Consider the following 144179-nt stretch of genomic DNA (forward strand, 5'->3'; position numbering starts at 1 on the left):
TAGCTGTTGCAAAACTACGACTCCCAGCACGGCTGGACAGCCTACATCTATTAGGGCTTGCTGGGAGTTGTAGTTTTGCAACAGCTGGAGGGCCGCAGGTTGAACATCCCTGGTCTAGGGTAAACGAAGCATTCCAGATTGCGATCTCTCCGGCGAGATTATATTCTACCCTTATATCAGTCCGGGAAATCGACTCTTCTGGAGCTTCTTTGCCTCTAGAGGGGATTGCAGCAACCCGCAGCCGTGTCGGGCCGCAGTTCTCCCTGGCAGCCGAAAGGTTAACGTCACAAGGCACCTAACATGACGAGAACTTTTCCTAGGCTGCCACGTCTTCATTTACGGGGCTGACAGAGACATATCTGCATGTCAGGAGGGTAAATCCCAAACGCTCCTCTCTGGTTTCTGCGCAGGGGGGGGGGATGTGTCCATCCGTTTCTGGTTAGATGCATATTCTTTGATTTCGCTGCACATTTCCACCTCAGTATGTACGATCCTTATGAACCAAGCCTCATCTCTCAAGTCCATTTCTTTGTCAAGCAGAACTGGAGATTAATATTGAGATTGTTTCGCTCTTTTTTTTTTTTAAGTGTACACTGTCATGTTGCAATCATTTATTGCAGGCAAAACTAGATTACAATGGAATTAAAGCAGTGTCTGAAATGAAATAGGTTTACTGGAGTTTTATTCATCAGGCTGGGGATGCCTCGCTGCGGCTTCTGGTGATCAACGTTATTTCTGTGCCGCTGGCATTTCCTTACATGTAAGGCTCCTTTCACACTGCCGTTTCTGGGTCCGCTTGTCAGATCCGTTTCAGGGCTCTCACAAGCGGCCCAAAACGCATCAGCTCAGCCCCAATGCATTCTGAATGGATAATGGTCCGTTCAGAATGCATCAGTTTGGCTGCGTTTCGTCTCTGTTGAGGTTTTTAGACTGTCACTAAAACGCAGCTTGCAGCATTTTGGTGTCCGCCTGACGATGCGGAGCCCGACGGATCTGTCCTGACTTACAATGTAAGTCAATGGGGATGGATCAGTTTTTCACTGACCCAATATGGTGCAATTGAAAACGGATCCGTCCCCCATTGACTTTCAATGTAAGTCAGGACGGATCCATTTTGACTTGGGCTACTTTCACACCTGCGTTTGGTGCGGATCCGTCACTTGTATCCATTCAGAACGGATCCGTTTGCATTATTCATAAAAATAAAAAAGTCTAAGTCAAAACGGATCCGTCTTGACTTACATTGAAAGTCAATGGGGGACGGATCCGTTTTCAATTGCACCACATTGTGTCAGTGAAAAACGGATCCGTCTCCTTTGACTTACATTGTAAGTCAGGACGGATCCATTTGGCGCCGCATCGTCAGGAGGACACCAAAACGCTGCTTGCCTCAAAGCGGAACGGAGACGAAACGCAGCCAAACTGATGCATTCTGAACCGATCCTTATCCATTCAGAAGGCATTGGGGCTAAACTGATCCGTTCCTGAAACGGTTCTCACAAGCGGACCCAGAAACGCCAGTGTGAACGGATCCGTTGTTAACGCTTTGCAGATACAAGACGGATCCGCACCAAACGCGAGTGTGAAAGTAGCCTTAGAGAGCAAAGGGAATAATTACAGGGGTTGTGTCACTTCAGTAAGTGGCATTTATCATGTACAGAATGTAAATACAAGGCACTTACTAATGTACTGTGATTGTCCATATTGCCTCCTTTAGGCCTCGTTCACACTTCAGTGTTTGGTCAGTGATTTCCATCAGTGATTTGTGAGCCAAAACCAGAAGTGGAGCCTCCACAGACATGAGGTAGAAGGGAAAGATCTGCTCCTGTTCTGTGTTTAGAGTTGCACCTGGTTTTGGCTCACAAATCACTGATGGAAATCACTGACCAAACACTGAAGTGTGAACGAGGCCTTACTGTCTGGATAAATTTTTCCATCTCGTAATACACGCCGTGTTTCCATGGTGATGACCACCCTGCAGTCCAGGAGCCGTGGTCATGCTTGCACACTCTAGGAAAAAGCGCCGGCCTATCCACGGTCCCAGCCACCTGAGAGACCGGCGCTTTTTACCTATAGTGTGCAATCGGGACCACCGCTGCTGGATTGCACGGTGGTCGTAACCATGGAAACGAGAAGCATACAATGCAATGGAAAAAATGAATGAACAGCGACAAAATTTCACCAGCGGCCGCACGGTCTCTGCCTCCCATTGTCGCTGCAGCTTGCGGGCCGGTGGTTTAAAGCTGCGACCCAGCCAAGGTTGGCGCTGCGTGCAGACAGCCGCTCGCGGCTTGCAAAGTGAACGACCATGACGGGTTTCGTCAAAATCCGTAGTATGAACGGACCCCTAGGGTATAATTACTTGGCGCGCCCGTGTTGCGGTAGCAACATGACCACGCCGTGCGGTGATTCCTCAAAACTGCTGGTGTATATGTGATATTACCTGCGTTGTAGTTTGGAAAAAGGAGCGGTCACAGGTTCCCCTATGATTTCGGAGCGCTTGCTCCCCTCGTCTGGAAGAAGGAACTGCTCTTTTGCAGACTGTATAATAATTAGGGTACCATTTCTAAAGCACTGTGCCCTCTGGGAAAGACTGGCACCTGTATTATGGCATTAGCACAGGGCTCCCTCAGGATACAATGGTCTTCTCTGACCCATCGTAAGTTGAAACTAGACTTAACCTACAATGTCTCAGCCTGAGATCCAACCAATCACGGACACTTCTCTGGTATAATAGCTGGATCGTAACTAGTTAGCAGCTTTTCCTGACTGTTATCTGTAAGGACTTGTGTTATCTGTCTTAGTTATCTGCTTATTTTTCTTAAATCTTCTCTTATCTTGGATGACATTTTGGGGCTTTGGAACCAATTACTCAATGGTTTCAACAGCAAGAAAAAACCAAAAAAAATTTTTTTTTTTGCACAGCTCACTCTAAGGCCTCTTTCACACGACCATTTTTTTCCATTTACGGGCCGTTTTTTGCGTTCCATGTATGGTCTGTATACGGAACCATTCATTTCAATGGTTCCACAAAAAAAAAAAAAAAATGGACTGTACTCCGTTTGCATTCCATTTTTCCATTCCGTTGAAAGATAGAACATGTCCTATTATTGCCCGCAAATCACGTTCCGTGGCTCCATTCAAGTCAATTTGTCCGCAAAAAAAAACTGAACACCTACGAAAATGCATCTGTATGTCTTCCGTATCCGTTCCGTTTTTGAGGAACCATCTATTGAAAATTTTCTGCCCAGACCAATTTTTTCTATGTAATTACTGTATATGCCATATGGAAAAACGGAACAGAAACAAAAAAAAAGGAACAACGGATTGCAAAACACTGAAAAAGCCATACGGTCGTGTGAAAGAGGCCTAAATATGTGTCATCCAGACACTCCCGTAATATAAAGAAAAAGGCAGCACGGATGAATCCCCCGGATCTGGGGTCATAAGAAGCAAACTTTCAATAGGTCCAGCTCCTTGGAATTTTAAAGCATTGGACCTATTGAGAAAATGGTTTCACCGTACAATGGTCGTCCTGGAACCAATTAATATTCTAATTTGAGGGACCACTGTAATTGCAAGTAGCCTGTGACCATTCCAACAGGAGGGGTGATGAATGTTTATCTGCTGTGGACCCCACTGCCAACATCCCATTCATCAGAAGGGTCCTGTGTCCCTTGTTACTTCTCACTTGCATGGAAGAAAGGGTGACCCCCCTCGAGTGATCGGTGGAGGGTCCCCAATGTTTAACATTTTTTGATCTAGCCTTTGGATAGAAGATAAAGGTATATTTGTAGTAAAAAAAAAACAACTTAAAGGGAACCTGTCACCGGGATTTTGGGTATAGAGCTGAGGACATGGGTTGCTAGATGGCCGCTAGCACATCCGCAATACCCAGTCCCCATAGCTCTGTGTGCTTTTATTGTGTAAAAAAGAAGATTTGATACATATGCAAATTAACCTGAGATGAGTCCTGTCCCTGATTCATCTCACATACAGGACTCATCTCAGGTTAATTAGCATATGTATCAAATCGTTTTTTTTACACAATAAAAGCACACAGAGCTATGGGGACTGGGTATTGCGAATGTGCTAGCGGCCATCTAGCAACCCATGTCCTCAGCTCTATACCCAAAATCCCGGTGACAGGTTCCCTTTAAAGGTCTTTTTGTTTTCTAATTTCATATAATGTCACTTAGAAACTATAAGAGCTGGTGTATGCAGCTGAGCCAGTGCCCCCCAGTCATCGAGTCGGGCACCCAGTACATACCGCAGGTAGGAGTGTCCTCGGCATATGTCACTTTAGTGAGAAAAATGCACAATTAAGGGCGGGAATCTGCCCGAGGTCTAAAACCAGTCTCCCGGGATCTGCCTTCATATTTCACATGTTTTCATAAGTTAAAAGCAATTCTTTTGTTTCTTCATTCACATGAAAACCGGTTCCTCAGGCCGCCACCTGATTTTTCATTTATTTAAAAGGATTTACACTCAGAACATAAAAACGCTAAATATTGGTAGATTAAGTTAAAGGGCATCTGTCAGCAGTTTTGTACCTATGACACTGGCTGACCTGTTACATGTGCACTTGGCAGCTGAAGGCGCCTGTGTTGGTCCCATGTTTATATGTGCCCGCATTGCTGAGAAATATGATGTTTTATGAATATGCAAATGAGCCTCTAGGAGCAACGGGGGCGTTGCCATTACACCTAAAGGCTCTGCTCTCTCTGCAACTGCTGCGCCCTCTGCACTTTGATTGACAGAGCTAGGCAGTGTAAACGTGATCATACCTGGTCCTGTCAATCAAAGTGCAGAGGGTGCAGCAATTGCAGAGAGAGCAGAGCCTCTAGGTGTAACGGTAACGCCCCCGTTGCTCCTAGAGGCTCATTTGCATATATTAAAACATAATCTTTCTCAGCAATGCGGACACATATGAACATGGGACCAACACAGACGCCTTCAGCTGCCAAGTGCACATGTAACAGGTCAGCCGGTGTCATAGGTACAAAACTGCTGACAGGTGCCCTTTAAATAGAGTTTTGCAGGACCTAAAAGAGGTTTCCCCAAAAATATATTATTCACAGTAGAAGTGATAAATGGATGTAGATGGTGCCCGACCACTGTGACCCCAACGATCCCTAGAACGGGAGTCCTAAGTTCCCCGCACCACCTCCTTGCTGCTTCATTCGAAATCTGTGGAGCGATGAGGAGGAACAGGAGACTTGGGATCCCTGTTGTGATTGTCTGAACAGCGGAATCCCCACTGACCGTATTCTTGTCACCTTTCTGTATATTAGTTATAAATGTCCGCAATTTCTAACGGGTTTTTGGGCAGATTTGATGTGATTTTGCCACAGATCTCACCCTTTACTGGACAAGGGTGAAATCCGCAGCTAAAACCGCAAACGTCATTGACATGCTGCTGATTCGGAAATCCGCAATGCAGAGTGTACATGAAGTTTGTGTAATCTCATACAATTTGCTGGTTCTGTAATACGCTTCGATTTGTCCGCACGGGAGTCTGAACAGAAAAAAAAAACGATGTTCTCCGCAAGGTGAGCAGATAGCCTAAAGGAGACAGCGGATTTTACTGCAGAATTTTGACGTTGACAGCTGCGCTGAAACTTCCCTGAAAGCCCGCTGGCGGCCACGTCCTTTCTGGCAGTGCCGAGGATCGCGGAACGGAGGCTTAAAACTGTGGCCGCACCGAGAAGGGACATGACCTGTCTTGGTGCGGCCGCAAATATAAGCCACCACTCTACGATCCTCACCGCTGCCTCCCATTGACATATATGGGAGGCAGAAAATATGCAGCTGCCAGCGAGTTTTCGGTGAAATTCGTGTGATTGTCACCTAAGGGTGAAAATCTGCATGAAATCCGCACCAAAAGCTCACTATTTATTGCTTTTTTTATGCGGATTTGATGCAGATTTTCCGCCCGTCTCACCCTTTCACTGAACAGGTGAAATCCACACAAGAAAAACGCTACAATTCACATGCTGCAAATTTCAAAATCCGCACGGCAGGGCAATTTCCGCTCCTAAGAATAAGGCCTCTTTCACACTACAGTATGTTGAATTCAGTGTTTTGCTTCCGTTGTGGTTCCGTTCCGTTCCGTTTTTCCGTATGGCATATACAGTATACAGTAATTACATAGAAAAAATTGGGCTGGGCATAACATTTTCAATAGATGGTTCCGCAAAAAACGGAACGGATACGGAAGACATACGGATGCATTTCCGTATGTGTTCCGTTTTTTTTGCGGACCCATTGACTTGAATGGAGCCACGGACCGTGATTTGCGGCCAAATATAGGACATGTTCTATCTTTTCAACGGAACGGAAATACGGAAACGGAATGCATACGGAACACATTCCGTTTTTTTGCGGAACCATTGAAATTAATGGTTCCGTATACGGAACGCAAAAAACGGACCGCAAAACGGAAAAAAAAAACGGTAGTGTGAAAGAGGCCTAAAGCCAAATATACTGGAGATTTGTCTAATCTCATACACTTTGCTGGTACTCTATTACGCTGAGATTTTTCTACACGAAATCGGTGCCGAAAAAAAACGACCAAAATGCGTATCGTGTGCATCCACTGTTATTCAATGCAATTCTACTGCGCACCCGTACAGGACACTGAGCTCTGTTTATCCAGTCTGCATTGTTAATGGACGCCCGGCACCTTTAATACCGTGCGGCCATTAACAAGGCAGACCGACCTAAGCAGTGCGGTTTTCATTAGCTTTAATTAGAGCCCGCTGCGGCTGTCGGTACGCGACTGCAGCGCTGTGTGATTCTACCCCAAAAGCTATAATGTCGCCTTTTGCGTCCCCAGTGGATCCTGTCTTAAAGCAATTACCAGTGTGATGTCTCGTCGTTGGCATTTTTACAAAAAATGTCAGCTGGATCTTCCGCTACTCGGTTGTCCGTTTCCCCCCTTGTACTGTGACGGTCACTAGCCACCAAGAGGCCAGATTAGTATGCCTGCATATTCAACAGAAATAGACACATGAAAATATCTTTAATTTTGGAAAAACATTATTATTAGGCCTCATGCACACGACCGTGCCGTTTTTTGCGGTCTGCGGATCTGCAAAAAACGGAAGGCGCCCGGGTTGCCTTCCGCAATTTGCGGAATGGAACGGGCGCCAGCAATATAAATGCCTATTTTTGTCTGCAAATCGCGGACAAGAATAGGACATGTTAAATTTTTTTGCGGGGCTGCGGAACGGAGCCACGGATGCAGACAGCACACGGAGTGCTGACCGCATCTTTTGCGGCTCCATTGAAATTAATGGGTCCGCATCCGAGCTGCCAAAACGGCGTCTCGGGTGCGGACCCAAACAACGGCCGTGTGCATGAGGCCTTAGACAGCAAAAACTACTGGCTTTGGTTCAAACACTGCATAAAAAACGGAATATGTAAAAACAGCCTTAAAAAGGAGCTGCCACCTCAGCTAACATGTCTGTTTTAGGAACTACATGCAATAACAGTTCTGGAGCATCTTTTATGTGGGATTCCTCTATTATTCCTACTAGAAGTTAATGAATGAATTGCCAACAGTCTCCAATAAAGGTCCACCTGAGTGTTACCGGTTTGGGGGGGGGGGGGGGGGGGTGTCCTTGACACAATCCAAATCAGTGCAGCCAGTGTCAGACCAACTGGTAACACCCAGTCAGACCTTCATTGTAAACTGCTGGCAATTCAATCTTAAAGCTCTAGTGGGAATAATAGAGGAATGGTAGAACATAGTCATAAGAATCTAGTTTCTTCAGAATTGTCAGGAGAGAAGACAGGTTCTGTAAGCATATCCCTCAGAGAGCTACATGGATGTGGGATGTAAACGGATCTGTGTATGGATTGTGTCTATACAAACTGGTATGTTAGGGCACATGCACACTTCCAGGATTCATGTGCGGAGAATCAATTGGTGCGGATTTCCGTGCGGATTCGGTGCAGATTTTCCTAAGTGAATAAAGAAAATCCGGTCAGGAAAAATAAAATAAATTGACATGCTGCGGATTTTAAAATCCTCAGCGCAGGTCAAAATCCATACGGAAGAAATCTGCATCGTGCGCACTGAGAATTTCAAATTCTCATAGAATACAATGTACATGACCTACGGTGCGGATTTTCCACACGCAATCCTGATCGTGTGCATTTAGCCTAAGGCCTCATGCACACGACAATATTTTTTTGCGGTCCGCAAAAAGGGGTTCCGTTGTTCCGTGATCCGTGTCCGTTTTTGTTTCCGTGTGTCTTACTTTATTTTTGAAGGATCTCCAGACATGAAGGAAAGTAAAAAAAAAATCTAAGTCAAGTTTGCCATGCAAATGATAGGAAAAAAACGTACGCGGACGACAATCTTGTGTGCCTCCGTGTTTTTTCACGGACCCATTGACTTGAATGGGTCCGCGAACCGTTGTCCGTGAAAAAAATAGGACAGGTCATATTTTTTTCACGGACTGGAAACACGGATCACGGACGCGGATGACAAACGGTGCATTAGCTGAGTTTTCCACGGACCCATTGAAAGTCAATGGGTCCGCATAAAATCACGGAAAACGGAACAACGCACACGGGACACAACAACGGTCGTGTGCATGAGGCCTAAATGTGTTAGGTAGCGAACCTCTCCCCTCTTCTATGACCCTGGGTTCAGACCTGAGCGTTTTACAGCGCGTTCCTACGCGCTGTAAAACGCACAACAGGCAAGAACCAATGATTCCCTACGGGAATGGTTCTCACCTGGGCGTTTTACAGCGCGTACGATCGCGCTGTAAAACGCCCGACGCTCAAACAAGTGCTTGAGCTTTTTTTTGGGCGTTTGTCGCGCGTTCCCGCACATAGATATTCGGGAACGCGCGACAATGTGTGCACGCCTGTCTCTGTATGCGCGATTGTAAACGCCCGTACAATCGCGCATACAGAGCGCTCGTTTCAGAACGCTCAGGTCTGAACCCCCTGTGAATGCGGTCCTCAAAGTCTATACATGTAAAGCCTAGGAAGACATCCTGGTGGATCTCTAACAGGGCCCCATAGATCACTATGCCTTAAAGGGGTCCTCTCACTTCAAATGGCATTTATCATGTAGATAAAGTTAATACAAGGCCCTTAACTAATGTAATGTGATTGTCCATATTGCTTCCTTTTCCATCACACCATACCAGGCATGGCCAACCTGCGGCTCTCCAGCTGTTAAAAAACTACAACTCCCACCATGCCCTGCTGTAGGCAGTCTGGTTATGCCGGGAGTTGTAGTTTTGCAACAGCTGGAGAGCCTCAGGTTGGCCATCCCTGCATTATACACTGCTCGTATCCAGGGGTTATGACCTACCCTATAATCCAGCATCGGTGGTCGTGTTTGAACACTATAGGAAAAAGGCACCAGCCTCTCTGGTGGTCAGGGCCATGGGAGCACACGCGTGCAGCAGCTCCCGTCCCGACCACCTCGTATCTGCGCTGCAGCGGTGGTCATAATCCCTGGAAATAAGCAGTGTATATTGTGATGGAAAAATGAATCCAGCCAGCAAAGGAAGCAATATGGACAATCACAATACATTAGTAAGTGCCTTTTATTCACTTTCTCTACATGATAAATGCCATTTACTGAAGTGACAAAACCACTTTAAGGCTAGGGCTGTCGCAGAAAAGTCTCGCAACATTTTTTGTAATGATAGTCAATGGTGTCGCACTGCGGCATGCTGCGACTGCAACACTACAGTAGAAAAAAATCCATCCAGGTTGGATTTTTGCGCAACTGTCGCAGTCGCAGCGCAACACCATTGACTATCATTGCAAAAAATGTAGCCTAACACATGTAATGTAGTTATACTCTTTTGTCGCGCAACACATGTCATACACCAAAGTTTCCATGATTATAACAGCTGGTTGATGACCTGGGCTCCTGCTTTGATCTGTACTTCTGTTGTTGGGGGTCAACAGCTACTTCTTCTGAAACGCAAACCCACACGGTTGGCTCGGCTGAGCATGCATGTGTTCTCAGTGGTGAGCGCAGCGGCCAGACCTCCTAAGGACAGAAGGATTGGACATGTTAAAATCCAAAAGCCTGATTCTTCTCTCCCTCAGAGTCCCCCATACATACATCTGCCTCACATCTAAGGCCTCGTGACACCCTGACTGTATTTTTGGTCCGCGTGCGATCTGCATTCATTTCTTTGGGGCTGCATAGAATGCGGACGGCACACCGATGTCATCTGCGTGCGGTCGTTCCGCCTATTATAGAACACATCTTATTCTTGTCCATTTGATGAATAAGAATAGACATTTCTGTAGTAGCAACTGAAGAAAGCTCAGGATGCACGGGGTCGGTATCTGTATTTTGCGGATCTGCGGTTTGCGGACTGCAATATATACGTACGGTCGGGTGCGTTAGACCTTGCATGTGTGGTCAGCCTTAGTTCCACAATGAGGCTCGTTTCTTTGGTTCTGGTATAAGGGCCCTTGCACACGACCGTGGTTTTGGTCTGTTTCCAATACTAACTTTTTGCGGATCGGATCCGGACCCATTCATTTCAGAGGGGCCGCAAAAGATGCCGTTTGCTGTCCGCCTCTGGACGTCCGTTCTGAGCGTGTCCTATTCTTGTCCATTTTCCAGACAAGGAGAGGACATTTCTATAGGAGAAAAAAAATGGTGGCCGTCTCTTGCCTGTGATCCGTGTTTTGCAGATCCGCAATTTTCCGGACTGCGAAAACGGCAGGAGACCTAAAGCTGAACCTCCTTCCCTCCTCTGTGTTCTTCTATGATAAGAATAACGCAGAGCACATTGTATACATGCCGCCTGGGACCAAGGCATGGTCCCTGAAGGTGCTATTGCACTGACAGATCAGCCAGGCGATTGTCAGGAGGGTAGCGTTCCCTCCCGGAAATTGCCTGCTCGCTAGAGGAGGAGACCGCTGTTATTACATGCAGTGATCTCCTCCACAGTATAGGGACGGGCGATCGTTAATGCCATCGCTCGCCCCTATACTTATCTGCCGCAGATCGCCTATTACACGGCACAATCTGCCGCCGACAAACCAAGATTTTTAAACATGTTTAAAGATCCCGATTACCTGATGAACGAGCAGCAGAATTACACCGACAGATGATCGCTAAGGAGCGTTACTACAGAGGCTCGTTAGCGATCATCTTAGCGATTATCTATGGGTGTAATAAGGCCTTTATGTTTTATGGAGGCTTTTATCTTCTGGATGACTGCAGTAGGTCTCTGCAAGGTTATCATCTCCTGATGTAAAGGAACCCTCCAGGAAAGCTGATGCCTGGTGCAGGGCCTGAGGCGTAGACACACTCTTTGATGTTCTTTGGATTTCTGGGTGATGCTGTCCCCCCTCCAGCCCTGCACTAGGCATAAAACGATGCACTCATTTTGCTCGGGGGGGTTGAATTTTCAATATATTGTAAGCCAGAGCGGAGATTCAACTCCTATGCACTCGAGTTACAAATCCATAGCCCAACCAGTGCTTAGGCTACTTTCACATCAGCGTTTTGGCATTGCGGTTTTGACATCAGGCAGGGATACCGGGAACCTAAGCGCAGATGTGAAAGTAGCCTCAGAGAAGGTTAAGTAGTGATAGAAATGGCGACGACTCTTTAATCCATTTGATTTAATCCTGTTAATCAGCGCTGCCTCCCGCAGAGCACTGGCACGCCGTTACCCGATGTCCTAGTGCGCTCCTTATTTTACCTTTCTTGCAGGTCAATTAGTGTTTGTTTAAAAGGAATTGCCTATTAAAATTAATGAGATGATCTCCTTTGATTAAACGTGCTCTTCGGGAAACCCTTAACCGAGCCGCGTTCAAAATGGTTTCATTTAGCGACTGTGATCTTGTAGCGTTTACAGGGAGTAGGTTTTGTCATTTGGAGATGTTTCGGTGTGGTGCAGTCCTTCAGGTATCACCGGGCATCATGTCCTCGCTGTATGGCTACGTGCACACGACCGTATGTGTTTTGCGGTCCCGCAAAAAAAAAAAAAAAAGATAACACCCAAATGCCATTCTTTTTTTTTTTTTTTTTTTTATGCGGATCCATTGTAACAATGCCTAAAACGGACAAGAATAGGACATGTTCTATTTTTTTTGCGGGGCTACGGAATGGACATACGGATGCGGATAGCACACGCATTTTTTGCGGACCCATTGAAATGAAGGCATCTGTGTTGGTCCCGTGTTCATATGTGCCCGCATTGCTGAGAAAAATGATGTTTTATTATATGCAAATGAGCCTCTAGGAGCAACGGGGGCGTTGCCGTTACACCTAGAGGTGCTCTCTCTGCAGTTGCCGCGCCCTCTACACTTTTATTGACAGGGCCAGGTGCGATGACGTTTTCCCTGAGATGGTCCTGTGGATCAAAGTGCAGAGAGAGCAGAGCCTCTAGGTGTAATGGCAACTCCCCCGTTGCGCCTAGAGGCTCATTTGCATAAAATAAGACATCATTTTTCTCAGCAATGTACAAATCTGCGGACAGATTCCCTTTAAACAAACATTGGTCAATTTTGATAGGACCAGACGCCCATCTAATGTGTTACTTTGTTCTAATCATGTAATTTGGTTCCAGACATATTTACTACAGACTTCAATAGCCAAACAAATGGCAAAAGAGTCCCCTAACACTATACTTTTTCATCAACATCAGTGGCAGAAGGGTGTCTGTCATATAGTACTGAAATTCTATCTAGCCCTTTCTTAGTTAAATAGGTTGGCCCTTGAACAACATTTATCACCTATCTGCAGCCTAAGGTCCTCTGCCTGTATGGAGTTGTAGTGCGCTTGTGTGACCAATGCTCTATTCGCTTCTATGGAACATGGAGATACCTGACTGCTGTCAGTGAATGGTGTGCACTCTACTGCCACATTCACACAAGGGACTCAGGGATCGTTTGAAGTCCCAGGGGATCATCACCGTTCAAGAGCCAACCCCTATAAAGCTGTGTCTTAGGCTACTTTCACACTAGCGTTCGGCTGTCCGCTCGTGAGCTCCGTTTGAAGGGGCTCACGAGCGGACCCGAACGCTTCCGTCCAGCCCTGATGCAGTCTGAATGGATGCGGATCCGCTCAGACTGCATCAGTCTGGCGGCGTTCAGCCTCCGCTCCGCTCGCCTCCGCACGGACAGGCGGACAGCTGAACGCTGCTTGCAGCGTTCGGGTGTCCGCCTGGCCGTGCGGAGGCGTGCGGATCCGTCCAGGCTTACAATGTAAGTCAATGGGGACGGATCCGTTTGAAGATGCCACAATATGGCTCAATCTTCAAGCGGATCCGTCCCCCATTGACTTTACATTGAAAGTCTGGACGGATCCGTCCGAGGCTATTTTCACACTTAGCTTTTATATGTCAATATAATGCAGACGGATCCGTTCTGAACGGAGCCTCCGTCTGCATTATTATGATCGGATCCGTTCAGAACGGATCCGATCGAACGCTAGTGTGAAAGTAGCCTAAGATAGCTAGATCACAATCTGCATTGACACCAATACAGTTCTTACTAAAGATGAGCGAACCTTTCAAGATTCGGTTCACCAAATTTTTGGAAAGATGAGAGAGGAGAGGGAGAGCCCGGTATACTATTCTGTGCTTCTCAACAATATATATGCATAGTCTAAGGGGTACTCATTTTTTTTATTATGGAGAGCGCCTAGTATGCAGAGTACATGTGCTCAGTATTGTAGGCCAGTCGATGCCACTAGGTTTCTGGCAAATACAGTATATTCAAATTATCTTTCCTAAGTCTACCTGAGGCCAGAAGACATAAAGCACGATAATTTGTATATACTGTATATTCCCAAGAAATCAAGAGGAGTGTTGTTTAACCACCTACAATAGTCATCATGTATATTAACTGGTCTCCATAATAGAAATACTACCCATCCAGAGGTTCCACACAAGGCCTTGCAAGTGGAAAAGCTGTTCCCATCTGCTTTGCGGTGATAAAGGGCTTTTGTCCTGAAAGAGCTAGTTACAGATGTGAGGCTGGCTTAGCTATTTTCCTAGTTTTGCTACATAAGCATGTTTAAAAGGCTGGAATGTACCCCTGCCTTAGTACTGCTTAGACATACTTACAGAGGAGGAATGCTAACTGACCGCCCCTGTGGGATCTGTAATTATGCTGTATTGACTTTCACACATCTTTAGGGCTCATGCACACGACCTTTGTTGCCCATATCCGGAAGGTGCGATGCAGCACGGAAGCACTACAGAGCACTTCCATGGGTTTTCTGTCCGTGCCTATGCACCGCAAAGAAAATAGAACTTGTTTAGAATAGAACATTCTCTATTTTTTTTGTGGTGCGTATGGATCACAGACCCATTCAAGTTGCACCAGTCACATGAACGGTGCCCGTTCATTGGGAACCGTAATTTGCGGTCCCCAATGTACGGAACGGGCAGCACATGTTCAAATTGATCGGTGAAGTTTGATGTCAAGGGGAATCGCTCTTTGATGTCCTCCTGGAGGTGACGTTGCCGTTTCCACTGCTACATGATATCCCATTCAGTAGACTTATTGGATACTTTCCATCTGAGTGCCGCTTTAATGAATAATTTTTAACACTCTCGCTCAGGAATCATGGAGTGAAAAATCCATCTATTACCAGCTCCAGGGCTTCAACGTAAAACCAGGGCCTCGGCTTCCTTCGATAATCCGCTGTCTCATAGACACTTAGCAGCCGTACGCAGAGCATGGGCTATCCTTTTGTGAATCTAGCCCCCCGCGTCTTTGCCTCTTCTGTTGTATGATGTATTAGATTACTAGATTGTCTGCCAAAACTGCCTGACATGAGATTGATTTCAACTCTCCCAAGGTGTTTGAGGTTACCTGGACTCGTTACAGATCGTTCAGTTATTCCTAAGGATATATGAGATACTTAGAGGCTAATTAGGTGGTTAGTGTTCTGCGCGTCCTAATATTTCATGATCGGTTTCTGCATTGTAAATGACTCATGTTTTACTTGTAATGATCGCACAAGCAGGCTTTTTTTTTATGGCAGTTTTTGATTTTTATTTGGGGCCAAAACCAGGAGTGGATTCCAAAAAGAATGAAGAGTATAAAAGAAAACTGATCTTTGTTTTATATCCACTTCTGTGTTTGGCTTGAAAGACTGCATTGTGTGATCCCAGCTTTAAGCCTCATTCACACGTCAGTGTTCCACGTACGTGTGCTGCGCGAGTTCTCCACCGACAGCACACATACAGTGCGTTGCAAAAGTATTCACCCCCCTTGCTTTTTTTGTTTTTTATTTTGGTGCCTCACAACCTGGAATTAACATGAATTGTTTGAGGATTTGCGTCATTTAACCCCTTAAGGACCAGGCTCATTTTCACCTTCAGGACCAGGCCATTTTTTGCAAATCTGACCAGTGTCACTTTAAGTGCTCATAACTTTAAAACGCTTCGACTTACCCAGGCCGTTCTGAGATTGTTTTTTCGTCACATATTGTACTTCATGACACTGCTAAAATTGGGTCAAAAAAGTTAATTCTTTTGCATAAAAAAATACATTTTTTACCAAAATTTTTTAAAAATTAGCAAATTTCAAAGTTTCAGTTTCTCTACTTCTGTAATACATAGTAATACCCCCAAAAATTGTGATGACTTTACATTCCCCATATGTCTACTTCATGTTTGTAGCATTTTGGGAATGATATTTTATTTTTTGGGGATGTTACAAGGCTTAGAAGTTTAGAAGCAAATTTTGAAATTTTTGAGAAATCTTCAAAATCCCACTTTTTATGGACCAGTTCAGGTTTGAAGTCATATTGTGAGGCTTAGATAATAGAAACCTCCCAAAAATGAAGAAACTACACCCCTCAAGGTATTCAAAACTGTTTTTTCAAACTTTATTAACCCTTTAGGTGTTCCACAAGAGTTAATGGCAGATGGAGAAACAATTTAGAAATTTCTATTTTTTGGAAAATTTTCCAATATAATCAGTTTTTTCCAGGAGTAAAACAAGGGTTAACTGCCAAACAACACTCAAAATGGGTTGCCCTGATTCTGTAGTTTGCAGAAACACCCCATATATGGTCGTAAACTACTATTTGGCTAAACGGCAGGACATAGAAGAAGGGGAACGCCATACGGTTTTTGGAAGGCAGATTTTGCTGGACTGGTTTATTTACACCATGTACCCTTTCAAGCCCCCTGATGCCCCCCTAGAGTAGAAACTCCATAAAAGTGACCCCATCTAGGAAACTACGGGATAAGGTGGTTGTTGTTTTGGGACAATTTTTGGGGTAAATTTGATTTTTGGTTGCTCTATATTACTCTTTTTTGAGGCAATGTAACAAAAAAATTTAATTCTAAAATTGTTTCTACATTCGCTATTTAGTTTTGTGGAACACCTAAAGGGTTAACATAGTTTGTAAAGTAACTTTTGAATACCTTGAGGGGTGTAGTTTCTTAGATGGGGTCACTTTTTTGGAGTTTCTAGTCTAGGCTACATCAGGGGGGGCTTCTAATGGGACATGGTGTAAAAAAAAAAAACTGTCCATCAAAATCTGCCTTCCAGAAACCGTATGGAGTTCCCTTCGTTCTATGCCGTGCGGCTATATAGCCATTTACGACCACATATGGGGTGTTTCTGCAAACTACAGAATTGGGGCAATAAATGTTTAGTTTTGTTTGGCTGTTAACCCTTGCTTTATTACCGGCAAAATGGATTTAAATTAAATTTTGCCCAAAAATAGGTGTTTTGGCACCGTTTTTATTTTATATTTTTAACACCGTTCATCCGAGGCGTTTGGTAAAAAGTAATTTTTATAGCGACGACTTTTACGCACGCGACGATGCCCAATATGTATGGCTCTCAGACTTTGGAGACACTAAGCAGGCATCCTAAAACTGCGGCCCTCCAGATGTTGTAAAACTACAATTCCCACCATGCCCTGATGATGGCTGTAGGTTGTCTGGGCATGCTGGGAGTTATAGTTTTACAACATCTGGAGGGCCACAGTTTGAGGATGCCTGCACTAAAACTAATATTTTTTGGGGAAAGAAAAATTGTTTTCGTGTCTCCAAAGTCTGAGAGCCATAGTGTTTTATGTTCTCTAGTGAACTGTTGGGGATTATAAAAATTTAGTACTCCATGGAAGTGTGATACTCCCTGAAGCAATCGATAATGCAGAGGCCCGGATGATCGGGGCACGTGTCACATTGAGTGGTGGTGTCCTTCCGTATCCCCCTCTTGTGACACACTCTGCACTTTTTTTGGGTTCGTCCCTTCTTTCCAGTATGGGGGACCACACCTGGAAAGTGTTGGCCAGGGACGATCCGGGCGCCTCCAGTTCCCGAGGTACTCCGGCCTGCTCTTTCCCGGTCCGAAAAGATCAGGGCCTTGAGGACTGCCTCATAGAACTGGAGGAATGTCCCTGTGCTGCCAGCGCTTCGGGATAGTACAAAAGAGTTGTACATGGCAACCTGCACCAAGTAGACCGCAACTTTTTTGTACCATGCCCAGGTTTTGCGCATGGCGTTATATGGCGTGAGGACTTGATCAGAGAGATCAACTCCTCCCATATACCGATTGTAGTCGACGATACAATCGGGCTTGAGGACCGTTGCCGCGGTACCTCGCACAGGGACTGGGGTGGTGCTGTTACCGTGGATTGTGGACAGCATAAGGACATCCCTCTTGTCCTTATACCTGACCAGCAACAGGTTTCCACTGGTAAGTGCACGGGTCTCACCCCTGGGGATAGGTACCTGGAGGGGGTAGGCAGGGAGGCCGCGTTGATTTTTCTGCACGGTCCCACAAGCGAACGTGGATCTGGCGGCAAGGGACCTGAACAAGGGAATGCTGGTATAAAAGTTATCCACGTACAAGTGGTAACCCTTATCCAGCAGTGGGTACATAAGGTCCCACACGAGTTTCCCGCTAACACCCAGAGTGGGGGGACATTCTGGGGGTTGAATACGGGAATCTCGCCCCTCGTACACACGAAATTTGTAAGTGTACCCTGAGGTACTCTCACAAATTTTGTATAGCTTCACGCCATACCTCGCCCGCTTTGTGGGAATGTATTGGCGGAAACTGAGTCTCCCCTTGAACGCAACGAGAGACTCATCAACCGCGACCTCCCTTCCAGGTACGTAGACCTGCTGAAATGTGGCCCCAAAGTGATCGATGACCGGCCGTATCTTATACAGCCGGTCATAGGCAGGATCACCTCGGGGTGGACATGCTGCATTATCGGAATAACGCAGACATTTCCGGATGGCCTCAAACCGGTGACGTGTCATGACCATACTGTACAGTGGGGTCTGGTACAGGATGTCCCCACTCCAGTATTGCCTGACACTGGGTTTTTGGACTAGACCCATATGCAGCACGAGGCCCCAAAATGTCCTCATTTCGGCTGCACTGACCGGCGTCCAGCCACCGGGTCTAGCCAAAACTGAGCCTGGGTTTTGAGCGACGAACTGTTGGGCGTACAGATTCGTCTGCTCCACCATCAAATTCACCAGTGGGTTACTGAAAAAAAAACTAAAAAAGTATATTTCAGTAAACCCCACTGTGGGAATCTGGATTCCAGGATTGCCAGCAAAATCCGGAATCTCAGGCTCAAAGTCCACTGGGGGACACCAGCTAAGTTCATCGGCAGGGGGCTCCGGTGGACTTATTTGGTGGGCCGGGAAACCAGTACGAACCCCATGGCGGCTCGTACTAGGGTGGGAGGGGGGGTCGGGGTTAGGGTTAGATGGATAGATGGAAGTTTGGAATAAATGTACTTTTTTTTTTTTTTTTTTCCTAACTTACTTTTCCCTTCTTTCCCTGCCTAACGGTGCCTCTCCCTCACTGACCCTAACCTACCTGGGTGGCGATGGGTGCAGGAGGGTGATGGATGGCGATTAGGGGGACACAGGAGCTGGTGCTGGACGATGCTGCCGGGTGCTCGTGCAGAACAGGAAGAGGAGGGGAGAGAGGAGCGCAGGAAGTTTGAATCTCGCGCCTCTCTCCCCTGCACCAATCAGCACCCTGGACAGCAGGCGTTCAGCACCAGGGCCAGCACCGCCTCCTCAAATCCTCGGACTGCGATTGGTGGTGTAAAATTACGCCACCGATCGCAGTCTTTTTCCGGTTCATCGGGTCACAGGACACCCGAATGGACCGGAAACGCAGAAAACCGCAGGTCTGAATTGACCTGCGGTTTTCTGCGATCGCCGATACGGGGGGGGTCCAATGACCCCCCCCTGCGTTGTTACGGGATGCCGGCTGAATGATTTCAGCCGAAATCCCGTTTCGATTAACCCCCGCGGCGCCGGAATTACATTTTTAAGTCAGGACGTACCGGTACGTCCTCGGTCCTTAAGGACTCGGGAAATAGGGCGTACCGGTACGTCCTATGTCCTTAAGGGGTTAATTTACAGAACATGCCCACAACTTTAAAGATGTATATTTATTTATTGTGAAGCAAACAACAAATAGGACAAAATAACAGAAAAAGTAAATGTGCAGAACTATTCACCCCCTAAAGTCAATACTTTGTAGAGCCACCTTTTGCGGCAATCACAGCTCCAAGTCGCTTTGGATAAGTCTCTATGAGCAGTTGCCACATCTTACCACTGGGATTCTTGCCCATTTTTCCTTGCAAAACTGCTCCAGCTCCTTCAGGTTGGATGGTTTGCGCTTGTGAACAGCAATCTTTAAGTCTGACCACAGATTTTCTATGGGATTGAGATCTGGGCTGTGACTCGGCCATTCCAACACATTTACAAGTTTCCCCTTAAACCACACAAGTGTTGCTTTAGCCGTGTGTTTGGGGTCATTGTCCTGCTGGAAGATGAACCTCCGTCCTAGCCTCAAATCACGCACAGTGGTACAGGTTCTGCTCAAGAATATCCCTGTATTTAGCACCATCCATCTTTCCCTCGACTCTGACCAGTTTCCCAGTCCCCTCCCCCCAGCATGATGCTGCCACCACCATGTCTCACTGTAGGGATGGTGTTCTTTGGGTGATGGGATGTGTTGGGTTTGCTCCAGACATAGCGTTTTCTTTTATGGCCGAAAAGTTACATTTTTGTCTCCTCAGATCAGAGCACCTTCCTCCATACATTTTGGGAGTCTCCCACATGCCTTTTCGCAAACTCACAACGTGCCTTATTGTTTTTAGCTGAAAGTAATGGCTTTCTTCTGGCCACTCTGCCATAAAGCCCAACTCTATGGAGCGTACGGCTTATTATCGCCCTATGTACAGATACTCCAGTCTCTGCTGTGGAACTCTGCAGCTCCTCCAGGGTTACCTTAGGTCTCTGTGCTGCCTTTCTGATTAATGCCCTCCATGCCCGGTCCCAGAGTTTGGTGGGCGGCCGTCTCTTGGCAGGTTTGCTGTTGTCCCATGTTCTTTCCATTTGGTTATGATAGATTTAATGGTACTCCTGAGGATCATCAAAGATTTGGATATTTTTTTATAACCTAAACCTGACTTTTGCTGCTTAATAACATTGTCCCTTACTTGTTTGGAGAGTTCCTTGGTCTTCATGGCAGTGTTCGGTTAGTGATGCCTCTTGCTTAGGTGTTGCAGCCTCTGGGGCCTTTCAAAAAAGGTGTGTATATGTGACTTCTGAAGGTAATTGGTTGCACCAGAGCTTTTTATGGGCTTCCTAACAAAGATGGTGAATACATACACACATGACAATTTTCTGTTTTCTATTTCTAATCAATAGTTTTATATATTTTTCAAATTTCACTTCACCAACTTAGACTATTGTGTTCTGATCCATCACATAAAATTCAGATTAACAAAACATTGAACTTAAGGCTGTAATGTAACAAAATACGAAAAAAGTCAAGGGGGGGGGGGTGAATACTTTTGCAAGGCACTGTACCCATTCATTTTAATGTGTATATTCACACATCATTTGTTTGCCATGGTCCGTGTTTTAGCATGGAAGTATGCTCTATTTTGTCCATGTTCATAAATCCATCACGCCCATTATAGTCTATGGGTCCGAGAAAACCATGGATGCAACACGGATGTGTTTCACCGATCATTAGGAAGAGGATGCTTTGAAAATTATTTTTCAGCTGCATAGTGTCCGTGCAACATGGATAACACACTGACAGCAAAAAACAGACACATGGACCAGACGGATCCTTCACGGACATCTTCACGGAGGCATCACTGACCACCTTTTCACGGACGTGTGACTGAGGCTTTAGGCTACCTGTACACTAGAAAAGACTTCAAAACAGTAAATCTGCACGGTTTTTCATGCAGATTTCTGTGCGTTTCCACACTAAATCTGCACCAAATACCACGTGTTACTTGCAGTTTTTGCTGTGGGTCTAATGCAGATTTTGCACAGACCTCACCCTTGCACCGAGAGGGTGAAATGTGCGCAAAAAAACAATTGACGTACTGTGGATTTCAAAAACCACACAGCAGATCGATTTCTGCACAGCGATAAAAAAAAATTCAGATTTGTCTAAACTCATGCACTTTGCTAGTACTGTATTACGTTGCAGCTTTTCCGCGCAACGTGTGCAGGTAGCCCACACGATGCAGATCATGAGCATTTTTTCCGCAAGCAGGTCCACATTTGTGCGCATTTGCTTCCACATTGCAGGTCTAATTATGTGCGAATAAATATCAGATCAGCGGCGGTCCCGCCACCGCCACTGATCAGCTGTTTGAAAAGCCCGCAGGTCTCTTCACAGCTTACCAAGCACAGCGCCATCCATTTTATAGTGGTTGTCCTTGGTATTGCAGCCCATTTCCATTTACATGAATGGGACTGAGCTGCACCTAGGCCATTTGACCTGGTACAAGTCGTTCATTTCTATGCTGGCAGTCCCACGGCTATCCTTGGGCGCGCCATGTAGCCGAACCCTAAGGCTTGAGTAAATTGCTAATAATTATACATAGGCATCTGAAGCAGCGCCGGCGAGTTACAGAAGAGGCAGGTCAGCTGTGCAAGTCTGTGGCTGGAAATAATTAGCGATTCCCAGCCTTATCTCCTGTACTTAGATGCTTACATTGCAGAGAGTTATGCTTAGCATGTGCCATAAGGAAGTGACCGGCTTCTGTTACTTATTCTTATTTTCGTCTACCATAGATGCCGGAGCTGACAGATCAGTTTTCAGCAGCAGTGCCACATATATCACCCAGGCTCAGGTCCTGTATTCCAAGGGGAGGGGAGGTTCAGTGCAATGCAAGAACAGGATCCACTGCAAGCTCCATCATTAATTCCCTGGTCGGGACTGCAGAGCATAGCAGGTCCTCACTGCTGCCCTGTTGAGGTGGCCTTACACATTAGATGAATGTCAGCAGAACCCACTGATTTTGGTGGGACCGGCTGGCCGATCCCATGAAGGATTGAGCTGCTGGATTTCTGATCCTTTAGTTCTTATGGCTACAATGGAGTCCATTACAGTTTTTGTCCAGAATCCTGTTTCTTTTACTTGCTTGTTTTTTTTTTTTTTGCAATGGTCCGGCCATCTTAACCCAATAAGGGAGTAGATAAAAAAAATCTCAGAAAACCATTTTAAGACCAATAGATTGGTCTTAAGCGAGGAGGAGATTGTGGTCTGGTCTTGTGGTTGGTCCATAGTGAGGTGTTTGTGGTCTACTGTGTCAAATGCTGCATGAGCCGTCACCAGCCGACATCTGAAGTGCTTCTAAGCGCATGGGTTGTGCTGGAGAGTGATTGATAATGGATCTGGTTTAGGAGAATGGCGTTGAAGTAGGGTCAATGGAGAAGACTTAGATCAGGGGATGTGATAGGCCACCCTAAAAAGATGTGTTTTTAGGGAGCGCCTAAAACTGTGTATGTTATTAATTAACCTAATTTCTTGGGGAAGGGTTTTCCAGAGAACTGGTGCAGCTCGGGAGAAGTCTTGGAGATGGGAGTGAGAGGGTCGGATCATGGTGGCTATCAGTCGTAAGTCATTTGCAGAGCGTAGATCACTGGTAGGGTCATAGACAGAAACGAGGGAGGAGATGTAGGGGGGGTGCAGCATTGTGGAGGGCTTTGTGGGACCAAAGTGGAGCTTGACTGTATAGTAATTCTGTACTTCTTGTAGAAAGCCTATTTGTATCTGTGTAGTTTGAATAAAACATATTTCACGGGAAAGCAAGTAAATCCTGAGCTATACGCTTGTGTGTTTTTGCATATGGCTTCTTCAAACATGCAAAAGTTCACAGAATATACCGGAAACATTACCGCATGTGGATGATACACAGAGGAATTTTACATAGATATGGCAGTGTCTTACCATTCACGTACCGGTAAAATCTACACACTAGTTAGTGTAGTAGTAGTGGTATATTTAGATGAGTTTAGTGGAACCAAACACAAACCTCACAACTTTCAAAGAACGCAAGAGGGGAAAATCCTGTGGTGCGAGGCTTGTTGTGCCAAATTTTATTACAGAGCCCAATCCTGCCCAGTTCCCTTTGTACCCTCACACAGTAAAAGCACCCCCTCTGTGTGTAATTAAGCCCCATACAGTAATTAATCCCCGCCTTACTGCTCCCACATACTAAAGATGGGGGGGGGGGGCAGTTGGAAAATAAAAAAAATGTTGACCTGGACTCCTTATGGGCAGCACTATTCATGTATTATTACAGATGATAGTCCAGAATCAGGGTGATAGATTCCTTTTAAGCTGCCGCCAGCCCAGGACCCCCGCTGCGGCTGTCCCTACTGTCTCTGTTTATGTCTGGGTGGCTATCACGTCTATGCAGCCAATAAGCGGTATCACCATTGAGACTGCTTAGGGTGGGTTCACATATGCGTTATATATTCAGTTATACCGTTCCGTTATAAATGGGTTAGAATGGAATATAAAGGAATTTAAGGACGGAATGCAATACGATTTTATGGACGCAAATAACGGTTCCGTCTTGTTCCATTATGTAAGACAGAAAAAAAAAAGTCATGGCCACAGCTCCATCTCTATGGGACTGCTGGAAGTAGCCGAATAGCCAGCTCGGCTATATTCGGAACTCCCATAGAAATGAATAGAGGATGGTCGTGCATGGGTGGCTTTGCCCTTCATTCTTTTTGGGGTCCGGTTCCGGAGATGGGATCGACACATGTCCGAAATTGGTGGTGTATCCTATTGATATGCCAGAAATGTCAGGGGTAAAAATGTGTTGTCCGGGTTCAGAGCTGAACCTGAACATAAGCTCCCCTTCACTCATTTACCGGAGCTTTTCTAGCTCTTATACTTCCCCCTTGTTTACCCCTCCGTATGCTAGGTGGAGGCTTTTTTCTAGCAGTCATCCCAGTGACACCACCGGCACTAATGGGCAGTCCTTAGCGTTGCTCTTGCCCAGGCATCCTCAAACTGCGGCCCTCCATCTGTTGTAAAACGACAACTCCCACAATGCCCTGCTGTAGGCTGATACCTGTAGGCTGTTCGGGCATGCTGGGAGTTGTAGTTTTGCAACAGCTGGAGGGCCACAGTTTGAGGATGCCTAATCTAGCCTGTAACACAGTCCAGGGCAGCGCTATAGACCGTCCATTTGTGCCAGTGACGTCAGAGACAGAAGTCTCCACCTAGGATACCCATGTGAAGCCCGATACGTCACCAGTAGTAAAGAAAAAGCCCTTGCCCTGAGCGATGCGACGCAGGACAAGGGGGAGCATTGGCGCATTGCTCCACTCAGACACGGTAAATGAGTGAAGGGGAGCGTATGTTCGGGTTCAGCTCTGAACCCGGACAACCCCTTTAAATCTGGCCTGACACATTTGATTGACCTGCTGATCCAATGTGTATTCAGACTCCCGATTGTCCCCCGACGGCTTATGTTGGGGGAGATAAGGATTGAGCATGTTGGAGTACAACATGCTTGACCGTTTTGTTCCCCCTTGCCCCGTTCAGTACATATACTCTGATGGGCATGCACATGGATGGGGGGAGAGCTTTAGACACCCGCAAATAGTCTCGCTTCACAGGGTGTAGTGAATGTGTGTGATATAGTTGTCAACTTATTCATTTTCTTTTTCAAGAATATCATTTTTATCAGAAAATAAGCGGCATCATTTCCTGAAGGAATCTTTCATTCGGACGGCGTGCAATAGAAATGTAATTTGTTACGCAGCCGTCTAGGTGCTGTAAGGAGGAGATTGTTATGCAGGGTATATACTGTACAATGTAATGCAAACTCTTCTTTTCCCCCTAGAAATTCATCATTTCTAACCACACACGAAAAGCTCTGCTTCAAAAGAAATGCTGCAGAAGGTTTTACGGAAGCATTGTCGTGAAACTTTTTTATTTTTTTTCATTTTTTTTTTCGATAGGAGAATTGGGAGGCAGCGAGGAGAACAGCCGGCGGTGTCAGTTCAGCAGCATTATATTGGTAATATCTGCTGGAACAACCTGGGTAGAATTTGAAAAAGAAGACTATTTCCTGCAGATGGCAAATATGTTTTGTGGCTTTTTTTGCTTTATTATTATGGAGGAGGATGTAACACAACATCTAGCATAGGCCTCATACATAGTGACACAGTGGCTGGCAATGCCAGTGCCATGCAGCCAGCTAGAAGAAGGAGGAGCCCATGCTGAGCCATGAGGCCCTTCAACACCAATTTCAAAATCTTGTGCCTGAGGGTAATTAATCATATGGATCGTGTTACTCGAGTAGAAGCCTCTGGTCCTGAATTCAGGAGGCTGCTAAGGAACAATGGGATCACAAGTTCCAACACAGACCCTTATAAACAAAGGGACATGACAAATTAATTGTGGATAAAATGGCCACGGAGCTTTAAATGGGTTACATAATAATTTTTTTAAAAAAAAGTTAATTATTAAAGGGATCCTGTCAGTAGGGAATTTACTGATAGACCAGTGCCCTGAGGGGCTAGCTCAGCAGGATGTGATGATACCTTTCACATAGCGATCACTCCGCAGAAAAAGTATTTTTAATCCATATGCAATTGAGGAGCTAAGTGCACTGAGGGCGGCCCCAAGCCACTCTGTGCCGCCTCCGCCTTCTGCTCCCTCTACGTCTTAAGGGCTCATGTTGTTGCCGGGCAATTTGCGATCCACAATGCCCGGGCAACATCCGTGCAGTTTCCTCAGACGGGTGCAGACCCATTCAAGTTGAGAAAAGCTCCCAAAAAAAGAGAAAAGCCAGTTTCCCAAGGCTGCCTTGTATATGTCCATACACAGCATGTGGCCACTGTGTAATGATTCATTTTCCCTGTGGTGGCGCTGCAGGAAAAGTGGTTCTCCACAGATTGCAGCTGATTACTGAGTATCATAGCAGGGGGACAATTAAAGAGGTTGTCTGGGCCTTTTTTTCATGTTGATGACCTATCCTCAGGAGACGGCGTGCACTGTGCGCACATGCCTTCTGCCTTCTCTCTTTCTGTCCGCTGCTGCTGTCCCATAGACATACAGCAGCGAGCAGGAAGAGAGAAGGGAGGCAGCACGTGCGCACAACGCACGCTGTCTCCTCAAACAGCTGATCTGCGGGGGTGCCTGGTGTCGGACCCCTGTCGAACTGATATCGATGACCTATTCTGAGGATAGGTCATCAATATGAAAAAGCCTGGACAACCCCTTTAATTCACAAGACCCATGGCTGATGACAGGGATCAGAGTCATCTCCAATCCCAGCTGTTGCCATAGGGGGTTACTGACAACCGCACACATGATGGTGACTGTGCGAGCGCAATCACTGTGCCCAGATCCTAGGGGTTAATGAAAGAGAAGATCAAAATGATATATTATAGCGGTCACTAAGCAACAAGGATGCTCCTCTGATGTCCTTAAGATCCTTGACAAAATCTTTTCAAACCACCAAACCATTAATGGTCTAAAAAGTCGCTGTCCGTAAACGGCCATGTGATATTCTCAGTGTCATCGGCCGGGGAGATTGATGCTTATTGATGTGAAATTAAGTGGAGTTCATTTCATATAATTTGCTGACATTAAATTTATAAACTTCACCGGGATTGGCTTAGATGTCCATCTGGCTTGAGAAAAGAAATGCGGTGAGGAAGAAAATGACCAGCAAGAGAGGAAGAAGATGTGTTTTCATTGGGATGCGGGGGTGGGGGGGGAATGGGATGCAATAGGAACAAGACAAAGAGGTCATCATGACAAGCTGTGGAAGGACAAGTGGTAGAAGCCAATTGCAGTTGGTAAATTCAGGGCATGTAAGCCCCATCTCAGGGAATGTCCACTCTCTACTGGGTACAACCACATATGGTCAAGCGTCATCCATTTTCAGCTTGGGACAGCCCAAATTTGCTGGGACTGTCTCTGAAAATTAGGGACTGTACAGTATGCATAAACCTAGTGTGCATGGACTCTAAGTGTTAAAATATGGACCCATAGGCTCTCTAGGCACTGCCCTTTGGTGGCTCTTTGAGGCAGGATATCCTCTGGCATAAATGCTTCTACGGAAGAGTACCTGCCTAATGCCGCATGTGATGGCGAACTTACAGGTAAATGTATGAAATCCTAGACATATTGACTTATACTATATTCCGGACGTATAAAACACAGATCCATAATCCGGCAATGTGAAGGAGGCCGGCACTCCACTCTCCGGCACTCCAACTAGAAATCAGTGAACTTCAATGCTTGATTATGGACGTGCAATCATGAACAATCAACAAACCTAATCCTATTGTTTTCGATACTCTGGCAGCAGCTCACCCCACTCTCCTAATCTAGAAGAGGAATCCTGGTTCAGCCAACAGCCAGCTCTACCGATCCATACATAGGCACGCTTGGTTCGGCTGTGTATGTATATGGGGGATCGGTAGACCTGGCTGTTGGCTGAACCGAGCTACGACATCTACATAATCTTAACATCAGTGCTATGTGTGATGCCACCTGCCTTCTCCTCGAGTGTATTAAAGGGGTTGTCCATCCTTTAATAAGTGAAATGTTACCAACAGTGCTATGTGTGATGCCACCTATCCTCAGGAAGTCAATGGTGGCAGTGTTGTAGTAGCAAGCTCCCTCCATTACAATGTTGAGAGTGTTGTGTTGCTCTGGTTCCGATTTCCGGCAAAGGAGCTACACTAAACAGTTGATCGGTGGGGGTGCAAGGTCTCAGACCCCTGCCAATCAGCTAGTGATGGCCTATCCAACCTAGATCACATGCAGAGCCAAGCATGTGTATGGGGGGATTGGAAAAGCTGGCCGGTAAGCTTTATTTTTTTACCGCCGGTTGACATCTTTCCATGCCCAAGGACTGAAATTTTCTTGCATAAACATTCCAGCCAAATTGCAGCTTCATAAATCTCCTGACTGATGTTCCTGGCTGTTTTCTTAGGCCTCTGTGGGGACTTAATGTGTGCGTTTCATCTTGTTACATCTGAAGCAGGATGAAATGTACTTGACTATTAGCAGTGTCTCATAAGGCGCTGTGTACCCAGAAAACTTTTGTTTTTTAAGTCGATCACAGCACTCGTCATTAGATGCATATGCTCAGTACGACTTTAGTTTGATGATTGTTCTTTTTTTTATTTTAATAACCGGGCCTGATGTTCTTTTAGCTTGTCATTAATCCTCCGATACGTGTGGGTTTATGTAAATGGCGACATTACCAAGTGAGATCGCTAGGAAACGTATCAGGGAACATCTTCACATCTTTTTTTTTTTGTGCTTTAATGGTATAAATGGAGAAAAGTTTTATGTGGTCGTGTTTAAGGACATTTGGTTGTAAAATGCCAGGTTTTATACCAAATGTTTCTTGTAGAGGAATTAAAGCTTTGCTCACATTAACTCCTTCCCATTCTGCATTATGTATATGTACTCGGTGTAGGTCTATCACATACAATCCCAATACAATACTGTTAAGTTTGTGGGTGTAACATGAAAAAATGGGGAAAAGTTCAAGGGATATAAATACTTTTTCATAGCACTCTAACTATCTATCTATCTATCTATCTATCCATCCATCCATCTGTTTGTCTCATATCTATCTATCTATCTATCTATCTATCTATCTATCCATCTATCTCACATCTATCTATCTATTTATATTATATTATCTATCTATCTATCTATCTATCTATCTATCTATCTATCTATCTATTTATATTATTCTATCTATCTATCTATCTATCTATCTATATTATCCTATCTATCTATCTATCTATCTATCTATATTATCCTATCTATCTATCTATCTATCTATCTATCCATCTGTCTTATATCTACCTATATGTCTGTTATCTATCCATCTGTTAGTCTCATATCTATCTATCTATCTATATATCTACCATCATCATCTGACTTATATCTATCTATCCATCTGTCTGTCATCTATCTATCTATCTATCCATCTGTCTCATATCTATCCATCCATTTGTCTGTCAAATCTATCTATCTATCTATCTCATATCTATCTATCTATCTATCTATCTATCTCATATCTATCTATCTATCTTATATCTACCTATATGTCTGTTATCTATCTATCTATCTCTCTATCTATCCATCCATCTGTTTGTCTCATATCTATCTATCTACCATCATCATCTGACTTATATCTATCTATCCATCTGTCTGTCATCTATCTATCTATCTATCTATCTATCTATCTATCTATCCATCTGTCTCATATCTATCCATCCATTTGTCTGTCAAATCTATCTATCTATCTATCTATCTCATATCTATCTATCTATCTATCTATCCATCCATCTGTCTTATATCTACCTATATGTCTGTTATCTATCTATCTATCTCTCTATCTATCCATCCATCTGTTTGTCTCATATCTATCTATCTACCATCATCATCTGACTTATATCTATCTATCCATCTGTCTGTCATCTATCTATCTATCTATCTATCTATCCATCTGTCTCATATCTATCCATCCATCCATTTGTCTGTCAAATCTATCTATCTATCTGTTTTATATTTACCTATTCATCTGTCTTATATCTATCTATCTATCTATCTATCTCATATCTATCTATCTATCTATCTCATATCTATCTATCTATCTATCTATCTATCTATCTTATATCTACCTATATGTCTGTTATCTATCTATCTATCTCTCTATCTATCCATCCATCTGTTTGTCTCATATCTATCTATCTACCATCATCATCTGACTTATATCTATCTATCCATCTGTCTGTCATCTATCTATCTATCTATCTATCTATCTATCTATCTATCTATCCATCTGTCTCATATCTATCCATCCATTTGTCTGTCAAATCTATCTATCTATCTATCTATCTCATATCTATCTATCTATCTATCTATCCATCCATCTGTCTTATATCTACCTATATGTCTGTTATCTATCTATCTATCTATCTCTCTATCTATCCATCCATCTGTTTGTCTCATATCTATCTATCTACCATCATCATCTGACTTATATCTATCTATCCATCTGTCTGTCATCTATCTATCTATCTATCTATCTATCCATCTGTCTCATATCTATCCATCCATCCATTTGTCTGTCAAATCTATCTATCTATCTGTTTTATATTTACCTATTCATCTGTCTTATATCTATCTATCTATCTATCTATCTATCTCTCTCCTATCTATTTATCTATCCATTATCTATCTATCTATCTATCTGTCTATCTACCTCCACATTTAGGGCCCACAAACTTACCCAAAAGTTGATGCTTACTTTATTGTAAATGTGTTCTGATCTAACCTGTTCCTGTGTGTGGACAAAGACTGGAGCATTAAAACATTTTATAGACATCAGAGGAAAGAGATCAAAGTACGGTTTAAGCATTTTTAAGAAGAAGCCTAGTGGTTATACTCGAGCAGGTTCCTACCTGAAATGCTGCACTTCTATTTATATCACTGATAATTTCTTAGAAGATATTATGGTACAAGAAGGAACGGGGAGGTCAGGACTTAGCGAGGGATTACTATGTGCGTTAATGATGTTGGAGAGTCCATCAAAGACCATAGGTATTGTTAATCTTCAGGCTCAGAAGTGAGTGATGATAGGATCTAATCTTTTTTAACAGAGCGCTTAAGGTGCTATAAACCTGATCGGCCAGTTTCTTGTAATTTCATGAAGGAATTCAAGTGGCAGTCTGGGATGAAACCGTCAAAATCAGATCCACACACCTATCAGATTTACTGGACTTTGTTTTGTTACCTCCACCTTAGATGTGAACCTAGTCTTAATTAGAATTAATGCAAATCAGCCATTTTAGTTTTACAGTTTTGAGGCATTTTCTGAATAATTACACTTAGGGTATCTTGATATAAGACCAATCTAAGGTTGGCAGGGTCAGACTAGCCCACCAGAGAACCAGAGGATCTTCAGGTTGGGCTGGTCTCTGAAGCCACAGTGGGCCTCAAAGGTCAAGGAGAAAAATCCAATTTGGAGGATTCAAAACCTGTTAGACTTTATTGATGGTATATGGCTTGAGCCCTAAGAACAATTTCCTCTGGTGGGCCCAAGGAACCCCAGGTCAACACCAAAGGTTGGTTTGAGACATTTTTGACATCCAGGGCTATGTTAAATGAAGAAAAGAAAAAAAAACACGTTTTAGGCTGAGTTCACACTTCTGATTTTTGGTCAGTTATTGTGAGCCAAAACCATTAGTGAAGCCACTTCTTGGGCTGCCTGATCTTAGGTTTAATGCTAGTCTTTCCCTAATGCGTCTCGTTATTGCCTGATAGACTCATTGTTGTTGACTCTTAGGCCCCTTTCATACGGGCGAGTATTCTGCGCAGGTGCAATGCATGAGGTGAACGCATTGCACCCGCACTGAATCCTGACCCATTCATTTCTATGGGGCTGTGCACACGAGCGGTGATTTTCACGCATCACTTGTGCGTTGAGTGAAAATCGTAGCATGTTCTATATTCTGCGTTTTTCACACAACGCAGGCCCCATAGAAATGAATGGGGCTGCGTGAAAATCGCATAGCATCCTCAAGTAAGTGCGGATGCGATGCGATTTTCATGGATGGTTGCTAAGGAGACGAGGGATGAGCAACCCAGGACCCCATTTACTTTATTATTTTCCATTATAACATGGTTATAATGGAGAATAATAGCATTCTTTAATACAGAATGCAAAGTGAAATGTCAATTGAGGGTAAAAAAATAATAAAAACATTACTCACCCCCTCCACTTGATCGTGCAGTCGGGATCCTCTTCGTTGTTCTTCTTGAAGGACCTGCAAAAGGACCTTCGCTGACGTCATCGCACTTACCACATGGTGAGCGCGATGACGTCAGTGAAGGTCCTTTTGCAGGTCCTTCAAGAAGAACAAAGAAGAGGTTCCCGGATGCGCGATCAAGTGGATGAGGTGAGTAATCTTTTTATAATTATTTTACCCTCAATTGACATTTCACTTTGCATTCTGTATTAAAGAATGCTATTATTTTACATTCTAACCATGTTATAATGGAAAATAATAAAATCTACAGAACACCAAACCCAAACCCGAACTTCAGTGAAGAAGTCTGGGTTCGGGTCTGGGTAAAACATTCAGTTTTTTCTCACGCGCGTACAAACCGAATTGCACTCGTGCGGAAAAAACTGAACAACGGAACGCAATCGCAGTCAAAACTAACTGAAATTGTGTGCCTACTCGCACGATTTACCCTGACCGCACCCGCATCGCATCCGGCCTCACCCGGGACGCCCGTGTGAAGGAGGCGATGCCCGAATATTGAGCCGATTATTGGAAACGAACGTATTTATCCCTTCTGGTGAACGCCATAACAGGAAAAAATAATCTAAATCGCCGATTTGTAGTTCTTTCGTCACTTGACCTCCCCAAAAAGTTTCATAAAAAGTGATCAAAAGCTCATAATACTCCAAAATGGTATCAATAAAACCTACAGATCACCCTGCAAAAAATAAGCGCCACGCATCTCCATAGACCTAACTATAAAAAAGTTATGGGGGTCAGAATATGGTGATGCTAAGAAAAGAAAACATTTTTTTCTAAAGCTTTTATTTTTTTCAATATTAAAACACAAGAAAAACTCTAAAAATATGGTATCGCTGTAATTGTACTGGTCCGGAGAATGAAGGAAACAGCTCAGTCATACCACATAGTGAACGCTGTAAAAACAAAACCCATAAAACTATGGCGCAATTGCATTAATTTTTTCCAATTCCACCCTATTTGGTATTTTTTTCTCAGCTTCCCACTCCATTGTATGCAATACTGTGCCATTAGAAAGTGCAACTTGTCCCACAAAAAGCAAGCCATATGTCTATGTGAACAGAAAAATAAAAACATTATGGCCCCGGAAAGGCATGGGGGTAAAAAATTAAAAGACAAAAATGGAAATGGCTATGTCCTCAAAGAGATAAAGTACTATATGGTAATCCATTTTGGTCCCTGGGTGTTGATTTGGGGCTACTGAATTATACAGAAGTTGGTGGTGGTAAATTATTTGTTTTGGTGTTCATTTTGTTTTATTGATCTTAGATCGGGTGATCATAGACTACTGTGGGGTTATAACGTGGCTCCACGTGACCCCAGTTTAAATAGGCCATGGTTCTATAGCTTATCCATATGCTGGTGCATTGCTATTGTGAGAAAACCCCTTTAACTTTTGCCTCAAGAATAATATTCTCATCCTCCTACATATTATTTATGAAAAACACCTTTAAATTAAAATGTTTTTCTGTGTATCATGATGGTGATATGAGTTGTTGCTCTGGGTTGAAATGGTTAACACATTTAGGTTTTGGCAAGAGCTGAGAAATTGTCATCTTGTTCGTACAAGCTATGAGCACAAGATATATAGCCGCAGACAATAAGGATCTTACAGACCGTGCTTCTTAGACTTGGGCCATTTCCCATAGACTTCTTATTTTGGCACATACTACTAGCATAATCCGTGCCAGTGTTAGTAAAAAAAAATTGTATTTACAGCATGGAAGCGAACCAATTAGAAGACAATTACACTGGACGAGGGTTGAAGCATAAATCACACAGTAGGCAACTTTTAGAAGGTGGAAAATGTGAGCAGAGATGGCTTTCCTGATGTGTAATACATATACACCATGTACAAAAAGGGATGTACTTAGAAGTTAACAAAAATTTGCCTCAAGTTCGCCATGTTATGTCAAGGACAAATTTACACAATCTAGAAATAATGCACTGTACGGTACATGGTTATTTTGGCATAGTCTTATCCTAGCCCTTGTGACCCAATAATACAACTCGTGGGACCAACCTCTTATCGTTGTCCATTAGGCACACAAAAAGCCAAGGCCTAAGGTGTTGTCTCATGAGAACACATCATGTGCATAGCTACTTGGGCATATGGACATCATTGAAGGGGTTCCTCGCATGGGAACCCATGTATGACCCAAAATGAAGAGCCGCTCTTGTGGACCTTGCATATTCATGATTTACACAGACCAGTATTTATTTCATTAAATGGGTATTTTTATCTTAGACATTGATGGCATACAGCATCGGACTGACCACCAGAGTATCAGAGGACTCTCCAGTGAGCCTAGGCTTTGATGCCAGGAGAAAATAAATCATTTGGAGCTACTTTTAGAACCACTAACTTGCCACTAGGGTCTATTTCTTTGATTCAAAACCTGATAGACTTTATTGATCATATGAAGGTTGGGCCCCAAGAACCCCAGTCTAATCCTGATGGCATGTCGTAGCAATATTAGCATGGTCTTCTAACATGTATCTAGTACAGGACACGGATCTCTCCGTTAAAGACCTTCCGAAGGTAGCCAGGTGGGGTTCAGCTTTGCTAACTTCTCAGAAGCTACATCTAGCTACACATTTACTTACCACATGGTAAATAAATTAAGGTGTATTCCCATCTCAGACACAGATGGCATAATGCTAGTATGTGCCATCAATTTCAGATAGGTATGGGTCCCACCTCTGGGACCCGCTTCTTTCTCCAGAACGATATCCATTAAGTGAAGGAGAGCACACCATGCATGTGCAAAGTGCTCTCCATTCCCTGCTAGGGGAGTTCCGAAAGTAGCCGAGTAAGCAAGCTCAGTTCATTTTGGTAGTCCCATAGCACTGAGTGAAGAGCGCACCGTGCATGCATGGCCACCTCTCCTTATACTGCTATAGGGCTACCAGCACTTATCATTTTTCAGAATTCCAATAGCGGTGAATGGTGCTGTCCCTTCACTGTCCCTTCACTTCAGAGGGCTCCCAGAGGTAGGATATACATCTATCTGATATTGATGGTGTATCCATCAAATAGGAATACCCCATTAACTTATTTCATTAGCCATTCATGTGAAAGGAAATGTGTAGCCAGATATGGCTTCTGAGAAGTTAGCAACGCTGGACCCCACCTGGCCATCTTCATGACCTTTAAAGGAGAGATCCATGATCTGTCATTGACACGTTAAAAGAACATGTTGATAAACTTGGACCATCATTGATTTCAGTGACTCAAAATAATAATTACTCTACAGATGAGATCTTCTGACGTGATCTTATCTGTCTTCTTTAAGAACATCACTTCTTATAGATTTCCTCTGATGATGTCATGATGTCGATCTTCCTAGGAGCACAATGTTTAAACTTGCTCTTTTCCTCACAGCTTGGTAGACTATTGATAATCTAGTAGTTCCAGTGGTCTTTCTTCTTACAAGGTCTAAATCTGTTGGATTTATCTGCCCTTGTTGGCCTCTATCCTTTGACCTGGTATTGAGCTGTTGCTTCTATCTTCTGAACATCTCCTTGGATTGCCCTTTCCACTATGGACAAACTAATAGTTCCAGTGCTCTTTGTGAATCTCTTGGATTTATCCTTCTCCGTCTCTATCCTTTGACCTGGTATTGCAGGTCAAAGGATTGCTGATGCCTCTTCTATCTTTTGAACATCTCCTTGGATTGCCCTTTCCCATGTCCATATCGGTAGACTATGGATAATCTAGTAGTTCCAGTGCTCTTTGTGAATCTCTAGTATTTATCTGACCTTCTTGGCCTCTGTCCTTTGACCTGGTATTGCAGCTCATGCCTTTTTCTATCTTCTGAACATCTCCTTGGATTACCATTTCCCATGTGCCATCTCGGCAGGTTCTATGTTTACTCCTTGGCATCATGTTCTGAATAGTCTTTTGTCATTTGCTTGCATGTGACAACCTCATTAATACTGCATCTACTGTATATAAAGCACAACAAACTTGCTTTTAAAGTAACCCGTCACCCTTGCAACCCTGCACATAATGATGTTCATTCTTAAAAATGTAGAAAATGTATCAATTACAAGAGGTGTATAACAATCAAGAACTTGGTAGGGGATTCTTGCATGTAAGTGAAGGCCTCCTTGGGTGTCTCAGGGCTCTGAGCAAAATCCTGAAGACAGACAAGGATTTTCCTCAGTCCATATATCACTGTATGCGAATACGCAAGCAGACATTATGGTAGCCATGCTATATGTGCAACCTGTGCATCTGTACAGGGGCCCGATAGGGCAGGGGCCAACTGATACCCTAATATCAGCAAGGAGATTATGGGTATCTTGTCACCTGCATGTAAGGACTGAGCCTGTTAGAAATATATTGCAGGTGCTCTATCTTGATCTATTGGAGGTCAACTGACCCATACACTGTTCATGTATAGGGGCCAATTCTGGTCCGCCCCACAAAATAACAGGGGCTATACGGTAGGCAGTCTTAGCTGAACTCTATATGCAGTCTCTATATGAGGTCCCTAGGCTGTCCTGACATGTCTGCCTTAGTCAATACAATATTTGCATGAAATAACAGTTCTGGAACATCTGTTCTTCTCACTCTGCATTGTTCCTCAATTATTCCTCTTGGAAATCTATGAACAAATTGACAGCTTACCATTTTTTCAGGTAAAAAGGGCACAACAGAAGCTGACTGCAGGACTGTGTAGAACTATTTTGCTGACAGTTGGAGTAGTAGGATGCAGTTGTCAGTTCATGAATACCAGGAAGAAAAATACAGGAGCGGTTCAATGTAGAATTCTAAGAAGAGATTCTCCAGAATTCTTATATAAGAATATAAGAAGTCACTAAAATAGACAATGTCAGGTGAACGGAAGAGACCTTCTTTACGGTGGCTCACAAAATGAGAGGAAATAAAATCTGATATTATTCGGATGCTGCAAAAGGATACAGTTTAGTATGTAGCGCGTTACAGCGAGGACTGACCCATGCACCATCTACACTGTCACACAGACCAAACTAATTAAATAATATATGGGCTTAGAAATGTCTGAAGAAGTGAAATGTCACCCTGCCCTGAAGTCACAGAATAGGCTGACGTCTGTCTTATGTCATTCTACTGCTAAGACGTTCAGGAGTCAACCAAGAAAATGTCACATTATTTCAGCTCTAGAAATGTGAAATATTCACCACTGATGGACAAATACCTACTGCCAGATCAATGCAAGTTGTCCGATGAGCGGCTGTCAACACGACATCAATTTTTGTTCTGCCATTGTTGGTGCATCAGTGGTGCAGCCCTGAACTGCACCACAAATACGCCAGCTATACTTTTGGGGGACAGCAGTACTCAGGGGGACAGAAAATTATAAACGTTTTTTTTTTTTTAGGATATAACATCTATCTTTTAGATAAAATGTATGATCCAATTCACTGGAATTCCCGCTAATCAGTCTTTGATTTCTAACTGAGATTAGTGAATTTCTTGAAATTCGTTTTGGGTCTGATTTTATTTTTATTTTTTTAAATTAATTCGATTTGGGTAGCCTTAAACTGTTTAATTAGTGCTTTTTTTTTATAATAAGATTTTCCCTTGGTGGTAGCCTCAAACTGTTCAATCAGTGCTTCTTCATAATAATAATAATAATACTTTTTATCTATTGCTGTGCTTACATACCCATATAATGCTTTTTCTGAAAAAGAGACATGCAAGCTGGTCTTCTTTCCAAAAAGAAAGGAAATCAGAGTAGTTGTAACAGGGTTCCGAAGGCGCACTGGGTCTCCCATCAGCCTAGCTTAGCTTCGGGAGCAAGGATCTGTGTTCGGCCTCGTTCCCAGGGCGGCTTTGCTAACTGGGAGGCTCCCTGCTCCTAGGTCTGCCTTGAACGCCGAGCTGATCTCTCGGTGTTCGACTGGTTGGTCTGTCGGTCATGTGACGCTGGCCATGTCATATGACCCTCACTCCCCACTATAAATACAGGCAGCCTGCTGGCCACAGGTTGCCTGTTAATTTAGGTTCCTGGCAGTTGTTGGATACCTGTGTACTTACCTGATCCTGCTCCCTGACGATCCTTTGCCTACTCCTCCTGTACTGCGCATCCTTCCTGGTATATTGACCTCGGCTTCCACCTGACTATTCTTTGCGGACTCCTTTGGTACTTCTCAACTCTCCTGGTATTTATGACCCCGGCTTCTCCTGACCTTTCTTTGCATATCCCTCTGTACTGCGTTGTCCTCTTGGTTTTGACCCGGTCCGTTCACTATCCATTATTTGTCTTGTCTGTCCTTCCCGCACGTATTCTAAGTTAGGGACTGCTGTCCAGTTGTCCCCTGTCATCAGGACTCGTGAGGCAAGTAGGCAGGGCCAGGGGTGAGGGTGGAGCGCAGTGGTCACTATCCTCCCCCCTGTGTGTGTTTGTACGTGACCGTTACAGTAGTGTCTCATACCAGGAATCCAGCCCTTTTTGGCTGCCTGAGAGGCCTCGGTTGCGATACTATTTCTCCTTATGGATGGCACCGAGCATGCATGAGGAATATTGTAACCCAATCAATGCTCCTCTAGGTTTCTGAGAAAAATGAAAATTACCATACCTTACATCTGCCGGCATCAGATAGGCTTAGGAAAGCTAATTTAAATATTTTTTTGCCAGAAACCCAGCGGAGCGTTACCTAGACTAAAATTGGATTCAATTGGATTAAAGCCTACAGTTTGGAATAAATTGTAAGGAAATGGTCCATATTGTGCATCTGTATTTGATCTATATTTTCATATAGAAGGATGGATAGATAGATATGATATAGATCGACAGATTTTAGCAATTCTGCATCTATATAAGCCTACCAGGTATATATGTTATGTATACTTACTTGTGTCTTCCTGTTTTGCTCAGTTACATATCCTGTATTTTTCCGCAGACTCTTTACCTGTAATATTTCTGTGCATTTAACAACTAATCTGGAAATGTTCTGCGCAGCCAAGCTTCAGCTTTACAATCTCTCCATCTCCACGACTGTTGCTTTTGGCACAGAGAAATCGGTTTGTAGGATTTGATCTTCTTTTGGAGGAAGGCAGCGCTCAGTCCTGGAGTGGGACCAAGCAATTTATTGTTGTGGCGTTTTCTGAAATGCCTGTGGTCAGTTAATTGCTGTAATTAACTTACTGCGCAATACGATACCAAAACATTAACATCGCCACGAAGAGAAGGGGAAATTGGAAATGTTAGATATTTCATAGTCTTATTGTTGCAGTGATTCCTAAAACTTGGCAGCATGAATTGCTACGAGTTTGCAATAAAGGTCCACTGGGAGCCACCAGATTGGGGGGGTCCTTGCACGGTCTGCTACTTACATTCCCCATGTAACTTACAGTGAAGGTCCATCTGGGTATTACTGGTTAGGGGTATGTCCCTGCACACTCTGACACTATCCAATCAGTGCTGCCAGTGTCAGACTGGTAACACCCATCTGGACCTTCACTGCAGACTGCTGGCAATTCATTCATAACTTATAGCAGGAATAAAAAATGAAAGGCACATCATAGACTTATAGCTATAAATGCTCCAGAATTGTTATCACAAAGGGGTGCAAGTAGTTGGTAAAAAAAAGCAGGTCAGGAGAGGTGACAGGTCTTCTTTAACGCTTACCTGAAAAGTATTGTATGTAAAGCTAATAGTCCCAATCAGGGGTGCACCACCAATGAGGCCAGGTGAGGCGATCGCCTGAAAGGGCAAGACCTAGAAACAAAGTGGGGGCGGTGGCAGGGCTGTGGCAATATCTCTCTATATTCAACTGTATCATGACCAGTTGATCAAAAATATGAAAAAAAATAACTAAAATTAATTAAAGGGGTATTCCAGTTGGAAAAAGATATCCCCCTAACCACAGGATAGTGGATAACTATTAGATCAGTGGGTGTCCTACTGCTGGAACCCCCACCGATCATGAGAACGGGGGCTCCATACCCCGTAGTGATCCCTGAAATGGACGGAATGGATGGTTGGAAATGCGTGCTGACGCTCCTTTTCTGTGGGAGTTCCGGACATAGCCCAGTAGGAACCCGGCAAATCTAATAGTTATCCCCTATCCTGTGGATTGGCTATAATTTTCTCTAACCGGAATACCCATTTAAAGTTTTATTTCGCTATTGCTTTTGCTATGATGGCAACCATGAAGTTGTATTCTTCCTGGCGCAATAATAGGAATTAATATTCGGTAACTCAAAATTCTCCTTGCAATGACTGCCGTCTGGCAGAAACTTGTCAGTGGTCAGGGTTGTAAATTGATAGCTCCCACTGCAGCTTTACTTCTGAATCTTCCTGTAAGTCGTTTTATAATTATGTGAGCAGTAGTCAGCGACAAATCACCGAGAACTGAAGAGGAAGTGTCACGTCACAGGGGGCTTTTAACACTAACACATCTGGAAAAACACTTGTATTACCTTGGCAGCTATTATGCCCTGTCGATGCTAGCATCAGGTTTCTCGATGCAGGTTTAGAAGCCAAAACCAGATCTGAAAATACAGGTCATAACTGTCACTTTGGGCCCAAAAATAATTTTTTTCAATTGGTCTTTATTACTGTTGATCGAGCACCATAGTGCTCGGGGCCTCGGGCCGAACATCTCGGGATGTTCGGGAGAACCCGAGCATTAAACCAGGCACCCCCTGCTCTGAAGAGGGGAGGGTGTCTGATTCATATGAAAAGTTCCTAAATTGATGAAAACACCACTGAAATCTTTCGGGAACAGCATAGGGAGGATGTCTGGATGCATCTTAGACTCCCAGGTCGCTGCTGGGAACCATGTTGTCCGAGTAGTACGCCACTTTTACAGACTGACAATAATACGCACTAAGGCCTCATGCACGCGGCAGTTTATTTTCACGGTCCGCAAAAACGGGGTCCGTAGGTCCGTGATCCGTGACCGTTTTTTCGTCCGTGGGTCTTCCTTGATTTTTGGAGGATCCACGGACATGAAAAAAAAGTCGTTTTGGTGTCCGCCTGGCCGTGCGGAGCCAAACGGATCCGTCCTGAATTACAATGCAAGTCAATGGGGACGGATCCGTTTGACGTTGACACAATATGGTACCATTTCAAACGGATCCGTCCCCATTGACTTTCAATGTAAAGTCTGGAGTTCTTTTATACCATCGGATTGGAGTTTTCTCCAATCCGATGGTATATTTTAACTTGAAGCGTCCCCATCACCATGGGAACGACTCTATGTTAGAATATACTGTCGGATATGAGCTACATCGTGAAACTCAGATCCGACAGTATATTCTAACACAGAGGCGTTCCCATGGTGATGGGGACGCTTCTAGTTAGAATACACTACAAACTTTGTACAAGACTGCCCCCTGCTGCCTGGCAGCACCCGATCTCTTACAGGGGGATATGATAGCACAATTAACCCCTTCAGGTGCGGCACCTGAAGGGGTTAATTGTACTATCATATCCCCCTGTAAGAGATCAGGGCTGCCAGGCAGCAGGGGGCAGACCCCCCCCCTCCCCAGTTTGAATATCGTTGGTGGCACAGTGTGCGCCCCCCATCGGGCCCCCCGTCCTCCCTCTAGTGTAATAAATCGTTGGTGGGACAGTGTGCGCCCCCCATCGGGCCCCCCCTTCCTCCCTCTATTGTTATAAATCGTTGGTGGGACAGTGTGCACCCCCCATCGGGCCCCCCCTTCCTCCCTCTATTGTTATAAATCGTTGGTGGCACAGTGTGCGCCCCCCATCGGCCCCCCTCCCTCTATAGCAGTAACAACATTGGTGCCAGTGTGCGGCCTCCCATCTCCCCCCCCCCCATCATTGGTGGCAGCGGAGTTCCGATCGGAGTCCCAGTTTAATCGCTGGGGCTCCGATCGGTAACCATGGCAACCAGGACTGCTACTGCAGTCCTGGTTGCCATGGTTACTTAGCAATAGTACAATAGTAGAAGATTCATAGTTACCTGCTTGCTGCTGCGATGTCTGTGTCCGGCCGGGAGCTCCTCCTACTGGTAAGTGACAGGTCTGTGCGGCGCATTGCTAAAGAACTGTCACTTACCAGTAGGAGGAGCTCCCGGCCGGTCACAGACATCACAGCAGCAAGCAGGTAAGTATGAATCTTCTACTATTGTACTATTGCTAAGTAACCATGGCAACCAGGGCTGCAGTAGCTTCCTGGTTGCCATGGTTACCGATCGGAGCCCCAGCGATTAAACTGGGACTCCGATCGGAACTCCGCTGCCACCAATGATGGGGGGGGGGGGGGGAGATGGGAGGCCGCACACTGCCACCAATGTTGTTACTGCTATAGAGGGAGGGGGGCCGATGGGGGGCGGACACTGTGCCACCAACGATTTATAACAATATAGGGAGGAAGGGGGGGGCGATGGGGGGCGCACACTGGCCACCAACGATTTATAAAGATAGAGGGAGGAAGGGGGGGCCCGATGGGGGGCGCACACTGTGCCACCAACGATTTATTACACTAGAGGGAGGAAGGGGGGCCCGATGGGGGGCGCACACTGTGCCACCAACGATATTCAAACTGGGGAGGGGGGGGGGTCTGCCCCCTGCTGCCTGGCAGCCCTGATCTCTTACAGGGGGATATGATAGTACAATTAACCCCTTCAGGTGCCGCACCTGAAGGGGTTAATTGTGCTATCATATCCCCCTGTAAGAGATCGGGTGCTGCCAGGCAGCAGGGGGCAGTCTTGTACAAAGTTTGTAGTGTATTCTAACTAGAAGCGTCCCCATCACCATGGGAACGCCTCTGTGTTAGAATATACTGTCGGATATGAGTTTTCACGAAGTGAAAACTTAGATCTGAAAAAGCTTTTATGCAGACGGATCTTCGGATCCGTCTGTATGAAAGCAACCTACGGCCACGGATCACGGACACGGATGCCAATCTTGTGTGCATCCGTGTTCTTTCACAGACCCATTGACTTGAATGGGTCCGTGAACCGTTGTCCGTCAAAAAAATAGGTCATATTTTTTTGACGGACAGGATACACGGATCACGGCCTCGGCTGCAAAACGGTGCATTTTCTGATTTTTCCACGGACCCATTGAAAGTCAATGGGTCCGCGAAAGAAAAAAGGGAAAACGGCACAACAGCCACGGATGCACACAACGGTCGTGTGCATGAGGCCTAAACCGAAGATAAAATTGATTTTAGAGGAAAAATTGTTAGGAAACATTCTTTCCTGTATATATACTTGTATATAAAGTGCAAGTGCTGCCAAAAATTACAAGGAAGAGGCACTCCGATACAACCTGTAAATCACATAAAGGAGTGCATCATTCACATTGTGGTACAATTGTTCAGGTAGTGGGACTCCTACACTCATCATAAAGCCTATGCACTAAGTGAAAGGGCTGCCAAAAATTACAAGGAACCGGCGCTCCAATACACCGTTTATTACACATAAAAGAGGGCATCATACACCCTTGAAAGTTATGATTGATGGCCTGCTGGTGAGCTGACACTCTAAAAAATTATATGCGAAGGCCTGCAGGTGAGCTGACCCTGAAAAACATTATATGCGAGGGCCTACTGGTGAGCTGACCCTGTAAAAGATTTTAGGTGTGGGCCTGCTGGTAAGGCGAACGTTGTAAAAGATTTTAGGTGCGGGCCTGCTGGTGAGCTGACCCTGTAAAACATTACTTGCGAGGGCCTGCAGGTGAGCTGACCCTGTAAAAGATTTTAGGTGCGGGCCTGCTGGTGAGCTGACCCTGTAAAACATTATATGCGATGGCCTGCTGGTAAGCTGTTCCTGTAAAAGATTGTAGGTGAGGGCCTGCTGGTGAGCTGACCCTCTAAAAAATTATATGCAAGGGCCTGCAGGTGAGCTGACACTGTAAAATATTGTAGGTGAGGGCCTGCTGGTGAGCTGACCCTCCAAAAAATTATATGCGAGGGCCTGCAGGTGAGGTGACCCTGTAAAACATTATATGCGAATGGCATATAGGCGACGAATAAGCATGTTGATATGATGAAAGAGGAGGAGGATGAGAAAAGGAGGATTCAACCATATACCCTTGTTTGTGGTGGAAGGGGTGCATGGGAATACAGTGTATTCAGTACATTATAAACAACACATTTAAAGTGCCTTTTATGTTCATCAGCTTTCCTCTGGTGAAGTCGAGAAGTCATGGTCAATCCAGTCCTTGTTTATTTTTAATAAGAGTCAACCTGTCAGCATTTTCAGTTGACAAGCGGATACGCTTATCTGTTATAATGCCACCAGCAGCACTAAATACCCGCTCAGACAAAATGCTGGCGGCAGGGCCTGCCAGCACCTCCAAGTTATAGAGCGCCAGTTCGTGCCACGTGTCCAGCTTGGACACCCAGTAGTTGGAAGGCACTGAGGGATCATTGAGGACGCTGACATGGTCTGCTATGTACTCCGTCACCATCTTCCAAAATGTTTCTCTTCTTGTCTCAGTAGGCGCATCAGGGTGAGGGTACTGGCAGGGTGTCATGAAACTGTCCCAGGCTTTGGAGAGTGTTGCCCTGCCTCTGTTGGAACTGCTGTGTGTTCGTTCCTTGTCTCCCCTCCTTGGTTGCCCAAGGAACTACGGACTCTGTCGCCAGTGTTGTTAGATGGAAATGTTTGGGGCAATTTTTCAACAAGGACCTTCTGGTATTGCACTTCTTTGCTCGTCCTCTCCACCAGAGGAATGAGAGATGAGAATTTCTCTTTGTAGTGAGGGTCGAGAAGGGTGAACAACCAGTAATCCGTGTTGTCTAAAATGCATATAACTCGCAGGTCGCTGGAAAGGCAGCCTAACATGAAGTCAGCCATGTGTGCCAGAGTACCAAAAGGCAAGACTTTGCTGTTGTCATCAGGAGGATAACTCTCAATCTCATCCTTTTCCTCCTCCTTTGCCCACCCACGCTGAACAGATGAAATTAAACTTCCATGGGTACTACCCTCTGTAGAGGAGGCAACCGTCTCCTGCTCCTCCTCCTTTTCATCGTTCAATTCGCACTGAGAAGATGAACTGAGGGTGGTCTAGCTCTCACCATGTGTTATGTCTTCCCCCATTTCCAACTCTTCCACATGCAAAGCGTCGTCCTTAATTGTGAGGAGCGCGTGTTTGAGTAGACACAGAAGTGGGATGGTTACGCTGATAATAGCGTTATCGCCGCTCACCATCTGTGTTGATTCCTCAAAGTTTCTTAAAACCTCACAGAGGTCAGACATCCATGCCCACTCCTCGCTTGTGAATAGCGGAAGCTGACTGGACAGGCGATGACCATGTTGCAGCTGGTATTCCACTACTGCCCTCTGCTGTTCACAAAGCCTGGCCAACATGTGGAACGTGGAGTTCCAGCGCGTGCTCACGTCGCACAACAATTTTAATTTCCAGCGCTGCTGCAGCGTTGATAGACCGGCTGAAGCTGTCGATGACTTGCGGAAATGGGCACACACGCGGTGCACCTTCAACAGTAGCTCAGGCAAATTGGGGTAGGTTTTGATAAACTGCTAAACCACTAAGTTGAAGACGTGGGCTAGGCATGGGATGTGTGGGAGCTTGCCGAGCTCCAAAGCCGCCACCAAGTTACGACCATTATCAAACACAACCATGCCCGGTTCTAGGTTGAGTGGCGAGAGCCACAGATCAGTCTGGTCTCTTATCCCCTGCCACAGCTCTGCAGCGATGTGCTGTTTGTCTCCTAAGCAGATCAGCTTCAGCACAGCCTGTAGATGCTTCCCCACTGCAGTGCTACACTGCTTCCAGCTACCGACTGATGACTGACTGGTGCTGCAAGAGGATAATTCGGAGTTGGAAGTGGAGAAGGAGGAGGAGAAGTGGGGGTTGGAGCCACTAATGTAGGTGGTGGCGGAAACACTGATGGAATTAGGGCCCGCAATCCTTGGCGTCGGTAGCACCTGTGCCATCCCAGGGTACGACTCATTCCCAGTCTCCACAACGTTCACCCAGTGTGCAGTCAGGGAAATGTCCATGTGTCCGTGGTTAAGTGGACCTTCCCGGTAACTGCTTTGGTCAGGGCACGTGTGATGTTACGGGACACATGTTGGTGTAAGGCAGGCATGGCACACCTTGAAAAATATTGGTGGCCGGGGACTACGTAACGCGGGATGGCCACAGACATCAGGCTGCGGAAGGCCTCAGTGTCCACAAGCCTAAATGGCAACATTTCCAGGGCCACTAATTTGAAAAGTTGCGCATTTAGTGCTATGGCCTGTGGGTGGGTGGCTGGGTATTTGCGCTTGCGTTCAAATGCCTGGGGTAAGGACATTTGTACGCTGCGCTGGGACACGGAAGTGGATGTGGTCACTGATGGTGCTTGCGAAGGTCCAGGTGCTGGGCGGGAGGCATCTGGGCCTGCGCCTTTAACAGGGGATTGGCCAGCACGTAGCACAGGGGAAGAGGAGGCAGTGGTGTGACCCACAGCCACAGACTGTGGACCCAGACGTTTGGCCTACTTATTAGGGTGCTTGGATGCCATGTGGCCAATCATGCTGGTGGTAGTGAAGTTGCAAGTGTTCAGGCCCCGGCTCATTTTGTTACGGCACAGGTTGCAAACTACTATTCTTGTGTCATCCACACTTTCCTAAAAAAAGCGCCATACTGCGGAACACCTACCCCTTGGCAAGGGAGATTTCCGCAAGGGAGTGCTCCGTGGAACAGTTGCAGGCCTGTTTGGTGTGGGCCGCCTTCTCCCTTTTGCCACCCCACTGCCTCTTCCAGCCTGTTGCGGTGCAGCATATCCCTCCCCCTCTGTACTGCTGTCCTCGCTCGGCTTTCCACCTTCCCAGGTTGGGTCAGTGACTTCATCATTCACCACCTCCTCTTCCATTTCCTTACACTGCTCATCCTCCTGACTTGTTGACCTAACCACAACCTCAGTGATTGACAACTGTGTCTCATCCTCTTCATCAACCTCTTGAGACAGTAATTGCCGTTGATTTATTGGCAACTATGTCTCATCATCCTCCACCTCATTAAACAGTAATTGGCGTTCCCCACCATCATCTTCTTGTGACTGGGGATGCCTAAGAGTTTGGGAATCAGGGCACAGGATTTTTCCCTCTTCAAGCGTGCTTGGCGAGGGGGCCAAATCAAGGAATGGCGCAAAAAATAGCTCCTCGGAATATCCGAGTGTGGGATCACTTGTTTGCCCAGACTCTGCATGGTGGGTGGAAGGAGTATCAGGGTGAGGATTGGATTGAGCAGACTCTTGGCTACCAAGACTGGACTTGGAGGAAGACAGGATGGTGCCTAAGCGACTGGAAGTATTATCTGCTGCAATCCAACCGACCACCTGGTCGCACTGGTGTGACTTTGAGAGTGGTGTCCTGCGCCGCCCTGCGAACTGGGACATGAAGCTAGGTATCGTGGATGAGTGTGTTTCTTGTGCTCTGGCAGCAGGCACAGTTTCACAGCGCCCAGGGCCACGGCCTCTGCGTGCCCCATTAGCATCACAGCCACTGCCCCGTCCCTTACTGCTCTCCTTCTTCATATTAAATGTTATATATGCTTGAAAGTCTGTCACACGTACAGTAGCGTTGGATTTGGAAGTGTATGCGCAAACAAATTAAAAAAGGTATTTTGGATGTGGAAACGTCACACAGGAGATATCCCGCTGACAATGTCAATGCTGTCACCAGCGGCTAATAAAAAATTACAGGGAATGTCACAGGTGTTTGGGATGAGGAAACGTTATACAGGAGAGGTACCACCGGTAATATCACTGTCCGCAGCGTCTACGCAAAAAAGTACACTGTATGTCACAGATACATTTTTTAAGCACACACTTTACACTAGAGATGTGGCACTGGTAATGTCACTGTCCGCAGCGGACACCGTCTATTGGGATCCGCACACTTTACACAGGAGATGTAGCGCAGCTAATGTCACTGTCCGTAGCGGACACCGTCTATGGAAAAAGTACACTGGATGTCACAGACATTTTTTGGATGCGCACACTTTACACTGGAGATGTGGCGCAGCTAATTTTGCTGTCTGCAGCTGGCTGACTAGTGTACGCTATTTAGCGCAAGTTGCGCTAAAAATAGATATTGCTTAAAAGGACCTTTGGGTCTCTGAAAAGTTTTGGTGGTAAAAATATTCTTAAATCACTCCCTACACTGTCTGTCCCTTCCTCAGCACAGCTCTCCCTGACTAAGAATGAGCTGAACATGCGTTATCGGGTGCTATATAGCACCCGATGACGCGTTCCGGCCAACCAATCACTGTAATGCCAGCAGCCAACATGGCTACGGCATTACAGTGAGGGCAGTACTTAACTGCACGTTTATTGGCTGCATAGCAGCCAAGAAGCATGCGGAGCCTAGACTCGAGCATTGCTCTCGAGCACATGTGGTATTCGGCTGACGCTCGATTATCACTAGTCTTTATTAAAAGTTTTCAGCAGTTTGTCTGATACATGTGGTTAAAAATTAGTCTATTTGCAGGCTGTCCCTCCTGAGTTCGATCAGCTGATTGCTCATGTGAAACCTTATCTCTGATCTGCTGACCTCATAAACTCTTTTCAAACAGATACGAATATGGCTTAAATGAATGTGCATGAGGTCAGGAGATCAGAGATAAGTCTTCACATGAGCCGTCAGCTGATGGAACTCAGGAGGGACAGCCTGCAAATAGACTGTTGTTGTTTTCAGACTCTTAGGGTACGGTTCCATGGTCAGATTTCCCGACGTAGTTTTGGAAGCCAAAACTAGGAGTGATTTGAAAATACAGGTCACAAAGTGCACTTTACTGATTTCAGCTAAAAATAATTTTTTCAATTGGTCTTACTCTTTATTAAAAATTTTCAGCAGTTTGTCTGATACATGTGGTTAAAAATGTGTCTATTTGCAAGCTGTCTCTTCTGAATTCCATCACCTGACAGCTCATGTGAAGCCTTATCTTTGATCTGCTGACCTAATAAACACTTATTGTAGCTAACCTCCTATCAGACTGATAAGGTTATGGCTTAAATGAGTGTGTATGAGGTCAGGAGATCAGAGATAAGGCTTCACATGAGCCGTCAGCTGATGGAACTCAGGAGGAACAGCCTGCAAATAGACTGTTATTGTTTTCAGACTCTTAGGGTCCATTCACAGGTCTATAGTTCTGGGTCCACAGCCGAAGAACAGAAGTAAGGCTTCACATAAGCCATCAGCTGATGGACTCAGAAGGGATAGTCTGCTAATAGACTTATTTTAACTGCATGTATCACAAAAAGGGCAGATTTTTGTTAAATAAAAACCAATTGAAAAATTGATATTTAGCATAAAATGTGTAAAATGCAATCATAAAAAATGCCTCAAAGGTCTCCATAGCCTTTAACTCCCTCAAAGAGGTATAAGCTTTCCTGGCCAGTTACTTAGGTGGTAGTACTTGCAGTGGTCACCGTTTGGAGACAGGTGAGCTGCACATGATGTTATACAGACAAGACAACGAGTTTGGAAGCTTGTCAGAAAGGTCAGAAATATTGTCAGGACAAGGAGTTGAGGTTGAGAACAGTGAGTTCAACAGTGAAGGCTTGAATCTGAAAGGAAACAAGGTGTAAAATGTTGGTAACCAGAATCGGGAAGGTATGTATGCACCAGGAAATGTACACTAGCCTAATGTCCAGGAAACCTTCTGGATAGTGTTTTTTGCGGAACAGATCTGGACCAGATCTGTACCCATTCATTTTAAATGGGTCCTGAAAAAAAATCAGACATTGTGCTGTCCGATTTTTTTTCAGGACCCATTGAAAATGAATGGGTCCAGATCTGGTCCAAATCTGTTCTGCAAAAAACGGAACAGATCAGGAAAGAAACAACGGACGTGTGAATGGACCCTAAGGCCTCATGCACATGACCGTTGTTGTGTTCCATTCCGCAAAATGGGGTTCCGTTGTTCCGTGATCCGTTTCCGTTTTTATTTCCGTGTCTAAGTCAGGTTTGCCATGCAAATGATAGGAATAAAACGGACGCGCGGACGTGGATGACAATCTTGTGTGCCTCCACGTTTTTTAGCGGTCCCATTGACTTGAATGGGCCTGCAAACCGTTTTCCGCGGAAATAATAGGACAGGTTATATTTTTTTGACGGACTGGAACCACGGATCACGGACGCGGATGGCAAATGAATGGGTCCGCACCTGAAACGCTAAAATCGGCGGAACAGATGCGGAAGTAAACAACGGTTATGTGCATGAGGCCTTAAAGGGATTCTGGCACCAGGTTTGGGACTATAGAGCTGCGGACATGCACAGCTAGATCGCCGCTAGCATGTCCGCAATATATCAGTCCTATAGGGCTGTGTGGTTTTAATTTCTTTAAAAAAGGATTTTATAGATACGTAAATGAGTGTTGAATGTGTCCAAGGGGCTGTACGAACCTTACTTGTGCCCAGCCACGCCCGCCTGTGAAGGAGCCCAGCACCGCCTATGTCTCCTCCTTTCATCAACGATAGATAGCCGTAATCTCGCGATGCGCGAGCTCGTGCATGCGCAGTGCCGGTATAGTGTTCCTTCCCTGTGCTGGCATCAGCCTCAGGGAAAGAACTGCGCATGCGCAAGCTCGCGCATCGCGAGATTACGGCTTTCTATCGTTGATAAAGGAGGAGACATAGGCGGTGCTGGCTCCTTCACAGGCGGGCGTGGCTGGGCACAAGTAAGGTTTGTACAGCCCCTTGGACACATTTAACACCCATTTACATATCTATAAAATCCTTTTTTAAATAAATTAAAACCACACAGCCCTATAGGACCGGTATATTGAGGACATGCTAGCGGCGATCTAGCCGCGCATGTCCGTATCTCTATAGCCCCAAACCTGGTGACAGAATCCCTTTAAAGTCTTGGAAAACCCCTTTAAGCCCAGAGTGAGCAGATATTTTAAAAAGATCTCATCAAAACTTGGTAGGATTTTCCAATAACCGTCTTTTGTCCGTGGCTTTGTACCTTCTGAGTTACATGGAGGACATCGTGAACCGTAGCTCTTCAGAATGCTCGATGCGGTATGCATTTCATTGTTATTTTTCCAGCTGAAATTTCAATGACAAGAAAACCGTAGATAAGATCCATGAAGTGCGCAATCATTTTATCCTCATAAAGAAGAGGGGTCATTATATTCAGCGGGGGTTGTCACATTAGCGACTCTGCACTCTTTCATCGAAATCAATAATCGCTGTGATTACACATGTATTACAAGTGCAGTCACATATTACATTCCTGCACATTTTACAGAGTACTCCGTAGTTGCTGGAGTCATTTGTAGCTAAGCGACCACGCATATTATGGCATTTACCTTTTTCTTTGCTCACGTTTTACAGCGACGGATAATGTTCTCCATAATATATCTCTATTTTCTGTGCATTTCAATGGTGCGTAATTTTCCCTAGTATCAGCCATACTAATGACCATTACTACTATTACTATTTATTATAAAAATGTGCCATTCATTCCATGGCGCTGCAAGGGGTTATGCCACTTCATGGACTTCGATTCAAATTTCAAGATAAATTCTATTTGTCGCAAAGCCGAACTTCCTCATGTATCACGGTAGCAAATCGATTTAACCTGAAATAGTGTAAAAATAAAAATCATACTTACCTGATCCATTTGCTCGCCACGGGCCGCCTGCCGCCATCTTGATTGATGATCTTGGCCAAAATTCTGTGTGCGGCGATGTATGATGTTACCACGCTGGCTGGTGTGATGACATCATCACGGCCCGCAAGATATTTTGCGCCAGATCTTTAATCAAGATGGCGGCTCATCGCGAGCAAATGGATCAGGTACGTCTAAGTTTTTTTTTTTTTTTATCTGCATTTTTACTATCTGAGGGGTACAATGACGGGAAGCGGCGCAATCGATGCACCCACTAATTACAAAGAAATGCGCTTTGTGACGAAGTAATTAATCACGCATTTTTTTGTAAAATTACGCAAAGCAGCCGAATCAAATTTTAGTAAACTTTGCTTATCTCAGGCAATGATTAATAAATCATATAGTTCATGTCAGTCTCTTTCTAACAAAGCTATAACAAGCCCCATACCTCGTATGGGTCCAGAGATCTCCCCTTTTATTGCTCCAATTGTTCTGCTAGATTTATTTCAGGCTGGCAGCTCAGGGGCGTGTACTTTATGCTGCAGCTCTCTCCCTATCACAGCTCGGGGGCGTGTCCATTCTGCTGCAGGTGACAGTTGAAGATTTAAACTGAGTGTGTGCGACCATTCAGTGAGGTGGACAAGAAATAAAGAAAAGAATAAACAGCAGGTGGCGCTATACAGATATATTTTATTGAAAAACTCAGTGGCTGTACTAATTTTTTTTATTACATGCCATTACAAAAGTATTCAAATCAATGTACTGGTTTGAAAAATGTAGAACATTTTTCATGGACCAACCCCTTGAATATAAAACAATTGCAATCAGCCTGAACTTGATGACTTACAAAATAGTACAGAAAGAGAGCGGACCTTGCCCACGAGGGCTTTCAATCCATAAGGGATGGGAGAAAGACACAGTAGGTGAGAGTAAAGCTGGTCATATGGCGGTATAGCGGCAGCAGGGTTACTGTAGGTGGTGGGCCTGTCTGAAGAGTTGGGTTTCAAGTTTCTTTTGAAGGTTTCCATGGAGGTGAGAGTCTGATATATTGGGGTAGAGAATTCCAGAGTATGGGGAATGCACAGGAGAAAGCTTGGAGATGATTGTGGGAAGCACAGATGAGAGAGTACAGAAGGAGGTCATGTGAGGGATCGGAGATAACATGTGAGAAGGTACCAGGAGATCTGGTCACAGATGTATAGAGGGGACAGGTTGTGGACTGTTTTGCACTGGATTCTCTGGGCAATGGGGAGCCAGTGAAGGTACAAGAAGAGGAGAGACAAAGAGGTAACGGGGGAGAGGTGGATTAGTGGGGTGGCAGAGTTGAGGATAGATTGGAGGGGTGCAGGATTGTTAGATGGAGACATTACATTACCCTTGACTTCAGCTGGGTTTTCTGATTCATTTCCATCAGTTAGGCCTCATGCACATGACCATATTTTTGACCCACATCCAATTTGCATTTTTTGTAGATGCAGACCCAATCATTTCAATGGGGCCACAAAAAATGTGTACGGCACAAAGTATTAAACCAGTTAGGGCTGATCTCCAGGGAGATCCGGGAGATCTCCTCTTTCTCTGCGACCCCCTCCCCCTATAATAATCCCCTTAAAACAGTTTTTCTGGGATCACTATGGTATTAATAGATTTGCTCATGTCATGTACTTGCTTATCCCATGGACCTTTTCCCCATTTTTTTTTTTCAATTTGGACTCTCCTGACCCGTTTTCACCATGTAAACCAATCCCTCTGGTTTGTCTCCATCCTGTATGTAGCACTTCCTGTTCCTGTATCCAACCAAACCCATGATGCACTTCTCCTTCCTCTGCCACAACTCCAGCCCCGCCTCTAACAACGCCAAGCTAGTTTATAGCTCCTCCCACACAGCTAGTTACATAGACACTCCCCCTATCACTGCTCCGCCCATTAACATGACATTACAGGAAATAAGAAAGAGCCGCGTGGACATGGTCATGTGATCACAGCCCAGAACAGAAGATAGGAGCTATAAAGGTAACAGAAATGCAATACAAAATTACAGACCCCTTCATAAATGGTTATTGCAAATGATGTTGATGCAAACCGGACACCCCCTTTAAGGATCCAAAGACTTGTGCATCCAGGTTGTCTGCTAGCAAACCTATGGTAAAATAAAGTTATATAAGAATAAAAAGTTGATGGAATAAAGACCCAGATGGCAATCACACCGTAACTGCAAGACAACAGGAAAACATACACTGGGTACCGGTTGCCCATCCTGGCATTTATTTCCTCTTTGGTGCACCCCTGAAGCCACTGTTTGGCTGCAGCTTGGGGCGTATCTGCCATGAGGCAAATTTAGCCTCAGGCGGCGCCACCTGGTGAGACGGAGGGGGCAGCACCAGCGTTCACCAACTACGACATAGAACAACACACCCAGGACGTAGATTCTGGCTCCAGATTCCACATCTAAAACCTGCTAGCAGTTCATCTCCATTGAATGAAAAGGGGGAAAAACACTTGCTAAATCACATGGCGCTTTTTTCACTTCTTTTTTTTTTTAAAGCATGCCACAGAAAAAAATAAATGACATACCCATTCTAGACTTCTATTGAGTGGAACCTGCCTCCATCTAAATGGGCATGATGGAAAACCATGACAAAACCAGGGGAAAAAAACACGTTGGAATAAAAACAATTCCCTAAAAAAAACATGAGGTATCTTGAAGCAGATTCCATCTCCCTGTTTTGTTTAGCGCAGAAAAAAAAAACTCTGTGTGAACATAATCCTATAGGCTCGCACATTCACTAACACAACAAAATTATATATTTTTTCTAGAAGCGCTTCAATGTACAGTGCTGCCCATAACTATTCATACCCCTGGCAAATTTTGACTTAAAGTTACTTTTATTCAACCAGCAAGTAATTTTTTGACGGGAAATGACATGGCTGTCTCCCAAAAGATAATAAGACGATGTACAAGAGGCATTATTGTGGAAAAAAAAAACATTTCTCAGCTTTTATTTACATTTGAGCAAAAAGTGTCCAGTCCAAAATTATTCATACCCTTCTCAATAATCAATAGAAAAGCCTTTATTGGCTATTGCAGCAATCAGACGCTTCCTATAATCCACAGGTATTTTTGCCCATTTATGTTTAGCAATGAGCTCTAAATCTTTCAGGTTGGAGGGTCTTCTTGCCATGACCCTGATCTTTAGCTCCCTCCACAGATTCTGAATTGGATTCCAGTCTGGACTCTGGCTGGGCCGCTCCAAAGCGTTCATGTTGTTGTCTGCTAACCATTTCTTCTCCACTTTTACTGTGTTTTGGGTCATTGTCATGCTGAAATGTCCACTGGTGCCCAAGGCCAAGTTTCTCTGCAGACTGCCTGATGTTGTCGTTGAGAATCCTCATGTATTGCTCTTTTTTCATGGTGCCGTTTACTGTGATTAGGTTCCCTGGTCCATTGGCTGAAAAACACCCCCAAAGCATTAGGTTCCCACCACCATGTTTGACAGTGGGGATGGTGTTCTTTGGGTTGAAGGCTTCTCCTTTTTTACGCCAAATGAAGGAAACATCATTGTGACCAAACAATTCATTTTTTGTTTTATCTGACCACAACACAGAAGACCAGAAGTCTTCTTCTTTGTCCAGATGAGCTTTTGCAAAGGCCAACCAAGCTTTTGTGTGCCTTATCTGGAGACATGGAACCCAGCAGTGTCTGTTGGATTGTCTGCCTTGAGACATTGCCACCAGCAGAGCCCAGATTCACCAGGATGGCCTTGGTGGTGATCCTTGGATTCCTTTTCACCTCTCTAACTATCCTCCTGGCCAGCACAGGTGTCACTTTTGGCTTCCGACCACGTCCTCTGAGATTTTCCACAGTGCGGAACATCTTGTATTTTTTGCTCAATTGTAAATAAAATCTGCGAAATTTTTATTTTTCCCCACAATAATGCCTCTTGTACATCGTCTTATTATCTTTTGGGAGACACCTATGTCATTTCCCGTCAAAAAATTACTTGCTGGTTGAATAAAAGTAACTTTAAGCCAAAATTTGCCAGGGGTATGAATAATTATGGGCAGCACTGTATGCGGATCCGCATCTCGCTTTCCTTGAATCCGATCCTTCCTAGCAAGTCTCCTGCTTTCACGACCAAATCTGCTCTGCTGTATGGTGGCTCTCTTCCACCAGAATGTCACGGATCTAAGCCTTTGAAAATGCTGTCGGGGGTTAGAGAGAGATGGCGAGGGGCTCCCCCGGCGAGCGGCGGTGTTATCAGTATGCTGCAGCGGCTCACTTCATTTTGCATGAGCATCTTCTAGAGGGGCGGCGTGCTCGAGACTATTGCAGTTTAATGAATAATCCTATATGTATTTTCCCAGCGTCAAAAATGAAATTCCATTCCCGGTGCAGCGCGGGGAGAGCAGGAATGTGACAGCTGTTACTGACCACTGCGCTCAACGTAGCCAATGATTCACTGTAAGAAGCTTATTTCAAGAATTGTCTCCCCCCCCCCCCCCAATGCTCGGCGTCCTGGTCGTACAATGCAACCCGAGGCATTTCCTCTTGTTTCATGCCAGTCAGCATGCTGCCAGGCCGGATACCCTACAACTCCAAACGGTGACTGTCTCACTTCTGCCAAGGGAAGAGGCAGCAGAGCTGAATTTGCTATGTGCAGGTTAGATTCGCGCAACTCGTTATGATATCACACATTCTGCGAAACTGACAGCATAGGAATGTACAGTAGACCCCAATGGGCTTGTATGGTGCCATACAACTCCTAGGCTATACTGACCCATAACATAGGCAGAAGCCTTACAAGAGGAGCTGTCAGCTCTGCTCTTAAAAGGCATCTGTCAGCAGTTTTGTACCTATGAAACTGGCTGACCTGTTACATGTGCGCTTGGCAGCTGAAGGCATCCGTGTTGGTCCCATGTTCATATATGTCCGCATTGCTGGGAAAAATGATGTTTTAATATATGCAAATGAGCCTCTAGGAGCAACGGGGGCGTAACCATTACACTTGGGCTCTGCTCTCTCTGCAACTACCGCACCCTCTACACTTCTATTGACAGGGTCTAGCAGTGAAAACATCATTACACCTGGCCCTGTCAATCAAAGAACAGTGCACTGAGATGTTCCTCTATTATTCCTCCTGGCAATCTATGAGTAAATTGATAACTAGGTGTTTCCATTACACTTTTGGACAGGGTGCAACCAGAAGCACTGACTGGATAGTGTCAAAGAGCAAACAGACAAGCGCCACTGAAAAGGGGAATGGTAACACAAAGTTGTCCAATTTTTTCAGACATTGCCAGGGGCAATAATAGAGGAATGGCACAATGGTCTAAGTACATGTGCTCCAGAATCATTATTTTTAGGGGTATTTCCGGGTCTTGTCAGGGGAGCTGACTGGTTCTTTTTTTTAAAGGTGCTAATGCATATGACGTATTGCAGGGGTCAGCAGCCTCCAGCACTCCGGCTGTTGCAAAACTATAACTCCCAGCATGCTCAATTCACTTCTATGGGATTTTTGTGAACAGCGGACCTAGTGTGCATGCTGGGAGTTGCAGTTTCACAGCAGCAGAGGCTGCTGACCCTTGACATTATTATATGGCCTCTATCAAAGTTTGCGGGAGCCAGCAATGCTTTCAGGAGCACAGAGGTAGGGGTTCTTCCATATGCTTCACAGTGTGCCGTATTGCCGTATGGCATTAGTGTTGAGCGAAGTTATGAAAAATGTGGTTGCTTCGTCGAACTTCACGAAGAAATTCGCTTTGTGACAAATTACTTTCGCTTTTTTTTATAAGGAGTAGATGCAATGATGGGGAACTGCGATTGTGCCACCCCCAGCATTGTACTTCTCACTGTTCATTGCCGATCGCAGCCTCTGAGAATAATAGTGAGGGCTTCCAGGGGTTAATCTAGTAAAAAAAATATATATATATTTATATATAAATATATATACTCACCTTATCCATTTAAAGGGAGTAGAGACCGTTGCAGCCATCTTGATCAAAGACACCGTGCGAAATCTCATGAGGTGCGTGGTGACATCATCGAGATGGCTGGTGTGGTGATGTCATACGTCATCGCGCACGAGATTTTGCGCTGGATCTTCAATTAAATGGATGAGGTGAGTATATATACAGTATATATATATATATATATTTTTTTTTTTACTGGATTCATTCATTTTTTTACTGCCATTTCACGGGAAATTGATTTATTACCATAAAGCACGAGGAAATTCGGCTTCGCGGCCAATTCATTACATTTTTCCTGCAATTCAGATCGAAGTGCACTTCGGATACTTTGATTTGCTCATCCCTACATGTGACGCACAGAGTTTGCCCCCCACAGTACAGAGCCGCAGGGGCTCCGGGCGGACCCGCTACAGGACCTGTGTTAAAAGACAAACTCAACTCTGCTAGATCTAATATACCTGTCCTTATAGACATTAGATCTATTTCATTTCCAGTTTCCTGAGGAAATTCCGTAGGGTTGGAATTAATTCCCCTGAAACGGAGAGAATGGGTAACAGGATTCCAATTATCTTAAATGAATCGTCAAATCTCCAAATTGAATGAAGTGAATTCTCATTGTCCTCCATGACAGCGAGACTTCCCGACGCAGTTTACACTGACTTGATAGCATTTAGCATGTTATCTTATTTGGGTATTCTCGTCCGTCCCCCTTCCTCTTCCCTCTTCCTTTTCTCTCAGGAGAATCAAATCAGAATTGGCAGCGCAGGACAGAATGCGAAGGTAATTCTAACGCCGCTTTAATAGTTTATCTGGTGAATAACAGAGAAATGGAAATAATTTTCGGGATGTTTAATAGAAAACATGGATTTTCCGCAGCCATCCACTGGATGGAAATAATTAAGCCGACGCGTTCTCTCTTTTTGCGCTATCTGTATTTTGCACTGTGTCTTTGTGGTTGCCGCATATGAATAATTTATGAGCTGTCAGTGTAATTTGGCAGAGATTCCTCTGTGAACGCAATTGTAATTTGTAGATTGAGCAAAACATCTGAAAATTTCATATAATGATTATTGATTTAATTGAACTATGTTACGTTAAAGGGGTTTTCCAAAGTTTTTTTTTTTTTCGTGTCTATTCCGTTTTTTTCAGCCCGAATGCGGAACCATTCATTTCAATGGGGCCGCAAAGAAAACTCTGTGTTCATTCTGTTTCCATATGTCCGCATGCCCGTTCCGCAAAAAAAATAAAAATCGAACACGGACAAGTATAGGACTGTTCTATTAGGGGACGGCCCTTCCCTTCCGCAAAATGCAGAATGCACACGGCTGGTATCCGTGTTTTACAGATTCGCAATTTGCAGACTACAAAACACCTAACGGTCGTGTGCATGAGCCCTTAGGCCCCTTGCCCACGACCGTATGGCTTTTTCAGTGTTTTGCAGTCCGCCAAAAATACGGATGACGTCCGTGTGCATTCCGTTTTTTGCGGAACGGAACAGCTGGCCCCTGATAGATCCGTTATAGCAGACAATAATAGGACATGTTCTATCTTTGAATGGAACGGAAAAACTGAAATACGGAATCAGAAGGCATACGGAATACCTTCCGTTTTTTTTTGCGGATCCATTGAAATTAATAGTTCCGTATACGGTCTGTATACAGAACGCAAAAAACAGGGGCCTTATACTGATAACCTATTCTCTGGAATCTGAATAGGCAGTGGGGTGCTAAAAGGGGGGGGGGGGCGCGGTCCGCACTGGGTGCCCGTTGTCAGGGGGGTGCCAGAGCACAGAAGCAATGAGCGCCTTCATCAATACAGATGGAAGCGCTCATTGCTGGAGTGCGGGGAGCGGCGATCCTGTCACTCAGCTCCCTGCGCTCCATCTCTCCCGCACTGAAGGGCTTCTCCCTGCTCTACCATTCAGTCTGCGATTGCGTTTAGTTGTTCAGTTTTTTCTGCGCGGGTTTAATGTATTTGCGAATAGGGTTGATCGCGAATATTCTAATCGTGAATTTATTGCGAACATCTGCACTTAGCAACATCCCTAGCAACCAATAGGAAAGTTGCCTACCCCTTAGTGTTGATCACGAATATTCTAATCGCAAATTTTTATTGCGAATATATTACATTGCTGATTTTCGCAATCAAGAAAATAATGACGAAATCACGAATTCTCGAATTTGCGAATTTATGGTGAATATTCGGCCAAAAATTCGTGAAATATTGCAAATTCGAATATTGCCTATGCCGTTCATCACTATGTAGAATAAGCTGTACTCCCAAATAGCCTAACAAAGGATAGCTGTGACTGGTGACAGAGGAAAATCGAATCCTGGCCTTTTAACCCTTTTTTCCCCACGATCAATTTAGATCTGATAACGGTAGGGCACTACATTAGTCCTATGCCCATCAGCCCCCACATGCAATCACCCAGGACTGGACTGAGAAATCATGACAAGCCTGGGCATAATAAAGGCGGCCTAGTGTGATCCTTTGCTACGCCATATCTAGGGTTTTCCCTAACAGATGCCTAACAGGCTAAGGGCTCATGCACACAAACGTATTTTCTTTCTGAGTCCGTTCCGTTTTTTTTGCGGACCGTAAACGGGACCATTCATTTCAATGGGTCCTCAAAAAAAACACGGAAGGTACTCCGTGTGGACTCTGTTTCCGTATGTCCATATTTCCGTTCTGCAAAAAAATAGAACATGTCCTATTAGGGTCCATTCACACTTCCGTATGTGTTTTGCGGATCCGCAAAACACTGACATGGCAATGTGCGTTCCGCATTTTACGGGCCACACATCGCCGAGACTCTCATAGAAAATGCCTTTTCTTGTCCGCAATTGCCATGAGTCATATTTGCCACCAGTGATGGCCAGTTCGCCGTGTTCGCCCGCAAACACATGCGGGCTGCCATCTTAATTCACAAGTCCGGCGAGGCACAGGTAAGTCCTTACCTGTAAAAACACAAATGTAAAAACACAAAACACAAAGTCCTTACCTGTACCTGTGCTGCGAGCCGATCTGAAATCAAATGCGGTCACCGGGAGCAGGCAGTTCCAGGAACAGCCGCCGGGGGCCTTCATCGGGCTGTTCTCGGAACTGCCTGCTCCCGGTGACCACATTTGTTTTCAGACCGGCTCCCGTCACAGGTAAGGGTTTACCTGTGCCTCGCCGGACTTGTGAGTTAAGATGGCAGCCCGCATATGTTCGTTGGCGAACTGGCCATCACTGGTGGCAAATATGACTCATGTCATTGGTTCCTAGTGAACGACAGCAAGCAGAGACCTTGAAATCCATTGCTAATCGATACAAAAAGTATGGAGTCCTTTGCTGACACCAGAACGGTTGACACCTACTTACTTAAAAGGGTTCTCTGAGACTTTTATACTGAAGACTAGAGATGAGCAAAAAATTCAATTCAGCTGCTTCGCCGAACTGCGACAAGAAATTTGATTAGTTACGAATGACTTCGTCATGAATCAATTAACATTTTCTGGAGCGGGCGCAATGACAGAGAACTGTCTCTTCTTTACTCTTCTTTACTTCTTTAATGATGAACTACCGGCTAATGGACCTGTGGTGACGTCAGATCACATGCTCCAATCTACATGTGATCTGACGTCACCACAGGTCCTTTAGCCGGTAGTTCATCATTAAAGAAGTAAAGAAGAGACCTGGAACTACGCGATCAAGAGGAGAAGGTGAGTTAATTTTTTTATTTTTTTTAACCCTCAATTGATCACCTACTAAGCATTCTGTATTCAGAATGCAATTATTTTCCCTTATAACCATGTTATAATGGAAAATAATACAGTGAATAGACTGTCACCTAGATTCAGTGCGGGTGCAATGCGTTCACCTCCCGCATTGCACCAGCGTGGAAATCTCGCCCGTGTGAACTCAGCCTAAAAGTCTAAGAAAAAAACCCTTTAATGCATTGAATTCCCTTTATTTATTTTTTAATTTCCTTCCCTGCACGTTGACTTTAGAAAAAGGAAAATTTTAGGTGAATGCATAGCACATGATTAATGGCGCCATTTAAAGTGATCATCTTATGTCTGGTACAGATAATCTTGGACATGTCATCATCCTTCAGGTCCGATCATAATAAATGATAGCGCCATGAACACAAGGTTATTCTACCCCCAGTATCCATTATCTTGTTTATCTCATTAATGCATCTTTTCCTGGCACAATTAATCTGTCCTTTTAGCTCTTTTGCTGACTTTGCATATTGCTGCGTAAGTACATGGTGGCGCGCGTAGACATAAATGCATATTATTACTGGAGATCATGTATTGATTAATTTTACTTTACTTCAAAATCACAATTCAGGGAAAATAGACTTTAGACCACAGGGTCCATCAGCAATGTCTCTGCTCGCCTTCTTCTCCGCTCTTGAAATTTCCAGAATCTGGAAAGGCAAAAATTCTGTGTTTGCAGTGCATTTACTAGTGACTGAGGTTTTCTAAGGTATTGCTTTTTTACTTTGGCCTAGAAGGATCAAATATACAGTACAGACCAAAAGTTTGGACACACCTTCTCATTCAAAGAGTTTTCTTTATTTTCATGACTATGAAGGCATCAAAACTATGAATTAACACATGTGGAATTATATACATAACAAAAAAGTGTGAAACAACTGAAAATATGTCATATTCTAGGTTCTTTAAAGTAGCCACCTTTTGCTTTGATTACTGCTTTGCACAGTCTTGGCATTCTCTTGATGAGCTTCAAGAGGTAGTCACCTGAAATGGTCTTCCAACAGTCTTGAAGGAGTTCCCAGAGATGCTTAGCACTTGTTGGCCCTTTTGCCTTCACTCTGCGGTCCAGCTCACCCTAAACCATCTCGATTGGGTTCAGGTCCGGTGACTGTGGAGGCCAGGTCATCTGGCGCAGCACCCCATCACTCTCCTTCATGGTCAAATAGCCCTTACACAGCCTGGAGGTGTGTTTGGGGTCATTGTCCTGTTGAAAAATAAATGATGGTCAAACTAAACGCAAACCGGATGGAATAGCATGCCGCTGCAAGATGCTGTGGTAGCCATGCTGGTTCAGTATGCCTTCATTTTGAATAAATCCCCAACAGTGTCACCAGCAAAGCACCCCCACACCATCACACCTCCTCCTCCATGCTTCACGGTGGGAACCAGGCATGTAGAGTCCATCCGTTCACCTTTTCTGCGTCGCACAAAGACACGGTGGTTGGAACCAAAGATCTCATATTTGGACTCATCAGACCAAAGCACAGATTTCCACTGGTCTAATGTCCATTCCTTGTGTTCTTTAGCCCAAACAAGTCTACCGCGAAGCACGAGGAAATTTGGCTTTGTGTCGAATCACATTTATTCTGAAATTCGTATCGAACTCCACTTTGTGGACTTTGATTCGCTCAACACTAGTCAAGAGTATAAAAGTCTAGGAAAACCCCTTTAATTGGGCATCCAAGGCTACATGGTGTTAGTTATGGGAAGAGTTCAGTCATCTGCACTGCCTCATATTTGGTATATTTAAGAAAATCCTCCGTGGCTATCAAATGGCCTGAGCATTGCATTTGCAATAATCATAATGATCTGTGGGATTTATAGCTCAATATCAGAGCAGTAATTTCTCTGTTCCTGTGAGGTCATCTCAGACTTTCTTTAATGGATATGCAAGGGAATAATTCTTTATGGCATTTGAATCTTTTCTCTCCATCAAATCTACATTAATAACTCTCCAAGGTGCACCTACCGCTGATAACATTGTCAAATGGCTCTGCCAAAAGTGCATCTCCAGTTACTTTATTTCTTACATTATCTTGTCACATATCCTATGAAATCCTTTTATCTTAAAGCTTCGTTACAAGGTTCAGTTTGCTGGAGACCAGGTCTCTTAGCACATAATGCAACCGTAAATCACTGTTACATACTCCAGAGATAGGAACGCCAAGAATACCTAAGAGATGCAAAATTTACACAGAAAAGGTTATGCTGGGTGGCTCCATGCGATAGAATAGTATTAATACCGAAGACCTGCATCTTATATGGAAATTGCCGAGGAAGCCCTCTTGATACTCTGCTACTAAAGGACTTCTATACCTCTGCCTTGCGACCTGGCAAACCCATAAGGATCATCATCATCTAATCCAAATTTCCATTTGCAGCAATGTTCGGGTCCTGTCTGTCGTAGTTTTACCCCTTAAAGACCAAGTCAATTTGGGAATTAAAGGGGGTTGTGTCGTGAAGCAAATTCTACATTTTTCAAACCAGCATCTGGATCTGAATATTTTTGTAATTGCATGTAATTTTAAATTTTGTATAGCCAATGAGCTATTCAATAAAATGTATCTGTATAGCGCCACCTGCTGTTTGTTCTTTTCCTTATTTCTTTGTCCGTCCCACTGAGCTGGTCGAACGCGCTCAGTTTAAATCTTCACCAGCTATTGGTTCTGTTAGAAGCCGTGGAAGTTACAGGAAGAGAGCAGAAAGGACACGCCGTCTCAGCTGCCATCCTGAATATAATCTGGCAGAACAATTGGAGCAATGATTGGGGAGATCTCTGGATCCATGTGAGGTACAGGGCTGGTTCTAGCTATGTAAGAAAGGTATTGCCGTTTACCATATGATGTCTGATTTTCATTTTTTACATCAATCCTGGCATGACTCTTTAAATGGTTATGCCAGATAGAAGTTTTTATTTATCCATTCAGCGCATGGTCCAACTGCTGAGAAGTATTTGAATGGACTTCAGCATGTGGACATACAGAAACAGCAGAGCGCTGCTCCATTTAAACACCTCCAGTTCTGCATTACGGCATTTGGTTAGGTAGTCCTATCAATCTAGCATTCATTACCTATACAGTGATAATTGCTTCTGGCTTAAAGGGAGTCTGTCATCAGCATTTCACTTTATTAACCCTTCCCACAGCTCCCTAGCATGCTTACAGTTAATAAAAACGTTACCTCTGGCATCAATCCTGGACTTATAAAACCATCAAAAACGATCTTTATAAGATATGCAAATGAGGGCTCGCAAGTGCCCAGGGGCGGCGTTACTATCTTAGGTGCCCTGCTTGCTCAGCCTTTTCAGTGCTTCCCCCGCCCCTTCCTACCCTCCGCCCGCCCATCCTTTTCCTCTGACCGCCTATCTACCAACTTGTTATTCCGCCGATATCCCGCACCTGCGCACTCATTCCTTTGGCCGGCGCATGCGCACTGCGATGCCCATTCCTTGTACAGCATCACAGTAATTAATGCGCATGCGCCGATGGACCGCCCCCTCTGTTGTGTTTTCGCGTCGTTAGCCGGCGCATGCGCAATAGTTACAGTGATGCCATACAAGGAATGGGCATAGCAGTGCGCATGCGCCGGCCAAAGGAATGAGTGCGCAGGCACGGGATCTCGTGGAATAACAAGTTGGTAGATAGGCGGTCAGAGGGAAAGGATGGGCGGGCAGAGGGTAGGAAGGGGCGGGGGGAAGCAATGAAAAGGCAGGGCACCTACGAGGGTAACGCCGCCCCTGGGCACTTGCGAGCCCTCATTTGCATATCTTATTAAGATCGTTTTTGATGGTTTTATAAGTCCAGGATGGATGCCAGAGGTAACGTTTTTATTAACTGTAAGCCTGCTAGGGAGCTGTGGGAAGGGTTAAAGAAGTGAAATGCTGGTGACAGACTCCCTTTAATTACGTATAATAATTTTCATTTTTGCTTCTTTTCATTTAAAGGGGTTGTTTGGGTAGACCCTCCAGCAATGGTTGGACATGTGGAGGGAATCATATTTACCTGATCCTCGCCTCTCTTTCACTCCCTTTCCCGCCACTGCAGATGCAGGTCACGTGGCCACTGCAGCCAATGACTGGCTGCAGCGGTGACGTGTCCTCCATACGTCATGTCGGTGGGTCATGTGATACATGGGAGGGACATGTTACCGCTGTGGCCAGGCATTGGCTGCAGCAACCACGAGACCTGGATGTTGACGCAGAGAGACCTGAGAGCAGAACCCAGAAGTGGAGATCAGATAAGTAGTATTCCCTCAGGAAGTCCGGCCACACTGGGTGGTCTGCCTAAAAGGCGCCCTAAGGGTGAACAGCCCTTTTATTTTATTTAATTGACTGTAAGAGGATTTTTACATATTGTACGTGTTTTGACTGTACATATAAATTGCTTTGTGATACAATTTATTTTGCAAACAATTTTTGGTATTTTTATGCTTCAGATTTATTCTTAATACTATAGGTTATTAGGGTGCTGGTACTTTTCTCCTCCAGCTGACAGTTCCCAGACATAGGCGATGCCCTGCACCATGTTCTTCCACTATGTTTGATTAATTTATAGCCTTTCACTGCTGAGCGTCTCACTAATGTTAACGATAACCTCTAACACTGAAATCTCATTTTTAATTCTCAACGTATCTGATAATTTGAAGACATTTCTGTGCCCTCTGGCCCTTTTTTCATCTGATAGGTGGTCAGTCACCCCTGCTAAACTATGCGGAATAACCTTGCAGATACCCCCATCATTGTTGCATATTGATTAGACAATAATCCTCATCTTTTAGTTGTATTTATGCCTTTTCTACAGCGCGGTGCCCGAGTTTCCATGGCAACCTTAAATATTGTGTAGCCGTGTCTACATACCATAATGTTTGCTGTTTAGGAGAACTGATCCATTGCGGCCTCCATATTCCTCGTTTAGTGTTTTCGCTACCATGGAAAACTGACAAACTATCCAGTGGCAGATGTTAAAGGGGTTGTGTGCCACCATTAAATGTTATTTTAATGTAATTCAGCGTGAAAAACTTGTTATTTTTGTAATTTACAAAACATGTAAACTGTTATTTTTTGTAACAGTTATTTCTGTTACAATAAAATGCTCAAATTGTGAGATATTCTCTTAATTGAATCATAATGGTTACCCCCCGGGTGTTGTTGCATGCTTCCTGAGCAGTGATATGGAGAGAGCTGTACCAGAAAGGACACACTCCTTGAGGAAGGACACTTGAAATAAAGCTAGCAGAGCAATGAATGGGGAGATCTCTGGATCCATGTGAGGTACAGGGCTGGTCCTAGCTTTGTCTGGCACTATATGATGTCTGATTTTAATTTTTTCTATCAATCATGGCATAACTCCTTAAAGGAACCATGGGCTGCTGTAAAATTTCGTTTTATCTTCATGCTTGGGAAACTTAAAGGGAACCTGTCACCGGGATTTTGTGTATAGAGCTGAGGACATGGGTTGCTAGATGGCCGCTAGCACATCCACAATACCCAGTCCCCATAGCTCTGTGTGCTTTTATTGTGTAAAGAAACCGATTTGATACATATGCAAATTACCCTGAGATGTGTCCTGTATGTGAGATGAGTCCAGCGTGAAGGAGCCCAGCACCGCCCGCATCCTCAGAATCTCCTCCTTGCTCCCCGAAGTCAGAAAGCTAGAGCGACGTAATCTCACGATGCGTGAGCTAGCACATGCGCAGTTCGTTCCCTGAGGCTGATGTTAGCACAGGGAAGGAACACTATGATGACACTGCGCATGCGCTAGCTCGCGCATCACGAGATTACGGCGCTCTAACTTTCTAACGTCGGGGAGCAAGGAGGAGATTCTGAGGATGCGGGGCGGTGCTGGGCTCCTTCACGCTGGACTCATCTCAGGGACAGGACTCATCTCAGGGTAATTTGCATATGTATCAAATCGGTTTCTTTACACAATAAAAGCACACAGAGCTATGGGGACTGGGTATTGTGGATGTGCTAGCGGCCATCTAGCAACCCATGTCCTCAGCTCTATACACAAAATCCCGATGACAGGTTCCCTTTAATTGAAAAGTTTAGCCTTTTACCTAACAAGACATTTAGGGTAGGTGCTATAGGGGGTGTAAAAGTTGTGGTCACACCAAGGTCCTGGAGCCATAGAGGAGCACAAAAGGTCCACATAAGGTACCTTATAGCAGTTAAAGCAAAGCAGTATAAAATTTCTGCATGATCATTAGGGGCCCTGTGTCAGATTTTGCACTTGGGACCCCAGCGCTTCAAGTTACACCTCTGTCTCATCCCCCTTTAACTGTTTTGAAAAGTGATTTCTTTAAAGTGTCTCTGCATTTTGAAAAAAAAAAAAAACGTTTGATACGTCATAGCAACCTATCAAAGGTTTTGCTTGGTGGGAGATGCCCATTGATCACTAGAACAAGGAGAAAGAAGCATTCCCATAGTGCGCTCTCTCTACTTGCTACAGGAGACGAAATTGAGACTGGACCATAGGCTTTCTCTTTAGCCTGTCTCACTTCTGTCTCATGCAATGAGGAGAGTGTGCTATGTGAGAGCTTCTCTGTCCTCCTTTGTGGGATCGGTAGAGGTCTCAGCACTCACAAAACCTTTGTGTCCCTATGAAATTCCAAATAAAAATTTTCTAAGTGCTGTGACACTTTAAGCTGATATGATTTAGTACAGCAAAAACATTTTTTGTCACCTCTTATGCATATACCTTTCCCTCCCCTTCAGCTTTCTGTGTTTTTGCATTTTAAATACTGACCAATATCCAAATAGCTTTCCTTAGCATTGTGTATTGTCTAATTAGAAGGTTGTGGGGCTTCAAATGCATTGCACTTCTGCACAAAGAACTTTCGTACATTCATCTTATATAGTGTAAAACTCAAGACTGCTGGCTCTGGATTTCCTTTGCAACGTTTCCTTTTTCCTTGCATTTGTACCTTCTGGTTTATGGCCGAGGAAGACAGGAGTCACAGATGCTTAAGTTATTTATGCTGTTCTGCCATTCTGCACAACCACTTAAGGTGAGTTCATGCTCATTACCTCTAGTTATCACAGATTTTTATTCTAACTTTTTTCCCAATTGTTTCAAAACATGAATTCAAAAGATTTTAGAATAAATAAGCGTACGCAGGCTAAGTGAATAAATATATTTGCTATGTGTGATTAAATATAAGATAACAGACAAATCACATACAGAATAATAAAAAGTAAATATGTCACTAGCCTAAATGGGGTGAGACTCCGTCGATCATGCTATAACACATGGCTGTCTTCCACGTTATAACACATGACTGACACCCCAGGGTGTACAAGAGATAGGGTAAATCAATACTTACATTGTACTTAGGATGAAGTTCTAGGTGGAGTCCCCGAAGAGACTGTGCGTCACAGAGTTTAAACCTTTCAGCCCCTCCTCCAGTATGCAACACACATGTCTCTGAGATCACTCAGGAATATGGTCTTATCTGCACAATGGGGGATGGGTACTACATTACAAGGCACATCATTACACAGAAGGGTAATGATAAAAGGAAACAGAATTTAAGGGACAGTTGGGAAGGAACAGTTCCTTCCCGACAATCGTTTGCTCCATCAGGCCATGTAAAGGGGTCTTAAGGGGCTCTTAAGTGGCTGTCAAACACCTCTGGTAGTATTTATCTCCCAGAACATATAATTGTGTAAAAGTCCCATGCACATGCAATAGCTGTCAGGTGAAAGCTTGTTTGGCCAACAGCTATTCCCCCCTACTCCACCACACACATTCACCCACCACCGAGTATGCATTTAATTTCAGTGGGATGTTAAATACTCTGTGCGAAAAAGGACTGTGGCAGAAAAATTATGTTTGCATAAATGTTTGATAAAGGAAAGAGGCCCCTTTATCAGGCAACTTTACACATGAATAAGGGAGAGAAAAGCACATTTATAAGATGTTATACAACACATTTATACGGGGGATGATACATCATTAGGATAAAACTAAGACAGAGGGGCCATAGAGGTAAAGCTTTCACACAAGCCATAAATCAGGACAGACACAGTATTTATTGCACAGGTTGGATAAAAGAAAAAACTGAAAATTCCAGGCTTGTGTGCTCATATAAAGGCTATGCACCTTCTGTAATAAACTTACCTGTCCGGACTCCAGTGGCATTATCCTCAGTCTCGGCATGGCTGCGTTGGGAGAGATGCGCTGCTGAGCCATGCCCCCTGGTGACGCGGCCGCATCCTTAGTAACAGTAATGACAAAACAGCAATAATCTGTTTCTCCCTGAAGCAAGCGTGTTCTGACTAATGGAGCGCAGAGTCATGAACCTATCAGGTTCTGATCCAGGAGATCAGCACTCTATTTAAATCCTTTCCTGGCCATACACAATTGCCAGTGATAGTCTTGTTTGGCTTATTAGCTAGGTTCCTTGTCCCTCGATTCTGTTTCGCTTATTGATATCCTGTGTTTCTGACCTCAGCTTGTCTTCTGACCCCTCTCCGTCTACTGTTCTGATACTGCATAGCCCATCTGGTTCTGACCAATTTCTGATAAGTCTGTGTTTATTTGTCTGTGTTTGTTTGTCTGTCTTCGCACTTCAGTAGTATAGGGATCATCGACCAGTTGCGGTCTAGCCATATAGCACTTGTAATGCAAGTAGGTAGGGACAGTGTGGGGTTGAAGTCCAGGGCCTCACTGTCCTTGTCAATGTCTACTGTACGGATGTGACACCTTCGGGAACAATCTTTTATGATTGCATTTTACTTATTTTGGGCTAAAAATCATTTTTTCAATTGGTATTTATTAAAAATATTCAGCCATTCTGTCACAGAGGGTTAACTGTTTGTCTAGTTGTTTGACTGGTACTTTCACTATCAATTATGTCTGTCATCTAATAAACCTTATCTCTAAATTACTAAAATGTCATAAACACTTATTTAAGCCACATTCTTATCAGTAAGATAAGATTTGATCTCTAATGAGTGCCTGATGGAGCACAGTAAAAATACAGAGCATGCTACTAGAGAATCTCAATCGTGTACAAAGAAAGGGGTTCAACATTTTTTATAAAGACCAATGAAAAAAGATTTTTTTAGCTCATAATAAGTAAAATGCAATAAGAAAAACAATTTTCCCCCAAAGTTGCACATAGCCTTTAAATACAGTTATTTGGCCAACCAGAAAAGAGCCATAAAAAATAGAAGAAAAGTCTGAACTACCTATTATATAATTTAGAACATATAGAAATGTATGTGACTGACTAGTCATATATCAGCAACAATGGTCCAACAGTGAGCAGTTCTGTTCCGACAGGGCCCTATCGTATGGAACGTATTGTACAGATAAGGGATTTGCAACAAATAGTGACTCAATTTATCACTTGTTGAGTAAAGTTTATGGGAGTGACACTTTAGTACTAAACTTTGGTTTACAAACACCGTTCACACCTCCTAATGGGCTTAATAGTCACACTAGATTACAGCAATGTGGATGTTATGGGCTTATTAGGGCTGAATGAAAGGAACAATCTATCATCCTTCCTGTAAATGCTGTGTTGCAATATGTTTTATTGTGTTTTATATGCTGTCTGGCATAATAAATGTTTTTTATGTAGATTCAATGTATGTAAAAATCTGGGCGATTTAAAGAGGACCTGTCAACAAAAAATGCAAGGCAATTTGAAAGCACCATGTTATAAAGCAGGAGAAGCTGAGCGGATTGATATATATTTTTGTGGGAAAAGATTCAGTAAAACCTGTAAATTTTACATTTATATCTGCAACCCTGTGAACAGCTATCGGTACAGGAGGGAGGGGTTATCAGTGATTGACAGCTATCTCTGTATGGACACTTATACACACAATGCTGCCAGTCACTGATAAATATAAACCCCCCCAAAAGTGACCCCATTTTGAAAACTAGACCCCTTAACGTATTCATCTATGGGTGTAATGAGTTTTTTGACCCCCTAGTTTTTTTTAACCTCTTCAGGACACATGACTTATCGATGTTGTCCTGGTACTTAAGGACACATGACGTACTGGTACGTCATGTATAGTTCCGATCACTGCCGCCCGGCGGGCGGTGATCGGAACCCGGTGCCTGCTCAATACAATGAGCAGGCACCTTGGCTAAATGCACCTTGGCTAAATGCTGACACTCTGCTTGAAACGCCTGACATCTGTGCTGGCACAGATGCCATGCGTTTAACCCCTTCCATGCCGCGGTCCGTAGGGACTGCTTTATGGAAAAGGTTAGAAGGGAGGGAGCTCCCTCCCTCTCCCATCGGGGGCTGCTGTGCCTTTAAGCCCCCGATGGGAGAGGGAGGGGGCCCCCCTCCCTCCCCATCACCCACTGCTCTGCTGTGGCAGTGAGTGATGGTTACCATGGGAACCGGACGCCTTCACAGGCGGGCTGTCCATGGTACTGATCAGAGGCTGTCCATGGTGCTGATTAGACTTCTGCTAAAGGCAGAAGTCTAATCAGACTTTGTAAAGTGAAAATACAGTACAGTACAGTACACTATATAGAGTACTGTACTGTATTATACAGACATCAGACCCACTGGATCTTCAAGAACCAAGTGGGTCTGGGTCCAAAAAATAAAAAAAGTGAAAAAAAAGTTAAAATAAAAAAAACCATTTAACAGTGATTAAAAATGAAAAATATAAAATTCCCTAAACATGTTTGATATCACTGCGTCTGTAACGACCTGATCTGTAAAACGGTAATGTTACTTCACCCGCACGGTGAGCGCTATAAAAAATAAAAATAAAAAACTAATTGAAATTGACATTTTGCCCACCTTACTTCCCAAAAAAGGTAATAAAAGTGATCAAAAAAGTCATATGTACACCAAAATAGTACCAATCAAACCGTCACCTCATCCCGCAAAAAATAAGACCCTACCTAAGATAATCTCCCAAAAACTGAAAAAACTATGGCTCTCAGAATATGGAGACTAAAACATGATTATTTTTTTTTGCTTCAAAAATGAAATAATTGTGTAAAACTTACATAAATAAAAAATAGTATACATATTAGGTATTGCCGCGTCCGTGACAACCTGCTCTATAAAAATCTTACATGATCTAACCTGTCAGATGAATGTTGTAAATAACAAAAAAAAATACGGTGCCAAAACGGCTATTTCTTGTTACCTTGCCTCACAAAAAGTGTAATATAGAGCAACCAAAAATCATATGTACCCTAAACTAGTACCAACAATACTGCCACCCTATCCCGTAGTTTCTAAAATTGGGTCATTTTTTTGGAGTTTCTACTCTAGGGGTGCATCTGGGGGGCTTCAAATGGGACATGGTGTCAAAAAACAGGTCCAGCAAAATCTGCCTTCCAAAACTCTTGTGGAACACCTAAAGGGTTAACTACGTTTGTAAAATCAGTTTTGAATACCTTGAGGGTGTAGTTTCTAGAATGGGGTCATTTTTGGGTGGTTTCTATTATGTAAGCCTCACAAAGTGACTTTAGACCTGAACTGGTCCCTAAAAAGTGGGTTTTAGAAAATTTCTGAGAAATTTCAAGATTTGCTTCTAAACTTCTAAGCCTTGTAACATCCCCCAAAAATAAAATATCATTCCCAAATTGATCCAAACATAAAGTAGACATATGGGGAATGTAAAGTAATAACAATTTTTGTAGGTATTAATATGTATTATAGAAGTAGATAAATTGAAACTTGGAAATTTGCAATTTTTTACAAATTTTGGGTAAATTTGGTATTTTTTAGAAATAAAAATGATTTTCTTTTACTTCATTTTACCAGTGTCATAAAGTACAATATGTGATGAAACAACTATCTCAGAATGGCCTGGATAAGTCAAAGTGTTTTAAAGTTATCACTACTTAAAGTGACACTGGTCAGATTTGCAAAAAATGGCCTGGTCCTTAAAGGTGAAATAAGGCTGTGTCCTAAAGGAGTTAAAGAAATGAATGCTAAGAAGGTTAAAAAAAAATTTTTTTCATTTTTTACACGAAAGTGTCAATTTAAAGACAATTTTTTTTTCTACAAAGCACGTGACAATGAAGAAATACACCTCAAAATGTATCACCCTATTTCTCCTGTCTTCAGAAATACCCCCATTGTGGCCCTAATCTTATGTCTTGACACACGGCAGGGCCCAAACATAAAGGAGCACCCAGTGGCTTTCAGAACACAGAGGCAGCAACTACTTGCATTCCCCATGTAATAACAAATATGGAGCATCTATTTATATGCCTCTATGTTCTACTATTCCTTAAAGGGGTTGTCCGGGTTCAGAGCTGGACCCAGACATAACCCCTTCTTCACTCATTCAGCATGAATAAGTGGAGCATTGGAGTTTTTTATTTACCTCCGGTCAGCATGGGTATGCTAGGCAGAGGCTTCTGCCTAGCAGTGAGCCCAGTGAAGTCACTCGCACTAATGACCACAACAGGCTAGGTCTGTGCTATACATCGCCCATTATTGCCAGTGAAAGGGTCTCATCTTTGCTACTTTCTGTCCCCTGTGGACTGGAAGTGTGACATTCCGTCCATTGTCACATGCACTGCTACAGCAGGATCACTGCTAGGCGGGAGCCTCCGCCTAGCAGTGTAAAAATGCAAACCAAACAGCCCTTGCCCTGTGCAATGCAGTGCAGGACAATGGGGAGCATTGCAGCGTGAAATGCTCCGATGCTCCATTCATTCTTAATCATTTAGCTCTGAACCCGGACTACCCCTTTAATAGAAATTTATGAATTCATTTCCGGCAGTTTACACTGAAGGTCCAGGTGGGTGTTACCAGCTAGGGTGTGTCCCTGCACAGTCTGACACTGGCAGCACTGATTAGATAATTTCAGACTGTTCAGGAGCACATTCCAACTGCTAACATCCATCACTGTAAACTTCTAGTAATTAATTCATAAATTTTAGAAGGAATTATGAAGGAATGACACAACATAGAGTCATAAGAATAGATGCTCCAGAATTGTTAGTACATGGGGAAAGTAAGTAATTACTAAAACAGACATGTCAGGAGAGGTGTCAGGTCCACCTTAAAGCGTCACTAACTTTTCAAAAAACTTTTGATATGTCATAGAGACATATCAAAAGGTTTGATTGGTGGGTGTCTGAGTGCCACATTTCTAGAACGAGGGAAGAGAACCGTGCACATATCGCTCTCTCTCTCTCCTTGCCGCAAGAGACAGGCTCCGTAGAAGTCAATGGGCTCCTCTCGTTCTACAGATCATGGGGGTCTCAGCAGTTACATCCCCACCAATCAAAACTTTTGATATGTCTCTTTTTGAAAAGTTAGTGATGCTTTAAACTATTCTCATGTTCACTCACTATATATTAAGGGAAGCAGCATAGCTGAAAGGGAGTGCAAAATTAGAAGTCACATCCAGGCCCTGGTTCCTGAGAGGGCCAAAATGCTCCTCTGCCACATAAGAAGACATCAGCCATATCAACAAGGTAGGTGGGTCTCTATTCCAGTTTCCTTATGAGCATCGTGTAAACTGAGGTGGTGCAGCAGGATCTGACGTGGGTGAGAAACCAGGGTTGCACCTAGCCTTTCTGCTGCCTGAAGTGAAAACGTAAATGGCGCCCCCCCACCCCTCCCTAATGCCAATTTCTTAACCTAACCCCTTCCCTTCAGCCCATTGCCCTTCAGCTGTCCCTCTCTTGCCCCTACCTGGTGCTGCCTGAGGCCTCACCTGGCCTCATTGGTGGTGTACCCCTGTGAGCAACACATCGGTTTCTATTTTTCTTTGACGGGGCCCCTATTACAGGCTATCAATTGGGACCCAGAAGAATCAAGCTCAAGTGAATTTGCTGAGTCAAGAACAGGATCAGCGATGCCCCGTCAATAAATACAAAGAAGATGAGCACACAAAAATCACACAGTGTACAATGTAAAGTATTACTGCCAGCAGACGACATGTTTTCACAACGTGAAGACTATGATGGGCACGCGACTTGCTGCTAACCCTGTCCTTAGGAGTCCAGCTGGCCACTATAGTTAAGGAGAAATTGACATGAGCACAAGCGACCTTGCAATACAACCCTGTACACTTGTTATTGTCATTGTCCCTCTGCAAGTGTCACACAGAAGAGCCCCTACCTAAAATATTACTCTAGCCCTTACCCACATCAATCACTGACTGCTCATCACCGCCCTAACAGGCTTCACACTAAACTTTTGTAACCCTAACTTTAGGCAGCATAATACAGACATAAAGTTTAGCAATTTGTAACGCAAGGGGCGGGGGACTGTAGATTGCTTGCTTTGTGACAGGGGCAAGAAATCGCAAGGGATTATCTGACCCCCAAAGGATTTTTAATTACGGCTGTGAAAGTGATTAGCATAAGGAGAAAAATAGCCACTCACCGGCGCTCCGTTCTGGTATAGAGGATCTTGTCCCTTATACTTTGGAACACGTCACCACTGAGGTCAGTGAACAGCTGCAGCAGTGCATGTGACAATGGATGGGATGTCACACTTCCAGTCCATAGGGGACAGAAAGTAGCACAGATGAGACCCTTTTACCGTCTCTCTGTAATGGCGTAACTAGAAATGACTGGGCATCCCCCCCCCCCCCCGAAGAAACTTCTTTGCAACCCCCTCCTGCCATGCAACCTCCACTCTTGTGTCACCCCCTGCCCTGTGAGTGATCTGAGAAGATCTGTCAGACTTGCTGCATGTGAATCTATCTAACAAATTGCTTTGTTGTGGCTTTGGGCAGGATCCCATCCCCTCACAGGTTCTGCTCATTAGTTAGTTAGTGATGCTATTTATACCTGCCTCTCACTAGAGACCTTGCGGTTTATAGTTTCTCCTGGAGTTCTCTGCTGGTGTTTTGTGGCTATCCTGCTCCCAGTTTGTCTTCAGTTAAGTTCTCCTTCCTTCCCTTCTGTTGTTTGTACTGGCTAGGCCTTAGGTAGATGCGGGTTCCTTCATCTTGTGCAAGGAACCGGTTGTCTTTTCGCCTGCTCCCTACCTGAGGGTTTGTGTCAGTTGCAGCAGGGCTTAGGTTCGAGTGCATGAACACTTCTACCATTGAGATTTGTTCATGTTGGGAGCAGTCAGGGAAAGGCTCAGGGATTGTCAGGAGGTGACCTTTCCCTGTTCCCTAGCTGTGGGGCCTAGCCTGCTGTTTTGTTTAATTTTGTTGTGTTTGGTTTGCTTCCCTTCCCTCACCTTCTGTGACATTTTGTGGCTAGTCAATATCTCACTCACACCAGGCCCTGTAGATGCTCTGTCTGTGTCACGACCCTTGGTCATGGTCATGACTCCTGTAACCGCATGCAGTTGCCTGCGGTCTTGGTGTTGTTGTCAATCACAGGTGAGGGCTATAGTATGTTGCCTCACCTGTGGTTGCCGCTGGCAAAATTGGGTATGTGGCAGCAGAGCAGCCTGAGCGGTGCTAGGCAGCTTGCTGCAGTAGGCATGCGGTTGCACCTGGCAACCTCTCCTTATAGGTGTGCCTTTTATCAGTATGCACGGGGTGTTATATGTGTTGTGTGCTATTCCCCTTTAAGTTGCTGTCTTCCCTTCCCTGGTGTGTGAAGGGTTAACTTCCTTCCTAGTGTGTGTTTGCACTGGTGTGTCTGACTGTGGGTGTGGCTACTTGGCCCTATATAGCCTCAGTGGAAGGCAGTAGTCAGAGAGGGTGCTTCAGCCATGCTTGCTGGAGACATCCTCCTGGTTACTTTACCATCTGCCAGTGGGGGCCACCCTTCTGGTCATAAAACGTTATGTCTGGTGTTAGTTTATGGTTTATGTGTTATTGCAGGATATGGTTTACTGGGTTCCCGTGTGATGTCTGTTGTGTGCTGTGTCCTTGGTGTTGGTTGGGGATAACAGCACTAGCACGTGGGTTCCAGGTTGTGTGTCTGTGGCAGGTAAGTGTGGTACTAGTCTCACTTACCTGTCAATGCCATATGTCTGTTTATGTTTCCCCTTTAGGTGTAGCTTGGCCAGTGAGACTCCTGTTCCTCCGTGTCTAGGAGGAACGGGTCGTCTTACCCAGCTCCTAGCTTAGGGACCTGCGGAGGGTTAGTAGGGACCCGAGGTTCTGGAGCATGAGTCCTCCTACCTTCAAGGTCGGCTCATGCCGCTAGGAGTTAGGGTCAAATTAGGGATGTGTAGGAGGTGACCAGCTCCCTAATTCTCTGTCCTGGCCTTGCAGCGACTCCATCTGCTGATACCGCACGGCTGAGGGTTTTCCCCATCCTCAGCCATGACAGTCTGTTTCCTACGGTTTCACTGTATATATGGTCATTGTATCATACTGTTGAGAGGGCCCTGACCTCCTGGGTGGGCCCCTTCTGAGTTTGGGCCCCAAAGCAGCTACTTCCCCTGCTTCCCCTATAGCTACACTCTCCGTACCATAATTAAAATTGATAACCTGCCCTCAATTAACCATATTGAAAGTTGTTTTCTTTCATTTACATGGCCAGAATATCCTCTGCCCTGTTTACACAAGGACATGTGCCGTTGACAAATGAGAATAAAAGGCGCAATCAATTAATTTTAAATGAGCAATCGCTTGTTTGTTGCTTGATTGGCGGGTATTTGTACACGGAGCAACAGTTGGGAACAGGCATTCTTAAGAACAATCATTAAGGCAATCATCACCTTGTGAAATAGGGTCTTAAAGGGGTTGTGCCACGAAAAAAAAAAAAGTTCTACAGTTTTAAAACCAGCACCTGGATCTGGATACTCTAAAAAAATTGAGTAGCCAGTGAGTTATTCAATTAAATCTTCCTGTATAGCACCACCTGCTGTTTGCTCTTTGTTTAATTTCTCTTTCCACCTCACTGAGGTGGACGCACATGCTCAGTTCCAACTGCCACCAGCTGCAGCAGTAACGGCACGTCCCATGAGAAAGGGCACAACCCCTTGAGGTGCCAGCTGGAAATAAATCTAACAGAACAATTAGAGCAATAAATGGGGAGATCTGTGGTTCCATGTGAGGTACAGGGCTGGTTCTAGCTTTGTAAGAAAGAGGTTGTCATGTACTATATGATGTCTGATTTTCATTTTTTAGATTAATTATTGGATAACTCCTTTAACCCCACTTGAATTTTTTTATTTATTAAGGAGCCATGGAGGATACTAAAGGACCCATCTCTATTGACTTAAAGGGGTATTCCCATCATAATGATCACTGTTAAATCTGTTAATGATTTGACAGTGATCTTTTTGTAAACATATCTGATTAACCAATTCCCACCGTTTAGGACAAAATTAATCCCCACTTACCTCATTGTTGTCATTCGGTCTCCCTGGTTACGGACACCAATCTTCTCCAGAATCCTGGTGGCCGCGTTTGCGCAGAAGACTCCTTCTTTTCTCCCGGCCGGGCTACTTGCTGTCCTGAATGTGCACACCGCAGCGCATGCGCCATGGTAACTTATTCCTGGCCAGGATAGTACAGAGCCGCGAATGCACACGCCGGCTCTGTACTTTACTGGCCAGGAATAAGTCACCATGGCGCATGTGCGGCGTGCGCATTCAGTATAGTGCGCGGCCCGGCCGGGAGAAGACTTCAATCAAGATGAAGCCTGCCCCCAGCCAGAATCCAGGAATTGAACGGCGCGCTGGCAGCAGGTAAGTATGAAAATGCAAAGTGGGATAACCCCTTTAAATTGGATCAGAAATCAAATTTACTTACTGTAACGGACCGTTTCAGCAAACAAGGGGTTAAAATCCGTTTAGGCGATATGCCCCTTTCTGAGAGACAGGCACAGCTACTGCAGAACACCAACCTCCCGAACTGGATACAAAATAGCACTCCAAACTGGAACCTCGCAGATAGCTGCCAGCAGACGAACAGGAAAAGCGTACAGTCAGCTTACACTCCTGGCAATCAGTCTCTAACAGCATATAGGGAATCCCCCCAATAACGAGACAAGGCTCCGTCTTGAGGGTCAGCAGTGGTCTGATGTGCTGGCACACCCAGCCTGGTTTTTATTACAGTTTTGCAAATACAGAACAGATACAACACATCCCCACAATGCATCATGGTTTCCTCCTCTCTGTCCCAGAGACAACCGAAGGCAATCCAATTATCTCTCAGGACAAAGGGAGATCACCAATACACATGTGGTGACAACAGGACAGACATCACCATTTAAACACACAATGGCACACCCCCACAGCAAACACAGACATTTAACATATCCCCAGATAGCTCAAGTCTGAGTGCATATCATTAGGTGAATGGCACTCAGAATACACGAATACAATAATATTAGCTATCTGGGTGCCCTCACATAACATACAATTAAACTGAACGCATAATAACATAAAATACAATTCTACAGACAGATTTAAGCTGTGCGGCCGGTCTGTCTTCTCCTTTAAAGTTACTATGGGCCATAATCCTGAGGCAAGAGGCCTTCAAACAGCCCCCTCCAAAACACCGTGGCGAGGTTGGTTTCGCCACACTTACTTAGAATGTAAATGCAGAAAATAAGTTAGTTAAAAATAAGTTTAAAAAAATTTAAATTTCCGAAGTACTATGCAGATGTAAACTGTGAAATGTCAAAATTGTTGAGATCAGTGGCGGATTACAATAGGGACCAACGCTGACCCGAACGCCCACTTACTGCGGCGGGGCACGGGAGCGCATAGCTCCCTGTCCCGTCGCCGATCACCACCATAGGCTTCAGGCCTTGTAGGCCTGAGGCCTATGCGGTAGTGAAATCACGGCGCAGGCGTGCGTGATGACGTCATCGCGCGCCTGTGCCGGGACGCAGCACTGTGACGCGCCTGACTCCCTTCCCCTGCGAGCAAGCGCCTGGCCCTGGACATAGGTGAGTATTTATCTTTAAATTTTTTTTTATTTTATTTCATGTGCCTACTTTGGGGGGGGGGGGGGACACACAGGAGGACATATTAGGGAAGATAAATCGAGTACATGGGGGGGAATGTGGGGGCTGTATGGGGCCAAATTATTATGGGAGGGAATACTATGTGGGGAAAAAATTACTATGTGGGGGCAAATTATTATGAGAAGGACTACTATGGGGGGCAAATTGCTATGTGGGGGCAGTGTGGGGGCAAATTATTATGAGAGGGACTACTATGTGGGGGTAAATTACTAGATGGGGCAGTGTGGGGGCAAATTGCTATGTGGGGGCAGTGTGGGGGCAAATTATTATGAGAGGGACTACTATGTCTGGGCAAATTACTAGATGGGGCAGTGTGGGGGCAAATTGCTATGTGGGGGCAAATTGCTATGTGGGGGCAGTGTGGGGGCAAATTATTATAGAAGGGACTACTATGTGGGGGGCAAATTTCTATATGGGGCAGTGTGGGGGGAACTATTGTGTGGGGGTAATTTCTATGTGGGGACAGTGTGGGGTAATTTCTATGTGGGGACAGTGTGGGGAAATTGCTATGTGGGGACAAATTACTATATGGGGCAGTGTGGGGGAAAATTACTATGTGGGGGCAGTGTGGGGGAAACTATTGTGTGGGGCCAGTGTGGGGGAAACTATTGTGTGGGGCCAGTGTGGGGGAAATTGCCATGTGGGGACAGTGTGGGGTAATTTCTATGTGGGGACAGTGTGGGGTAATTGCTATGTGGGGGCAAATTACTATGTGGGGGCAGTGTGGGGAAATCTATTGTGTGGGGACAGTGTGGGTAAATTGCTATGTGGGAACAGTGTGGGGAAATTGTTATGTGGGGGCAAATTACTATGTGGGGGCAGTGTGGTGGAAATTACTATGTGGGGGCAGTGTGTTGGAAATTACTATGTGGGGTCAGTGTGGGGCAAATTACTGTGTGGGGGCAGACTACTATATGGGGCAAACTACTATATGGGGCAGTTTGGGGGAAATTACTGTGTGGGGGCAAATTACTATGGGGGATTACTATGTGGGGGCAGTGTGGTGGAAATTACTATATGGGATGTTGCTATTGGGGAGGCACTGTAGGGGCAATTCTATTATTTCTGGGGACACTATACAGGGATTATTACCTGGAGCACAATATAGGGTGTCATTATTACTGGGGGCACTCTAGGGGACATTATAGCTGCTGTGGACACTATAGGAACATTTCGGGTAATTTATCAAACTGGTGTAACGCAGAACTGGCTTAGTTGCCCATAGCAGCCAATCAGATTCCACCTTTCATATTTGACAGCTCTTTTGGAAATCCAGTTCTACTTTACACCAGTTTGATAAATTACCCCAATTATGTCTATTAGGGTCACTATTTTCTCAGCAGTATAGTACCTGGGGCATTGGGGGGCACAACGGGCACAGTATTGGGGGTGGCAGGATGACACTGTGGGGACACCAGGATGAGGAGGTGGATGGAAAAATTGAGAAATCTAATGTGTCTGTGTTACAAACTGTAGAGACGAGATGCGGCTGAAAGAATTTCCCATGGTGGTCTGGGTCAAATAGAGGAGAAGAGGAAAGAGAAGGTCTACATGACAGGAGATGTCACTGGATGTAAGAGGTATGTGGTGCTGTATTCTCCTCCATGTCTTTTTTATTACAATTATATGTTTTCTAAATTTGGCAAACAAATTTTTCAGTTTAGGACCCAATTTGGGGTATTTTTTTTTAGTCTGAAGATGCCATATGGCCTAAGAAGAGACTGTGGAGCCCATGAAGCACCGCAGCCTCTTCATACAAAAAAAAAACTAAACTAAAGTTGGGGCCCAAGGCTCAAGTTGGGTAGACAGCCCCGGGCCTATCATGCACTTAATCCGCCCCTGTCCGAGATAAAAAAAAGACTACGTTTTTCGAGAAACTCTGCCACTCTTTTCTATGAGCAGCACCAGTGCTGTGACTTCACCTCGTTCATTGAAATAGTGTCTAGCTGCAATACCACACACAGCCTATGGACACAAGAAGAGCTGCTTCTTAACAGAAGCAACCCCTTTTATTTAATCTCATACAACCTTTTAAAACGGTTTTACCAAAGTCATCCTTAAAGGGGATTTTAGTATTGATGACCTATCCTCAGGATAGGTCATCAATATCAGATCGGCGGGGGTCCAACACCAGGCACCCCCGCTGATCAGCTGGTTGAAGAGAAGGTCACGCTCTGTGCGAGTGCTCCCTTCCCTTCATTGTAATTACAAGCCGTCTTATTCACTTTTATGGAACGAGCCATCCCATTGAAGTGAAGGGAACAGCTTGTAATTACACCTGCTCGCCGCTGCAATGTCGACGGCGGGCAGATAAACAATGACAAGAAGGCAGTGCTTGCATGGAGCACAAACTTCTCTTCAATCAGGGTCCGACACCAGGCACCCCCGCCGGTCAGCTGGTTGAAGAGAAGACTGTGCTTCTGAAGATAGTTTATCAATATTAAAATCCTAGAAAACCGTTTTAACTGATATTTGGGGGTCTGACTGATAAACCCCCACTGATCCCGAGACGAGGATCCCATGTTCCCTTCTAGATAGACCAGCTGGTCAAGTATGCACCATTCATTCTCTATTAGACTGCTTGAAATAGCTGAACGCTGTACTTGCCTACCTCCAGTAGTTCTATAGAGAATGAATAGAGTATCAGAGGTCTCCAACCTGCTTCTCCAACAGGATGGGAACATGGGATCCTTGTCAGTGGGATCTGTGAGGGTCTCAGCAGTTGGACCCCCACTGATCAGTTTGTTCTCCACAGGATACTGGATAACTTTCATACTTAGTACAACCTCTTTGTAGTTACCTAATGTAGCAATAGTTTTGGTTTGCGATAATGGAACCGGCAGGTCATTCTTTGGCCTTGATCGGACTGTCTGTATAATGTCATCTTTCCGTTTGTTGGTAGTATAGGCTTCTATGTGTAAAAGGATTCTCACATCAAAGGCATTGGTGGCATCATATGCCATCAATGTCTTTGAAGAGATGCTTCTCGGTAACATACAGTACAGGTTAAATGGAACCTGTCGTCACCTTCATGCTGTCCTCACTAAGGGCAGCATAAAGTGGTGATACACAAGCTGTGTCACGTATGTGCTAATTTTAGGTGTTTGTGGAGAACGTCCTGTAGAATCCAAACAGCACGTGCCAGAGAAGAGTCAACTCTGAATGAGAATAGCCACAGTTATTCATGAGCTCCTGCTCCCTCTGCCGCTAATTGACAGTTTCTCCTAGAGAGAGAAGTAGAGAGAAAGCTGTCAATCAGCGACAATTACGCAACGGGAGCTGAGGCTCATTAATAACCCTGACTCTTACATAGTAACATAGTTTTTAAAGCTGAAAAAAGACATACTGTATGTCCATCCATTAAGGCAGTATTGATCCAGAGGACAGAAATAAAAACCCCAAGAAGTAAAGGTCACCTTTCCTCATCTTAGGGGGAAAAACATATTTTCCTGACTCCAAATCCAGCACTCAGAAGAACTCCCTGGATCAACGACCCTTCTCCATAAATCTACCTGACTATAACCTGTAATATTATTACACTCCCGAAATACATCCTAGCTAGAGTTGAGCGAACACCTGGATGTTCGGGTTCGAGAAGTTCGGCCGAACATCCCGGAAATGTTCGGGTTCGGGATCCGAACCCGATCCGAACTTCGTCCCGAACCCGAACCCCATTGAAGTCAATGGGGACCCGAACTTTTCGGCACTAAAAAGGCTGTAAAACAGCCCAGGAAAGAGCTAGAGGGCTGCAAAAGGCAGCAACATGTAGGTAAATCCCCTGCAAACAAATGTGGATAGGGAAATGAATTAAAATAAAAATTAAATAAATAAAAATTAACCAAAATCAATTGGAGAGAGGTTCCATAGCAGAGAATCTGGCTTCCCGTCACCCACCACTGGAACAGTCCATTCTCAGATATTTAGGCCCCGGCACCCAGGCAGAGGAGAGAGGTCCCGTAACAGAGAATCTGTCTTCATGTCAGCAGAGAATTAGTCTGCATGTCATAGCAGAGAATGAGGCTTCACGTCAGCCACCACTGCAACAGTCCATTGGCATATATTTAGGCCCAGCACACACACAGGCAGAGGAGAGAGGTCCCGTAACAGAGAATCTGGCTTCATGTCAGCAGAGAATCAGTCTGCATGTCATAGCAGAGAATCAGGCTTCACGTCAGCCACCACTGCAACAGTCCATTGTCATAAATTTAGGCCCAGCACCCAGGCAGAGGAGAGAGGTCCCGTAACAGAGAATCTGGCTTCATGTCAGCAGAGAATCAGTCTTCATATCATAGCAGAGAATCAGGCTTCACGTCACCCACCACTGTAAGAGTCAATTTTCATAAATTTAGGCCCAGAACCCAGGCAGAGGAGAAAGGTCCCGTAACAGACAATCTGGCTTCATGTCAGCAGAGAATCAGTCTTCATATCATAGCAGAGAATCAGGCTTCACGTCACCCACCACTGTAAGAGTCAATTTTCATAAATTTAGGCCCAGAACCCAGGCAGAGGAGAAAGGTCCCGTAACAGACAATCTGGCTTCATGTCAGCAGAGAATCAGTCTTCATATCATAGCAGAGAATCAGGCTTCACGTCACCCACCACTGTAAGAGTCAATTTTCATAAATTTAGGCCCAGAACCCAGGTAGAGGAGAAAGGTCCCGTAACAGACAATCTGGCTTCATGACAGCAGAGAATCAGTCTGCATGTCATAGCAGAGAATCAGGCTTCACGTCAGCCACCACTGCAACAGTCCATTGTCATAAATTTAGGCCCAGCACCCAGGCAGAGGAGAGAGGTCCCGTAAAAGAGGATCTGGCTTCATGTCAGCAGAGAATCAGTCTGCATGTCATAGCAGAGAATCAGGCTTCACGTCAGCCACCACTGCAACAGTCCATTGTCATAAATTTAGGCCCAGCACCCAGGCAGAGGAGAGAGGTCCCGTAACAGAGGATCTGGCTTCATGTCAGCAGAGAATCAGTCTGCATGTCATAGCAGAGAATCAGGCTTCACGTCAGCCACCACTGCAACAGTCCATTGTCATAAATTTAGGCCCAGCACCCAGGCAGAGGAGAGAGGTCCCGTAACAGACAATCTGGCTTCATGTCAGCAGAGAATTAGTCTGCATGTCATAGCAGAGAATCAGGCTTCATGTCAGCCACCACTGCAACAGTCCATTGGCATATATTTAGGCCTAGCACACAGGCAGAGGAGAGGTTCATTCAACTTTGGGTAGCATCGCAATATAATGGTAAAATGAAAATAAAAATAGGATTGAATGAGGAAGTGCCCTGGAGTCCAATAATATATGGTTATGGGGAGGTAGTTAATGTCTAATCTGGACAAGGGACGGACAGGTCCTGTGGGATCCATGCCTGGTTCATTTTTATGAACGTCAGCTTGTCCACATTGGCTGTAGACAGGCGGCTGCGTTTGTCTGTAATGACGCCCCCTGCCGTGCTGAATACACGTTCAGACAAAACGCTGGCTGCCGGGCAGGCCAGCACCTCCAAGGCATAAAAGGCTAGCTCTGGCCACGTGGACAATTTAGAGACCCAGAAGTTGAATGGGGCCGAACCATCAGTCAGTACGTGGAGGGGTGTGCACACGTACTGTTCCACCATGTTAGTGAAATGTTGCCTCCTGCTAACACGTTGCGTATCAGGTGGTGGTGCAGTTAGCTGTGGCGTGTTGACAAAAGTTTTCCACATCTCTGCCATGCTAACCCTGCCCTCAGAGGAGCTGGCCGTGACACAGCTGCCTTGGCGACCTCTTGCTCCTCCTCTGCCTTGGCCTTGGGCTTCCACTTGTTCCCCTGTGACATTTGGGAATGCTCTCAGTAGCGCGTCTACCAACGTGCGCTTGTACTCGCGCATCTTCCTATCACGCTCCAGTGCAGGAAGTAAGGTGGGCACATTGTCTTTGTAGCGTGGATCCAGCAGGGTGGCAACCCAGTAGTCCGCACAGGTTAAAATGTGGGCAACTCTGCTGTCGTTGCGCAGGCACTGCAGCATGTAGTCGCTCATGTGTGCCAGGCTGCCCAGGGGTAAGGACAAGCTGTCCTCTGTGGGAGGCGTATCGTCATCGTCCTGCCTTTCCCCCCAGCCACGCACCAGTGATGGACCCGAGCTGCGTTGGGTGCCACCCCGCTGTGACCATGCTTCATCCTCATCCTCCTCCACCTCCTCCTCATCCTCGTCCTCCTCGTCCTCCAGTAGTGGGCCCTGGCTGGCCACATTTGTACCTGGCCTCTGCTGTTGCAAAAAACCTCCCTCTGAGTCACTTCGAAGAGACTGGCCTGAAAGTGCTAAAAATGACCCCTCTTCCTCATCCTCCTCCTCCTCCTCCTGGGCCACCTCCTGTTCCATCATCGCCCTAAGTGTTTTCTCAAGGAGACATAGAAGTGGTATTGTAACGCTGATAACGGTGTCATCGCCACTGGCCATGTTGGTGGAGTACTCGAAACAGCGCAACAGGGCACACAGGTCTCGCATGGAGGCCCAGTCATTGGTGGTGAAGTGGTGCTGTTCTGTAGTGCGACTGACCCGTGCGTGCTGCAGCTGAAACTCCACTATGGCCTGCTGCTGCTCGCACAGTCTGTCCAGCATGTGCAAGGTGGAGTTCCACCTGGTGGGCACGTCGCATATGAGGCGGTGAGCGGGAAGGCCGAAGTTACGCTGTAGCGCAGACAGGCGAGCAGCGGCAGGATGTGAACGCCGGAAGCGCGAACAGACGGCCCGCACTTTATGCAGCAGCTCTGACATGTCGGGGTAGTTGTGAATGAACTTCTGCACCACCAAATTCAGCACATGCGCCAAGCAAGGGATGTGCGTCAAATTGGCTAGTCCCAGAGCTGCAACGAGATTTCGCCCATTATCACACACCACCAGGCCGGGCTTGAGGCTCACCGGCAGCAACCACTCGTCGGTCTGTTGTTCAATACCCCGCCACAACTCCTGTGCGGTGTGGGGCCTGTCCCCCAAACATATGAGTTTCAGAATGGCCTGCTGACGTTTACCCCGGGCTGTGCTGAAGTTGGTGGTGAAGGTGTGTGGCTGACTGGATGAGCAGGTGGAAGAAGAGGAGGAGGAAGCCGAGAAGGAGGAGGTGGCAACAGGAGGCAAAGAATGTTGCCCTGCGATCCTTGGCGGCGGCAGGACGTGCGCCAAACAGCTCTCCGCCTGGGGCCCAGCTGCCACTACATTTACCCAGTGTGCAGTTAGGGAGATATAGCGTCCCTGGCCGTGCTTACTGGTCCACGTATCTGTGGTTAGGTGGACCTTGCTACAGATGGCGTTGCGCAGTGCACACTTGATTTTATCGGATACTTGGTTGTGCAGGGAAGGCACGGCTCTCTTGGAGAAGTAGTGCCGGCTGGGAACAACATACTGTGGGACAGCAAGCGACATGAGCTGTTTGAAGCTGTCTGTGTCCACCAGCCTAAATGACAGCATTTCATAGGCCAGTAGTTTAGAAATGCTGGCATTCAGGGCCAGGGATCGAGGGTGGCTAGGTGGGAATTTACGCTTTCTATCAAATGTTTGTGAGATGGAGAGCTGAACGCTGGCGTGTGACATGGTTGAGACGCTTGGTGACGGAGGTGGTGGTGGTGGTGTTGGTGGTACATCCCCTGTTTGCTGGGCGGCAGGTGCCAACGTTCCTCCAGAGGCGGAGGAAGAGGCCGAGGCGGCAGCAGCAGAATAGGCCGAGGCGGCAGCAGCAGAAGAGGTAGCAGGGGGAGCCTGAGTGACTTCCTTGGTTTTAAGGTGTTTACTCCACTGCAGTTCATGCTTTGCATGCAGGTGCCTGGTCATGCAGGTTGTGCTCAGGTTCAGAACGTTAATGCCTCGCTTCAGGCTCTGATGGCACAGCGTGCAAACCACTCGGGTCTTGTCGTCAGCACATTGTTTGAAGAAGTGCCATGCCAGGGAACTCCTTGAAGCTGCCTTTGGGGTGCTCGGTCCCAGATGGCGGCGGTCAGTAGCAGGCGGAGTCTCTTGGCGGCGGGTGTTCTGCTTTTGCCCACTGCTCCCTCTTTTGCTACGCTGTTGGCTCGGTCTCACCACTGCCTCTTCCTCCGAACTGTGAAAGTCAGTGGCACGACCTTCATTCCATGTGGGGTCTAGGACCTCATCGTCCCCTGCATCGTCTTCCACCCAGTCTTGATCCCTGACCTCCTGTTCAGTCTGCACACTGCAGAAAGACGCAGCAGTTGGCACCTGTGTTTCGTCATCATCAGAGACATGCTGAGGTGGTATTCCCATGTCCTCATCATCAGGAAACATAAGTGGTTGTGCGTCAGTGCATTCTATGTCTTTCACCGCTGGGGAAGGGCTAGGTGGATGCCCTTGGGAAACCCTGCCAGCGGAGTCTTCAAACAGCATAAGAGACTGCTGCATAACTTGAGGCTGAGACAGTTTCCCTGGTATGCATGGGGGTGATGTGACAGACTGATGGGGTTGGTTTTCAGGCGCCATCTGTGCGCTTTCTGCAGAAGACTGGGTGGGAGATAATGTGAACGTGCTGGATCCACTGTCGGCCACCCAATTGACTAATGCCTGTACCTGCTCAGGCCTTACCATCCTTAGAACGGCATTGGGCCCCACCATATATCGCTGTAAATTCTGGCGGCTACTGGGACCTGAGGTAGTTGGTACACTAGGACGTGTGGATGTGGCAGAACGGCCACGTCCTCTCCCAGCACCAGAGGGTCCACTAACACCACCACGACCATGTCCACGTCCGCGTCCCTTACTAGATGTTTTTCTCATTGTTATGGTTCACCACAACAACAAATATATTATTTGGCCCAATGTATTGTATTCAAATTCAGCGGGATATAAATTTGAGGCCTAGTATTTAGGCGCTGGGTGACCGGTATGGATTTAGTGACAGAATTAGACTTGGAAATGCACAGAAGCGTGTGTGTGAAGTTATTCTGAATGACCCAATGTGCACCTTGAATATTATATACCCTTTTTGGGATAGATTTCAAATAGCTCTGATATAGCAGGAACCACTAAATTATGAAATTGCTAAATTGGGAATTGTACTTCAACCCAGAACAAAAAATGTGCTTTGACGGGCACTAAATAACTTTCCCAGCTACAACAGTACAGCGGTAACGAGAGATTTAGAGGGATTTAAATTTGAGGCCTAGTATTTAGGCGCTGGGTGACAGGTATGGGTTTAGTGACAGAATTAGACTTGGAAATACACAGTAGCGGGTGTGTGTGAAGTTATTCTGAATGACCCAATGTGCACCTTCAATATTATATACCCTTTTAGGGATAGATTCCAAATAGCTCTGATATAGCAGGAACCACTAAATTATGAAATTGCTAAATTGGGAATTGTACTTCAACCCAGAACAAAAAATGTGCTTTGACGGACACTAAATATCTTGCCCAGCAACAACAGTACAGCGGTAACGAGAGATTTAGAGGGATTTAAATTTGAGGCCTAGTATTTAGGCGCTGGGTGACAGGTATGGGTTTAGTGACAGAATTAGACTTGGAATACACAGTAGCGGGTGTGTGTGAAGTTATTCTGAATGACCCAATGTGCACCTTCAATATTATATACCCTTTTTGGGATAGATTTCAAATAGCTCTGATATAGCAGGAACCACTAAATTATGAAATTGCTAAATTGGGAATTGTATTTCAACCCAGAACAAGAAATGTGCTTGAACGGACACTAAATAACTCGCCCAGCTACAGCACTAGGGACAGATTTAGCTGGATATAAATTTGAGGCCTAGTATTTAGGCGCTGGGTGACCGGTATGGATTTAGTGACAGAATTAGACTGGGATATGGCCAAAAAATAAACAGACTATTGCTGGTTAAATGCACTTGGTGTGACAGCTTCACCCTGATGTAGGCTTTAGCCAAAAAACAACCACACCATTGAGGGTTAAATGCACTTGGTGACAGGCGCAGCTTGCCCCTGATTTTGTATATGGCCAAAAAATGAACAGACTATTGCTGGTTAAATGCACTTGGTGTGACAGCTTCACCCTGATGTAGGCTTTAGCCAAAAAACAACCACACCATTGAGGGTTAAATGCACTTGGTGACAGGCGCAGCTTGCCCCTGATTTTGTATATGGCCAAAAAATGAACAGACTATTGCTGGTTAAATGCACTTGGTGTGACAGCTTCACCCTGATGTAGGCTTTAGCCAAAAAACAACCACACCATTGAGGGTTAAATGCACTTGGTGACAGGCGCAGCTTGCCCCTGATTTTGTATATGGCCAAAAAATGAACAGACTATTGCTGGTTAAATGCACTTGGTGTGACAGCTTCACCCTGATGTAGGCTTTAGCCAAAAAACAACCACACCATTGAGGGTTAAATGCACTTGGTCGCAGCTTGTGCTGGCGCACCACAAGACACAAAATGGCCGCCGATCACCCCAGAAAAATGAGACTGACAAACGGTCTGTGCAGCCTAAAAACAGTGAGCAATTGAGGATCAGCAGCTCAATGATCCACAGCTGCAGATCGATCAGTTAATCAAGTCCTTTGGAGGAGTTAATCTGCCTAATCTCGCCCTACTGTCGCAGCCGCAACCTCTCCCTACGCTAATCAGAGCAGAGTGACGGGCGGCGCTATGTGACTCCAGCTTAAATAGAGGCTGGGTCACATGGTGCTCTGGCCAATCACAGCCATGCCAATAGTAGGCATGGCTGTGATGGCCTCTTGGGGCAAGTAGTATGACGCTTGTTGATTGGCTGCTTTGCAGCCTTTCAAAAAGCGCCAAGAAAGCGTCACAAAAGCGCCAAGAAAGCGACGAACACCGAACCCGAACCCGGACTTTTACGAAAATGTCCGGGTTCGGGTCCGTGTCACGGACACCCCAAAATTCGGTACGAACCCGAACTATACAGTTCGAGTTCGCTCATCCCTAATCCTAGCCCCTCATTGACTATATTAGTGAGTTCACCATTACAACCTCTTTTGGTAGACAGCTTCATAGTCTCACTGCTCTTACAGCAAAGAATCCTCTTCTATGTTGATGTAGAAACCCTCTTACCTTTAGACGTAGAGGATTTCCCCTCTTCATGGTCCCAGACCTGGCAATAAATAGACCTTGGGAGGAATTTCTCTATTGACCTTTCATATATTTATGTTATGGACAATGGTTGTGGAACCACTGTGCCAACTAATCGATTTGACTTTGGGCTATTCCTGAGGGCGTTATCCTCGCGGTCTCCTGGTTTCCACCCTTTAACCCCTATACAAGGATCTGGTCTTTGCTGCAGGGGAGCCACCAGGCTGCTGTCTCTTGGAATAGATCTGGTGTAGTTGGCAGCTGACCCACAGTGTTTCAGGGACACTGGTGCAAAGCAACAAGGAATCAGGCAGGCCAAGATCAGGCAGGCACAGTACATACAAATCCAAAAAACACTCACTCCCAGGGCCAAAATCCAGGCAAAATGCAGAAGACAGAGCATAGATAGACAAACAGATCAGGGTCAGGCATAGGTCAGGTCAGACAGCAGACAGACAGACTCGGGTGTCAGGCATAATATAGTCACCAGATATGGATTATAGCTCTTTCACAGGGTGTGGAAGACTAGAAAGACCAGACAGAACCTATTGCTCAGGCCAGGGGTGGGACACACAACACAGAATATATAGCAGGCTGATGAGCCTAATAGTAAATAGTTGACCACAGTACAAGAGCAGGTTAACCCCTGCAGTACTGCAACTGAAATAAGATACAATGAACAATGGCCCTTATTAACAGACAGAAAGCCAACACCCATGTGCATGAGACAGCGGCAGCCATGTACTGTCTTTGTAACAATTCCTACAGTTATTAAATAACCCTAATTTTGGTAATTTTTCTAGGTCCTATAGTCCACCCATTCCATATATTACTTTAGTTACCTTTATTTGAACCCGCTCAAGCGCTGTAGGTAGAAGCACTAGTTGCATGCAGTGTAGGAGCCACCCTATTGAACCAAAGAAGTGTTGCATGAACTGGTCAACCAGATGTCAACTCTGCACTAAGGATAAAGGAAGGTGGGAAGTTAAATGACAGAAGAATGTAGTGCTACAGGCCATTCAACTTCATGTTGGAAAACAGGTGTCAGACTGTTGGAACAAGATAGTGTATTTCAGGATGTAGGTGCAGCCCAAAAGGAGACTTTGAGATGGAATTAATGGCACTGGTTTACACAATGGGACGGTTATGCAATTAACCACCATCTTTGCATTTCAAAATCATATTACAATATCTTTGCTATCTGTAATGTTGAGGTTAGGTGCCTAAAAAGGGAAAGATGGCACTTTTTATGGGGACAAGAAGCATTTTGAGTAGCAATTTCACTTTGTATCATATAATTGGCTTGTGGCCAGAAATAATGATGCAAACATCCAAGGAGGACGAAAGAAGCCTGCTGTGTAAATGAAGAAGGGTGTGCCGGAGAGCCTAGGGCCTTCTTAGGGTATGGCCACAAGGTCAGGTTTCATGATCCAGTTTTGGATGCCAAAACCAAAGTATTAAGGATAGATTTGACTGTTTTGGCTTCCAAAGCTGCATCAAGAAACCTTAAGATATGGCTGTACCATTATGCTTGCCTGTAGTTGACTAACATAAAATCACTGTTAACTAGAATGACCATGAGCCAACCTAAGGGAGAGTGGACAAAATCTAGTACTGATCACAGATAGAGAGAGAATGGCTAAAAGATTTGGTATTGTGATTTGAAGGGCACAGGACAGAAGGGTTGAGACTTCATCATTTGTTATAGAGTTCGACCCATATGGAAAGGTCAAGAGGCAGCATGCAAGGAGCACTATAAATGTACGTTATTTTTGTCAGCAGGTTGAGAATGCTGACAGCAGTATTATTTTCACAATGAATATTTCTCTTTCAATAAATGATCCTATCAATACACATCCATATTTGCATTTCAGTGCATTTTAATAGAATGCCACTCATTCTGATAGGAAACACAATATACTTGACAGTGAAATGGACATTTGAGGGCTGAAGATAACGGCAGTCAAAATTCTGCTTTCCCAAGGTGATCCTAATATTTTATTTTAGTATGCCTTCAAAGATCTTTATAAAATATACAGCAGACGTATCCCCCAAAAATAAGGTTGCGTTCTTGTGTGAATTTCATTTCAATACTGATTTATTTCACTTCTGATTAGATGCTAATAAATGAGGAATGTCATCCTGGAGGCGAGGCTGGACTGAGTGATACATGAGCATTCGTTGCCTTAGGCTGATAGGATTTTAATGACTTTAGACTGTCTTGAGAAGGACATTTACCAACCATGTCCATCTTGGAAATAGCTGCTCACAGTTAACAGCTGCTGCAGAGCCTCTTGAGATTCATCACTGCCAATCTCAGCAAGCGAAAGGTTCAAGAAGAACAAACCCTTTTTTTTTATTATTTTATAAAATACACTAGACATGGACATGTTATCTATTTTTGTTGGTCCAAATCTATCTGAGTCAAATATGTTCCAATTGGTTTGAAAATTGGTATATAACAGTCTCTGGTCTCCTATCTCCTATTTTTTTTTTCTGAAAAGAGTTGTATAAGATGAGAGAGAGACCAATGCATGATACTCCACTGGAAATGAGGAGAGCAAGCCAGTTCTGCTTCCAAAGGACTAGAGTACTGGATATCCCAGTATGTGTTCGTGTTCATCTGAGGATGTATTTACCAAATTTTTTACCATGTACTTCGTTTTTCTCATTTTCTTAAAAGATGCAAGCTAAAGGTTTTACCATGGCTCTCACAGTCGCCTGATCTGAACATCCACTGCGCTAACTATGGTGTGAACACGGTCTGAAGGTGATGAAATCCAGCTCACAGCCAAGCTTCCACACATCCGCACAGTAGGACAACTAACGCAATGTGAACAAAGCAAGACTGTAAGCCACACACAGACCGTGTGATGGAGGCCACCAGGTGCAAAAGAATGTTTAAATGCCAGGTAAAGGCACATTTAATACATATAAAACTAAATCACAGGAATATAGTGACAAATATGGGGGAACTGCTCAAACCCCAAACACTGTAGCGTGTTTCTCATTGGGGGAGCAGCCCCACCGCATGTGGACCGCAGCAAACGACCATCCCCAGCAAAAAATGCGTACAATGGAGGATGCCGGCGCGGTCCACATGCACCACAAAGGCATCCTACACAAAACGGAGCATTGTGCGGATGAAAATATAATTATATAAATCACAGAAGAAAATGCACCAAACGGATATGCCACTGACTATACTGGCTAGTCATACAAGCAGATATTAAAAGCTGAGACTTCTCCATTCTTGTTTAGTATTTTACGTATCATAGATTCGCTAACAGGGATGTTAGCATATGCCAGAGACTTTTGTAAGTCTTTAGCTGACACTCTAGGATTCTTCTTCACCTCATTGAGCAGCCTGCGCTGTGCTCTTGCAGTCATCTTTACAGGACGGCCACTCCTAGGGAGAGTAGCAGCAGTGCTGAACTTTCTCCATTTATAGACAATTTGTCTTACTGTGGACTGATGAACAGCAAGGCTTTTGGAGATACTTTTATAACCCTTTCCAGCTTTATGCAAGTCAACAATTCTTCTGAGAGCTCTTTTGTGCGAGGCATCATTCACATCAGGCAATGCTTCTTGTGAAAAGCAAACCCAGAACTGGTGTGTGTGTTTTTTATAGGGCAGGGCAGCTGTAACCAACACCTCCAATCTCATCTCATTGATTGGACTCCAGTTGGCTGACACCTCACTCCAATTAGCTCTTGGAAATGTCATTAGTCTAGGGGTTCACATACTTTTTCCACCTGCACTGTGAATGTTTACATGGTGTGTTCAATAAAAACATGGTAACATTTAATTCTTTGTGTGTTATTAGTAAAGGCAGATTGTGATTGTCTATTGTTGTGACTTAGATGAAGATCAGATCACATTTTATGACCTATTAGTGCAGAAATCCATATGATTCCAAAGGGTTCACATAATTTTTCTTGCAACTGTATATATATATATATATATATATATATATATATATATATATTAATTATATAGTGGCAGGAATACTCGGATTCTATTAAAAAACATTAATAATTGTACTGTCGTCCATAAAACAGAATATAGCATCCTTTCATCTCTGTGAATTGTTGCAGAAAAATATACCATTTAAAATAGTCCAATTGGTGTCCTCCCACAGACATAAAAAAAAATTGTACTTTTCATGCAAAAGTTATTCCTATAATTATCCGGCTGTAAGCACTGTTCTGTTTTTTTTGTGTATTTAGTTTTTTTTATTCTGGAAGAAAAAAATATTTGTTTCATAATGGCATCTTTAATATTACATAAATTTCAAAGATATCTGCAGAGATTTTATAAAAACAAAACCCACAGATCTTCAAAATGGGCAATTTGTAAGCAGACATTCTCTGTAGAATGTTGCGGTGGCGGTGACACAAAACGTTTCACGCAAGGACAAGGTAGGCTGAGAGAAGATGTAATTAAGGAAGCGAGAACTAAAGGATGTCTTCGAAAAGGTCATTTATTATAGGAATGTGCATCTTTAATTATATCCCAGTGAGCTGGATATTTGTACTTTGTCTCCATACAATTGAATTTAACGTTTTAATTTAAAAAAAAGTGTCCAACAAATCAAAGTTTTTAAAGGCCCCTGAATAAAATGTTGTCCTATTACAAAAAGTAGCACACAAAATCTGTCTGGATATGATAGAAACTTTTAAATACATAAAGGGAATCTACAAGGTAAAAGAGGAGAGAATATTTAAAAGAAGAAAAACTACCACAAGAGGACATAGTTTTAAATTAGAGGGGCAAAGGTTTAAAAGTAATATCAGGAAGTATTACTTTACTGAGAGAGTAGTGGATGCATGGAATAGCCTTCCTGCAGAAGTGGTAGCTGCAAATACAGTGAAGGAGTTTAAGCATGCATGGGATATGCATAAGGCCATCCTTCATATAAGATAGGGCCAAGGGCTATTCATAGTATTCAGTATATAGGGCAGACTAGATGGGCCAAATGGTTCTTATCTGCCGACACATTCTATGTTTCTATGTTTCTAACCTACACTGACTAACCTACATCTTTTGCGGCCCCATTGAAATGAATGGGTCCGCATCCGAGCCACAAAAACGGCGGCTCGGATGCGGACCCAAACAACGGCCGTGTGCATGAGGCTTAAGTTATAATCTATCCTTAGGCCATCGCAAGCTGATCGGCAGGATTCATATACCCTGCACCCCCCTGCTAAATGGTTGTTAAGCAATATCTCCAGAGCAAGAAGCATACAGCTCTGTCCACTATGCAGTGTTCGCATTCACCACTAATCAGGCTCCACTCCTGCGCCCTCATCCTCTTTACTAACTCTCAATTCACTGCCAAAATCTATCTTCAGGGAAGACTGGATGCCTGCTCACTGGAATCTCAGATTACACAGAAGTCTATGGAGAGGGGGAGGAGGAGAAGGAGAAGAGAGACAGGCAGAGGCAGAGAGACTGACACAGATACTACTGTTGTTTTTTTGTGATTTATTACTCTCTTCACAGCTTTATTCACATCTAAACTGCCCAACTAGTCCTCACTAACCAGATCAGAAAATATTAGAATTACACACAGTTTGCAAAGGAAAAAAGTTCTAAAGAATACCAGTTACATGTCAAATAATAGCCAGAAATTGTGCTATTTTCCTCATGCAAATCTAAATGGCAGCTTATTCTGAATAATTACCCGAAATGAAGGTTACTATCACATAGTGAGTAGTGAGGCCCTGAACTTCTGCCATACCCATCCCTACCTACTTGCACAATCCGCCCTAATCAGCGGACTGCAACTGGGCAGCAGTCCCTCTCTTTCTACGTGCTGCACAGGGAGGGAAAATAACGGACAAGAAGCAGAGCCACAACATACCGAACCATGTTCCATACCAGGAGAGCCCAAACCAAGCCAGAATCAGAACCAGCAACACAAACTGGGTATAGCCAGAGGTCCAGACCAGGAGATCAAATCAAGTCCAAGAGGTCAAACACAAGTCAGAGTCAGGGTATGAATGGAGTTCAGGAATCCAAGTAGAAATCTGCAGGAAAACTCTTGTGTGGTGGTCCGAAGATAAAACCAATCACAGGCAACTTGTTGCCAGCTAAAATAGGCCTCGCTTCCAGGCCATGTGATGTGCTTGGCATGACGTTACCAGTGATATCAGCATTCCTCCTTGTGTGAGCATCAACCCTGATTGGCTCTCACCACTGGCCCTGAAACATTAAAGTTACACTTTAAACACAACCTACTTTTTTGTCTGTAGCTTCTTTGCTGATATATGGGTTTCTATGGTTACAGACTACAAAAAAATCTGTGTAGTCTGATCCTGCAGTCATACACCTCTCCATCTTCCCCTTTTTTCTTGCTCTCTAAAGAACATATGTTGGGATGAGTACAAGAGCAAACTACACAGGTGGTCGCCTTGTAGTGCTGTGTCAAATTAAGGTTAGGGACCCGCTCGAAAGACGCAACCTTGATGTTGTCAGTGGGCTAATGCATTTTGATCAAAATGTATAGAAATGGTGTCACAACCAGACAGCTGAGAAGCTCTGACAGAGGCCTTTCAGAACCTCCTCCTTGAATTTCTGTGTTGTGGTATTCAGCTCCTCCTCTCGTCAGCCTCTCTCAGCTGTCATGTGTTAATTGCTTCCCTTTAAATTCTTCTCCAGAAGGCTTTTCTGAGCGGCTTATATTACTTCCTGGAGTGTGTGTGCACGCCGATCTGTCCTCCTGTTTGCTTCAAAGCTAAGTGTACCTTTATCTGTTAATATCTGTTTGCTGGATCCCAGGTGACCCTGACTCCCTCCGTATCTTGTGTAGGGAGCCGGTGGTCGTGTCCCCTCACTATTGTAGGGTGCTCAGGGCTTTATAGTCAAGGTTCGTGGATATGCAGACCTCCACCATTCGGATCTTTGCATAGGCTGAGCAGCCAGGGAAAGTGCCAGGTCTTCTGCAGGGGTCTCCCTTGGTTCCTTAGTTTTTGGATCCAGCGAGTCGTTTATACATGTTGCTTTGCCTTATTTCCTGTACACCGTCCATGACATTATAAGCCGCCATAACCGTCTCAAGCATGGATCCGGTTTCACTTTTGGCTGAACGCCTTCAGAGTCTTTCATTGGAGGTAGCTGATCTCCGCAGGACTTTTTCTCAGCTTCAAGTGACCGGTTCAGCTGGCGTTCATGGAGTTTGCTCTGAGCCTAAGATCTCGCTCCCGGATACGTTCTCCGGGGGTAGTGAGAATTTTGTGCGTTTTAGAGAGGCTTGCAAACTCCATTTTCGCCTTCTTCCCCATTCCTCTGGTGATGAGGAACGGAGGGTGGGGATCATTATATCGCTGCTCAGGGGTAACGCTCAGTCCTGGGCCTTTTCGCTGCCGGAGGGGGCACGGCCCCTCCGTTCAGTGGATGAATTCTTTTTAGCCCTGGGTCAGATATATGATGATCCGGATCGTATTGCTCTGGCGGAGTCTAGATTACGTCTCCTATGCCAGGGTAAACAATCCGCAGAAATATACTGCTCAGAATTTCGGAGATGGGCAGCTGATACTGGTTGGAATGATGCTGCACTCCGAAGTCAATTTTGCCATGGTCTTTCAGAGGGATTGAAAGATGCATTCGCCTTTCATGAAAGGCCTATTTCTTTGGACTCTGCTATGTCTCAGGCCGTTCGTATTGACAGGCGTCTTAGAGAGAGAGGAGAGATCTCTCCTTCCTGTCATACTCGGTCCCAGGACTGTGCAGCGGTCCCATTCTCTGCGCAGGGGTCTCAGTCGCTGTCAGCCCCTTCTGAGCAGGAGCCCATGCAGCTGGGGTTGATTGCTTCTGACAATAGAAGATTCAGCCCGCATGGGAGGGTTTGTTTTTGTTGTGGAGGTATTAATCATTTGGCAAATATTTGTCCCTCTAGGAGATTCAGGCAGTTCTCTGGGTATAATAAAGAAACAAAGAGGAAAAAATCTTTGAAAAATGTTCCGTCTGTTACTATTGGCAGGGTTGAGGCGGAGATTGAAGGTTTTCCGTTTGCTTGTAGTTCCCGTTTTGTCCTGCCGGCTAGGGTGGCGCTAGAGAGCAAGAACATTTTTTGTGAGATTTTTGTGGATAGTGGAGCAGCGGTCAATCTTATTGATAATCACTTTGCGATAACTCATGGTTTCCAGGTGTGCGCTTTGAGAAAGGATATTCCTGTGTTTGCTATCGATTCCGCTCCACTTTCTCAGAAGTCATTAAAGGGCATAGTTCACAATATCCGTTTAATTGTGAGTGATGCTCATGTTGAGGATGTGTCATGTTTCGTCCTTAGCGGTTTGCCGACTCCTCTAGTGTTGGGGCTACCCTGGCTCACTAAACATAACCCCACCATTGATTGGCAAGCGAGGCAAATAAATGGTTGGAGTGACTTTTGCAGAGAGAATTGCCTCACGACATCTGTTTCTGAGGTTGCTACTAAGACTGTACCATCTTTTCTCTCTGAATTTTCGGATGTCTTCTCTGAGAGTGGAGTTCAGGATTTGCCCCCGCACAGGGAGTACGATTGCCCTATTAATCTCATCCCAGACGCCAAGCTGCCTAAATCTCGTTTATACAATCTTTCCCAACCTGAGAGGATCGCTATGCGTGCTTATATCTCTGAGAGTCTGAGAAAGGGACACATACGACCCTCAAAGTCACCTGTTGCCGCTGGTTTTTTCTTTGTTAAGAAAAAAGATGGTTCTTTAAGACCTTGTCTGGATTTCAGGGAGCTGAACAATATCACAATTCGTGACCCTTATCCGCTTCCTCTGATCCCGGACCTATTTAACCAGGTTGTTGGGGCTAAAGTCTTTTCCAAATTAGATTTAAGAGGGGCATACAACCTGGTCAGGGTCAGAGAAGGGGACGAATGGAAGACGGCCTTCAATACCCCTGAGGGCCATTTTGAGAATTTGGTTATGCCTTTTGGTTTGATGAATGCCCCAGCCGTTTTTCAGCATTTCGTGAACAGCATTTTTTATCATTTGATGGGAAAATTTGTATTGGTGTATTTGGATGACATTTTGATTTTTTCTCCCGATTTCAAAACTCATAAGGAACATTTACGTCAGGTCTTGCTCATCCTGCGGGAGAATAAATTATATGCGAAACTGGAAAAATGTGTGTTTGCGGTTCCAGAAATTCAATTTCTGGGGTTTCTTCTCTCCGCTTCTGGTTTTCGCATGGACCCCGAGAAGGTCCGCGCTGTGCTTGAGTGGGAGCTTCCTGAGAATCAAAAGGCGCTGATGCGTTTTTTGGGCTTTGCCAATTATTACAGGAAGTTCATTTTGAATTATTCTTCTATTGTTAAACCACTCACTGATATGACCAGAAAGGGGGTAGATTTTTCTTCTTGGTCAGTAGAGGCGCGTAAGGCTTTTTCTGATATCAAGGAGAGTTTTGCTTCCGCTCCCATCTTGGTGCAACCCGATGTTTCGTTACCCTTCATAGTTGAGGTTGATGCTTCTGAGGTGGGTGTGGGGGCGGTCTTGTCTCAGGGTTCCTCTCCTGCCAATTGGCGACCGTGTGCCTTTTTCTCAAGAAAACTCTCCTCCGCAGAGAGAAATTACGATGTGGGAGATAGGGAATTGTTGGCCATCAAGTTGGCTTTTGAGGAATGGCGCCATTGGCTAGAGGGAGCCAGACACCCTATTACCGTATTTACTGACCATAAAAATCTGGCCTACTTGGAGTCAGCCAAGCGTCTGAACCCGAGACAGGCCAGATGGTCGTTGTTCTTTTCTAGGTTTAATTTTGTTGTCACGTTCCGCCCTGGAGTTAAGAATGTGAAGGCAGATGCCCTGTCACGTTGTTTTCCGGGAGGCGGGAATTTTGAAGACCCGGGTCCCATTTTGGCTGAAGGTGTGGTGGTCTCTGCTCTTTTTCCTGAATTGGAGGCAGAGGTGCAGGCAGCCCAGTCAGAGGCTCCTGATCTTTGTCCTCCTGGGAGGTTGTTTGTGCCTCTCGCTTTAAGACACAAGATTTTTAAAGAACACCACGATACGGTCCTTGCTGGGCACCCGGGGGTAAGAGCCACACTGGATCTCATCGCTCGGAGATTCTGGTGGCCTGCGCTTCGTAAGTCGGTTGAGGGTTTTGTGGCAGCCTGCGAGACTTGCGCTCGTGCCAAAGTCCCTCATTCACGGCCATCAGGTCCTCTCCTTCCCTTACCCATTCCTTCCCGTCCTTGGACACATCTGTCCATGGACTTTATCACGGACCTGCCTCGTTCCTCGGGGAAGACTGTGATTCTGGTGGTGGTGGACCGTTTTAGCAAAATGGTGCATTTCATCCCTTTTCCTGGTTTGCCCAATGCTAAGACGCTGGCGCAGGCATTTGTTGATCACATTGTCAAATTGCACGGTATTCCTTCAGACATAGTCTCTGATAGGGGCACGCAGTTTGTTTCCAGATTCTGGAAGGCTTTCTGTTCTCGCTTGGGGGTTCGGTTGTCATTCTCTTCTGCTTTCCACCCGCAGTCGAATGGCCAGACAGAGCGCGTCAATCAGAATCTGGAGACATATCTGCGTTGTTTTGTGGCGGAGAATCAAGAGGATTGGTGTTCTTTTTTGTCCCTTGCTGAGTTTGCTTTAAATAACCGTCGTCAGGAGTCCTCTGATAAGTCACCATTTTTTGGTGCATATGGGTTTCATCCACAGTTTGGGACTTTCTCGGGAGAGGGGTCTTCTGGTTTACCTGATGAGGACAGATTCTCCTCGTCTTTGTCATCTATTTGGCAAAAGATTCAAGATAATCTAAAGAGCATGAGTGAGAGATATAAGCGTGTGGCTGATAAGAGACGTGTGCTTGGTCCGGACCTGAATGTTGGTGATCTGGTGTGGTTGTCTACCAAGAATATCAAATTGAAGGTTCCCTCCTGGAAGTTGGGTCCTAGGTTTATTGGGCCTTACAAAATCCTGTCTGTCATCAATCCTGTTGCATACCGTCTTGATCTTCCTCAGACTTGGAAGATCCATAATGTTTTTCATAAGTCCTTATTGAAACCTTATGTTCAACCCATTGTACCCTCGCCTTTGCCTCCTCCTCCGATTATGGTTGATGGGAATCTTGAATTTCAGGTATCTAGGATTGTGGATTCTCGTCCGCGGTTCTCTTCAGTACCTTGTTCAGTGGGAGGGGTATGGTCCTGAGGAGAGGATGTGGGTCCCAGTGACGGACATTAAGGCCTCTCGTCTCATCAGGGCTTTCCATAGGTCCCATCCTGAGAAGGTGGGTTCTGAGTGTCCGGAGTCCACTCGTAGAGGGAGGGGTACTGTCACAACCAGACAGCTGAGAAGCTCTGACAGAGGCCTTTCAGAACCTCCTCCTTGAATTTCTGTGTTGTGGTATTCAGCTCCTCCTCTCGTCAGCCTCTCTCAGCTGTCATGTGTTAATTGCTTCCCTTTAAATTCTTCTCCAGAAGGCTTTTCTGAGCGGCTTATATTACTTCCTGGAGTGTGTGTGCACGCCGATCTGTCCTCCTGTTTGCTTCAAAGCTAAGTGTACCTTTATCTGTTAATATCTGTTTGCTGGATCCCAGGTGACCCTGACTCCCTCCGTATCTTGTGTAGGGAGCCGGTGGTCGTGTCCCCTCACTATTGTAGGGTGCTCAGGGCTTTATAGTCAAGGTTCGTGGATATGCAGACCTCCACCATTCGGATCTTTGCATAGGCTGAGCAGCCAGGGAAAGTGCCAGGTCTTCTGCAGGGGTCTCCCTTGGTTCCTTAGTTTTTGGATCCAGCGAGTCGTTTATACATGTTGCTTTGCCTTATTTCCTGTACACCGTCCATGACAAATGGTCTATATAGTTTATGAATTGTGCTGAGAAACGATAGATCAATGCATGTGGATGTGCGATCCATGTCTTTTCCTTTTTCTTTTTAAATTTTACCAGAAACAAAGGATACTCTTTTAACATAACCTACTTTTTTTTGTCTGTAGCTCCTATGCTGATCTAGGTGTTTCTATGGTTACAGACTACAAACAAATCTGTGTAGTCTGATCCTGCAGTCACACACCTCTCCATCCACCCTTTATTTCTTGCTCCCTATTGAGCATAAGTTGGGACGAGTGCAGGATCAGACGATAAAAGTTTTTCTGTCATCAGAGGCAACAAGACTTCATGGGAGCTGTATACGCAAACTGATAACGTGATTTTTAATTAAGACTATTTGCAAAGCTGCTTCATTTTTTATTTTTTTTATTTGCGTGTAAATTATTTTAAGGTTATACCAGTGATCCTGGCACTGGTTTATCATGTATTATTTGTCACAAAGTTTTTATTGCAGAGATACAGAATAATATCAATATATGTGTAAATCACAATGTGGCTTGGTCCAACTTTCTTGTTGAGCTTCTTTTTTGAAGAACTAGCTGTGAATGTGCGAATTTCATAAATTTGCAGATTTCTGTTCTCATAGGAAAAACAGCCTACATTTCTGCTTCCAGAAAAGTACAAAGAAAGAACCTTGATATAAAAGAGGCGCACAGCACATGCCAGCCACCTGTACCACAAAGGCTTCTTTGCAGCTGAAAAAAATGTTCTTTTAACATCAGCATATTTCTTACTTGAAATTTCTGCACAGCAAAAAGGCAAACTCATGCTACAAACTTGAATATCTTTGTACTTCCACCAGGTGGAGGATAAAAGAGATTCTCTCACAACAGTATAGATCTTTTTTTTTTTTTTAACAAAATGTACCTCGCTCCTGTTCCCACCCAAGCAGGATGCCAAGATGTGAGTCTATCTATCAAATGGAAATATTCATGTAGACCAGTGGTCTCCAAACTTTTTTACACTACGGACCAATTTCATGCAAGATTATTTTTCCACGGACCAAGGGGTGGAGGTGATCATGTGCATAACAAAACACAATAAAGTTCATATTTACAAAATCAGTGACCAAAATTACCAATAATAACACTATATAAAGGCCAGATAATACCGCTCCATTTTGGTCCCATTCAATGACTTAACTGGTGTTTTATCCTCTGACTGGAGTCATTTTCTTTCCTTTTCTCCTCGGTCCTACATGGATCACTCTGATGATGTCTCCTGACCATAATTTGGACACAAGGAACAAACCTATTTAGTAATAACATCTTTTTTTATGCCCCCACTTAGTAATCATCCCCAGTTAGGCCACAGTCTCCCTCAATATTAATTTCCATTTTAATATAAATTTTATATTTCCCCATAGATATAATGCCACTCAGTAGTGTCCTCTTTACATATAATGCCCCCCCTGTAGTGGCCTCTATATATATATAGTGCCCCCCAGTAGTAGCCTCTTTACATATAGTAATCCCAGTAGTGGCCTCTATACATACATCCCCCCCCCCCAGTAGTGGCATCTATACATATATTTCCCCCCAGTAGTGGTCTCTTTACATATACTGTAGTTTCCCCCTCAGTAGTGGTCTCTTTAAAAATAGTGCCCCCCCCCCCCCGTAATAGCCTCTTTAAATATAGTGTCCGCTACATATAATGTACATTAAATACAGTGTGCTCTGTACATATAATGCCCCCCAGCAGTGACCTATTTACATATAGTGTCTCCCAGTAGTGGCCTCGTTACACATAGAGCCCCCCAATAGTGGACTCTTTACATATGATGTCCTCCAGTTGTGCCCTCTTCACATATAATACTCCCCAGTAATGGCTTTTTTACATATTAAGCCCCCCAGTAGTGGCCTTTTTACAATTAATACTCTGTATATATAATGCCCCAACCCCTCCCCTGTAGTGCCCCCAGTAGTGTCCACAAACCAAAAAAGAAAAAGAAAATATCTCACTCCCGCTGTCTGAGATGCAGGTATCTTCTGGCCTGCTGCCGTCTGCATCACGGCACGGGAGGTTGCGAATGTCATTGCGACCTCCTTCACCGGGTTTTTAGTGGTGTGATGACTTTGTCACGTGGCCTGTGACCTGTCGCAGGATGTCACAATTATGTCATCGCAGTTATCCTGCACCCTAACACTGTCTCATAGGCCTCAAATCCAGCAGCCTTCAGCCTATGAGGCTAAATGATGTGGCACAGGAGCCAATAGTTCCTGTTTCTGCCATTTGGCTCCCCCTTATGGATTGGTACCAGATGATCCACAGCCCGGTAATGGTCCATGGCCTGGTGGTTGGGGATCACTGATGTAGACAAAGTAAATACAAGGCACTTACTAATGTATTGTGATTGTCCATATTGCCTCCTTTGCTGGTTTGGTTCATTTTTCCATCGCATTATACACTGCTCGTATCCAGGGGTTGTGGCAAAGGAGGCAATATGGACAATCACGGTACAGTAAATTAACTTTCAGCCAATCACTGGCAGCATTGACCTGCCTCAGTCAATTATTGGCTGAGAGGTCATATTCTGTGTGTGGAACCCAGACCAGGAATGGAGGACCAATGGGGACCCGGCAGCAGTGGGGAATCATTCAAGGTGAGTATCAATTTTACAAAAAATAAATTTTTTCATTATGACAAATTTATTGAAAATTTTGCCCCACTGGACAACCACTTTAATGGACAGAGCATTGTCAATTGACTAATTAAAACTCCAGGATGCACTTTACCCTCCACCTCCAGATACCAGCAAAGGAAGGGAGAAGGTACCTCCAAGTAACCATTAGAACCGCAGCTGAAGGGGATTGGTCTGGGTGGGTATCAATTCAATTCTTTTGTAACACACCTTTCTTAGACCTTTTGAGAAGCTTGAGAAAATTTAGCCTTCTGGACAACTCCCATTCACTGCAGCAGTCATAAAGCACACACATACACGTGGATTTCATTATAAATATGCAAAGGTGCGTGTTGCAAGATTAGAGCTGTTAATTAGCAAGTTACAAGTATGGATGGTAGTATTTCTTGGAAAGCTGTTGGAGAGTCTTACTTGTAGACAATATAATAATAGCAAGGACAGGTGCACTCTGCAGACTTACTAAGCCCTCAAACTGATGATAAAATTGAGAGATTAGCCAACATGTCCTACTAGGAGGACATGTCTAAGCCCGAGGACCGCGCCAAGGTTTCTCAAGTAGCTCGGGTCCTAACACTCACCTACCTGAGCCGTATGGGCAATACCAGGAGCCAGTGGGCAAATTACAGGAGAGTAAAGATCCGACTCACAGACAACTCACCAGTTACCTCCAGCATGAAACTATGCTAGCAATGGGAGCATGGAGGAGTCCCACTCAAGACTGGCTGATATGGCCCAGGCCTCGCAGGTGCACCTAAATGTAGCCTGTGGATGGAAAACAGGCTCATTTAAATTGGAGTTTATGCACCTCAAGGTATCTCTATATGCAAACAAATGAAAAAAAAAAATGGTGTGCTCAAACCCACATGCAGTTGTGCATATATATATATATATATATATACAGGGGAGCAAATCCTGCACTTGCGGCCCGTTGCTAATGGCGATCCCCAGCAAAAATGCATACAGTGGAGGATGCCTGCGGCGGACCACAAGTAGCACAAGAGACATCCTACACAAGATAGCAATTATGTGGATGTGATAATCAATATAACAATATACGGTAATAATAGCAAAGACAGGTGCACTCTGCAGACTTACTAAGCCCTCAAACTGATGATAAAATTGAGAGATTAGCCAACATGTCCTACTAGGAGGACATGTCTGAGCCCGAGCACCGCGCCAAGGTTTCTCAAGTAGCTTGGGTCCTAACACTCACTTGTAGACCACCAAGCACTCCCCTGTTGTTCCTTAGTTTTTGGTATCGCTGAGTCACCTGTTTCAGATTACAGGCTCAGAATATACTGTAGTTAGTAAATCAAAAGAAAGAAAAATAAGAACAATACTCCTCCTTGATTTATATATCTGCTCTGGGAACAGCAAAGAAGTGTGATATCACATTCACAAGCGAGAGATCTGACCCATATACTAAGCTTAGCTACTTAATTTCATACAATTAACATCTACTAATTACACTACACACTGAAAGTAGCTCTTTTATGGTTAAATGGAGCTCAAGAATGCATCAAGACATCACAAACCCAGTAATGAAACATTCCTCATCAGTGTCAGATGGTGGTATTTTCTACCTACTTGCCCTTAGAACCATAGAAACATAGAAACATAGAATGTGTCGGCAGATAAGAACCATTTGGCCCATCTAGTCTGCCCAATATATCTGAATCCTATGAATAGCCCCGGCCCTATCTTATATGAAGGATGGTCTTATGCCTATCCCATGCATGCTTAAACTCCTTCACTGTATTTGCAGCTACCACTTCTGCAGGAAGGCTATTCCATGCATCCACTACCCTCTCAGTAAAGTAATACTTCCTTATATTACTTTTAAACCTTTGCCCCTCTAATTTAAAACTGTGTCCTCTTGTGGTAGTTTTTCTTCTTTTAAATATGCTCTCCTCCTTTACCGAGTTGATTCCCTTTATGTATTTAAAAGTTTCTATCATATCCCCTCGGTCTCTTCTTTCTTCCAAGCTATACATATTAAGGTCTTTTAACCTTTCCTGGTAAGTTTTATCCTGCAATCCATGTACTAGTTTAGTAGCTCTTCTCTGAACTCTCTCTAGAGTATCTATATCCTTCTGGAGATATGGCCTCCAGTACTGCGCACAATACTCCAAGTGAGGTCTCACTAGTGATCTGTACAGCGGCATAAGCACTTCACTCTTTCTACTGCTTATACCTCTCCCTATACATCCAAGCATTCTGCTGGCATTTCGTGCTGCTCTATTACATTGTCTTCCCACCTTTAAGTCTTCTGAAATAATTACTCCTAAATCCCTTTCCTCAGATACTGAGGTCAGGACTGTGTCGAATATTCTATATTCTGCCCTTGGGTTTTTACGCCCCAGGTGCATTATCTTGCACTTATCCACATTAAATTTCAGTTGCCAGAGTTCTGACCATTCTTCTAGTTTTCCTAAGTCCTTTTCCATTTGGCGTTTCCCTCCAGGAACATCAACCCTGTTGCATATCTTTGTGTCATCAGCAAAAAGACAAACCTTACCATCGAGGCCTTTTGCAATGTCACTTATGAAGATATTAAACAAAATTGGTCCCAGTACAGATCCCTGTGGAATTTAAAACTGTTGGGAAGTCCACTTTTTCTTCCAGGCTGTGGCTTTCCTGCATCTCTTATGGCTTGGAGGTTGGCATGTCTCCATAAGATCTTCTAGATGCTTTTGCAGTGACTGGGCTTGAGCTGGCCCCAACACTACGCTGGGTCCCCCGGACACCGTCAAGGTGTCACCAGGTGTTGCTGCTCTTTGGGGGGATGATAAGGCACCCCAATGGGAAATAAGTCCAGAGACTCAGGGTATGCAGCAAACCAGTGTGGTTCGTTACTGGAGGAACCCAAGTGCAAAACAATACAGGCAAGGCACTGAGCTGACTTCTCCAGTCTCCAACCTGGCAGAAGAAAGTTTGGTGCTGAGGAAAGGTCTGACCTAGCTGTCCCTCTCACTCTCAGATGACTGGTATCCTGGCCACAGGCTGGTGATCCAGGGTCTGTGGCAGAGTATCCCTGTCTCAGCGTCATCTTCTGGTCACTCAAGTAGTCTGGCAGAGTCTCTATTTCTAAGCACTGATCCCTAACTGCAGAATACTAGAGGCTCTGACTGCTCTCCTTATACACAGTTTCTGGCTGAACTAGAACCTTCTAGTGGGAGGGGTGGAGTGGAGACCCACAACCCAAACAAATACAATATTCCAATTCTCGTCTGTTATAGACTTGCATTAGAACTTCAATAATAGTCAATAAGAATAACATAGCAGTTTTTCCAGACATAATAAGATAGCTAAAACAAACAACCAAAAGGTCAGTCTGTCTGTTTTTAGTGGGAACCGAGTCTAGCTTTTAATTTCCAAAGCATACTCTTCTTTAACCCTCATGGTAGCTGTGGAAAATTATTAGCTCCTCATTATTAGCTAGAAAGTCCCAAATATGTCTATTAGTACTCATTAAGCCTTTCCACAGAGCTGTGCAAGTGAACAGAAAATACATATCACAACAAACTATAAAATGCAATTACAAAGTATTAAACAGTATGTCAGTGCAAGTTAACCCTTTAAAAGGTTTCTACCACCTCATGTAGACCTAATTAGCTGTCAGACACTAGCGATCAGCTAGTGTCTGCTCTACCTAACCATGCTATTCTAAGACCTTTGTGTGCAGCCGTTACACTAAAACAACAACGTCATTTCAGCACCTAGAGTCTCCGTCTACTCACCCTGTATTCCGCCCCGCTCGTCCATCGAGCCCGCCCATCTCCTCTAGATTGCCAGCCTCCATCTCATCCATCGGCCGATTTCTCGCGCCTGCGCAGTGTGCGTTTGTATTCGGCTCAGGTGCAGTGACTGTCTGAATGCTCCCTGCGTCGGCATCTCCACTGCGCCTGCGACGATTACGTCAGAGTGCTCCGAGGAACAGACGGCGCAGGCGCAGTGGAGATGCCGGCGCAGGTAGAGCAGACACTAGCAGATCGCTAGTGTCTGACAGCTAATTAGGTCCAAATGAGGTGGTAGAAACCCTTTAAACTGAAATAAAGTAAGGAGTTAATGGCTTTGTATAGGGGCAAATGTCCGCAAACGTCAAAGTATCCCTGCTCCATGGAACTGCATTTTCAGTGATGTGGAGTTAAAACAGTTCTCCAAGTTGGGTATAAATTGGCCAAGGGGAGGGAAATGCTCGGGGCCTACCCTCCTAACTCTGTTTATTTGGGTACAGCGATGATATGCCTGTCTCAGCGGTATAAGACTGCTGACGCCAGTGATTGGCTGCAGCGGAAACTCCAAAGACCAGATCTGCTGCACTGAAACAGAGGAACATCTTGCAGGTCAGTTAAGCTTTGTTCTTTCTTTTTATAAGCCTGCCTTCTTCACTGAGAATCTTGCATTCCCCAAGCAATCACAATCCTGCAGCATCTGTTTTATGACTCTGTGTTGTGTAACTCCTCTATTATTCCTACTAGAACTTTTATGAGTGAATTGCTAGCAGTCTGCAGTAAAGGTCTAATCTGGGTGTTATCAGTTGGGGTGTGTCCTTGCACATCCTGACACTTATTGGAGAGTGTCATACTGAGCAGGGACCCCCCCCCCAACAGGTAACATCCAGTTGGAGATTCATTCATGCACTTCTAGTAGGAATAGTAAAGGAATAACAAAACATAGGGTCTTAAGTATAGATGCTACTGTTGAATATTTAATATAGAATACGATTATTCACTAAAACAGACATGTCAGGGCAGGTGGGGCACCATCTGAGATTGCATCACCTATACATTATTGGGTAGCCTAACTCTATGCACTTATGTTGAAACTTATAAAGGGTTGTAAATTTAAAGGGATTTTTCCAGCTTTTTGGAATTTATCTTTCACTGAGAGCATGTTATACTTGTTAAAAAAATCATATTGACCTGGCCCCCACTGCTTCCTTCCAGCTCGCTGGGTCGCTGTTCCCCCCTAGTGGTCTTCCGATCCCCAGATGGATGGGTCACATGCTCCACTGCAGCCAATGACTGGCTTTAACAGTGATATGTCCCCAAGCGGAACTTGACCCAGCATTGGTTGAGGGTTTGCAATAAATTTCGCTCTGTGAATTGTGGGATGTGCATAAATGACCTTCTTCTATTCTCCATCCTATCTACAAATTTAGTTGAGCACCTTGTAGACACCAGTCCATAAGACCTGTGCTGGAATGGACCCATGATATAATATTAAAGGGAGTGAGTCGGAGTTTGAAAAGAAGCATCTCCTTTTTTTCCCCGAAACAGCGCCACTCTTGTCCATTGGTTGTCCCCGGTATTTCAGCTCACCCCGGGCACAGCCCATGGAGAAGAGTTAGCAAGCCCATATGAAATGCAAGCAATTGCTTGCTGTTCCTTTACATCGCCACTTGACATAAAATAATAAATTCATGTTAAATAAAGAGAGCAATTAGTCAAAACGGCTGCATAAACTGCGAATACATCAGGGGTTGTAAATCACGTCAAGTGCCATAAGCGTATGGAATGTGAACATAGGGGTTCGCAGCTCTCTGCCATGTATGCCGCGGTATGAGGGATGGCGTGATTAGCTTAGCAAATAGTCCTATAGATTAACTGGGGTTATTTTTATAGATTGCACAGTTCTATTGAAGATAATGAATTCTCTGATGGTTTGACCAAAAGCTCTGAATATATTATAGTACATTCCAGAGAACCGGGGAGAGCTGAAAGTTAGGATATGTTCAGACTACAGGTTTGCTCCTTTCCTCTAAAGAAATCATCCTTTGTACCTAGTTGCATCATGTAAGCAAAAAACAAAAATATGTATATATATATTATTTTACCCATTTTTTGTTTATTTTTTAATGAACAGGTGAGGCGCTGTTTCTGGAAGAAGGCAGCCATGTTTTTCTAAACCTGTAGAGATGACTCATACAAATCAATTCCACTACTTGAGCAGTTTGGGGATTGCTATGCTGCTCACAAGGCCCCCTCCTCTTTGATTGGCAGGACCGGACAATTAGCTGGTCCTGTTAATCTCGCACCTGCGCTGTTGCTTCGAGTGTCGGCGCAAGTGCTGCGGCTCTACTGCTGCTGCCAGAGAAGTGCAGATTGCAACTGTGCATGTGTAGCTACACTTCTGTATACCCGGAAGTGTGGCTGCACATATACAGTAGCAGCTCTGGCAGGAGCAGCCTCTGCGCGTGCGCCACTACTCAGAACCCCAACATATTTTGGTCCGACGGACATAGTTTATTTTTACTTTTACCCTAAGTTCACACCTGAGCGTTTTACAGCGCGTTCAAATGCGCTGTAAAACGCTCAACACATGAAAACCAATGCTTCCCTATGGGAATGGTTCTCACCTGGGCGTTTTACAGCGCGTACGATCGCGCTGTAAAATGCCAGACGCATAATCAAGTTCTTGAGCTTCTTTGGGGCGTTTTGACGCACGTTTGTGGCCATAGGACACTACAGTCAATCACACAAACGCGCGTCAAACGCGCGTTTACTACTACAAAAAACGCGCATAAAAACGCGCGACAAAAACGCGCGTAATACGCGCGTTTGAGAAACGCTCAGGTGTGAAAGCAGGGTTAGGCAAGGTCTACTAAGACTATCTATCATTCTGTGGAACACTTAGGGGGTCATTTATGATGAGAAGTACCCAACTTTTTGGTGTACTTTTGTTGCAGATTCGGTCGCAAAGGGGATTTGCAGACAAATCGTCAACTTTTTCCCGCTAACGCCACTTTACCGAGATGGGGGAAAAAGGGGAAATTGTGTGTGCAGGGAAGGGGGTGGGCCGGCCAGCCCGTCTCATTTATAAGTTTCTACACCTCTTTTGGTTGTAGAAAATTACTTAAATATATGCCAGCAAGGGAGCTGGCTCAGATTTAAGCAAGTCACCCCGCAGTGGACGGACAAATACCGTAGCATGCTACGGTTTTTGTCGGGCCGTTTCTCGGCATGTTTGCCGTGCTGCGGCCGCATCCCCCGCCCGTCCCCGTTATAGTGAAGGGGGCCGGACTTGCAGCTCACATGTGCAATCGTTAGTACGGATCCGGCAGGCTGTTCACCTGCCGGACAAACCTAACGCTGGTGTGAAAGTAGCCTTATGTTTTTCATAGACAGCTCATTGATGTTAATGGACATGTAATATTTCATTTTTCCTGTGGTGGCGCTACAGAAAAACTGAACACTTCTATTTGATTGCCTGTAATTGGCTAAAAAGATTGCATGTCAATGTGCTATGCCCCCCACTGGTATGAGACCAAGAGGTTGTCCAGTTTCAGAAAAAAACAAACAAAAAAACAACAACACATGAAATAGACCCCTCACTGCTGCTCCGGTTCTCCTGGTCCGGCTCTGTTAACCGGGGCGGCAGTGGTGACATGATGTCAACAACATTTCACAGCTGCAGCCAATTGTTAGCCTTAAGCAGTGCACCGCTGAGGCCATTGATTGGCTACAGAGGTCAAGTGTTGTTGACGTGAAGTCACTGCTGCTGCTGGGTCAACAAAACTCAGCCAGGAGAACCGGAGCAGAGGCGCAGAATCTGCTAGGTAAGTAATGGTCTATTGTTTTTTTTCAGTAATGTTCTGGACAACCCATTCGAGTAGACTTCACAAATCTCATACTATTTTCTTCGCATGTGGATTTTATTGTTTTTACATTTTATGGTGGATTTATTGCCGATTTTGACTTTGCCATTACGCAACAGAGACTGACATGTTGCAAATTTGCAGGCTATGAACACATTTAAAGACAATTTTTTATTTAATGACTGCATTTTAGTAATTTTGAGCTAAAATAATTTTTTTCAAAAATGTTCAGCTGTTTTTGTCCTACAGGGTTAACTTTCATCCTAGCTGCAGAGTATCCTAGTTTCAGTTTTACCCATCATGTTGAGCCCTGTCATGTTGCTGTTCTGATGGCTGGATATATGACCCATTTTTCTGTATTCCTTACAGCTCATAAACTCTAATTTAAGCCATATATCTTATCACTTTAATAAGAATTTAGCTATAATGAGTGTTTGTGAGCTGTCAGGACTTCAGAGACAATGGCTTCACATGAACCTTCAGCAACATGATGGGACTCAGTGTAAAAACTAAAACTAAGATACTTTGCATGGATGTATAGCCCTTATTTCTGATCTCCTGACAGCTCGTAAACACTGATTTAAGCCAAATATCTTACCAGCTTGACAAGAATGTAGCTATAATGAGTGTTTATGAGCTGTCAGGACTTCAGCGACAAGGCCTTCACATGCATCATCAGAAAAGCAACGTGACGGACCGCAGTGTAAAACTGAAACTAAGATACTCTGCATGGATGTATAGTCCTTATTTCTGATCTCCTGACAGCTCATGAACACTCACGTAAGGCGTAAGCCATATATCTTATCTGTTTAATATGAATCTAGCTATAATAAGTGTTTATGAGCTGTCAGGACTTCAGAGACAACTTATATTGTCTCTTCACATGAGCCATCAGAACAGCAACATGATTGGACCAAAACTAAGATACTCTAAAATTAACCCTGTAGGACAAAAACCTCTGAGAATGTTTAATAAAGACCAATTGAAAAAAAAGGTTTTAAAGTGTAACTGTCATGTTTTCATAAATTATTTTTTTTTTTGCATATGTTACTGCTGCTGCAGCATTATGCATATATGAATCTTTAGTTTCTTCACACACCACTGTTTTCCTTGAGCTTTTTTCTTAGTTACTGCTCTTTTGAATCCTACAATATGAGGATCTTGTCAAGATGGCTCCTCTGCCAGTTCTCGGAGACCAAAACTGCCTTTTCTCACTTGACATACAGACTTGATGTAGCCAGCAGCTTCCTGCCAGCCAATCAGATGGGAATACTGAGAAACACACCCCCTAACTCTGAAGCCTAATGCAGGCATGCAGTGTGAAGAACCTTTGTCTTCTGTTTATACTAAAGGGAAGACAGACAAGCCATAGCAACAGTCTTTTAAGGAAGCAGTGGAAAGGTACAGGAGACATTAATGAAAGCTGTTATTATAAGATAATTACAAATCTTTTGGCAAACATTGACAGACTAACTCAGGTATACAGGTCCTTCTCAAAAAATTAGCATATTGTGATAAAGTTCCTTATTTTCTGTAATGTACTGATAAACATTAGACTTTCATATATTTTAGATTCATTACACACCAACTGAAGTAGTTCAAGCCTTTTATTGTTTTAATATTGATGATTTTGGCATACAGCTCATGAAAACCCTAAATTCCTATCTCAAAAAATTAGCATATCATGAAAAGGTTCTCTAAACGAGCTATTAACCTAATCATCTGAATCAACTAATTAACTCTAAACACCTGCAAAAGATTCCTGAGGCTTTTAAAAACTCCCAGCCTGGTTCATTACTCAAAACCGCAATCATGGGTAAGACTGCCGACCTGACTGCTGTCCAGAAGGCCATCATTGACACCCTCAAGCAAGAGGGTAAGACACAGAAAGAAATTTCTGAACGAATAGGCTGTTCCCAGAGTGCTGTATCAAGGCACCTCAGTGGAAAGTCTGTGGGAAGGAAAAAGTGTGGCAGAAAACGCTGCACAACGAGAAGAGGTGACCGGACCCTGAGGAAGATTGTGGAGAAGGACCGATTCCAGACCTTGGGGGACCTGCGGAAGCAGTGGACTGAGTCTGGAGTAGAAACATCCAGAGCCACCGTGTACAGGTGTGTGCAGGAAATGGGCTACAGGTGCCGCATTCCCCAGGTCAAGCCACTTTTGAACCAGAAAGAGCGGCAGAAGCGCCTGACCTGGGCTACAGAGAAGCAGCACTGGACTGTTGCTCAGTGATCCAAAGTACTTTTTTCGGATGAAAGCAAATTTTGCATGTCATTCGGAAATCAAGGTGCCAGAGTCTGGAGGAAGACTGGGAAGAGGGAAGTCCAGTGTCAAGTACCCACAGTCAGTGATGGTCTGGGGTGCCATGTCAGCTGCTGGTGTTGGTCCACTGTGTTTTATCAAGGGCAGGGTCAATGCAGCTAGCTATCAGGAGATTTTGGAGCACTTCATGCTTCCATCTGCTGAAAAACTTTATGGAGATGAAGATTTCATTTTTCAGCACGACCTGGCACCTGCTCACAGTGCCAAAACCACTGGTAAATGGTTTACGGACCATGGTATTACTGTGCTCAATTGGCCTGCCAACTCTCCTGACCTGAACCCCATAGAGAATCTGTGGGATATTAGGAAGAGAAAGTTGAGAGATGCAAGACCCAACACTCTGGATGAGCTTAGGGCCGCTATCGAAGCATCCTGGGCCTCCATAACACCTCAGCAGTGCCACAGGCTGATTGCCTCCATGCCACGCCGCATTGAAGCAGTCATTTCTGCAAAAGGATTCCCGACCAAGTATTGAGTGCATAACTGAACTTTTTTTGTATTAAAAACACTTTTCTTTTATTGGTCGGATGAAATATGCTAATTTTTTGAGATAGGAAATTTGGGTTTTCATGAGCTGTATGCCAAAATCATCAATATTAAAACAATAAAAGGCTTGAACTACTTCAGTTGTGTGTAATGAATCTAAAATATATGAAAGTCTAATGTTTATCAGTACATTACAGAAAATAATGAACTTTATCACAATATGCTAATTTTTTGAGAAGGACCTGTACATGCCTAGCTTTAATAAACTAGCAGCTAAAAAAATATGATAGTTACTCTCTAAGCCCAAAATGAATAAATTGCATGGTGTACATGCCATATCCTTTAAATTCCTGTGGATGTGATTTACAAAAACTCATCCACTTGCACTGTATTCCGCTGCTGACTTTACCAGAACAAATCCGCAAGTAATATCCGCAGCCATTCCATCTTGTGCGGACTAACCCCAGATTCTTTAACCTATACTGTACATAACATATAACCATACATAGTCATAACTACATATAAAGCTACGGAGAAGCGACTGCATGGATCACTTTAGCACCACACTAGCACATGACTCGCAATATCTCTAAGTAGCAAGCCCTTGGTATTCCGGTGGCATGTTTTCTCTGTTAAGCAATATGCAATATTTTGGCACGGACGGGCTCTTGTGCATGATGTACGGTGCCAAGCAGTGGCTTGATTGCAATCAACAGCTTTCAAGTGCCTATTAGTATGATATTCCCATGGAACCGATGCCGCAGTTCAATATTTATATCCTATAATTAGGCATTTCTTTTATTTCTTCCTTTCTATGAACATTACAACATAAGTGCCCTGGGACATATTGAAGGCAAAACGACTCGGGAAAATTAATGTGAGATGACAGGGCTTTAAGAAGTGACAGCGCCAAATATAACTGATAAGCCACAAGACTTCACCCCAGGGTTGTGCAAATCACACTTCGATGGCCATGTTCTGCTCTGTAATTGACGCCGGGCACCACTGGAAGATTCATCTTTTTCAGTTAGTTGATGAGGGCAGTGGACGGTTTATGACTGCATTATAGACGGATGATAGCAAATCAAAATACATGAAACCTAGAAAAAAAAACATATTCCCTCATGTTTTATTCAATGGGGTCTATGTGAACCGTATAGAATGCAAAGATGTGAAACAATGGCTAGAAACAGAGCCCCTCTTGTCCATGGCCCATGTCTGGTATTGAGGCTCAACCCCATTAAAGTGAAGGCAATACCAGGTCCTGCCAATGAACAAGAGTGGCGCTGTTTCTGGGGTGGCGCTGTTTCTATTCTAATTTTGGAAAACTCCAAATTCTGTTATTCGCTTTACAAATGAATTTTTTGATTTGAATGTTGAGTGGTCACTGAAGTATAATCATATTCATGGGCATAGTTATAATTCATAGCAAATTCAGGAGCAGGGCCCCATCCTGTTGATAGTAAACTGCATGATAATAATGCACACAGTAGCATACTACTTTATTTTGATCACAGACTACCAGTGAGACTATTGATAGGCTGGCAGCGGTCTTGGCATGTAGATGGCATGTCACACTTTGGGGACCAGAGCACTCAAGTGAGTAATTTATTTAATTTTATTTTTCTTTTATTGTATTTGCCATGCATTCCACTAGAGGGGTCATGGTTGACAAAGGTTGGCAGGAACAGGGCTATCCACCTCATACTTTCATTCTTGGTAGGAGTGGGCTGGTCTTGCCTCCTGCTAGGAGGAGGAGTTCCAGTCTAAAGAGAGAAAGAGAGGAGAGGAAGCAAATGCGAGAGCTCCTGCTCCTGGGAAGCAGAGATTCTTCTCCTGTGAGACCAACAATCCAGGGAGATCCGTAAGTCCTGCTTTCAGAAAGCATCACTAAGACAAGCCTGCAAAGTGATCAGCAAATTACAGCTTTACAGACACTGCTGCAAGGTGAGGGACTATGACTCAGACACCCATCACCTAAACCACCACTAGGCCAGACAAAGCTCACGCCTGAATCTTACATTGGACACCTATATCCACAAGTGCCTGCTATTGCTGATCTATAGTCATCCAAACTGCAACCATATCTCCTCAACAGGTGCTGGATGTACCACATATTATATTTTGCTCTAAGTAAAAAGAGACTGTTATACATTCACATTTGGCTTGATTCTTCAAATTACTTTTCCACTGCACTTATCCCCAGGGAACAATATCCTGAGGGAGTAGACCATGACACAAAACCTCATCAGGGCCACTACCACTCCCATCCTTTGCACCGGCCCGTCAGGAGTTCCTGCACAGTCTACCAGAACCACTTTAAGGTGGTCATATGCCTTCAGTAGCTCTTGGCTGAATGCTTGTTTGGCCGACAGCTATCTCTCCTCACTCCCCCATACACATGCACAATTGGTTTGGCCAAGGGTGGGTGTGTTCTCAGTGGGGAGGGGGGAATAAATTGCTGTCCAATACCTCTGGTGGTGACTTATTGCCCTTGGCCCGATGCTTTATCCAACATCCAATACACACTATATGGTCGGCAGGTTTGGCCAACCTTAGTCTAATGTGTATGGCTAACTTTATGGTCTCAATAAGCCCATTGTTCATGCCTGTAATGTATTGAAATATGCATATTTGGCATCTCCATAACTGTAACAACCTGTACTATAACGGCTCGCATGTCAAGTATAAGCATCTAATGTAAGTGAATGGGGTCATGTTGCCACCCAGAAGTTGCCATGAAAGTCACAAGAAAGCCAGCAGGGTTTGATTTCTTGCAATGGTCATGTCACGGTAAATTTTGGGTTGCAACACAACCCCATTTGCTTACATTCCTAAGCCATCTTTGCCCGTGTCCATGCCCCAGATGTTACTATGACTGGCCGGCCACCCCATTTCTCTCCAGGACTTAGGTTATTACTGGTATTAACATAGAACCAAAAGAAAAAGCCTCACTATAATGCCGTAGGGTAGGGCAAATGGAAAAACAACCGTATCAACCTAAAAGTGTTGCTGAACAATCAACCATAGAATGCCCAATATATTCACAAAATATATACTTTATTTTATCATAAATAGATCATGATTATATAGATATAAAAGATAACACCCAAAAATTGAAAAAGTCAGCAAAAAAACCTGGATGCCGTAGTCACCCGGCCGGTGTCTCTGTAACCCGCCAAACAGATGGAGCACATGTCAGGTGTATGTATGGTATGCAATGGGGTGATTCACAGAGAAGTGGTATATGGTGCTCACCACTCAAATAACTGTGATAATCACTCCATTGCATAGCCACTGGGCGAGTATATAGGTGTTGGGCCCTTGATGATACACAAATGGCAGCAAAAAAAGTGAAATAATGTCTATCTGAAGTACTCAAGTCCCCATACACCAAACCATCTTATAAAGGCTATAAGCAATGCTCGCCCATAGGCACCTGGTGGAAAATCATAACATACCAAGAGACATGATGGAGGGCAGAGACAACAGGCAGGGGTTTCCAGCCTGTCCTGTGCCTGTTGTCTCTGCCCTCCATCATGTCTCTTGGTATGTTATGATTTTCCACCAGGTGCCTATGGGCGAGCATTGCTTATAGCCTTTATAAGATGGTTTGGTGTATGGGGACTTATTTATTTGAGTACTTCAGATAGATATTATTTCACTTTTTTAAAATAAAGTATATATTTTTTGAATATATTGGGCATTCTATGGTTGTTTGTTCAGCAACACTTTTAGGTTGATATTACTGGTATTAGTTTTGGATGTACATAACATGGGGTTTGGTCAGCCCTTTTTCTGCAAATTTACATCCCTCCTCGTATTTGATATACATTTGAATCTTTATTTGTGGCTAAAGAGAACACATCAATCCTAATCCCAGCCATTATTCCTTGATAATTTATGCAGATAGGAATTTAGCCATGGGAATCCTGAACAGGTTAATACACAAGAGGAGTATTGATCCAGGGAGTTAATGAATGGATGGGAGAAGTTTATTTGTCCCCAGTGAAATGTAATTGTCGTTTCTTTCTTGTTCTCTTTGCCCTTCCAATCAATATAAATGCAATATGAATATGTCCCTGGGGATTTCATGAATGGAGAGATATTTGGCTGTTGCAGTACCACAATACACTGTAGTCTTTATGGATACGGCAAGCACCCACATAAAGACCATTACAATTATCCTTATGTACATCAATAATTGTCTGCAAAGAATTAAAAAGGGGTCTGTCAGTTAGTTTGGGGGAGGGGTTTTGGAGCTGTAGACCGCTTTATAATGAGGGACGACTCCTAGGCACTTACAGTAGAGGCGCCCGGTGAGATATCATTTAGTTTCTTCCGTCCTTTCTTACCTCAAACAAGCCTCTAGAAGTTTTACAGGGTCAAAACTGCTGACAGATTCCCTTTAAGACCCCACAGGTTTGAAAGGGATCTCCAGTTTCTAGATATTGATGACCTATCCACACAATACAGTAGGTCATCAATATCAGATTGGCGGAGGTCTGATAGCTCTTTCAAGAGAACAGGAGTTGAGCTGCAGTAAGCCAGCATGGCCGCTACACAATGGATGGAGCCTTCTGCTTCCAGCTCCGTCCAGCAGTGGTCCAGCTGATCTACGAGGGCGCTGCTTGTCAGATCTGCACCGATCTGATATTGGTGACCTATCCCGAGAATAGGTCATTAATATCTAGAGACCAGAGAACACCTTTAAAATTCAGCATCCAGGGCATGGTGTGGTCTTCTTATAAGGGTATGTTCACCCTGCTGTGTATGGGAATACCAATTCACCTGTGGCAGCACTGAGCCCTTTACAGGCAGGGGCATACATCACTCCTTCTGCCTGTACCAGCGCTGCTCTCCTAAAGCGTGGCATAGATAGGCTACAGTATGTCAAGCTTAACAGTGCTGGCACAGGCAAGGGAGAGATATTGCTTGCACATGCTCCTTAGCTCAATAGCACATTGCCCCTCTGCCTGTGCCAGCTCTACTAAAGATTGACATCGTCTTTCTGCAATATTTGCAAATTGTTTGGTTTCTAATGCTATGCAAGTATATGAAGTTTGTCAGCTCACCTCCTGTGGGTGCACAGGATTCAGGCCGCTTCCGCCTTCCAAAGTCTTAAAAAAATCCAGCTCTCCAAAAGGATATAAAAAAAATGTAGGGCCAGATTTATCATGACTCTGACAGCTCACTCCACTTTAACATATGGCTAAAGTCAGTTTTAGCCAAGTCAGATTTATGATCGGCCCTTTAAGATTGTAATAAATGTGGTTTGACGGTAGCAGTTTATCCGTCAGTAAGCAGCTTTGCAAAAGTCGCACGTTTTTATGAAAAAGTCGCACGTTTTTATGAAAAAGTGGCATGTTCTATTAAAAAGTCTCATAAGATAAGCATGGTCCTCACTGGAGTGAAATTGCGACTTTTTTAGCGACTTTTTAAATAGTCCAATAGTAAATCTGTCTAGAGATTCATTTACATAAGAAAACACGCCCACTATCAGAAAACTGGCGAGCATAGTGCAGAGCAAATTTGTGCGCAGTTTTAGCGTTTGGGACTTTTTTGGGGACTTTTTCACTCCATTATTCTGACCTGAGCTAATGATAAATCTGGCCCGTAGTGTTTATTTTATACTTGCTAAAATGCGATACACTAAGTTCAAGTGCAGAAACAGCACACCATCTGACACGTTTCTAACCCGTCTGGGTCATAGACATCCACTTTTTTTTACAATTTTTGGAGTGCTGCCGTCTTTCTTTTATACATGCATTTGGGACCTTGGTCACAGGCCCCTCAAAGGATTTCCACCCGCTTTTAATGTGTGCTGCTTTTTTTCTTTTTCTTTCCAGATGTTTATAATGCTGGGCCGACTTTTTGTCGGGTGGGGGGGGGTTAGGAGACTAGTTAGGCTAGTGAGGAGACAGGAAGCATGTTTCATCAGCTTTTGCTTGCTCCTTAGGACTTTAGGACCAGCAATCCATCTTCACTGTGAGGAACACTGCTTCAGAGGAACAGGAAAGTCCAAGGACTGCTGAAACCCATCAAGCTATGGTGTTCCAGACAGCACAGTGACCACCTACAATCTGCTTTACAGATACTGCTGAAAGGTGGAGGATGACACTGATCACTGTAACCCAAGTCTCTGCGCGGCTGAAAGAGAACAAGTTAAGACATCCATTACTCCAGGGCAGGATAGGCAAATCTGAAGGCCTGTATTAAGTAGTGGACACGAGCCTAATAGCTGTAGTAAAGAAGAATCAGGAGAGAGAGAGAGACTTTGCCAGCTCATTTATTTCAGAGTGCCATCTAACCAGCCACCATACCTCATCATCTGGAGACTTCACCTTGTATTCATTATTCCTGGATGTACCACAGATTACTCTTACATCTGCCTGATTCCTTCAATCCTACATTTTCACTGCACCTAACCCCAGGGTGCGATTGCCTAAGGGACTACACTTGTGACACATCTCATTCAGAGCCACTACCATTCCCATCCTCTGCACTGGCTCCTCAGGGGCTCACTGCATATCTATGCCAGGCTTAAGGAGAGCAGCGCTGGTACAGATAGGAGGGGAGATGTTTGCCCCCGTACAGTGCTCAGTGCAGCCATAGGGGAATCTGTACTCTCATAGTCACTAGGAAAAGTTACAAAAAAGAAAGTATATTACAAATACCTTATTTTTCGCACTATAAGATGCACTGGCCCATAAGATGCACCTAGGTTTTAGGGGAGGACAATAAGAAAATAATATTTTTCATTAGACCTCAGATCAGACCTCAGCTAACAGCCCCAATCAGACCCCCTAATGTTAATAGGACTCCAACAAGACCTCAGATCAGAACCACAATCAGACATCAGCTCAGACCCCAATATGAATGACCCCCAATCAGACCTCAGACCCCAATCGGACCTGATATCAGCCCCCACTGCCTCTCATATTAGCCCCCAGCAGCCCCCATTGCCTCATATCAGCCCTCATTAGCCCCCATAGCCTCTCAAATTGGCCTCCAGAAGCTTCCATTGCCTAATATCAGCCCCCAGTAGACCCCATTGACTCTCATATTAACCCCCAGCAGCCCCCATTGCTTCATATCAGCCCTCAGTATCCCCCATTGCCTATCAGTCCTCAGTATCCCCCATTGCCTCATATCAGTCCTAAGTAGCCCCCATTGCCTCTCATATTAGCCCCCAGCGGCCCACATTGCCTCATATCAGCCCTCATTAGCCCCCATTGCCTCTCAAATTGGCCCCCAGAAGCTCCCATTGCCTCATATCAGCCCTTAGTAGACCCCATTGACTCTCATATTAACCCCCAGCAGCCCCCCGTTGCCTCGTGTCAGCCCTCAGTAGCCCTCATTGCCTCATATCGGTCCTCAGTAGCCCCCATTGCCTCTCATATTGGCCCCCAGCAGTCCTTATTGCTTGTCATGTTAGCACCCAGCAGTCCCCATGGTCTCAGATCAGCCCCTATTACCTCATGTTTAATAAAATAAATAAACCACTTAACTCTCCTGCTACTGGACGCTGCCGCTCCTCACCGCCCACGCTCTTCTTCCTCCTGCTCCTGCTGTTGGCTGTGCTGTGAACCATGCGCACAGCATGAGGTCACAGAGCGCCCTCACGCTGTGTGCAGCCACTGCACAACCGACAGCCGAGGACCAGGAAGCGGTGAGTACAGAGCCTTTACCACTTCCCGGTCCTCCGGTACTAATGCGCGCTTCCATAATAATAATTAGTATTCGCCCCCCACTTTGCGTCTTATTGGGCAAAAAATTTGGTATGCTTTTTATAATATGTACAATATATTTTAATAAAGTGAAACAGAAAGTTTAGGTACTCCTTCATTTCTTCATGTATGCTTTTACATCATAATGCAGCGACCCCCCAGGAGTCGGTGTAGAGGATGGGAGTGGCCCTGATGAGATGCTGTTGTGCCACAGTGTACTTCCTCAGACCATCGCTCATTAAATTCGGTGCAGTGAAAATAGGTGATGTGAAGGAACCAGGCAGAGATTATAAAATAAAGAACACCTTTCTTTACTGAGTGCAAAAACAGATAGCAGCACATCCAGCAACAGTTCCTACAAAGTGCAATCTCTCCTCCCAGATAATGGGGTATGGTGGCTGGCAATGTGGCAGAAGATGACAAGTTTTATAGCTGACAATGTCTCCCTCCTGATTCCCTTCCCTATGGCTGCACTCTGGCACCTGTGCCTGTAGATGTCCACTGTATGATGCAGGCTTCTAGAAATGACTGTCCTGACCTGTGGTGGTGGTGTCTTAGCATGTTTCCCATCACCTTGCAGCAGAGTCTGTAATACTTGGTTGCTTGATCACTCTGCTGACACAAATATGCCATAGTATACAGAGATTCTGTAGCCTGGGACCTTGCAGGCTCCCTGGGGCAGTGTTCCTCCTAGATAAGATGCCTCTAGGCTCCTCATGGCTGGGCAGAGCGGTGGCTGGATCGCAGGCTCCCTCCTCACTCTCTACTTTCTAACTCCCTAACTAGCTCTGCCCCTCCCTTGGCAAGAAGTCAAACCAGTCCACTTCTACCAAGAGGGCGGGAATAGGATGGTAAGTCCCATTCCTGTTGTCAAACATGGCCAACTGTACCCCATCTGCTGGTGAACAAACTGTATAGCATGAACATTACATTACACTAATTTGCAAACCATTTACAATAGTAATACCCCCCGTTCTGGGTACTACTGTTACAGAGGCCAAAGCTTAGTTGTTCGGATACAAACCTCTAAATCAGCCTGAATATTATAAATACTGAAGAAAATCTGCTGTGTCCAAGAGAAAATGATTGTGTGTTTCCAGTATTTCGTGCACATTTCATTTTCACAGAGGCAGAACTAATGAGATGTCTTTGCTTTCAGCAAAGAAATTCAGCAGCAGTAAAACATACAGAAAAGAAAGGGACATTGGATTTATAATATAAATCTCTCGACATGAATATTGAGCTTTTGATAAAAAAGAAGTCATTGGATATTTTTCTACCTTAAAGGGGATGTCCACTTTTGGTGTGACTTTTTTTCGAACCCCATAACATGGCCAGACCCACGGTGGTAATACTTACCTATTCCCCACTGGGTTTCGGCTCCATTGATCCCCTGCGGGCTTCTCCGGTTTTGGGTCTATCCTGTATGAGACGGGTCACGTAGCTGCCGCAGCCTATCACTGGCTGTGGTGGTCAGGTGTCACCCATGTGCAATGTACAATTATAAGATGACATATATAAATCTACAATAGTAAGACAAATGGGACCCACATTTTAGATTTCACTTTAAATATTGTTTTATACAAATCCATATGTATTATATTAAAGGGTTTTTCTGCAAGTCTGATATTGATAGGCAATCAATATTTGATAGGAGAGGGTATGACCCCTGGTACCTCTGCCGATTTGCCGTTTAACGAGGCAGCGGCCCTCCAGTGATCACTGCGGCCCGCTCACAGCTTACCAAGCACAGCGCCGTACATTTATAGTGGCTGTGCTTGGTATTGCAGCCCAGGCCAATTCCATTGAAGGGAACTGAGCTGCACATAGGCCATGTGACGGATGAAACTTTGCAGTCTCTCCAAGCAACCACAGGCTATACTGTTCTTGTTAACCCTTTCTGCAATTCTTGGGCTAAGGAGGGGGGGTGGGTGGGTGGGGGCAGATTTAAGCTTCAGATGGCCAGTCCATTTTGAAGTGTGGCAGGTGGTGGAGCAATATTCCCTTTCTACAGCAGCAAAGTCTTTCCGCCATAAACGAGCGAATACCTTGCTGACGTTATCTTGCACAGCCTTTATGGTTCTGGAGCTTCTAAGATGGCTTGTCTTATCTTACTGGTACTCTGGGGGTAGAGTTGCTTCTTATGTATCTGAAGCTCAGAGACAGAGATTCTTTTGACTTGTGCTTGCTCTGTGGGAACTCTCACACACATGTCCTTCCGGTAGCCCTGCTCAGACTAGAGTCCTTAACATTAGCTAACCAGGGGGTGGACAAAGTCCATCACCCAGGCAACCTAAACCATATACTACCTATACATTGCTGTTTGGGATACACAGTGCATTCAAAGTTAAATGATTTAGGAACAAATCACACCATTCAAATTGGTAACATTAAGTTAGCCCTTTTACTGTTAACCCCTTGCAATTGTCCTCTGGGGCAGTGCCCCCCCCCCACCCCCCGTATGAACAAACCCTATATGTAAAGACCCCCCAAACAATAACAGTACTTTACCCCTTCCCCCTCACCAAAACCCTGACCTTGTGTCTACAATATGTAAAAATCACTAAAATCCCGCGAGTCGAGACAGACACATCTTATAAATTGGTTTCCCATTTTAGGTATGAGTCAATCCATAAAAAATGTCATATTCTGCCTTTAATGGGATAATTACATACTTAGCAAAATGTACTGTGAACTTTAGTAGATTAAAGCTCGGAGTACACAGCCCCTACAAGAACGCTCTGCTGAGAGTTATCGCAGGCGGCTTTCCATAGAAATCTTTAAAATCAGATTAAAACATATCTACTTATCCGAGCATTTGATTAATGCAAAACCAACCTGACAGCTTTTCATGTCCTTTTAATCTCTCGTGAAGATACATTATTGTTGTCTTTGTTTTAACTCACATTTTTTAGGTTTCATGTACTTTTTTATGCCTCACAATTTTTTTAATTTTACATTGAGTTATTTATATTAGCATTAGCAAAAAAATCTATTAACCCGTACACACTAAGTACTGTACATCTGGTCTTGAAGTTCAGTACAATTTATTGAGTTCAATAGAGCTGAGTTGCAATACTATACACTACCTATGGACTCAGGTGGCGCTGTTTTTGAAAAAAGTCCTTTATCTAACCTCATAGGGGTTTTTCTACCTAATATATTCGTCACCTATTGACAGGATAAGTGATAAATGTTTGATGCTGGGACCCTACTGATTACTAGAATGGCGTTTGCTCTATATACGTCTTCCTTCATTTGAGGTTGCAGGTGAGGAGAAGAAGGGGCCTCAAGACCAGGAGTGAACATACCATAGGTGCTAGCTGTTTAGCTGCACAGGGGTCAAGTAGGTAAAGAGGCCCTCTACTACCTTCAAGGTATTATCCCATATAGTGAGGCATATCGCTAGGATTGGTGTGAGTCCCACCTCTAGAATGGGGTTGCCAAAGTGTAGAGAGAGCAGCCGAGCAAGCACAGCCACTCTCCATTCACCACTATGGGATTTCCGAAAATAGCCAAGGCGTAGTTATTATTGTCAGTGCCCTTGCGCGACTTGCAAAGATAAACCTCACTTGGCTATTTTCCAGAGTCCTATAGCAATGAATGAAGAGGATGTAGCACATGCGCAGTGTGCTCTCCTTTACTTTGGGGACCCCATTCTGGAGATAGGAATGGGTTACACAGAGGTGGGTCCCTCACCTAACAGACATTTGTGGCATATTCTAGCGATATGCCACAAATGTTGAGATGGGGAACCCCTTTAAAAAGGAGCTGTCACCACTCATGGCATGCCTGTTTTAGTAACTATTTAGATTCCCCATGCTATTTCTCTATTATTCCTATTAGAAGGTATGGATACATTAATAAGTGGGTGTTACCAGTGTCTCCTTGCGCAGTCTGACATTGTCCAGTCAGTGCTGCTAGTGTCTCACTGTGTCAAGATACATTTTATTGACAAGGGGAAAATGGAAACATCCATTTGGCATCTAATCTATAAGCTACTAATTGGATTAATAGCAGAGCTGAGCTAATAAACATTTGAGGACATAGGGGGCGCTCTTTGAAGAATTATTGGAACGGTCCATGTAGGGTTCATACGCGTTTTTTCAGTGTTCCCGATCCCAGTTCTAGTGAGTTTTGGGGATCCCAGGAACGTGGCCCTCAGCAATAAAAGCATTTCTCAAGTATTCAGTCAATAGGTAACAAATGTATTTGGCGGGAAAAGGCCATTACAATAAGTCAGTAGCTTTTCTCCAAGTTCTAGGCACTTATATGAACAAGTGATGTGATGTTGATATGAAGCAGACATGAATCTGTCTGCAAAATAAGTTTGACTTGGAGCTACTCCTAAGGGCATTGTGTATGGTCTTCATCCTTTAACCTCTATACAGGCATCTGGACTCTGCTGCAGGGGAACCACCAGACTGCTCCCTCTTGGAGTAGTCTCTGTTCAGTATACTGCTCACCTACAGAGGTCAGGAGACACTGGTGTTAAATCCTGAGGTATCAGGCAAAACCGTAGTCAGGGACAAGCAGATTTCAGGGTAGATAGAGTTCTTGCGCCTTAAAGTCAGTCTGGGGGTCAGCACAGGCAGCACAGGCTCAGTACAGAGACAGGTAGAAGTCGGCAAATGGGAGAGTGAACAAGATAAGTAGCCCACTAGAAATGAACGCCCCTGTGACAGATACCGTACCCGACTGACGTCAAATATGTAGGGCCAGAGAGATACGGTATAGTCACTGGTTACCAAGGTGTGACGTTACGTCGTCCCTGAGGAGTAGTGTTAAGTGTGAATATTCGAATAGCGAATTTAAATTTCGAATATCGGCACTTTGAGAATTCGCGAATATTTAGAATATAGTGCTATATATTCGTAATGATGAATATTCGAATTTTTTTTCCATCTGAACACATGATTCCTCCCTGCTTCTTGCTTGTCGGCCAATGACGTAATTGGCCCACAAACAAGAAGCAGGGAGGAATCATGTATTCAGATGGAAAAAAATGACGAATATTCTAAAAAACTATTTGTCTTTTTTTTTTCCATCTAAAGTCATGATTCCTCCTTGCTTAAGTTGCTTGTGGGCCAATGACTCATTGGCCCACGAGCAAGAAGCAGGGAGGAATCATGTTCAGATAGAAAAAATGACGAATATTCTAAAAGCGAATATATAGCACTATATTCTATAGTGCTATATATTCCTTTTGACCCACGCCTGTATTGAGCACGCAATATTTGCATATTACGCGATCATTACCTTGCCGATTTTCGTGTAAAAAAAAAAAAAGAATGTAGAATATAACGAATATACGAATTCGTCAATATATGACGAATATTCTACAAAATATTTGCAAAATATCACGAATCCGAATATGACCCCTGCCGCTCATCACTACTGAGGAGCAGGTAAGGTCAGTTTGGTACAGTTTTCACAGACTCCTCCTGTCCACGCGGGCACAGAGAGGCAACACGCTGAGAGAACCTTTTCAATGCCCCAGTGAAACAGCGCTTCCTCAGCTCGGGAAGACTCAGCAACCCGATCCGGCTCCTAGGTCCTGTCCAGCACACAATCATTATTGTGCTCGGGTGCTCGAGTAGAACACCTCGGGATGCTCGGGTGCACTACCAAGCACCCGCACACAATGGAAGTCAATGGGAGAACCCGAGCATTAAACCAGGCACCCCATGCTCTGAAGAAGGGAGGGTGTCTGGTTCATAGGAAAAGGTCAGAAATTGATGGAAACACCACTGAATGGTTCTGGAACAGCATGGGGAGGATCTCTGGATGCATCTTGGGCTCCCAGGTCGCTGATGGGAAAGATGTTGTCCGAGTAGTACGTCACTTTTACAGACTGACAATAATATGCACCAAACCGAAGATAAAATCGATTTTAGAGGAAAAATTGTTAGGAAACATTCTTTCCTGTAAATTTACTTGTATATAAAGTGCAAGTGCTGCCAAAAATTACAAGGAAGAGGCACTCCGATACAACCTGTATATCACATAAAGGAGGGCCTTATTCACATTGTGGTACAATTGTTCAGGTAGTGGGACTCCCGCACTCATAAAGCCTATGCACTAAAGGAAAGGCCTGGCAAAAATTGCAAGGAACCGGCACTCAAATACATCCTTTATTACACATAAAGGAGGGCATCATACACACCCTTGATAAATTATTATTGATGGCCTGCTGGTGACACACAAAAACATTAGGAGCAAGGGACTGATGGTGACCCCCTAAAACATTATGGGCGAGGGCCTGCTGCTGAACTGACGATCTAAAACATTAGGGGTGAGGGCCTGCTGCCGAGCTGGGTCAGCTCACCAGCAGGCCCTCGCATATAATTTTTTAGAGGATCAGCTCACCAGCAGGCCCTCGCATATAATGTTTTACAGGGTTAGCTCACCAGCAAGCCCATGCATATAATTTTTTAGAGGGTTAGTTCACCAGCAGGCCCTCGCATATAATGTTTTACAGGGTCAGCTCACCAGCAGGCCCTCACATATAAGTTTTTAGAGGGTCAGCTAACCAGCAGGCCCTCTCATATAATGTTTTAGAGGGTCAGCTCACCTGCAGGCCCTCACCTACAATCTTTTAGAGGGTCAGCTCACCAGCAGGCCTGCACCTAAAATCTCTTACAGGGTCAGCTCACCAGCAGGCCTTCGCCTACAATCTTTTACAGAATCATCTCACCAGCAGGCCCGCACCTAAAATCTTTTACAGGATCAGCTCACCTGCAGGCCCTCACCTAATTATACCTAATAGGTCATTTGCACGCATTCTGCGTTGCTTGGATGTGGTAGCCGTAGCTGTTTCTCAGGCTCCCTCTCCAAAATCGAACCATGATTCCCGCGTTACCCATGGTTTACATGGTTTGGGCTGAAAATAACATCGAAAGTTGATAGGGCAGACATCCGAATGGATCGTGGCCGTCACGGGGATGTGCGATTGGCCCCAGGTTATCTAGAGTCACCAAAGCGGCAGCAGTCCCTCGCCCATAATGTTTTAGATGGTCAGATCAGCAGGCCCTTGCTCCAAATGTTTTTGTGTGTCACCAGCAGGCCATCAATCATAATTTTTCAAGGGTGTGTATGATGCCCTCCTTTATGTGTAACAAAGGGTGTATTTGAGTGCCGTTTCCTTGTAATTTTTGGCAGCCCTTTCACTTAGTGCATAGGCTTTATGAGTGTAGGAGTCCCACCACCTGAACAATTGTACCACAATGTGAATGAGGCCCTCCTTTATGTGATATACAGGTTGTATCGGAGTGCCTCTTCCTTGTAATTTTTGGAAGAACTTTATATACAAGTAAATATACAGGAAAGAATGTTTCCTAACAATTTTTCCTCTAAAATCGATTTTATCTTCGCTTTTGGTGCGTATTATTGTCAGTCTGTAAAAGTGGCGTACTACTCGGACAACATCATTCGCATCAGCGACCTGGGAGCTCAAGATGCATCCAGACATCTTCCGCATGCTGTTCCCGAACCAATTAGGTGTTGTTTCATTTTCTGACCTTTTCCTATGAACCAGGCACCCTCCCCTCTTCAGAGCAGGGGGTGCCTGGTTTAATGCTCGGGTTCTCCCATTGACTTCCATTATACTCAGGTGCTCGGTAGAGCACACGAGCATCCCGATGTGTTCGGCCAGAGCATCCGAGCACTTTGGTGCTTGATCAACACAAGCCTAAATGGCAACATTTCCAGGGCCAGCAATTTGGAAAGGTGCGCATTTAGTGCTAGGGTCTGTGGGTGTGTGGGTGGCTGGGAATTTGTGCTTTTGTTCAAAGGCCTGGGGTATAAACATCTGTATGCTGCACTGGGACACAGAAGTGGATGTGATAGCTGATGATGCTTGCGAAGGTCCAGGTGCAGGGCAGGAGGCATCCGGGCCTGCGTCTTGGACAGGGGATTGGCTACCACGTAACACAGGGGAAGAGGAGGCAGTGGTAGTGACCCGCAGACACTGATTGTGGACCCAGGCGTTCGGCCCACCTATTAGGGTGCTTTGATGCCATGTGGCGGATCATGCTGGTGGTGGTGAGGTTGCTAGTGTTCACGCCCCTGCTTATTTTGGTACGGCACAGGTTGCAAATGACCATTCTTTTATCGTCCGCGCTTTCCTTAAAAAATCGCCAGACTGCGGAACACCTACCTCTTAGCAAGGGAGATTGCTGCAAGGGGGTGCTCCAGTAAACAGTTGCAGGCCTATTTGGTGTGACCCGCCTTCTCCCTTTTGTCACCCCACTGCCTCTTCCAGCCTGTAGTGGTGCTGCAGATCCGTCCCCCTCTGTACTGCTGTCCTCGCTCGGCTTGCCACCTTCCCAGGTTGGGTCAGTGACTTCATCGTCCAGCACCTCCTCTTCCACTTCCTCACTCTGGTCATCCTCCTGACTTGTTGACCTTACAACAACCTCACTTATTGACAACTGTGTCTCATCCTCATTATGAACCTCTTGAGACACTAATTGTGGTTGACTTATTGGCAACTGTGTTTCATCATCATCATCCACCTCGTGATACACAAATTGTCTTTCCCCACCGTCATCTTCTTCTGACTGTGGATGCTCCAGAGTTTGGGAATCAGGGCACAAGCGGGCTTGGCGAGAGGCCCAAATTAAGAAATGGTGATGAAAACAGCTCCTCGGAATATCCGAGTGTAGGATCACTTGTTTGCTAAGACTCTCCATGGTGGGTGAAAGGAGTATCAGGGTAAGGATTCTGTTGACCAGACTCTTGGCTACTGAGACTGGACTTTGTGGAAGACAGGGTGTTGCTTAACCGACTAGAAGCATTATCTGCTGCAATCCAACAGACCACCTGGTCGCACTGGTCTGACTTCGAGAGTGGTGTCCTGCGCCGACCTGCAAACTGGTACATGAAGCTAGGTATTGTGTATGATTGTGTTTCTTGTGCGTGCACCATCAGCAACACGGCCACTTCCCCGTCCCTTACTGCTCGCCTTGCGCATATTAAATGCTATATATGCTTGCAAGCATGTCACACGTACAGTAGCAAAGGTTTTGTAAGTGTATGCGCACTGTGTAAATTACACAGAATGTTACAAATTTTTTTAGGATGCGCACACGTTAAACAGGAGGTATAGCACAAGTAATGTCGCTGTCATCACCGCCTAATAAAAAATTACACTGAATGAATGTCACTGATATATAGGATGCGCACAGGTTAAACAGGAGGTATAGCGCAAGTAATGTCGCTGTCACCAGCGGCTAATAAAAAATTACACTGAATTAATGTCCCTGATATTTAAGATGGGCAAACGTTATACAGGAGATGTAGCACAGGTAATGTCGCTGTCACCAGCGGCGAAGAAAATTAGACTGAATGTCACTGATATTTCGGATATGCTAACGTTATACTGTCCGACGGACACCATCTGCGGAGAAAGTACACTGGATGTCAGATATTTTTAGGCTGCACACACGTTACACAGGAGATGTTAGTGCAGATAATGTCGCTGTCACCAGCGGTGAAAAAAATTACACTGAATGTCACTGATATATCGGATGCGCTAACATTATACTGGAGATATAGCACAGGTAATGTCGCTGCCACCAGCAGCAAAAAAATTAGACTGAATGTCACTGATATTTCGGATACGCAGACGTTATACAGGAGATGTAGCGCAGGTAATGTAACTGTCCGCAGCGGACACCGTCTATGGATAAAGTACACTGGATGTCACAGATAATTTTAGGCTGCACACACGTTACATAGGAGATGTAGCGCAGATAAGGTCGCTGACACCAGCGGCAAAAAAAATTAGACTGAATGTCACTGATATTTCGGATACGCTAATGTTATACTGGAGACGTAGTGCAGGTAATGTTGCTGCCACCAGCAGCAAAAAAATTTGACTGAATGTCACTGATATTTCGGATACGCAAACTTTATACAGGAGATGTAGCGCAGGTAATGTAACTTTCCACAGCGGACACCATTTATGGAAAAAGTACACTGGATGTCACAGATATTTTTACGCTGCGCACACATTACACAGGAGATGTAGCGCAAATAAGGTCGCTGTCACCGGAGGCAAAAAAAATTACACTGAATGTCACTGATATTTCAGATGCGCTAACGTTATACTGGAGATATAGCGCAGGTAATGTCTCTGCCACCAGCAGCAAAAAAATTAGACTGAATGTCACTGATATTTCGGATACGAAATCGTTATACAGGAGATATAGCACAGGTAATTTAACTGTCCGCAGCGGACACCGTCTACAGAAAAAGTGCTCTGGATGTTACAGATATTTTTAGGCTGCGCACATGTTACACAGGAGATGTAGCGCAGATAATGACGCTGTCTGCAGCGGCCAAACAATTGCAAGCTATTTAGCCTAGGATGTGCTAAAAATATATATTGCTGCCAGATACAACTATAGTCCTTAAAAGGACTTTTGGGTCTCTAACAAGTTTTAGCAATTTTGCGCAGGTTGCGCTAAAAATATATATTGCTGCCATACACAACAATAGTCCTTAAAAGGACTTTTGGGTCTACAACAAGTATAAAAGCTAAAAAATTCCTATTTCACTCCATACACTATCTCTCCCTTCTGCTCTCCAGCTCTCCCTGACTAAGACTGAGCCGAACATGTGTCATCGGGTGCTATATAGCACCCGATGACGCGTTTTGGCCAGCCAATCACTGTAATGCCAGTAGCCAACATGGCTACGTCATTACAGTGAATGGCAGTACTTACCTGCACGTTTATTGGCTGCATAGCAGCCAACAAAAGTGCGGGGAGGAGACTCGAGCATCGCGCTCGAGCACACGCGGTATTCGGCTGAACACCGCAATGTGCCGAGCATTGCGATGCTCGAGTAAAATTGGTGTTTGGCCGAGCATGCACACCAAACACTAGTCCTCACCCTCCTTGTCACTTTTACCAGACTCTGAGATATCATGATGGGCTCCTGCCCCCCCTCCTGATCTGCCACTGTTGCTGCCCCACCACCAATGCCGTGGCTACAGGTGCCACTCTTACCACCACCATCAACACAGGTATGCAAGTCATCAACAGGGAGAATTTCTTGACTATCTGCTCTCGGCGTGGTGGGGTTTTCTTGCCTCTTCTTAGGAAAATTGAAGGCGCCCCTCCAGGAATGGGCAATTAAGACTGAGAGGACTCCACTGAAAGCCTTCGTTGGGTCTGCAAGGAGGAGGATAAGGAGGAGCACTGTAACCCATGGCTCCACGGCACAGTGTCGGACTCTGAAGTCAACTCCATGTCATCCTGCTGCGACTGAGAGGAAGAGTGAGCCATCCAATCCACTATCTCATCCTCTTTCTCCATAACTATAATGTATTCTGGCCAGATAGATGGTGCTTCTATTACCCACATTCTGGCTCTGGGTCTTTCGTTTGACACTCTTCCGTAGCCTGGACATTTTTGAGCAATAATGTTGAGCACTACCCTGTGTATTAGTGTAGTAAACAATACTGTATATATGCTGCTAGTTTGAATATAATCAACAACGCCTGCAAAAAATTGATTAAAAAAATTGTGAAATAGGGAAATAGATTTGGACCTAAATTCTTTATTACTCCTAGATACTTTTGTGAGTTACTCTGTCTATTGGTGTAGTAATCACGTATATATGCTGCTAGTCTGAATATAATCAGTCTCCATTAATAAAAATAAAACATTTGATTGGAAATGTGTTTGTGAACACAGAAATAAAGGGAAACAGATTTAGGCCTAAACTTGTTATCCCTCACAGATACTTTTGTGTGCTGGTCTGTGTATTGGTGTTGATCACCTATATGCTGGTTTAATTAAATTAAACAAGTCCCAAAAAACATTTAAATTCCAACCTTGTGAAAATAGAAATCACAGAAACAGACAATTGAGGCCTGACACTCAATTTATCATTAATACACACAGGTAGATTGCTTCTATACCTGGTGTCTTGTAATAATTATATATATATATATATATATATATATATATATATATATATACTGGTTTAATTACGTTTAACAATGCCAAAAAAATAATAATTTCAAACTGTGTAAAAACTGAAAATACGTAAATAGATGATTGAGGCGTGACGCTCAATTTAAACTTAACACACACACGTAGATTGCTGCCAAACTGTGGGTATTGCTGCAGTAATCAGCTGCTTAATTAAATTGAAAGTCCCCCCCCCCAAAAAAAAACGTAAAAAATGTAAATTGCGATATATCAATGGAGAATGGATGATTGAGGTCTGCCAGCTGCCCTTATTGTACACAACACAATTCTTCTGTGCAATCCTAGACTTTCCTTTGTCAATTAGCTTGATTGATTGTATTTCTGACTGTCCCTTATTGATTTTTCACTCTCTCTCTGACTCTCTAAGATCATTTTCCTGCCAAACCCTGTAAGACCCAACCACCCTCTTTCAAAGTCCCGGACAGAATGGCTTTTTGCTTGTTCCACTACTAGGGCACCTTCCTGCCTGCTGCAGCACTGATTGGCTCATCCAGGATGTCTGTCAGCCTGGGAGCCAATCAGGGCAAGCTCTCCTCCTCACTTCCTCTCATGCTCATTTGAGAACCCTTCTTCTTTCTCTCTAGTGCTTTTTCTCCCACCAACATGTGCACAAAATGGCTCTACGTGCCGTTTAAGTGGATTTGTCCGAAACGAACCCCGAAATATTGGGGTTCGCCTGCTGTGCGAAAAATACAATTAGACAATTCGAAAATAATGCTCAGGCATCCTCCCACAGGGGAAGTTGCCTTAATTACCCTGTGGTGGGCAGGTAAAGGCTTAGCCAAGGACGCTGGAACTTTAAGAGGCAGAGAGAGAGTATGCATGTGCAGGGAGAGGCAGAAGCAGACAAGAAGCAGGGACTAGAGCAGCGCTACACTATCAGGAAGAAGCAGAGGGTCATTCCTCAAGGGGCTGCACTAATTTAAATGCAGATATTACTGCTAGCTGTCCTGGGTTGGGGTCTTAGCATCGAGACCTCCATTACTATACACTTCTGGCTTGTCACTATGACATGTAGAACCGTAGTGAAAAAAAATATTAATCTAACATAATTCATCTATGCAGCATGGAAATCCATGAATAAAATATTGCCGCTCCTATTGAATCTCCATGAAACACAAGGCGTTACACAAGTAGCACAGTGCTAGAAAATGTGCTGGTTATTCGCCATGGCTTTATGACAAGGAAACTGTAATTCTAGTAGGAGATCAAATATCAAAGATTACAACATGTTGAAAAGTTTAATCCCTGTGCCATTCGTGGCTGCCTCCCCAGCAGGGAAGGGATTAATTGGGACACCGTATTAGCGTTTCCGCTAATCTTAGGAAATTTAGCAGTGTTGTGGTCCGGCACAGATCAACTTTAAATGAGTTACTATATTTAGTAGCGAAGATCAATGAGTGGTGCGAAGAATCTGGAAAATGACTTACTACATACAGTGAAAAAAAGCACAATGCAACAGCACTCTGCAAACCAAATAAAGTACAATAATGCCAAGGTAATAGAAAATATTATGGTGCTAATGCTACGCTTATTTTCTAAATTTGAGATGCTTGGCAAATACATTTTGTACAAAATTATTTAGGCCCATCTGCCACACGTCAAGGCGATCTCTGTAAGACGGAAACCTAACACTAAATGCTACCTGTTATGTGCCATAACGGCCACCATAAAACTCAGGGAGTGCAGGTTCCACATACATGCTGGGTCCACTCTGGACCCATTCATTTCTATGGGGCTGTGCACATGAGCGATGATTTTCACGCATCACTTATGCATTGCGTGAAAATCGCAGCATGCTCTATATTGTGCGTTTATCACAATAGCAACGCAGGCCCCATAGAAGTGAATGGGGCTGAGTGAAAATCGCAAGCGTCCGCAATCAAGTGCGAATACGGTGCGATAACATGGTTATAAGGGAAAATAATAGCATTCTTTACTACAGAATGCTTAGTAGGTGGTCAATTGAGGGTTAAAACATAAAAAATTATTAACTCACCTCCTCCTCTTGATCGTGGTGATGGACCATGTGATCTGACGTTACCACAGGTCCTTTAGCGGGCAGCTCATGATTAAAGAAGTAAGAGACCGGCAGCTACGCTATCAAGAGGAGGAGGTGAGTTAATAATTTTTTATTTTTTAACCCTCAATTGACCACCTACTATGCATTCTGTATTAAAGAATGCTATTATTTTCCCTTATAACCATGTTATAAAGGAAAATATTTACATCTACACAACCTTGAACCCAAACCTGAACTTCAGTGAAGAAGTTCATGTCTGGGTACCACAGTCAGTTTTTTATCACGCGCGTGCAAAACGCATTGCACCCGCACGGTAAAAACTGAACAACGGAACGCAATCGCAGTCAAAACTGACTGCAATTGGGTACCTACTCGCGCGGGATTGCCGCAACGCATCTGGACCTTATCCGGACACGCTCGTGTGAACTCAGCCTTAAGCCCCTTTCACACGGACGAGTATTCCGCGCGGATGCGATGAGTGAGTTGAACGCATTGCACCCGCACTGAATACCGACCCATTCATTTCTATGGGGCTGTTCACATGAGCGGTAATTTTCACGCATCACTTATGCGTTGTGTGAAAATCGCAGCATGCTCCTCTTTGTGCGTTGCGGTGCGATAATCCACGCAACGCAGGCCCCATAGAAGTGAATGGGGTTGCGTGAAAATCGCAAGCATCCGCGAGCAAGTGCGGATGCGGTGCGATTTTCACGAACGGTTGCTAGGAGACGATCGGGATGGAGACCCGATCATTATTATTTTCCCTTGTAACCTGGTTATAATGGAAAATAATAGCATTCTGAATACAGAATGCATAGTCAAATAGCGCTGGAGGGGTTAAAAAAAGAAAATTTTTTTTTTTTATTTTTTTTTTTCATATTTTATTTATAGTGCAAAAAAACATATCCACATAACATTTATAATATTATAAAGTCTAAGATCATCCCCGGCCCACCCCATCTATCCCCCCCTTCCAACCTTGCAGGAGAAAAAAAAAAAAAAAAAAAAAAAAAAAAGTACATATATATGCATACATATATACACATACATACATACGTACATATACATATATATACATAGAAAAAATTATTTAACTCACCTTAGTCCACTTGTTCGCGTAGCCCGGCATCTCCTTCTGTCTCCTTTGCTGAACAGGACCTGGGGTGAGCATTAATTACATGAACAGGACCTGTGATGACGTCACTCTGGTCATCACATGTTCCATCACATGTTCCATCACATGATCCATCACCATGGTAAAAGATCATGTGACAGACCATGTGATGTCAAAAAAGTTGCATTGCCTCGATGAACGGCGGCAGTATTACACTGGCGGAAAATCTACCAGTCTAATACAGGCTTTATCCTTTCAGTTTTAGGAGAGATAAGCCGCTGCCAGAGGAGTCTTATTCCCCTCCCCCCATTGAGCTGAGCATACATGTGAATGGGGTGGAGGCGTCCGGAGAGGTAGTTGTCCATCAAACATCTGTTTAGCTGAGAGCTATCTAAAATGTATGCTCAAGAAAAAGAGTTTGCTTTGCTATTTTGCGGGTGGTGTGTGTGTGTGTGTGTGTGGAGGGGGCTATCACATGGTTGCCCCGTCTCTACCTTGGCACCCGGAGAAGCCTTACTCCTGCCATCTTTCCTTTTAACTTAGCGCCTCTACACATCATCCCTTCAAAAAAGGTGCATCAATAGGCCTTGCCTAAATCATACTGGTACCTGTGCAATCAGACTGCCCGCTATTAAGAGGCCTGTTAGTGCTCTACCTACTGATTGCCAGTGCCTGGCTAAGAAAAAGAACAGTATGCCCCTGTCAACCAAATACATGTGTCAAGTGGCTGCCCATGCCAGACATTGCAATTGCCATCCACAGAGGGGACTAAGATAGCAAAATGGGCAGCAAATGTTCAACACTCGGTCAAAGAACTAACGTATAGGTCAAGAGGCAGAATAAACACATGTCCTCTTAATAAACATTAACAATTCCAAAAGAAGGTTTAAAAATGTAAAAACAAATAGTCTCAAAATGTTGAAAAAAGTAACAAAAAAATTTAAAAACTAAAATTGAACGCAAGAATGTAAAATGCAAAACAAAGCACAAGCATGTAAAAGCGAAAAAATAAAGCACAAAAATATAAAAGCAAAAATAAAGGACACATATAAAACAAAAATAAAGCATGAACATTAAAAAGCAAAAATAAGGAGCACAAAAATGTCAAGGCAAAAAAATAAAAAAGCAGAAACAGGTAAAAACAAAACTAAAACACAACAATGTAAAAACAAAACAAAGCACAAGCATGTAAAAGAAAAAATAAAGTGTAAAAGCAAAAAAACTAAGATAAAATAGAAAAATGTAAGAAAATGAAGCACTAAAACGTAAAAGCAAAAAAAAAGTACAAACATATAAAATGAAAAAAATAAAATAAAACAAACGTAAAAACAAAAAAAAAGCACAAAAATATAGAAGGGAAAAATAAAGCACAAAAATGTAAAAGAAAAATAAAGAGCAGAAATGTATATGGAATACAAATTCCACATGTGTGGTCTTAACTGCATCTGATTGTGGCCCCATTTTAATATTTCCAAAGTGACCCCCTCACCTCTATGTACACCCATATAAAGCATCCTCATTTCCCATTATTATTTACCCAGCTCTGTGCAGGAAGTGGATGCCAGTTTATGGCTGGATCAGCTTTTTTGCAGATTTTTGGCTAATAAAATCCAGAAACCACCATTCTAGTGTATTTTGTGCCCTGGCTACTGTCAATAGCCTGAACGTATGACACGGAGGACATCTTTAGGGCTAAAAAATATAGATGAGCGTTAAACGAGCAAGCTGTCAATACATCAATATTGTTATCCTATTTTCTTCTACTAATGTATCTGTCATCTCAGTTACAGTATGTATCCCGTGTTATGTATGAGCACGTGCAAATGTTCACAGGGACGTTATATATAGCAACCTTACTGGCACGGGCAGTTATTTATACAGTTCATGTCCAATTTGCTCCTATTGGTTGGGTTAAGGGTTAAGCAGTACAGTGTGATAGGTGCTACTGTAATATTAGACCCAGCTGACATCACTAATAACTAGCGTTTGACCTAAAGGGGTTCTCTCACTTCAGCAAGTGGCTTTTATCATGTAGAGGAAGTTATTACAAGGCACATACTAATGTATTGTGATTGTCCATATTGCCTCCTTTCTGGCTTCATTCATTTTTCCATCACATTATACACTGCTCGTTTTCATTGTTACGACCACTCTGCAATCCATCAGTGGTGGTCGTGCTTGCAAACTATAGGAAAAAGCACTAGGTACTTTCTAACAAAGCTAGAACCAGCCCAGTACCTCACATGAGTTACATACCTCCAAAGAGCACATTTGACCAGCTCAGTGAGATGGACAAAAAATAGGGAAAAGAACAAACAGCAGGTGGCGCTATACAGATACATTTTATTGAATAACTCATTGGCTATACTAAATTAAAAATTTCATGAAATTACAAAAGTATTCAGGTCCAGGTGCTGGTTTGAAAAATATTTAATGACACAACCCCTTTAAAGGGGTTTTCCAGAACAAAAATGAGCCTATACCTAGGATTAGTGATGGTCGAACATCGGCTGGGGCGTTTTGCTTATTTTAGGCCATGGGAGTATAGGCCCCAAAAATTAGGCATTCACCTGACAGAAAAGAATATGTAATTATGTGGCTGGAGGTATATTAGAGGGTCTGAGGATAACAATTTTACTATCGGCCAGTACAAGCCCCAAAAATTAGGCATTAGACAGAAAACAAGTGATTATGTGGCTGGAGGTACATTAGGCGGTCACTGAATAAAAATTTTAGGGTCCATTCACACGTCCATATGTGTTTTGTGGATCCGCGGATCCGCAAAACACGGACATCAGCGATGTGCGTTCCGCATTTTGCGGACCGCACATCGCCGGCACTTAATATAAAATGCCTATTCTTGTCTGCAATTGCAGACAAGAATAGGACATGTTCTATTTTTTTAGGGAACGGAATTGCGGATCCGCAAGTGCGGATCCCCAATTCCGGATCCAGGCAGCACATCGTGCTGCCCCATAGAAATTAATGGGTCCGCAATTCCGTTCCGCAAAATGCTGAACGAAATTGCGGACGTGTGAATGGACCCTTACAGTAGGCCAGTGGAGTACAGGCCCCAAAAATTAGGCATTCATCTGACAGAAAAGAACAAGTGATTATGTGGCTGGAGGTACATTAGGCGGTCACTGAATAACAATGTTACTGTAGGACAGTGGAGTTCAGGAATACCGGAAATAAGTGATCAAATTTAGTGGATTTTAAAACGTAACTTTTAATTATTACTCTTAGAAAATAGCCCCTTAGATTAGTATATATATAAATTAAACCTCAAACAAAGTTTTTTTTGTATAGCTTCAATAATATCACATTTCAAATGACATTAGAATAATGGGTGACTCCAAACGGAGTTGAAGCATACATGTCATAAAAATAGGTAGAAGAAAAAGGGGGTCCACGGCGGCACTCGTTAGATGGTAACCCGTTTGTCCTACCGCTTAGTTGAGCGACTCCAATTGTGCCGCAGTTACCTGACGGATCAGTGATGAATTAGTTCCTTGGTAATAATCGTGCTGCACACGGGTAGGGGTCCGACCTACGGTTCCCTATACCTACCCTAGCGGGGTCCTACACTAGCCCTAAGGCCTAACACCGGTACACCCACTAAGGCAAGGGTGCCCCGTCCGGAACCTAACCCTGGAATTAGAGACCCTAATTAGCCCTCTCCTAGAACATCCCTACATGCATGTTTCACTTACAGATGAGAGTAAGACTCATCAGGGGAAACAGCGGGGAGCTGGGCAATTAAATATAACAGGATCTATTTTCCCCACCCTCTTTCACGGGTTATCAAGCTGATTTGAGTAGTATCAGGCCTCAGAGCTTGTAACCTGTTTCTGCAGGATGCACATGTCACACCATGTTTGCATCCTGTTATATTTAATTGCCCAGCTGGCACCCTTGCCTCAGTGGGTGTACCGTAGTTAGGCCTTAGGGCTAGTGTAGGACCCCGCTAGGGTAAGTATAGGGAACCGTAGGTCGGACCCCTACCCGTGTGCAGCGCGATCATTACCAAGGAGTCAGGACCTAATTCATCACTGATCCATTAGGTAACTGCGGCACAATTGGAGTCGCTCAACTAAGCGGTAGGACAAACGGGTTACCATCTAACGAGTGCCGCCGTGCACCCCCTTTTTCTTCTACCTATTTTTATGACATGTATGCTTCAACTCCGTTTGGAGTCACCCATTATTCTAATGTCATTTGAAATGTGACATTATTGAAGCTATACATAAATTTTGTTTGAGGTTCAATTTATATATATATACTCATCTAAGGGGCTATTTTCTAAGAGTAATAATTAAAAGTTACGTTTTAATATCCACTAAATTTGATCACTTATTTCCGGTATTTCTCAACAATGCAGGTGGTCCTCTAAATATATCATATACTCTATTTTTTGTCAGTGGAGTACAGGCCCCAAAAATTAGGCATTCACCTGACAGAAAAGAACAAGTGATTATGTGGCTGGAGGTACATTAGCCACCCAATTAATACCGGACAGAAATAAATCACAAAAATTGTTGACTCGCACGACGTGGAGCCACTAATATTACCCAAATATTGAACCACAATCTTCACAAAGTGAAAATCAAATAAACTTTATTGACAATGTAAGAAAATTACATACATCATGATAAAAGGCAGCACAAAGGTGGGATACAAGGATGAGGAACAAGGCCCAAGAGGGGGCCGAGAGGGCCTTGTTTCTCATCCTTGTATCCCAACTTTGTGCTGCCTTTTATCATTATGTATGTAATTTTCTTACATTGTCAATAAAGTTTATTTGACTTTCACTTTGTGAAGATTGTGTTTCAATTATTTCGGTAATAATAAAGGTACATTAGGCGGTCACTGAATAACAATTTTACTGTAGGCCAATGGAGTATAGGCTCCCAAAATTAGACATTCACTTGACAGAAAAGAACAAGTGATTATGTGGCTGGAGGTATATTAGATGGTCAGTGGATAACAATTTTACTGTAGGCCAGTACAGGCCCCAAAAATTAGGCATTCACCTGACAGAAAAGAACTTGTGATTATGTTGCTGGCGGTACATTAGGCGGTCACTGGCTAAAAATTTTACTGTACGCCAG

This window comes from Bufo gargarizans, chromosome 10 (genome assembly GCF_014858855.1).
Source record: "Bufo gargarizans isolate SCDJY-AF-19 chromosome 10, ASM1485885v1, whole genome shotgun sequence".
Lineage (NCBI taxonomy): Eukaryota > Metazoa > Chordata > Amphibia > Anura > Bufonidae > Bufo > Bufo gargarizans.